Genomic DNA, 121,896 nt, shown 5'->3' with positions numbered 1-121,896 from the left:
CGAAATTTTAACCATGGTCCCTAATACCCTCCGAGTCTTATTGGGTGGGTGTATCCATCCAATTTGCCTTTAAATGACCAATAAACCGATTTACAACTTGCATCGATTTCATTAAATCAAGCCTACCCAGAACATTTATAACAACATATAATGATCATAAATGGTTCTAAACGACATTATATGACCCCGAGATGTATACCCTAAAATTTTAAGACTTTTCGACACCGGGCCTCGAAACCTAAAAAATTTCTAAAAAAGCGTGGATATATTTTGGATTTTTTTGACTTTTTTTCGCCCGGAAATAAAAATTGCCGAAATTTTTACCATAATCTCTAATATCCTCCGAAAGTCCAATTGGCTAGGTGGAACCATCCAATTTTCCTTTAAACGACCAATTTACCGGTTTATAACTTGCACTGATTTCTTTAACTCAAGCCTACCATGAAAATTTATGACAACATATAATGATCATATATGGTTCCAAATAACATTATATGACCCCGAGATGTATTCCCTAAAATCTCAAGGGTATTCGACACCGTACCCTGAAACCTCCAAAATTTCTAAAAAAGCGTGGATATAAGCCTTTAATTTTGGAATTTTTTGACTTTTTTTCGCCCGGAAAAAAATTTGCCAAAATTTTGACCATGGTCCCTAATACCCTTCAGTAGTCTAATTGGGTGGGTGTTTCCATCCAATTTGCCATTAAATGACCAATAATCCGGTTTACAACTTGCACCGATTTTATTAAATCAAGCCTACCAAGAACATTTATAACAACATATAATGATCATAAATGGTTCTAAACGACATTATATGACCCCGAGATGTATACCCTAAAATTTTAAGACTTTTCGACACCGGACCTCGAAACCTCAAAAATTTCTGAAAAAGCGTGGATATTAGCCTTCAATTTTAGAATTTTTTGACTTTTTTTCGCCCGGAAATAAAAATAGTTGAAATGTTAACCATAGTCCCTAATATCCTCCGGAAGTCCAATATGCTGGGTGGAACCATCCAATTTTCCTTTAAACGACCAATTCACCAGTTTATAACTTGCACCGATTTCTTTAACTCAAGTTTACCATAAACATTTATGACAACATATAATGATCATATATGGTTCCAAACGACATTATATGACCCCGAGATTTATTCCCTAAAATCTCAAGGGTATTCGACACCGTACCCCGAAACCTCCAAAATTTCTAAAAAAGCGTGGATATAAGCCTTTAATTTTGGAATTTTTTGACATTTTTTCGCCAAGGAAAAAAAATTGCCGAAATTTTAACCATGGTCCCTAATACCTTCCGGGAGTCTAATTAGGTGGGTGTATCCATCCAATTTTCCTTTAAATGACCAATTTACCGGTTTACAACTTGCACCGAATTTATTAAATCAAGCCTAGCAAGAATATTTATGACAACATATAACGATCATAAATGGTTCTAAACGGCATTATATGACCCCGAGATGTATCCCCTAAAATTTTAAGACTTTTCGACACCGGGCTCCGAAACCTCCAAAATTTTTGAAAAAGCGTGGATATTAGCCTTCAATTTTGGAATTTTTGACTTTTTTTCGCCCGTAAATAAAAAATGCAGAAATGTTTACCATATTCTCTAATATCCTCCGAAATTCCAATTGGCTGGGTGAAACCATCCAATTTTCCTTTAAACGACCAATTCACCAGTTTATAACTTGCTCCGATTTCTTTAACTCAAGCCTACCATGAACATTTATGACAACATATAATGATTATATATGGTTCCAAACGATATTATATGACCCCGAGATGTAATCCCTAAAATCTCAAGGGTATTCGACACCGTACCCTGAAACCTCCAAAATTTCTAAAAAAGCGTGGATAAGCCTTCAATTTTTGAATTTTTTTCGCCCAGAAAAAAAAATTGTCGAAACTTTACCCGTGGTCCCTAATACCCTCCGGGATTCTAATTGGGTGGGTGTATCCATTTAATTTGCCTTTAAATGACCAATAAACCGGTTTACAACTTGCACCGATTTCATTAAATCAAGCCTACCAAGAACATTTATAAAAACATATAATGATCATAAATGGTTCTAAACGACATTATATGACCCCGAGATGTATAACCTAAAATTTTAAGACTTTTCGACACCGGGCCTCGAAACCTCCAAAATTTATGAAAAAGCGTGGATATTAGGCTTCAATTTTGGAATTTTTTGACTTTTTTTCGCCCGAAAATAAAAATTGCCGAAATGTTTACCATAGTCTCTAATATCCTCCGGAAGTCCAATTGGGTGGGTGGAACCATCCAATTTTCCTTTAAACGACCAATTTACCAGTTTATAACTTGCACTGATTTCTTTAACTCAAGCCTACCATGAAAATTTATGACAACATATAATGATCATATATGGTTCCAAACAACATTTTATGACCCCGAGATGTATTCCCTAAAATCTCAAGGGTATTCGACACCGTACCCGGAAACCTCCAAACTTTCTAAAAAACCGTGGATATAAGCATTCAATTTTGGAATTTTTTGACTTTTTTTCGCCTAGGAAAAAAAATTGCCGAAATTTTAACCATGGTCCCTAATACACTCCGGGAGTCTAATTGGGTGGGTGTATCCATCCAATTTGTCATTAAATGACCAATAAACCGGTTTACAACTTGCACCGATTTCATTAAATCATGCCTACCAAGAAAATTTATAACAACATATAATGATCATAATTGGTTCTAAACGAAATTATATGACCCCGAGATGTATACCCTAAAATTTTAAGAGTTTTCGACACCGGGCCTCGAAACCTCAAAATTTTCTGAAAAAGCGTGGATATTAGCCTTCAATTTTGGAATTTTTTGACTTTTTTTCGCCCGAAAATAAAAATTGCTGAAATGTTTACCATAGTCCCTAATATCCTCCGGAAGTCCAATTGGCTGGGTGGAACCATCCAATTTTCCTTTAAACGACCAATTTACCACTTTATAACTTGCATCGATTTCTTTAACTCAAGCCTACCATGAACATTTATGACAACATATAATGATTATATATGGTTGCAAAAGACATTATATGACCCCTAGATGTATTCCCTAAAATCTCAAGGGTATTCGACACCGTACCTTGAAACCTCCAAAATTTCTAAAAAAACCGTGGATATAAGCCTTCAATTTTTGAATTTTTTTCGCCCAGAAAAAAAAATTGCCGAAATTTTAACCATGGTCCGTAATACCCTCCGAGAGTCTAATTGGGTGGGTGTATCCATCCAATTTTCCTTTAAAAGACCAATTTACCGGTTTACGACTTGCACCGATTTTATTAAATCAAGCCTAGCAAGAACATTTATGACAACATATAATGATCATAAATGGTTCTAAACGACATTATATGAACCAGAAATGTATCCCCTAAAATTTCAAGACTTTTCGACACTGGGCCTCGAAACCTCAAAAATTTCTAAAAAAGCGTGGATATTAGCCTTCAATTTTGGAATTTTTTGACTTTTTTTCGCCCGAAAATAAAAATTGCTGAAATGTTTACCATAGTCCCTAATATCCTCCGGAAGTCCAATTGGCTGGGTGGAACCATCCAATTTTCCTTTAAACGACCAATTTACCACTTTATAACTTGCATCGATTTCTTTAACTCAAGCCTACCATGAACATTTATGACAACATATAATGATTATATATGGTTGCAAAAGACATTATATGACCCCTAGATGTATTCCCTAAAATCTCAAGGGTATTCGACACCGTACCTTGAAACCTCCAAAATTTCTAAAAAACCGTGGATATAAGCCTTCAATTTTTGAATTTTTTTCGCCCAGAAAAAAAAATTGCCGAAATTTTAACCATGGTCCGTAATACCCTCCGAGAGTCTAATTGGGTGGGTGTATCCATCCAATTTTCCTTTAAAAGACCAATTTACCGGTTTACGACTTGCACCGATTTTATTAAATCAAGCCTAGCAAGAACATTTATGACAACATATAATGATCATAAATGGTTCTAAACGACATTATATGAACCAGAAATGTATCCCCTAAAATTTCAAGACTTTTCGACACCGGGCCTCGAAACCTCCAAAATTTCTGAAAAAGCGTGGATATTAGCCTTCAATTTTGGAATTTTTTGACTTTTTTTCGCCCAGAAATAAAAATTGCCGAAATGTTTACCATAGTCCCTAATACCCTCCGCGAGTCCAATTGGGTGGGTGTAACCATCCAATTTGTCTTTAAACGTCCAATTTATCGGTTTACAACTTGCACCGATTTACTGGTTTACAACGACCAATTTAATGAACTTGCGCTGAACCCGATTTTAACCGAAATTGATCCAAACCCGTTTTAACCCGTCAAGACACGAATTTTTACTACCTGACCTAGCTGAATTCAACCCGACCCGAATTTAACCTTACCTATTACAAACATGAGTCGAAATTAACCACACTTGTTATTGACCTGACCCAAATTAAGCCCGACTTGTTATTGACCTGTCCCGAATTTTACCAGACCTATTACTTACCCAACCCAAAAATTCAACCCTATCTGTTACTAACTCGACTCGAAATTAACACGACTTGTTATTGACCTGACCTAAATTCAACCCAAATTATTCCTGACCCGATTTCAAATCACCTTATATGCAATTTAGACCACCTTATTATTGTTGATCAAAGCATTTTGTCTAGGGAGACCAAGTCGGTCCAGGCTAGCAAAAGAAAGAAGCATCATCCTCAAATTTAAGAGTTAAATATAGTTTATATTTGTTTTATGGTCAAAGGAGATAATTATCTTCCTAAATTATAGACTATAGTTCCCTAGTATATTGCCATATATATTATAGTCAAAGAAAATAATTAGCTTGATAAAAATGATAATTATCTATTTATAGTTAGTTGAACCCGAATATGACATGACTTGGAAATGACCCGACCTAATTGTAACCTGCAAATTATTGACTTGATCATAACCCGACTTGAATCTGAGAATGACCCGACTTGGAAATGAACCAACCTGATTATAACCCGCAAATTATTGACTTGAACCCGACTTGAACTCGAGAATGACCCGACTTGAAAATGACCCGACCGATTATAATCCACAAATTATTGAATTGAACCGAACCCGACTCAAACCCGAGAATGACCCGACCTGATTCTAACCCGCAAATTATTGACTTGAACCGAACCCGAGAATTACCCTAACCCGTGAAAACTGAATTAAACCCGATATATTGTTCACCCGATCCGAATGTAACCTGACCCAAACCCGATAAGAAGTATCACCCGACTCAAGCATGACCCAACCAAACCCGACCCACAGGTTATGGAATTTATTCGAATTGACCCGACCCAAACCCAACCCGTTTACCCGAATTGACAGCTCTACCTCTTACACATTATTTTAGTCTGATTTAAGGACTAATTAGCTAAATTGGTATAAAATTTAAATTTTTGTGATACTGAACCTTAATTTCTCTAGAACGTAACAAATACTTAGTTAAACATGGTTCATATATCAAATGACCGGTGGGGGATAGTGCAGATGAAGGTCATTGAATTGATCTACGTATCTAGTTGAAACTTAGATATTTCATTATTTTTGTAAGGGACATTCAAGGCTAACAAAAAGAATGACCTAGAATGGTTATGTCTTATGTGGTCACAAATATGCAAAAATAATTGAACTCTTTTAATTTCAAAATATGCAAAAGTAATTGAGCTCATTTAATTTCAAAAGAATGACCTAATTAACCATTTACTTTTAAATTTTGTATGAAATTGTCTATTGAAATGTTATACTTATGTGCATTTAGCAAAACTAATTGAACTCTTTTAATTTCAAAAAAATATGATGAAAAATCCTTTTGAAAGTCGTTAATTAATTATAACTTTATTACCACACAATTCACTTTAAGCTCAAAGTTTTAAGAAAAGAATATGTGCATGTGTACATACTCAGTAGTTACTGGTAAATAAACAACCAAAAATCCAAGTAGTCAATTCAACAAATTAAAGGAAGTATGATCAAGTAATTAATTTATATGAAAGCCCTTGGATGTATGGATCTCTTCCTTAGCTTGTTTAGGGGAGCAGTGTATACTGTATATATATAGTACTCGTACAAATTTAAGCAGCAATGCAAACAACTCTCTCATCATTAAATCTTTTTAATTTTTAAAAGCTCTACTAATTAATTTAATTACATGAAAAAACACATTAATCAATCCATGCTGGTAACCATTGCTTCCCATCAATGAAGTCTATGGTGAGAAGAGGAGCTGCTTCTTCGTCGCTTAGACGTATACTCCACGAAGCTCGATCCCCTGTGCCTGATCCAGGTCCATGGCATGCATACTCCGCATGAAATAAGTTGCTGTTACATGAACAATAATCGATTTTTATCAAGTCTCTTATAGGGTTTTAAACTCGTTTTAACTACTAAATTAAACGTAATGTGATAACTTCCCAATGGATATGCTCTCTTTGCTTGGAATTAATAGTACATGCTATTATATTTTAGAATTTTCAGAAAAAGTTGTCACCTTATTTAATAAGACAGTGACAGAATGACTTACTCGGTGGATCCATCGTAACTCCAATTAGTCCATCCTTCCGATGTAACAGTCCCAGACATGTATGTATTTGCAAAGAGCACCCTAGAATAGGCACCTTTAGCTCTACCCAAATAAACTTGTCCTGTTCCATAAACCTTTGCTTTATTGAACACATATCCACTTGGTTCATCTGCACTCTCCCTATTTTGTGCTGTAATTGAACCATGGATCTTTATCCTCCGGTCAACTAACACGAAGATCTCACACTCCTACAATTGATTAGTAAATGTTTAGATGTATTAGGTTTTCCACTCGTGTAGACAGTACATACACTATTATTAAATGTAACCAACTAACCACGACAAATAAAGTTTAAACTAGAAAACACGTACATGGAAAAGGGATCTGGCACGACCAAAGATAAAGTCGATGGAGCCTTGGATGTAACAACCTTGATAATAGTGCCTACCCTTTTGATCAAAGAGTGTGTTATGTGTGCTAAAAAATCCACAATGATAGAATGCAGCCATGTCTGATGCTACATATGCTGCCACTGATTGATTTTGTGAGGTGTATGCTTCTCCAGTTGGAGCATCATTCTGTATATTATAACAATTCAAGTTATTAAAACTAAATTAATTGAAAATTTAATAAAATATTCTAGTTTAGGAAATTACATTACCTTAAAACTTATTCCAAATGCAACAAAATTTGAGGCTTCAACCTTGAATGTTGCAGACTCAATGTTATCGGTAGAGCTTTGAGACCAGACAATATAGGTCCTACCTTTACCATTTCCTCTCAAGAATATCTTTGGTTTATTGCGGGGTATATGTACTTTCTCCCTATTAATCCAAACATACATTTTAATTAAGCACATAATATAATTATTAAGATTAATTATTCATAAAATAATCACATACATTTTCCTTAGGTAATCATTGTAAATTAATGAATTTTTAGTAACGTATTAAATTATTCAAGGTGAAATCAAGGATACGTACAAGTGTACAAGCCTATGGAGATTTTACAAATTATACTATTTATAGGATTATTGTAAAATTTTCAAAAGATCGAGGTTAAGAATTTATGTTGCAAACTTACGTCCCCTATATATCTAATGGTTATGATGTATACAAAGAAAATGTAAACCTGTAAATTCCTTTTCTAAGATGGATGGTGACCCAATTAGAATTTCCTACAGGAACTGCATCAATTGCTGCTTGAACACTTTTATAATCTCCATTGCCATTAACATCAACCACGATCGTTCGATTACCACCGATTTTCCCAGTTAGGAGAGGCGCGTCTATGACGTTCTTATGGATGGTACCTTGATGTTCATGATGAGAACTATGTCCTTCACCTATGTTTACATTAGAAACAAGAATTATATAGATTATTATTGCCAATGCATTCAAAACTTTGGTATCATGCAAATACATTATTTTTGATGATTTTTTAATTTTTTTTAATTTTTTTTATATTTTTTATTGGGTGTAGGAATGAGAATTTGTTTGACAAAAAGGAAATGGTCTGGTAAAATTATTGTTAGCCAATATTTGAGCTTGGCATTATTAGATTTGGAGCCGTAATACAAGGAATTTAGATTTTCTATATTAGAATTTCACCAGAGATTTTTTAGTGATTGTTTAAATTTATTATCTGTTGGCTCTAATTTTCCTTTGGAATTTTTATGGTGGTTGTTGTGAGTTGAAGTCATTTTGATTTGACTCATTTATTTGAGGCTAAAGGTTGTACATAAACTAATTTGGTGGTAAGAAAAATGACTCCTTTATGGGGAGCTATATCCACCATTGTCTTAGTTGCTCTATTCATTTTTTCACTGTCTTTAAAATGCATATTTAATTGTTTGAATATAATATATTTAATCCTAAAGTTTATATTATGTTGATATAAAAAAAAAAATTACACAAACATTAAAACAAATTTAAAGGTATTGTATATGAAAATATGTAATTTTCCTTTAACTATAAAATATGGTCAAAATTAATAAATATTGTCTTTGAAAAGTCAAATGAAACAACTATAGAATGAACACAAAAAGATCTTTATTGAGACTCATAGAGGTGTGAGTGTGTGACCCCCAATAATTATACTTAGAATTATTAGACGTACTAATGCATATATCGCCTTTAATAATTTTGATATGATATACTACGTAATACGTATAAAACTTTATGTTTCAATAATAGTTAGCTAGATATCTATAATAATCTTACTAGCTAGCTAGAAGTTAAGGTTTAAATCTTGACCTTCCATTCTTTTTGGTCCAAGATCTGCAATATATTAAGAATAAGATTATTATTTTATACATTGATCCGTGAGACGGACCGTTCCTTCTCAATCAAGTTCTCAACAAACCAAGTGAATATATTAGGTTAGTTGGGTGCATTGGTCAACCGGATGTAAATGTAATTAATAAAATTCTCGTATTGATATTATACCTAGAATGTATAGCTCTTTGACAAAAGAAAATTCTAACATGGATGGAATACCATATGCAGATTAGAGTTGTGGTCTACATATGTAAGAATAGTACTACGTATATATATGATGTTTAAATCTACACATAATATCTTGTTAAACTCGTAAATTACATATTTTTCGCGCATCATAGATATGTTTATGTGCTAATTGTTGATTTTCTTGATTTTAATATATCGATATACGGAGTATATATATTGTTATGTAATAGATAGAATTACTCTTAAAGTGTGTAACCCGTAATTACAGATACAAAAAATCGTGAAAGTTGAGGTATGGTCAGAGTCCTACAGTCCTACTCCTTGCCTTTAAAAAATAGATAGAATCGGTAAAAAAAAAATAATAAATAAATAAATTAATTAATTTTTATTTTTTTTAGGTATTTAACTTGATAATCTTATCCTAGTGTCCTATGATGTATAAAATTATATCAAAAATCTATCTTCACGTTGCATGCTTGAGCAAAGGTCAACCACCTAATATTATACTATAAGGGTAAATCTTGATTATCACAATCATTATTACATCAAACTTTTATAATTCATCAACAAAGTAACTTTTTCTCTAAATCTCTAACACTACAGCTTTCCTTCTCTAATCACCAAAATAATATTACAATGGAGAATAAACATGGAGAATTGTTTGACAACCTACCAGGGTACAGATTTGAACCCTATGCTACAAACCCAAGATCAATGGCTTTAATTTGTCCATAAATCCTATACATGAAGTTGATAATATCAATGTCTACGACGGTCACACCACTATGTAATTTTTTCTTAATGCAAGTTGAAAGCGATTATTTCAAATAAAGTCATTAAAGCATGTAATCCAATTTATTTATTCTTTATTTCGTTGTGTGTAATATTTGATTTTCTTGAATCTTAATTACTTTTACTCTTCTAGACATTTGACAAATTAAAATTTTCGGTAGATTACCTACTACTCCGTAGTAAATAAATTCAAGGAAAATTCGTGAGAAGGTTCTTTAAGTAGGTTTTTTTGAAGTCTTTTTATCGCGCTGAAGTGAGTCCTTTAACTAGATTCTGACAATTGACATTTTTTTTTATAGCGAAGCACCATAGGCATATATTTTTATTGACACTTTCATGAACTTATTTAGTTTAATTAATTTTGTTTTAGTGATTTAAACATGCAGCCAAATTCAAACCACAAGGGAATGGAAAAAATAAAAAGTGGTATTTTTTGAGCTCAAGAAACAGAAAATATAAGAATGGGAAGCGTCCCGATCGAAAAGCCGGAGACGGGTATTGGAAGGCTACGGGAGTAGATAAACCAGTCAAGGACGATGATGGTACATTGATCGGACACCAAAGAGCTTTGGTGTATTTTATAATAAACCCTAATAAAAAGAATAAGGGCGATAATAAGGATTATAAGACGCAATGGCATATGCTTGAGTAACGAGTCCGTGATGATCAACCCAAAGTAACACCTAAGAGAAAACGAGAAAATCAAGATTCTAGTATGATGGTACGTATGTTAGAATTTTTTTTTTATTTTTTTTTAAAAATATACTCCTCTCTCTATTCTTGAAGTTCGACTCACTTTATATTTGCACGGTGTTCAATGAACCATTAATAACCTCGGCTATGTATAAGTAAAATATTTAATAGTATATATATTCTAATGAGTTTTTTTTTTGTGTGGATGAGATGCATCTGGATTACGTTATATATAGAATCTACCACAAAGAAGTAGCCAAAAAAGAAAAAAAGGCGGTAGAAGTTGTAGAAAATGAAGAAGCAGAAATATCTAATTCGGAGGAAGCAAACGTTAATAATAATGAACAAACCTTATTAGATGATCCACCTGTTAACAACTATTTGGAGTGCGGATACAACGCCGCCAATAGTAGTTTCAACACGTTCTTTGCCACCAACAATAATTACCAATGTTTAGGTTATACTTATGAGTCGGTTAACCATAACAACCTCATCGATGGCTGGAACCTTCCGTGTAACTTTGATGCCTCAAACCTTCAGGGTGAATTCATTTATGGTGGTTTTCAGGATTTCGCGCCGGCCTCAAACCTTCAGGGTGAATTCATCTATAGTGGTGTTCAGTACCTCGTGCCGGCCTCAAACTTTCTCATCTATGGCAAGGGCGGAGCCATGGCCCAATTGCCGGCCCCTTTATATCCAAATCTGGCATAGGATAAAAATTTAATCTTTGCATAAATATTGCTTTGTTTAGTTATAGCTGAACGGCTGTAGTAGTTTTTGGCAAATATAAACACGCTAGTCCAATTAAGTTAGATTATTAATAAGTGTCAGTTGCATTTACTACGTAAAAGTATTATAAGTTTTATGTACATTTCTTTTAACCATTCAATCTTTATATTTACTGCTCGTAGGTATCATACAACTTACATATATTACATTTTGTTAAAAAACATGGTGCAAATACAATTTGTTTAAACATGGAGAGTCTGATATACCTGGAGACTCGTTCGATAACCTACTACCACCCGGTTAAAGATTTGAGCCTACTATCCGACTACAGATTTGAACCCTATGCTGAAAAACTAATTAAGATCAATGGGTTTGATTTGCCCGTTAATCTCATACATGAAGTTGTGTAACTTTATATATGGTGGCATTCAAGACCGTATGTCGGATTCCAACCTTTAGTGTAACTCCATTGATTGTGGTTCGTGTTCAGGAGTGTACCTAGTGTCGAATTATAATGTTGGTTGTAATACCAATTATTTTAATATTTTATCGGATATATTTTAGTGCTAAATAGGATATTTTTAAATTTTTTATGATTTTTTATTTTTTGTATGTAGTATTCTATTTTTATTTTTTTTTTATCCTTTACAAATTATTTAAAAGGAAGGCTAACATTAATAGTGTTAATTATAGAGTTTAGCATAGAGTTTTTACCATCTAATTGATGTGTGTTTAAACTGTAACTAAGAGGGGAAACAAAATTTAAATTGATCTGTTTTCGGTTTTTGGGGTTGTTAGTCATTATAAAAAATATAATGAGTTACTAGGTTTATAAATCTATTCTAATTACCGAATTGTAGTTTAAGAATATAATTGAACGGTTTTGTTTATGAGAATTTTTTTTATTAGTAAAGTTAATTCATTAATAATTTATTATAAGTCATAAACGCTTTAATGATCCCTTATGATTTTTCCCATTATCTGTATGTGTCTTGAATGAATGCATATCACCAATATTTATAGTTGAAAATAGAGGTTAAAAGAAATTAAAGAATACTTGAGAATTCTTTTATCATTCTTGTAGCTATGATGCTCTATAATTTTCAAGAACTAAATCTTCTAGACTTGTAGTTGGTTCCAGATTTTATAATTCTGTAGAAGTAATAAAACGTCTACATAATATTAGTTGGTAAAAAAATGTAGAGAAATTCGAAATTGTAAGCAAGTCCTACCCTTACTTGATTCGAAATAGTAGTCATGACCATCATATTTTCATTCAGACATATCAACAAACAGCTAGCAGGCACAACCCTGATTACAAATAGAAGAGCTAATGGATGTACAGTGAGTGACTCCCCAATCAGCAATAATATCAGCAAGACTCTTCCTCTTCTGAACATTCTTCTTAGACCTGGGTTTGGTCTTATAAACCGGATTAAACACCACCTTCCTCGGCTTCGGCTTCGGCTTCCTGAGCCTCTTCCTCTTCCTCTTCCCACAAGTAGTGATCTGCAGCTGGGTATGATCATTAGAGAAGGAGAAAGAGCTGACAGATTGAAGTGCAAAGGCAGCATTGTGATGATCATCGCGCCATCGAAGAGAGTCAAGGTCATCGTTGACTTGATCCATGGAAAGAGGAAGATGAGGTGATGAAGAAGTATCGGATAATGAGGAACGAATAGGGTTCATCAACATGGTGTGATCAAATCCATCCAATGCTTCCAGAACCTTCTGACGCTTCTTGTCGACTTTCATGAATCCGTGCATATGGAACACCTTTTTCATAATTCATGTATTAATAAACCATAGAATAAAAATGGAGAAATGAAATGAAATGAAAATGGAGATGGATTGAAATACATTACCTGATTGAGTTGGACGATGGTTAAACGAGTGGCGAGTGGATTTTTGTAATAGCGATGGTAATCCTCGATACACAGATTGCGGCGGGTCTTCATTTTCTCTCCTTCCAAAGCTACTGCCTTTTTCACGCTACGATTGTGGGGTTTTCCTATTTTCATTGGGGTCTCTAGTCTCTACCACTCTAGCTTAATTACTTGTTTCTTAAAGTTGATTAGGAGAGTGTGTGAGGGATAAGTTTATATCAAAATAACATGAATTTTATAGAAGTGGTGTACAATGAAAGAATCGATGTTGAATATAAAAAAAAAAATATACAAGTATAAATAACATATACTTATTTCAAAATAACATATATATAAACTAAAATAATAAAAAGTTAACATTGAAATAACATAAGTTTTATAAACCTGGATTACCAAGTGCATGGTACTCAGGAGTAACATAGAAATTGCATAACAAAGCACAAACAATCAATAAAATAATTAAGGGCCTGTTCTAATTTATTGAACTGAGAACTGAACTGATTAGAACTGAAGTGAGATGAATTGTTTAGGAGAGAATGAAGAAAATTAGGAACTGATTAGAGCTGAAGTCAGATGAATTATTTATGAGAGAAGAAAATTAGAAACTAAACTGAACTAAAATTAAGCTGATAAAGAGAACATACCCTAAATCAACACGAGAATTATACATGTAAAAACCTCCACGTACATTTATGACAACAAATAATCATCATATATGGTTCCAAACGACATTATAAGACCCCGAAATGTATACCCTAAAATTTCAAAACTTTTCGACACCGGGCCCTGAAACCTCCAAAATTTCTCAAAAAACGTGAATATTGGACTTCATTTTTTTTTTTACAACCAGGTGAATATTGGACTTCAATATAGGAATTTTTTTAACTTTTTTTCGCTCGGAAATAAAAATTGCCGAAATGTTTACCATGGTCCCTAGTACCCTCCGGGAGTCCAATTGGATGGGTGGAACCATCCTATTTGCCTTTAAACCACCAATTTACCGGTTTATAACTTACACCGATTTCATTAACTCAAGCGTACCACGTACATTTATGACAACAAATATTGATCATATATGGTTCCAAACGATATTATATGATCCCGAAATGTATTCCCTAAAATTTCAAGACTTTTCGACACCATGGCCCGAAACCTCCAAAATTTCTCAAAAAGCGTGGACATTATTAGACTTCAATTTTGGAATTTTTTAACTTTTTTCGCCCGGAAATAAAAATTGCCGAAATGTTTACCATGGTTCCTAATACGTTCCGGGAGTCCAATTGGGGGGGTGTAACCATCCAATTTGCCTTTAAACGACCAATTTACCGATTTACAACTTGAACAGATTTCATTAACTCAAGCCTATCACGAACATTTATGACAATATATAATGATCATATATGGTTCCAAACGGCATTATATGACCCCGAGATGTATTCCCTAAAATCTCAAGGTTTTTCGACACCGTACTCAACCTCAAAAATTTCTCAAAAAACGTGGATAAGCTTTCAATTTTGGAATTTTTTTGACTCTTTTTTCGCCCAGAAATAAAAATTGCCGATTTTTTTTTCATGGTCCCTAAAAACCTTCGGGAGTCCAATTGGGTGGGTGTATCCATCCAATTTTCCTTTAAACGACCAATTTATCGGTTTACAACTAGCACCGATTTCATTAATTCAAGCCTACCACGAACAATTATGACAACAAATAATGATCATATACGGATCCAAATGGCATTATATGACTCCGAGATGTATCCCATAGAATTTCAAGACTTTTCGACACCGGGCCCCGAAACCTCCAAAATTTCTCAAAAAGCATGGATATTAGCCTTCAATTTTGGAATTTTTGTTTACTTTTATTTGCCCGAAAATAAAAATTGCCAAAATATTTACTATGGTCTCTAATACCCTTTAGGAGTCCGATTGGGTTAGTGGAACCATCCAATTTGCCTTTAAAACGACCAATTTATCGGTTTACAACTTGCACCGATTTCATTAACTCAAGCCTACCACGAACATTTTTTACAACAAATAGTGATCATATATGGTTCCAAAAGACATTATATGACCCCGAGATGTATTCCCTAGAATCTCAAGACTTTTCGATACCGGGCCCCGAAACCTCCAAAATTTCTCAAAACGCGTGGATAATAGCCTTTGATTTTGGAATTTTTAGACTTTTTTTCAATCGGAAATAATAATTGCTGATATGTTTACCATGGTCCCTTATAACCTTCGGGAGTCCTATTAATTGGGTGGGTGGAACCATCCAATTTGCCTTTAAACGACCAATTTACCGGTTTACAACTTTGCACCGATTTCATTAATTCAAGCCTACCACGAACATTTATGACAATAAATAATGATCATATATGGTTCCAAACGGCATTATATGACTACAAGATGTATTCCATAGAATTTCAAAACTTTTCAACACCGGGCTACTAAACCTCCAAAATTTATCAAAAAACGTGGATATTAGCCTTTAATTTTGGAATTTTTGAATATTTTTCGGCCAAAAATAAAAATTGCCGAAATGTTTACCATGGTCCCAAATATCCTACGGGAGTCCAATTGGGTGTGTGGAACCATTCAATTTGCTTTTAAACGGCCAATTTACCGGTTTACAACTTGCATCGATTTACCGATTTACAACGGCCAAATTAATTAACTTGCACCAAACCCGACTTGAACCGAAATTGAACCAAACCCGTTTTAACTTGTCAAAATCCGAATTTAACCCGACTTTTTACTAACCTGACCTGAATTCAACCCGACTTGTTCCTAACCCGACCCGAATTTAACTTAACCTGTTACAAACCGAACCCGAAATCAACTGACTTGTTTTTAACCTGACCTAAATTTAATCTGACTTGTTATTTGCCCGATCCAAATTTTACCATACCCATTACTTACCCAACCCAAAAATTCAACCCAATCTGTTACTTACTCGACTCGAAATTAACACGACTTGTTATTGACCCGACGTAAATTCAACCTAAATTGTTCCCGACCCGATTTCAAATCACCTTAAATGCAATTTAGACCACCTTATTATTGTTGATCAAAGCATTTTGTCTTGGGAGACCAAGTCGGTCCAGGCTAGCAAAAGAAAGAAGCATCATCCTCAAATTTAAGAGTTAAATATAGTATATATATTATTATATTTGTTGTATGGTCAAAGAAGATAATTATCTTCCTAAATTATAGACTTTAGTTCCCTAGTATAATATTTCCATATATATAATAGTCATAGGAAATAATTAGCTTGATAAAAATGATAATTATCTATTTATAGTTAGTTGAACCCGAATATGACCTGTCTTGAAATGACCCGACCTGATTGTAACCTGCAAATTATTGACTTGTAACCTGCAAATTATTTACTTGAACATAACCCGACTTGAATCCGAGAATGACCCAACCTGATTATAACCCGCAAATTATTGACTTGAACCAAACCCGACTTGAACCCGAGAATGACCTGACCTGATTATAATCCGAAAATTATTGACTTGAATCGAACCCGACTCAAACCCGAGAATGACCCGACCTGATTCTAACCCGCAAATTATTGACTTGAACCGAACCTGACTCGAACATGAGAATTACCCTAACCCGTTTTAATCCGTGAAAACCGAATTAAACCCTACCTATTGTTCACCCGACCCGAATGTAACCCGACTTGTTATTAACCCAACCTAAACCCGACCCAAACCCGATAAGAAGTATGACCCCACGTGATCCGCCTCAAGCATGACCCAACCCAAACCCAACCCGCATAGGTATGGAATTAATCTAAATTGACCTGAGTGACCCGACCCACTCTTACCTGACCCGCTTACCCGAATTGACAGCTCTAGATAAAACTAAGGAAAAAAAAATAAATTCTCATTGAATAAGGGACGTGAATATATTGAGAATCTATAAAATAATAAGTGTGCAACTTTAGTTTAATTATAATAAAGTCTAGTGAAACGAACCATGAATGGACTAAATTAAAAAATAAATAAAAAGAAAAGGTACAGTTTCAAATTTTCAATACATTAGGCAAGAAAGTTTAACAGTCTTCAACTGAAGCATTGATGAATGGGTTATTTGGGTATTAATGAGAATCATGATCATCTTGATCATGATGAGCTTACAGCAGAAGAACAAGATCATTCATTGCAGCATATAGTTTTTGATCAAGCTAAAGATGATACAGCAGCGTTTCCTTAAGAACATAATTAATGAGCTGGCAATATTCTGTTATGGTTAGATTCCCACGTATTTGGTGATACATAGAGTTTGTTAGAGATTCTATTTCCTGATGTATGCTATATATATCAGCTAGCTTGTATGAGAAGATTAGATTTTCTCTAATAAAAATTTCTCTCTCTCTTTTTCTCTATTTTCTCTGTATTTTTCCAGAGTTCTGAGTTCAAGAACTCGAATATGGTATCAGAGCAGAAGAATTCCTGCTAATTTTTCCGCATATTTCTCACAAATTCATTCATTTTTTGTTTGATCAACAATTATCAAACATTTTTCCAGCATCAAATTCTATTTTTCAGCCAAAATTCAAGAAGTTTTGTGCTAAATTCTTACTCAGATTTCCATTTTTTATCAAAATTGTTCCTATTTTTCATCTGATCTTCAAATTATGGGAGAATCAGTCAATTCTACTCCAAATGTTACTGCAGATCCAAGCTCAATCTACTACATTCATCCGAGTGAAAATCCAACAGTTTCTCTAGTTTCTGAAAAATTCAATGGTGAAAACTATGCAGATTGGAAGAGAGGCATGGTTTTGGCTCTTTCTATGAAGAACAAGATGGCTTTCATTGACGGTTCCTTGCCTAAACCAGATTCTACAGCTGCAGAATTCAATGCTTGGACCAGATGCAATAACATGATTATTTCCTATCTGCTTAGATCTTTGGACAATACTCTTGCTAAGAGTGTTCTCTATTTTACCACAGCACATGAGATCTGGAAAGATCTGGAAGACAGGTATTCCATTATCTCAGGACCTCAGTTGTATTCTCTTCAGCAATCATTAGGTCAGATTAGTCAAGATAATTCATCAGTTGCAGAATATTTCACTAAAATCAAAGGTGTTTGGGATCAGATTAGTGCAGCAAATCCTATACCTATATGTTCATGTAATGGTTGTTCCTGTAACTTGACTAAAAAGTTTCTGAAGACACAGCAGGATGAAAGATTGATTCAATTTCTTATGAAATTGGATCCTAAGCATGCAAGTGTTAGAACTAACATCTTGATGATGAATCCTCTACCTACTATCTCAGCTGCTTATAATTTGTTGATTCAAGATGAAAGGCAGAAGGAGATCACTGATGTGTATAATAGACACTCAGGCATGGCTTTTGCAACTGGTGATAATCAGAGATTTCATACATCGGTTGGTTCTGATGTGAGACAGACTTATGCTGGAGGATACAGGAAAGGCAATTTGTTTTGTGAACACTGTAAAATGACTAATCACACCATTGACAAGTGTTATAAACTAAAAGGCTATCCTCCTAGGCCAAATCAAGGAAGATTCTCAAAAGGAAAAAGAGTAGCTGCTGTGGTTTATGGTGATGATGGTTCAGATACTGAAGATTCTGATGCAACTCACATCTCTAAGGAACAGTTTAATCAGTTCCTAAGTTTCATCAAGCAAAACAAACATGATGATGCTGGAAATATAACTGGAATGGCCAACATGGCAGGTAATAACACTTGTCTTATTACTTGTCTAAATTCTAAATGGATCATAGATAGTGGAGCTACTGATCATATATGCTCAAGCCTAGATCTCTTTGATTCATATGTTCCTTTTGACAAAATGCCAAATATGATCACAGTAGCAGATGGCAAAAAGGTTGAGGTTCTCAATATTGGAACTGTTAGGTTTGGTAATGGCATAATATTGAAAAATGTTTTGCATGTTCCAAATTTACAGTTCAATTTAATTTCTACACATAAACTGTGTAAAGATATGAGTTGTGAAATTGTTTTTACTCATGACAAATGCATGATCCAGGATTCTCAGAAAAATTCCCTGGTTCTTGGTAACTTGGAATCTGGTCTTTATGCTGTTGATAAGGATAATGTGGAGAGCAGTTTGACTGTGAATTTGGCAGTTGCTGAAGAAGCTAAACTCTTGCATTTAAGGCTAGGACATTTACCATTCAATAAATTGCATTATTTGAATGCTAGTCTTCCCTCCAAGTGCTGTATAGATTCTGTTTGCCAAATTTGTCCAATGGCTAAACAAACCAGAAAATCCTTTCCTATTTCTAGTTCTAAGTGTAGTCAATGCTTTGATTTGTTGCACATAGATGTTTGGGGGCCTTATAAGGCTATGACACATGACAGATGTACTTATTTTCTTACTGTAGTTGATGATATGTCAAGACATACTTGGACATTTTTAATGAAAAATAAAACTGATTCTGTTGACATTTTGGATTATTTGTTTGGGATTGTTCAAAATCAGTTTGAGGTGAAAGTCAAGTCTATAAGAACTGACAATGCCAAAGAATTGTGTGAGGGTAGAATTCTTTCAATTTATCAGAAGTATGGGATATTTCATCAATCAAGTTGTGTAGACACACCACAACAAAATGGTGTTGTGGAAAGGAAACATAGACACCTTTTGGAGACAGCTAGATCTTTGTTTTTCCAGTCCAAATTACCCATAAGATATTGGGGGGAATGCCTTTTGACAGCCACACATTTGATCAATAGAATGCCCTTGAGTAGCATTGGTTTTGTCACACCATATGAGAAGCTGCATTTGTCAAAACCTAGTATTGATCATTTAAGAGTTTTTGGGTGCCTTGCTTATGCTAATACTTTGAAAACACATAGGTCTAAGTTTGATCCAAGGGCTTCACCTTGTGTTTTCATTGGCTACCCAATTGGACAGAAAGGTTACAAGTTACTCAATCTTGAAACAAACAAGATAATTGTTTCTAGAGATGTTACATTTCATGAGAAACATTTTCCCTTCCACTTCACATCTTCTACTCAACAACCTGATCCCATTTTCTTACCTGCTGACACACCCTTCAATTTTGCCACGGATCTTGAAATTCCAGATATTTTTGCCCAAAATACAGACACTAGCCCAGGAACAGGACAACACAATTCTTCTGATCCAGCTGTTCCTATTTCAGAATCTAGCACCCCAACTCCACAAAATGACCAAACACAAACCCAAACACATATCCAAATACCTAAACCCCAAACCAAAACACAAAAAACCCAGCCTGTTATACCAGAAAGACAGTCATCAAGACCCACAAAAAGACCTAGCTGGATGGATAACTTTGTTTGTGTTGTTACTGGTTCTCCACATTGGTGTAACTTGGTTAGTTTTGAGGAACTACCTACACCTTGTAAAGTTTTGATAAGTGGTTTTTGTTCTTACACTGAACCTGCAACATACTTTGAGGCTTCTCAAAATCCAGAATGGGTAGCTGCTATGAACAAAGAACTTGAAGCTTTAGCAGCAACTGGAACTTGGGAAGTGACAGACTTACCTAAGGGTAAAAAGGCAATAGGCTGTAAATGGGTGTTCAAGATCAAGTTAAAAAAGGATGGGACAATTGAAAGATTTAAGGCAAGACTTGTGGCAAAGGGATATACTCAGAAATATGGTTTAGATTATGATGAAACTTTTTCACCTGTGGTTAAAATGGCTACAATCAGGTGTTTGTTAGCTGTTGCAGCAAGCAAAGAATGGCCATTGTTACAACTTGATATTAACAATGCCTTTCTACATGGTACTGTTGGTCAAGGAATTCTATTAGCTTCTTCTCAACAGCTAACTCTACAAGGGTATTCAGATTCTGATTGGGCAGCTTGTCCCAATACAAGAAGATCTGTCACTGGATATCTCATGTTACTTGGCAAAAGTCCTATTTCCTGGAAATCTAAGAAACAGACTACTCTTTCTATGTCTTCTACAGAGGCTGAATATAGGGCTATGGCTGCTGCATCTTATGAGATCACTTGGCTTGTCAGGTTATTGGAAGATTTAGGGGTTACAGACCTCAAACCTATTAAACTAAATGTTGATAATCTTTCTGCTATTCACTTGGGCAAAAATCCTATTCAACATGAACGAACCAAGCATATTGAGCTTGATTGTCACTTTACAAGGGATAAAGTGTTGCAGGGCCTCATTGAGCTTACTTATCTCCCTACTAAAGATCAGATTGCAGATCTTTTCACTAAGTCTTTGCCTTCTCCTCATCTCTATGAGCTTCTGTCCAAGCTAGGGATGACTTTTTCTCAGCCACCTCCTAGCTTGAGGGGGGGTAATGAGAATCATGATCATCTTGATCATGATGAGCTTACAGCAGAAGAACAAGATCATTCATTGCAGCATATAGTTTTTGATCAAGCTAAAGATGATACAGCAGCGTTTCCTTAAGAACATAATTAATGAGCTGGCAATATTCTGTTATGGTTAGATTCCCACGTATTTGGTGATACATAGAGTTTGTTAGAGATTCTATTTCCTGATGTATGCTATATATATCAGCTAGCTTGTATGAGAAGATTAGATTTTCTCTAATAAAAATTTCTCTCTCTCTTTTTCTCTATTTTCTCTGTATTTTTCCAGAGTTCTGAGTTCAAGAACTCGAATAGGTATGCATATTTTGTTGTGATTGTTTATCTGCTGCTTCTCATTTCTCAAGCACAACAATAGTAATAGCAGCAATAAGCAGGTCGCTGCAACAATAACAGGCGGCTGCTTATGACCGATGGCGCGGCAGATACCATCGGTGGAGCACTCTTAAGCGCACAACCTACTTAGCTTGCTCTCTCATTAATCAACTAATATTGGTAAATTTCAGACCCATTACAATTTCAATTACATTAACTTTCTATGACTTTTGATCTGCTATTGAATCGCGCTACTGTAATGCACGCTACCTGTTTGATTAAATGCCTCAATGAAAGTATGAAACTATGCAAACATGCTGGTCCTTTATTTTTCTTAAAAGGGTAATGGGTATGCGTATTTTGTTGTGATTGTTTGTCATGGAGTTGCTTGAATGCTCTAATCTTGTCTCATCTGATTGATTACTAAAAAAATTGTTTAAGAAATTTTGTAGTTGGGTATAGATATATTTGTGTAGTTTCTTAGTTTGATCAGTTTATTCTTGTATAATGGCCCATTGTTAAGTCTATTTATGTCGAAGTTTCCAAATATTCAACAAGTTTAATTGGAAATTTTGAGTTTGCTCGCAAGCGTTTCAGTACAAGCTTAGCTTTGCTTAGCTTCAAATATAAATGTATCTGTAAATATTGGTCAACATTCCATTTAACCAGGCTAAAGAAACTGTCATCAGAGAAGCATTCACTCAGCTGTTGTTTAACAGACTTATCTGCATTTGTTCTGTTACTAATAATGTGAGTATTATTTAAACTTGACACAAATTATTTGTGCATCTTATATTCTTATGTCTTAACCTAAGTTACATTTTATATTCTACTGTTTTAACCATTGTTACATTTTACATTACTTGACAAAATCATTCAACACCGTGCTGCAGTGTACATTACTTAATTGAGCTGGAAATGCCAAGCTTTATTTCTCGAAGATTTAAGTGATTTCAGCTCTCTGCGAGAAAGGGAGCAAAACATGGGACTGGTTTCATTTTCTTAGGGATGAACATCTTGAATATTTCCTGGTGCTATTGGAAGTGTAAAAGGGCATTCTTCAAATCCACAGCATACTTAACAATTTTTCAGACACCTTTTCAATTCAGGAGCTTCAGTATTCACAGACTAAAACAAAGCAGTGATATCAAAAGTCTGAACAAGGCATTGAGAATTATTGATCTTGTGTCTCCAAAACCCACCGATGTTAGTAAAAACCAACATTGCCATCTTCAACTTATTCAGGACTTGCTACAAACGCATTCAAAAAATCTTAGTGAAGTTAAAGCATCCAATGACTTTGCAAATGCATGTTCCGGAAACCAAAATCCACCTGATCAAATGCTTCCATCTTTCTCTTTCAAGGATGATGTGATTTCAGGGGTTTTTAAACTACACAGAGAAGGGTTTAGAATTGATGTCACATTGCTTCCACATGCACTAAGTATTTGTGGCTATAGAGGGAATCTTCATTGTGGAACTCAGCTTCAGTGCTTAGCTATCAGAAATGGGTTGTTTGTAAATGTCTATGTTGGAAGTTCTTTAATTAGCATGTACTCGAAGTGTGGGGATTTATGCTCTGCTTCGATGGTGTTTGAGGATATGCCTGTGAGAAATGTTGTATCATGGACTGCTTTCATTTCTGGATTTGCTCAAAAATACCAAGTTGATGTCTGTTTGGAGCTATATAGCCAAATGAGACATTCATCTCTTGAACCTAATGATTATACACTAACAAGTCTCTTGAGTGCGTGTGTAGGTAACGGCTCTCTTAAACAAGGAAAGAGTGCTCATTGTCTGGCCATTCTTTCGGGTTTTGATTCATATCTTCATGTTGCCAATGCTCTTGTCTCAATGTATTGCAAGTGTGGTGATGTTGAAGATGCATTTTCTGTATTTGAGTCAATGCATGATAAAGATATTGTTTCATGGAATTCCATGATTTCAGGGTATGCGTTGCATGGACTAGCTTGGAAAGCAATTGATCTCTTTGAGGAGATGAAAAGGCAGAAAATGAAGCCTGACTGTATTACATTTCTAGGTGTTCTCTCATCATGTCGTCATGTTGGTCTTGTTAAACAAGGTCATATGTATTTTGATTCAATGGTAGCATATGGTGTGGAGCCTGATTTGGGCCATTACTCATGTATTGTTGATCTTCTTGGTCGAGCTGGCTTGATTGATGAGGGCCGAAATTTAATTTTGGACATGCCAATAAAACCCAATGCCATCATATGGGGCTCGCTTCTTGCTTCGTGTAGGCTTCATGATAATGTTTGGATTGGTATAGAGGCTGCTGAGAACAGGCTTGCACTAGAACCTTCGTGTGCTGCCACCCATGTGCAGCTTGCAAAGTTGTATGCAAGGGTTGGAATGTGGGATCAGGTGGCAAAAGTTTGGAAAATGATGAAGGACACCGATCTCCAATTAAATCCCGGATACAGCTGGATTGAGATAGGGAATGAAGTCGTCAGCTTTAAAGCAGATGACACTACCAACTCCAGAATGAATGAGGTTTTCTGTATGTTGGAGGGTTTGAAATGTCAGCTCAAATCAGATCATGTGCTCGAATCTCACGAAGAGTTTGATATTTATTCTTGCACAAATGTTTCATGATGAATTGGCAGAATAATGCTAATACACAAATTTGTTCAGCTGCTGCATATGTGTCCAGCCATCCACTAATTGATTTTGTGAGGTACATGCATCCTTCTATTGAAGCACAGTTTTCAATGAAATCTTTTTGTATTTTATTCATGACAACAACCAACTTTTCTACCTTTGTTTCTGATTCTTTTGTTTAGCCCACCTACACTTATAGTTTGTCTTGGTGTACCTTTGTGGTCTTGCACATGCTATGTACTTAGGGTGTGTTCTATTTACTTGATTTTCTTATATTTTAATTGAAATTATCTGAATTAACTTGAACTTATCTTTTATAACCTTATTTGAAATAAGTAAAAGTAAGGTGAACAAAATAAGGCCTGAGATCAGTGATAGACCATATACTTATATTTTGTAATCTTAAAAATCAGAACCTTAAAATGATAGGTTATTTGTAATCACAACACCATTAAATTACAAGTCTTAGTTAGCCTTGTATGCCTTTCTTGTTATCAGGCAGGGACCTATACATATCTTAACACATTCAGTCAATTATATTCTTCACTATATTGATTGTGATCTGCTCTCAATTCTTAATTGGCTTTTCCATTGTATTTCTAGATTCAATTGGCTTAAAGAAAATCTATTGTGCGTGTAATTTCTTCAAGAGATCTATTCTTAATTGGCTAAATTTGACTTTAGGCGTTTAATCTAGCATTGAATCTGGCAAAATAGAAGCTTCTCATGCATCCGCCAAAAACCAAGATGAGACATGTTGGGTTTACCAGGTCCTTTGGCATTTGCTGGCTTGTCTCTGCTCTGTACTGCTCTACATCAGCATGTAACCCTTCACAATGACACGGTAGCAGCAAATAGCTTCTTGGAAGAAGTAAGCAAATCATTGTTGATTTTCACAGTTCTGAGTTCATTTCCCATAGTGACAATTAATCCTGGTCTGTCATTACCTATCAAACATCTGCATGCAGACATTTCAGAACTGGGTTGTTTGTCCAGATTTTGGGGATCTTGCTAGGGATATAGGTAGTGGAGTTTTGAAGTATGTGTAGACTTTAATCTTGTATGTGATGTTCATAATATCTGCAAAATTTGGTGATGTTCTGAATGACCACATATGTATTCCCAATAAGCAAAGTTGAATAAAATTGAATTCTTTTCTTGCACAGTATACTTGCTGAACAACTTTGTATCTCGCACACTCTAGTGTTACCTAATTAATTTGATAGTGCATGGCTTGTATAGTTTCAACATCATAACGCGCACATCCATTTATCATAGATTGTTGCTGGATTGATTTAAAATTTTATAATGCATAACTTTTTTTTAGTCTCTGCTGTAGAATGTCAGAGAATTTCTCTGCTGCACTTCATCTTGTTTTTGGCCTTATAAACATTTACTGTCTGAAGAAACAGTTTCACAACATTTTTTCTTTGTAGTATTTGGCTGATGGCAGATTCTTTTTCATTACATAAATCTCCCTGTCCTATTTTAGGAATCAGGAATGGAGGATGCTGCAATTATTGAACCAAAAGTGTATTGTGGTACGAGTAGTTAGAAGTCTTTATCAATTATGACCCCAGTCAGGTAAAAGTGGTAATTTGAAGAATACAGGGGTTTATATTTTTCTTTTGCTGATAAAGCTACTTTGAGTCATGTTTTTACTATCTAAAGAAACTTTGGAAACAGGGGAAAAGTGATAGGGGGGAGGAATTTGAAAACATCCAATATTCATATTTTTATTTCTCTGCTGGTAAAAACTCAAAACAAATTATAAGTTCATAGTCCCTGTTGACCTTTATAGTGAATAAAATTTGCGGTTGAAATCAAGCTTCAAAGGCATTATTGACATAAAATTAGCATTGTAATGGTGACATGTAATTTTTTGACATACAAACTCTTTTTGATGTCAAACTGTTAGTTGAAAAAGGTGATGACTTCTTAGGTTTGGTGTGTGGTAAATGGCTTTATGATGTTCTGGATTCTTTTATAATTTGCAGTGTTCAAATTTAGGGAAACTTGAACTGGCAGCTGGTAAAATAATTCATTCATTTGAGGGTGTGTGTGTGTGTGGGTTGGGGGGGGGGGGGGGGGGTTGCTTGGATTGCAAGCAGTAGTATTATGAAATCATATGGATATTTTCCGGGTTAGTCCACTTCATCCTCTTATAATATGGACCTACAATATTTTGGAAGCTTGTTTTATAAGCATGAGAGATTTGTGGAAAATAAGCAAGGACTGAAATATTGGGATGATTAAGCATGTTGATATACTTATTGAACAAGTCTTTGGTGAGACCATCCCATAAAAAAACACATCTCGGTCAGCACCTGTAGAATTTTTCATTGCAGACTAGAAATTTGAACATTACAGGAAGTCCTTTCAAATGATGTTGCTGGAAAGACTAGAAATTTATTTAGACCAAAGACGGGGAAAAACAGAAGGCAGATAGCTAAAAAAAGCTTGTGTGCGTAGTGCTAGATTACTATACTCTTGAGTCTCTGACATTTGCAACCAATTTGAATGCCACCGATGTTAATAGTAATTTTTACTAAAAAAGATAGTGTGCATTATAAAAGAGAAAGTCTCTGATTCAGTAAAGATGTCAGCTTGCTAAAGATAGTATGCATCATCTACTATTATTTCTGCTTTCAGTTGTCTAAATTATATATTGTGATGTAATTTTTGGTTTGGATGCATCTTGGTAAGAAATTTATACCCGTATTTTTCTGATCATGTGGTAGGTTTAGAAATGTACTGCATGTTCAGGTAATCATTCTTTTATAATGTAATGCATGATTATTGGGTACTCTGCAAATTTATGGAGTTACTTGTTTGGTAAAAGCAGATTACAGCAATTTCTCTCCAAAAGAGGAAAGGTACACTCCGGCAATAGGAAATGACAGCCATGCTGTAAAATAAAAACTATCTTTGGGTTCTCTGCAAATGTATGCATGCTTTGGCTTAAGGGCGTTAAGGCCTACAAAACATTTCAGAATTTAGAGATGGGGTAAATGTTTCTCGTGTGTTTATTAATGTATAATCTTTGGAAGGTATTGTGAAACTCTTGCATTCAAATGTTCATTTAAAATATGCACTAGGAATAACAGAGAAAGAAGGATTTTTCGATGAATTGTGCTGGCATGAACAATAGAGTGTGAGTTACATGATTACTATGGAGCTGAGAATACTAACCTAACAATAAAAAACTTCAACCGAAAATAATATTGAAAGGAGAGTAAACTTTTATTTAGAGATATTTCATAATAGAAACTGGAAAATTTATCTTTGTTATGCTGGATAATAATGACATACTCCATATACAAGGTGAACCTTACTTTCACAGTCTCATAGTCTGCAACTCTGCATTGGTGTTTTAGCAAGATAACTATACACTAGTTTTAACCTAGAACAAGTGCTATAAAGTAATTTACAAATAGAAAAGGTAAATAATGTCATCCCATTTGTTAATAAAAAATTTAACCCCATATTTTTTTTTCCACTTTTCAGGGGTTATAAATACACCCCTTAACCTCATATCTACTTCCCAACTACTAGTCCAACATTCCCTCCTAAAAATTTGGACTATAGGAATAACATGGGTAGAATTACAATTACAAGTACACTTACTTTATCATTTTTTCTCATTATTCTTGTTTATTCAGCTAGTGCTAACAATTCTATTCCTAAAGGTCTTTCCTATAATTTTTATAACAAAACTTGCCCTCAACTTGAGGACATTGTCAGAGCTACGCTTGCTCCTGTATTTACCAATGATCCTACTTCTGCTGCTGCTCTCCTAAGGCTCATGTTCCATGACTGCCAAGTTCAGGTACTCTTTCTCTACGCCTTCCTGGCCTCCCTTGAATTCTGTAACAATATCATACTTAGCTTGTACTCGTCTGTCTTTCGACTTATTGTACATTTGTACTCAATCAACTAGCTGCTAAGTACTATTTTCCTTTGTTCTACTTTTAAGGATATACTTCAGCACAATCTTTCTGCTTGTCGAAGTTATTGGTTCTTACATATGATACCTCCTAAAAGTTTGCCTATTGTGGTTTATAGTTAATATATTTATTAGTGTATCATGGTAATGGTACAATGCAAGGTTGGCAACTTACACTGGCCTGTTAGTACTTAGTACACGTTGTTACTAGCAAGTTTGCATGCATGATGAATCTTATGAGTTTTTCTAACAGAAACCTTTTATTCTTTGTCAGGGCTGTGATGCATCAATTCTGATCGATGTGTCTAACTCGGCGTCCTTAGAGCCACCAGAGCTGGGAGCAAAAAAGAACTTTGGGATTAGAAAGAGGGAATCAATTAACCAAATAAAATCAAGGATTGAAGAAGAATGTCCAGGGCTAGTCTCTTGTGCTGATATTATAGTGTTGGCTGCTAGAGAGGCAGTGGCTATTTCTGGGGGTCCAAGAATAATAGTTCCTTTAGGTAGGAGAGACTCAATCTCAGCTTCAAGCTCTGAAGATGCTGATGCTTCCCTCCCTGCACCTGATTTTGGAGTTGATGACGCTCTCAGCCTTTTCGCCAAGCTAGGGATGACTACTCGGGAAACAGTTGCCATTATGGGTACTTTTCATTTTTTGATCAACTTTTTTCACCATAATATCTGGCTCTCTACTGCTGTATAGATGGCCAGTGGTGGTTTAGCCTAAGGGCTAAGGTTATGTCTCTAGCTCTGCCTAGTTAACCGGGTTGCCTAAGGCTATGTCCCCAGTCCATTCTCTACCGTAATTTGTTCCAAGATATAATCTTGACAGATCAAGCTAACACATTGCATAACAAAACTTGAAAAATACTAGATTACTAGCAATATTTTCCTTGATCATGTTTCATTTTGCATTTCAAGTATATAGAAAAGAATTTAATATTTTGCCATTGAACATTTCATTAATAATAACATAAAGTAAACTACAAATTTATGGTTGCAGGGTCACATACTTTAGGAGTCACACATTGCTTAAACATTATGGATCGTTTGTACAGGCCATCTGACGTGAGAGGGAGCAACATGGATCCTAGATTTGAAGCACTCTTAAAATTCAGCTGTCCTGAAAACATACCCTTTTCTCAAAATATAAGTTTTGTGCTTAATGATCCTTCAACATTTATATTTGACAATTTGTACTACAAGAATTCTCTGCAGCGCCGAGGTGTGCTAAGGATTGATGCAGAGTTGCCCCTAAACACTCGAACAGCAGGGATTGTGGAACAGTTTGCAGCTAATTCTGACGATTTCTTTCAAGAATTTGGTTCTGCTTTTTTAAAGCTCTCATATGCAGGAGTGTTAACTGGTAATCATGGTATAATTAGGAGCATGTGTAACTTTGTAGACAATTAAGGACTAAATTTCGTAGTCATGAGTTGCTACCTAGCAGCCTGCACTACTGTATTTATCACTAATATGTTGTTAATTAAGATCATCTTGTTATGTATGTCTAAAGCTATGTTGTGTACTTAAATTTGATTTTATGAGAACGAAAGAAATTCGTAAATCATTTCTGCTTAAAACAATTTTTTTCCTATACGTATATTAAAATTTTTTATCGTTACGAAGTTCTATTTCTTTATATATGTATTTTTAGGAATCAAACTACCATTGTTTTCCAATTTTCGTAGCTAAGACTGATCAAGCTAGTGTTAGTTTATTGACTAAGATCAACTACATGCAAAAAAACAAAGATACTGCTTCCTCGTTGATATTAATAAATAATTATAGATGAATTTCTACTACTGTAAATAAAATTTATCAATGACAATATTTATCCACTTTGTGATATTTATTACTTTGTATGAAGCAAAAACCAAAATCATACAAACTACAATCAAAATAAAATCTTGAGTAAGAGTGCTAGCTATAGCTTGCAAACTTCTCGAAGGTCCAAAATTTTATGAGAATTAGTAAAACTAACCTCAACTCAAAAAGCTCAAAATATTTTTTTACTATTTTATTTTATATCTAATATCTCACTTAAAATTAGTACAACTAGTAAATATATGCTATAAATATATGTTAATAAACTCAAAAGCAATATTAAAGCGTGGTATTAAATCAAGTGCATAAAGTTTCAAACTCAAGGTAGATGTTACAGTAAGTCGAACTTGAGAATTTAAGCTTGTAAAAGCTCAAGGCTATCAAAGTGCGCGGAGCCGAGTCTAGCAACCGTGAGCCTGGTTTCGGCTTGATTTAGCTTATTAACAACCTTACTTAAAAACTAAAAGCAGAGCTGTATATTGTAAAGTTAATTTATACATCGTTCCTCTATTCCAGGTGGGAAACCGCTGCTAATTCTTCCCGCTCGACTTCTGCTCAAGCAATGTATTTATTTTCAATCTTTTAATTTAGAGAAAATACAAGTCCGAAAAATCTCAAATTCTAGGGTTTTTTCTGCACACTATCATAAATTTCTGGAATTTTTTTAATTGAAGCTTAACAATGGCTGATCGAGATAGGAAGAAGGCTTTGTTTCGTGCTAAGTTAAACGAGAAACAGCAAAAAAATCGCATTGATTCGCCCCTTGTGAGGTATACTTGTCTAATTTCATTCAATTTGATTTCAATTTTCAGTTCGAATTGTTTGTAGAAACCCTAAGTAAGGAGATATATGGTACTAGTAGTTAAGACAGGAAGATTTTGCTGGTTTATTTATTGGATTGTAAGAATTGTAACTCATCATTAAGATTAAAACTTCAATTCCCAATTAATGGAATTGCTAAAGTTTTCTTTTTGGTGTTGTTGCAATCTATGATTGGTAATTTTCATATAGATTTGTTTTTGAGCTTAAGGTGGTGCTGTATCAGATAAACGGATTTCAATTTGTCTGATTACCTTCTCCAATGCAGGTATAATGAAATTGGTAAGCCTGTTTGTCGAGTTTGTGACTGTGTCTTAAAATCTGATTCTGATTGGACTGTACACCAAGCCTCTCGGAAGCATCATGAGGTAATATTACTCAGAGAGTTTCAGTTTTTACCGTGATTATGATTGGATAATTTCTTTTTGGCCTGGAAAATGGAGAACTAGCTAGAGTGTTGATTGTTTTTTTTTCGTTAAATGCTAGCTGTTTCCTTTATTCTCTCTTTCCTCCTCCCTTATTTGGGTCTTTTGGAAGAAGGCGGGATAGGGGGCAATAATCCCACGTGGGAGGTTAAAATACATTCAATCCAAGTTGGAATGTGCTGCTTAGCTAGGTTGACAATTTGTTAAATTGTGCTTCTGATATGGCCATGAACGTGGGATTAAACATTAGACACTGGAAATCTGATTATCTATCGACGAAAGGTAAGCTGTTCGTTTCTTCTTGACCCCTAACTATTCATTCGGTGTCTGTAGAAATTGTTTGAGTATCTTATGTTTCTTGGGATATTTGGACTTGTGAAGAAGAATGGAAGTTTTTCAAGATGGTATATTGTTGTCGATGAGTTGAACTGAAAGTCAAGCAAGAATGAAGGAGGCTACTCCCTGAAAATGTCCACAGTTGGGGATTAATTTACAATGCTAGGCCAGTTCCTTATGTGCCTACAATTCTGAGCCAATGTTTGACTGAATTGTCTTGATAAAGAAGCTCCCTTTCTTCCCTGTAAAATGCCACCCCACCCCCTTTTCTTTTGCCTAACTGAACCACTAAACTGCCAGCTCAGACTTGCATGACTTGTCAAGCCATTCCCTTAGGTTTTACCTGCAACATTAGTGTTTCCAGTTTTCCACAAGCCATTTACCCAGCTCTATAATTCACTTGCAGGCTTAGGATAGTTAAAGGACTGTTAGATCAAGTATCACAATCAGACAGTTTCCCATCATAACAAGTTATTGGGTTTCTGAATAATCCATTGTGCACAGTTGCTACTTGCTTTCTGCAGGATAAATTTTCTTGACATGCTGAAAGAGTTCTGTCTGTAAAAACGAATTGAATATAAAAGCAAACAAAGTAGGTCCATTTCTAGACTTCTTCCCTGTTATTAGTTTCTGTTTATAAACTTAAGACAAGGCTTGAATGAGCTTTTTAAAGCTTAGAAGAACTAGCTGCAGTGACTTTTTTTTTTGGTTGGGGGTGGGGTGGGGTGGTAATGGGTGTGGGTGGGTACGATGTATGTGACCTTACTCTTCAGTCTTCACAATGGCAGTTGCTGAATTATATTCACAGTGCAGGAAGTTGAGGAATGACCTAAATTGAAAGGCATGAGAGACAGTGTTTAAATATGCTAAGCACCAGCGGATGTGTGAAGCCAGGAGCAACTGTAAAAAGTATTAGAAACTAGAAATAGGTGCCCTCTGAGAGAAGTGGGCTGTGAGAACTCTTGAGCATGAAAAAGTCCCTGTAATTGTCATATCTTTGAAGTATATCAGCTAACTCAATATATGTAAGATTGTCGTCTCCAGTTTGTCTTCTCTTCATATCTTGATTGTGATCTTGTAACTTCTTAGTGGCATGTCAAGTTGACTGGATTGCTTCTCAAAATTTGTTTTTAAATGCATCCTATTTACAATGATTTTAGAATATTGGTATGTCGCTAGTCATACAACCACCACCAGACTTGGGGGAATGAGTGGGGAAAACTGCCTGCAGCTTTACCCTGATAAGTTGATCCTTGATTATGTTAACATGTGCCCAGAAATGCCTCATACTATTTGGCCAATTTCTGATACATTATAATACTTCCATCCCATATTCTAATCTCTAATGAATATCGAACCATTTTTGTATATAACGCTATATACCATCTACAGTATTTCCTTATTATCTGACAGTCAGGCCTTTTTTGTGTTCTATATTCTTTTTCTGCTCGTTTTTTTGTTGACATTTATTTCATCACATTTGGTCAACAATTGATATCTTGAATTATTAACAAGTAAAGACTATAAAAAGTTGATGTTATGAAAATATACATTGAAACATTTCTAACAAGATCCCACATGATTATGTTGTATCATAACTATGAATCACAAAAGGTAGTCAAATTGGAGTTTGTGAATAGTGTCAAAGTCAAAAACATGTCGATATAAGATTCAAACTTGCCTATTACGTCCCTTCATTCATGCCATTCTTGGTTTTTCCTAACTATGAGGTATCTTAGCTTGGTAAATACATCTGGAATTGTTTTATTACTTCTTTTTTTTTTCTCTTGCATGGTCACATGCTGATTTTTCTTGTGTTTCCATAGTCATCTAATAAAACAGTAAAGTCTCAATAGATGGACAACTTTAGTGTTCTGACTTTGTAACCTCAGTTCTGTGCTTGTTTATTTATTTTTATTTTATATATATATTATTATATCAGAAGATATAGTGTGTACCTTAAAGATATGTGCATTTTTTTTCAGCAACTTATAATATTAGTGGATACTTTTCAGGCAATTAACAATCTTAAAGCAAGTGCTTCCAAAAAAGGTGCGGTCAACAGTGCAAAATCTGAGACCGTTAAAGAGTCTTTGATGAAACAAGTGGATAATTCTCCAAAGTCCAAGGATGATAAACCAAGAATATCTTCTGATGTACAGAAGTCCCGGTCATCCTCAGCACTTCCTGCTGATTTCTTTGACCATGGGGACAATAAGAGACAGAAAGTTGGTGAGTACCTGTATTTTATGCAGATATTCTCTCCCTCTTGAACTTGCTGTGCCTCCTTCCAAATAATGTACGGAGTATTTGCCTTTCTTCTTACTCTTTTAAAAAAAAAAAGTTCTTGGGAAAGTGGGAAATATGAAAAAATAAATATGCAATTTGAGAGGACTAATAAGTGATAAAGTATTACTCTGAATTCCTCATGCAAACCAAACTACTTTAAATAGTTTTGAATTCGGTTAAAATTTTCATAACTGAGGTACCTAACCCTCACTAGACTGCCAGCGCCCAACGTACGCCTATGCTGAACCGAGGGGGTTTTGAGGATCGTGAAGAGGTTGGGTTTCAAACATGTAGGGATAGGGGTGGGGTAAGGGTCGGGATTCGGCTGCTGGTGGGGTTGGGTTTCGGACTAGTAGGGATAGGGTGGGCTGATCAGAGAAAGGGTTCTAGGTTGGTGCGTTGGGGTGGTCGGTGAAGGGGTTTTAGGCTGGTTGGGTAGCCAGTGATGGCTTGACAGGGTTGGGGCCGTTGGGGGTATTTTGGTTTTTTTTTTTTTTTAATAAATAGATTAAAATCTATTTAACTAATATGAAAATTGTAAAAATAAATAATAACCTACCACTTACAAAGTGACATGTGACACACTTAACTTATTAAACAGGTAATTAACCGATTACGCCCTATTTATAGAAGATGCATGTCAAAGGTCATTTTACTGGGGAATAATCAAAAGGTCGTTTTATTTTGGAAGACCGAGCAAAGGTCGTATTATTCATGACAATTATATCTTTGTTTTAACTATGCAATGTCCATTGGACCTTTCAAGTGAAGAATCATACTTTCTTTAAAGAGGGTCCTCTTTTTGTTTTGTTAATCTTTCTTCTGTTTCTTTTGACATGACACTTTTCTTTAGAGATGTGTGCCAAACTGCCAATGCAAAACTTAAGTTATAATGCCTTTCAATTTCATTAAGTAAAAATTATTAAAAATATATTGAAATTATTTATTGAGATGAATGCATGAATCTAACGAGACCTCACATGATGAATGTGTTTACCCTTACACATAAATCACAAAAGACATAAGTAGAATGTGTGAATAGTGCATAACTCAATTATCAACTAATAAGAAACTGAGGAAGTAACATTTAGGAATTACTACACAGTACCCACCATTTGACCCACATATCTGGAATTTTTTATTTGCAGTACCTGCTCGAGTACAGGAAATTGATACTAGTGTGGGTGCGATCCCATCTAAGCCTGCAAAATCTAGTCAACGTGAAACTCAGCCTGTTAGGGTTGCAGAAAATGTAACGGCTCCTTCTGAAACTAAGCAGATTGGAGAGTTGCCCCAAGGTTTCTTTGATAACAAAGAAGCTGATCTACGTGCACGTGGTATTGAACCTGTGAAGCCAGATGTCAAGTGAGTTTCTCAATTTTCCAATTTGCATTCATCTTGTAGTTCAGGGTCATACATTGCTGTAATCATCCTTATTCTATACCTTTGATTGTGCTGTATAGGCGGTATAGCTTAAAAATTTGATAATTAAGCTTTTGGAAAAATCACATACTGGTGAAGTTGTTTTTTTTTTTTTTTTTTTTTTTTTTTTTTTTTTTTTTTTTTTTTTTTTTTGTTGTTGTTGTTGTTGTTGTTGTTGTTGTTGTCGTCGTCGTCGATTTGCAGAAATACTTCTTAAATTAGTGTTTCAGCACGGCAGTTCCAGTATCTGAGGGTCAAAGAGTCAAAACATGAACAAATTTATGCTCTTGGAGAGCTGTGGATATGCTATCTGACTTCCCTAATCTGCACAGTTCTTGAGTTACCTCTTGCAATCTTGCCTAGGGCATCCAAATGCGTGTATAATCATTAGGGATGGCAATTCAATCCGGATCCGACCCTACTCCGCCCCGATCCGAGGCAAAAAATCCGCTCCGAGTCCGAGAAAAAATTAATCCGAGTTCGACTCCGATAAAATAATCCGAATCTGAATCGGAGGAGGGTCGGAGTCGGATGCTACAAAAAATCCGAGAAAAAAATCCGACTCCGGCGGATGTCCGACTCCGACTCCGACTCCGAGATAATCCGACCCGTAATCCGACTTCGACTCCGACTTATATACAATTTTTTTTGGGATTTGTGTAATTGTGTACTCTAACTTTTATATATATATATATATATATATATATATATATATATATATATATATATATATATATATATATATTTTGAAGGGATATAATTAATTTATTGTAATACCTCTTTATTGTTACGAATCAACAGTATAAACACAATTTAGTTGCGTCACATACTCACATTATATGATTCATCAATCATCAATCGATAGTATACTAAAAGTCTAAAAGACACACCAACAATGACACAATTTAGTTGCGTCAAGCCGTCAAACAGTATAAACACAATTTAGTTGCGTCGCATTATATACTAAAAGACACACCAACAATGACACGTGTCATTTCCCGCCTTCCTGGTGTGTCCCTTATATTTTAATTTTTTTATAAAAAAAATCAATATTTAAAACTTTAAGTTTTTACTAATTCACAAAAACATAAACATAAACATAAACATATATGTGATATATCTTTAAGTTATTAATTCAACTTTATATCTATAAAGTCAATCACTAATTCACAAAAACATAAACATAAACATATATGTGATATATCTTTAAAGTTATTAATTCAGCTTTATATCTATAAAGTCAATCATGTGCTCAATCAACAGAGACCAATCAATACTCAATAGTTAATTCTTGAATATCTTGATCAAAAGTTTTAAACATTTACTAATTCATAGTAACACAAACTATTTATAATTATTAATTGTACTTTATATCTATAAAGTCAATCACTCCATCAATGGAATATAATGTTAATCGATTCATAGTTTAGTCTTGATGTTTAAACTTTTTTTAGTAATTCATAGTAAGTCAATAGCACACTCAATCGGTCTAAATTCTAAACTTTTTACTAATTCACAGTTACACAAACATAGTTAAAGCTATTAATTCACTATTATATTTATAAAGTCAATCACTCAATCAGCGAAGTATAATGTTAATTGATCTTTATTCCAAACAATTAACTACGCAGTATATTACAATAACACAAACATTGTTAATCGGTCAAAATTATAAACTTTTTACTAATTCACGGTTACTAATTCTATTTTATATCTATAAAGTCGATCACTCAATCAACGAAGTATAATGTTGATCGATCAATAGTTGATTAGGATAGTTTTCAACAATGTGGACTACCTTGATTCATGAGATCTATTCTTAAACCTTACCTCTAAATCTCTAATGACTATTACTCCATACTTTATTAGACCAATTTTTTTTTTTTTGAATATTAGACCAATTTGATATATAATGACATAATAATTTAGTTACACAATTTTAAAATTATGTTCTTGTTACACAATTAATATTTGTAATGTGTAAAATATAAGACATTCTTTTTTATGTAAAAGTTAGATTTAAATGAACAAATTATGTATTTTTTTCAAATTAAAATATCTAATTCTAATTTTGTAGTCTAAGTGGTCTTTTGTCTAAAAACCCTAGATCACTCCTCACACTTTCTTTCACAATTTCACGCAGCCACAACCCACTCCATTACTCCACATTCTCAATTTCTCACTCTCACTTCAGTCTTTCACGCAACCAGCCACAGCCCACTCCAATACTCCACATAGCTCTTCACGGCGGCGCGTCTCCACGTCAACCACCTACTCGTCACCGCTCCGGCGCTCCCGCAGACCGATGCAACGCAGCACCGTCAACAAGTCAAGTATATTTTCATTTTTTTTAATTTTTTTTATATTCTGAAACCGAATTATTTGCTCGATTAAATGTGTTGTTTGCTTGATGATTTGCTCGATTATGTGTATTGTTTGCTCGAATATTTAGTTACACCGAATAGTTTGCTTGATTTTTTTTTGATTTTTAATTTATTTTGCTCGATTTTTGGTTGTGTATTATGCTCGAATTTTTTTGAATTCTTTTTTTATTCTGCTCGATTTTTGGTTGTGTATTGTGCTCGATTTTTTTGATTTTTTTTTATTCTGCTTGAATTTTTGGTTGTGTTACTTGTGTATTCTGCTCGAATTTCGGATTGTGTATTCTGCTTGAATTTTGGTTTGTTTTTCTGCTCGAATTTCGAATTTTGGATTCTGTACTAGTATACACTCTTAATTGCTCTGAATGCTATTGCAAATGCTGAGGCCCGAGGGGGATGTATGGGGTATGAGATGGATGGTATCTGAATTGAAGCTGAGCATGGCAAAGGATAAACTTTTGGCTTGTGAACTAGCTGCAAATGGACAAGCTGGGAGAGGTGAACAATTGGGAACCATCTTTAAAAAATGAGAGAAGGCCAATAATTAAATTTCTTAAAAAGGGCATGTTTTGGACGTGCCAGAATGGCGATGAAGAATCTTTTAGACTAGCCTGTTTTGGATTTCATTTTATTTTCCCTATTCTTTCTAATCCTCTTCAGTTTAGTGTTTGTCTCTATGCAATTTTTAAAAAGGATATTTTTTGTTTGTTCTTCTACTTGTGGATTTTCAATTCTTTTGTTTGTTAAATTTTTGGTTGTGTGTTAAATTATTGATTTTTATCCCCAATTTAATTTTGCATTTAGGTATGGAAGAAGTTTCATCTACTCCTACTAATGGATATGATGATGATGAGGGGTTTGTTGATCCATCCTCTTATGTAAAAGAACCTACTAATGTGACTACAAAACAATCAACAAAGGTTAATGATGAAGAAATGACTCAAGAAAGGGTATATGGCGGTGACGGCACATTACATTGATGATGATTGGGTTTTGCGTGAACTTATCATTAGGTAATTTAATAGTTTTATATTTTTGTTTGAACTTACATTTAATTGAATATATAATTAATATGTATGTAACTTGATTGTGTTTGATAGGTTTTTGTATGTGCCATGCCCACACAACAAGGAATCAATTAGCAAGGCATTGGTAGAATGTTTGAAGAGTTTCAATATAGATGAAAAGGTATCCACCATTACACTTGACAATTGTACAACTAATGATGCCGTAGTAGATGTTTTGCGTGAAAAACTTAACTCTAGCAAGCTTATTATGGGTGGTTCGTATTTGCATATGCGTTGTTGTGCACATATATTGAACTTGATTGTGCACATATATTGAACTTGATTGTGGGTGATGGGTTGGAAATGATTAGTGGTGCAATTGAGAAAGTTCGTAGTGTTGTTGCCTTTTGTGTTTCAACACCAAAAAGGTATGAGAAGTTTGAGGATGCTTGTAATTATTGTAGAATTCCTATCACTAAGAAATTGACTTTAGATTGTAAGACAAGATGGAATTCATGTTATGATATGTTGCAAATAGCCCTTTTGTATAAAGATGCATTTACTAGGTTGGATTCAAAGGTGAGCAAAAGTGGAAGGAATAAATTTAAACTACCTAGTAAAGAAGATTGGAAAATGGCTAGTGAGATATGTGAAAGGTTAGCACTATTTAAAAGGGCAACGGAGGCTTTTTCGGGAAGAAAATATCCAACGGCCAATTTGTACTTTGAAAAAGTGTGTGAAATTTTACTTGCTTTGAGAAAATGGGTTTGTTGTGGGAATAAGGTGATTGAATCTATGGCTTCAAAAATGATTGTTAAGTTTGATAAATATTGGAATGTGATTAATGTAATGTTGTCGGTTGCTTCGGTTTTGGATCCTAGAAGAAAATTGGATATTGTGACTTTTTATTATAGACTTGTGTATGGTGATTGTTTTGAGATGGAATGTGATAGGGTGAAAAGATTGTTGGTTGATTTAGTTCATGATTATGAGATGGATGCAAGTTATGATGACACTCCTTTTAGTGTAACTTCCTCCATTGTCAATGTGAATGGTAAGAGGCCCATGGATGAATTTGATGAAGTTGAGGGGTTGTGGGCAAGACATGTTTCGCAACAACCTCCTAAGAGGACTAAAAAATGTGAGGTGGAAACTTACTTGTTAGAGGAGAGGCTTGTAGTTGATGAGAGTAAGTTTAGTCTTTTGGCTTGGTGGAATGCGGAGTCACATAGGTTTCCCACCCTTGCTAAGATTGCTAGAGATATTCTTGCGATACCCATTTTCACCGTTGCTTCCGAAAGTTCATTTAGCACAAGTGGGAGGGTCATTGGACCCCATCGTAGTAGACTTCTACCGGAAACCGTTGAAGCTTTGATGTGTCTTCAAAGTTGGAGGCGTTCACTATTGAAAGGTATTTCATTAATTAAAGTTTTTTTTGGTCAATTTATAATACTAATGTATCTTTTTATATGATTTTTAGATACTACAAAGATTGAGCTAGAATTAGCTTTAATTTATGAAGATGAAGATGTGGAAGTTGATGAGGAATAATGAACAAAGGTGAATTTTATATGTTTTTGATTGGTTAATTAATTAAAAATAATATATTATGTAATTATGTTACTAATTCATTTTTTTTTTATCTTGGTTAGTTTCACAGTGAACTTGATGTTAAAGAATTGAAGTCTTCAAGAGTTGCATGGAGCCATGGAGGAATGAACTTGGTTGTTTTGTATAATTGTATTGCACTTGTAATTTATTATGAATTTTTATGATATTATTGTTCTAATGTAGACAATTTCACAAGTACTGACAATGTACTGTGTAATATTTTCTTTGTTGTACTTTGAATTTTCATTAATACTGTTTTTTAGTGGAATTTGGAAATTGTTGATTTAGTATTTTTTTTTTAAAAAAACCTAAAAATCAAAAAATAAAAGAAACTCGGATTCGGGTCGGATCGGAGTCGGAGTCGGATGTCGAATTTTTAAGTCGGATCGGATTCGGAGTCTCGGAGTCGGATGTCGGAGTCGGAGTCGGATGTCGGATTTAGCCTCCGACTCACTGTCGGATCGGAGTCGGATTTAGCATAATCCGCTCCGAATCCGACCCGTTGCCATCCCTAATAATCATCCTATGAAAGTTATGTGCAGAAAAGATGTGCTATAGTAGTAAGGAATTTTGATGTGCTAATGATTGATTAGTATTTTGTTCTGAGATTCGAATTTATTGGCCTGATTTTAGGAGTCCTGATATGAAAATTAAGCATCAGATAACAATAAACCTGAGGTCAAACATTGCTTTTATTGTCCTTTAGATTTGCCTTTGTTTTGATGCCCGTAGGTGTTAGGAAGAATTATCTAGGGTAAGGAAGGCAATCTTATGGTCGACTTTAACATTGGAACAATGTCTTTTCCTCGTCTGGTTTGTGCTTTTGTCTCATTGGCGAGGAAGCGCAACAACGTCCTTTGTTCTCTCTATTTTTTTTAGTGTTAATCCCTGCCAAATACACAGTGGCATATTCTTGAAGCTGAAACCTTCACTGTTCAGATTTTTTTTGCTTTGCACTTTGCATTCATGCTTTCATCGACTTGGCTCAACTATGTTTTCTTTGTACTAAAATACTAATCTTGCACCATAACTTCTGATGTTACACACTTACACTTGCACTTGCTGCTGGTCCAACTAAAAACCATGGACCTAAGGCTGACCTCTTTTTGCCTAAGCTGCTTTATTGGTACCTTTGGTCTCAAATTACCTTCAGTACATCCATCCTTTTTTTTTGGGGAGGGGAATGTGTTGAGAACTTTTTCTTTTCTAGTGCTATACTTCAAAAGCCTCACTAAGCAGGTTGTCTGCAATAGCATACTGTATATAAAGGTAGGTTCATGTGACCTGACCATTCATGATCTTGTGAAGTTTTCTGTGGGTGATTTTGATTTTATTTACTGGAGTCTGATTATAACTGCTAGGCTTCAAGTATTTTGGGGTTGTGCGGATATGATTGAAGGGTTGTGCGTATATGATTGAATTAAATCTTTATTTCTTTGATACTATTCATTCATAATATATTTCCTTTTCCTATTGCTGTGGGATTTGCGAATCAACTCAATGTGTGTAAAATGAATCTGAGAACCTCTGATGTGCATTAGGAATTTAGGATTTAATCTTATTTGTTCTGTAGGTATTTAGAATGTTGCCACATTTTTCTTATACTAATTATGGCTTTGGATGATGATATATTTGTTGATCTTTGTCAGAGATGAGTACAAGGAATTTGAAAAGTTGATCCAAGAGGATTTGGCAGAGGTGGACAACCGCTTTGAAGAAGAAGAGGTGAGGTCTTGCCTGTTCCCTTGGATAAAGAGACATTAACTCAGTCTTTTAGATACAATGTACCTTTTCTTTCACAGCTTGTTTAGTAAAGGGTAAAGAGTAATAAATGATGGCAATATGAATGACCTTTTTTTTTTTTTTCGTGAGTTCAAGTAAAATCATACGTCGGCGCTCATTAAATACTTAAGGGAGTTGTGTTTCCGACTTTACAGTGACTTTAGCTTGATATTTACCTTGCAGAATTTCATTTCATTTACATATCATGACTGCAATTTAATACAACCTACCAAATTTTTTGGCAGGGTTTAGTTATGATTTTTGAATGAGAATGCATTCTTGTGTTGGTTTGATTGGGTTCTTATAGCTAGTCATGGCTCATGGGACATCAAGGAGAAATAATCCTAAGATAATTTTGATGAAGTCTGGCCTGACACCAATACCTTGTTTGCATTATATTTTTGTTACAGATTGACGCAGCTGAGCAGATAGAGGAGGAAGAAATAGTAGAGCAAAAGTAAGCTGGATTGCTGAACTATTTTACAAAATTACAAGACTTAGGTCCGATTTCAAACAAATGTATAACTGTTTCTCCACCCCTTCCCCTTCTCTCAGGACCTACAGGAACAGAGTGGAGGAGCTAAAGAGAAAGAAAATGGAACTTCTAGCTGCTAGATCTTCCAGAGCTGGTAAGGTGTCTGAAGATCCAGGATCAAAGGCCAAACAAGATAGCTCGTCAAGTGATGATGAAGATGAAGACGAAGATGAAGATGATAAGAGCTTTGCAGTTGATTGGAGAGCACAACATCTGTGAAATGCTGTAGGTGATTCCCCGTGTTTTTTTTCTATCTTTTTACTGCTTTAACCAATCTTCATATATAACTATGATACTGAAAATTCTATCGCTGCTACATTTAATGACTAGGCATTTTTTTTAACTTTTGTCACAGATTGAAGTGCTAGTTGAGTAGTTGGTCACATTTTTCGGGTTCAATGAAGTTAGCCAATCACAGTCAAGGATCCTGGAACTGAGAAGAACAAACAATTTTGTGTATTGCACTAACCTGTACATTCTTTTATGTATGTGAACAAAGCCAATGTTAGTTAACCAAGGAAAATTAAACAATATTCCTCTTAATCGATTGAGTCTAGCACATATATTCCATTGGTTCATTTTTCATGCTGTTGTCACTTTAAAATTACAATTACATCCTGGTTTTGAGGAGTCGGAGATTTTTGGAAGATGAACTGTAATTTAGTGATCGTGTATGAAATGAACTTTTAACAACCTTTCTGTAATTTCACACAAAGTTCCTTCCTTTAGCCTGTTCACGAGAGTATAAATCTCACAACATTTGCATTTGAGGCACCAGGAAATGACTGAGCTAGAGACTGAACAATCCATTGCTTTTGCTGGAGTGTTTCCTGTTTGATATGCCTTTTCTTTTACAGCTGTTTGTTGGTTTTTCTACCAAGTTACTTTCATGGAGGAAGAAACGGATGATTTCCTTGGTGGTTGTATAAGAAACTTAAAGATCACGGTGGACTCTGATTTAGTGGAAGTCCAGAAAGTGGACGTGAGAGATGAAGCAGAAGAAAACATCTATGAAAATAACATGTACTTGTCGACCACTATTGTGCTAGTTTTCTGCAACAAGATCTTAAACTTGATAAATCAACTTGATTGATATTCAACAGGTGCGGTTGCTGAAAATTATGCCCTTGGCTTGAGACCGGATGCAAGATGTATACAATTCAAATGTAAACGTAAATTTGTAAGATTGATATAAATAATTAAAATTAGATTGATTATTAGATCGAATGCAAGATGTATATAATTCAAAATTTATGTAAATTAGATTCAATCTTATGTTTGTTGACATAAATTATGGTGCATGTTATTCATTTGATTTTCACTTTTAGAGTTCATATTAGGTGTAAATTAACGTTCAAGATAGCCTTTATTAACTCTTAAAACTTACAACGAAAAAAACTTCAAATAAGTGAACAAAATTAGCGCTGCCAAATCGGGTATACATGTCGGGTTTGGGTCGGGTAAGAGTGGGTCGGGTCAACTTGGTTGGGTCAATTCAAATTAATTCCATAACCTATGTGATATGTCCATTTTATATAGTGTTTTACCCCCGTCCCTTGGTTGTTATTAGTAGTGTTTTTAGCTTTTTCGGGCCACTTTTATTACTAATTTGTGTGTTCCAGTGTTTTCGTAGTTTTAGTTGTATTTTACAGGAAATTGCACTCTTGGAGCATTTTCCCGGGCTTTATTGGATCGACTACGGAAGCTGGAAAGACACGACCACTTTTGGAGCCCAGGATCGGTGAGAGCCGATGATTAAGGGCTCGGTAATCGGGATACCGAGGTATATGGACCGAGTGATCAAGACCCTAAGTGGATATCCGGATTGGGCCGAAGAAATAAGCCCAACCGAAGCTCCGAGCCTCGAGGTGAAGCAAGGGCCCGATCGGGCAGCTTAGCTCGATCGGGCAAGGCGCGCAAGTGTGCTGGTGCGTGGCCAAAGGCGCGCCCGATCGGGTGAGCTGCTAGCACGATCGGGCGCGGCTGTGAGAAGAGCAGTGCGAGAAAAAGGCGCGCCCGATCGGGCGGCCTCTAGCCCGATCGGGCGCGTGTTTCTGGAGGAGCTCTTTTGTCGAGTAATTAGTTTCTAATTAGGAAGTTGTTTTAGTTTTGTTTAAGTACGTTTTGAGGAGAATTAATTTGACTTACCTTCTTTCTTAGATTTTCTCTCTCTACTTAGTGTCTCTCTCTCTCTCTAAAACTCTCTCTAAAAACCTTTGTTCTTAATTCTTTCATTAATTCCAGATTATTTTGGTAACGATTTCTTTTCCCTTAATCTTAGTTATTTATTTTATTCCTTTCACCATGATTTATTTTATTACCTTGATTAGTTTAGTTTTTAATATGTGTGAGTAGTTTAATTTCTAGGGTTTATGAGGATCTAATAAATAATATGAAGGGGTAAATTATTGTTGTTGATTATCAATGCTAGATTAATTTCCTATTGATTGATTTAATGCTCTGTGACTAGATTAGGCCTATCTTTTATGCATGAGTTTGAAAATATTGATTCAAGAATCGAGAGATGAGAATTAATGTTTAGGTCTAGTTTCAATAGGCAAGTTAATTTATAAATGGTTAAGTCAAGATTCGAGAGATGAGATTTAATACCGATGAATTAATTGTGTGATTGTAATACGTAGCGAGAGCCCTTTACAATCTGGTTAATTGATGCATTGATGATTGACTATTATTGATTATTGGTATTGCATGATAATTTCTTATTGGATTGTTTTAATGTTTTACAATTGCGGCTTGTAAAAGTATAGCAATATTAAATTGATGAATCGAGCAGATGTTAATTTGATATTAAAGGCTATTTTCAATAAGAACTTAGATCTAGTAAATTGCGAGAGTCTGTTAGATCTATGTTGATTAATAAATTGCGAGAGCCTGTTAGATCTATGTTGATTAATAAATTGCGAGAGCCTGTTAATCATGTTATTTATGCAATGTCAATGATTGATTACTATGTTTTACCCTGGAGTGTTATTTATTGGTGAACCTATGCCCTAGATCCTTTCATATATTGTTTTCTTCCTATTCTCAACCTTAGTAGTTTAGTTTCTTGCTTAATTATAAATATTGGTTACTTAAATAATTTAGATTATAATAATTAATTAGGAGTAAAAAGACTTGTTTCCCTGTGGAGATCGACCCTACTTCCCTATCTACCTTAGTTAGTGATTTAGGTAATTATTTTTTATTAGGGGATACGACTTTACCCTGTCACTATGCGGGTCGAGTTTAGGTTGGTTCATGCTTGAGTCGAGTCACGTCGAGTCATACTTCTTATCGGGTTTGGGTCAGGTTTAGGTCAGGTTAATAACAGGTCGGGTTACATTTGGGTCGGGTGAACAATAAGTCGGGTTTAATTCCAGTTTTCACAGGTTAAAACGGGTTAGGGTAATTCTCGGGTTTGGTTCAAGTCAATAATTTGCGGGTTAGAATCAAGTCGGGTCATTCTCGGGTTTGAGTTGGGTTCGGTTCAAGTCAATAATTTGCGAATTATAATCAGGTCAGGTCATTTTCAAGTCGGGTAGGTCATTCTCGGGTTCAAATCGAGTTCGATTCAAGTCAATAATTTACGCGTTATAATCAGGTTGGGTCATTTCCAAGTCGGGTCATTCTCAGATTCAAGTCGAGTTATGTTCAAGTCAATAATTTGCAAGTTACTATCAGGTCGGGTCATTTCCAAGTCAGGTCATATTCAGGTTCAAGTAACTATAAATAGATAATTATCATTTTTATCAAGATAATTATTTCCTTTGACTATAATATCTATGACAATATACTAGGGAACTATAATCTATAATTTAGGAAGATAATTATCTCCTTTGACCATACAACAAATATATACTATATTTAATTCTTAAATTTGAGGATGATGCTTCTTTCTTTTGCTGGCCTGGACCAACTTGGTTTCCCAAGAAAAAATGCTTTGATTAACAATAATAAAGTGGTCTAAATTGCATTTAAGGTGATTTGAAATCGGGTCAGGAACAATTTGGGTTGAATTTAGGTCGGGACAATAACAAGTTATGTTAGTTTCAAGTCGGGTTAGTACAAGATCGGGCCGGGTTGAATTTTTTGGTTGGGTAAGTGGCATGGTAAAATTCGGGTCGGGTCAATAACAAGTCAGGTTGAATTTGGGTCAGGTCAATAACAAGTCGGGTTGATTTCGGGTTGGGTTTGTAACAGGTTGGGTTAAATTCGGGTTAGGTTGAATTCAGGTCAGGTTAGTAACAAGTCGGGTTAAACTCGGGTTTTGACGGGTTAAAACGGTTTGGGTCAATTTCGGTTCAAGTCAGGTTCGGTGCAAGTTAATCAAATAGGCCGGTGCAAGTTGTAAACCGGTAAATTGGCCGTTTAAAAGCAAATTGAATGGTTCCACACACCCAATTGGACTCCCGGAGCGTATTAGGGACCATAGTAAATATTTCGGCAATTTTTATTTTCGGGCGAAAATAAGTAAAAAAAATTCAAAAATTAAAGGCTAATATCCACGCTTTTTGAGAAATTTTAGAGTTTCGAGGCTCGGTGTTGAAAAGTCTTGAAATTCGATGGGATACATCTTGGGGTCATATATTGCCATTTGGAACCATATATGATCATTATTTGTTGTCTTAAATGTTCGTGGTAGACTTGAGTTAATGAAATTGGTGCAAGTTATAAACCGGTAAATAGGTCGATTAAAGGCAAAATGGATGGTTCCACCCATCAAATGGGACTCCCTGGGACTCTCGGATGATTTTAGGGATCATGGTAAAAATTTCGGCAATTTTTATTTTCGAGCGAAAAAAAGTAAAAAAATTCAAAAATTAAAGGCTAATATCCACGCTTTTTGAGAAATTTTAGAGTTTCGGGGCCTAATGTTGAAAAGTCTTGAAATTCTATGGGATATATCTCGGGGTTATATAATGCCATTTGGAACCATATATGATCATTATTTGTTGTCATAAATGATCGTGGTAGGCTCGAATTAATAAAAACGGTACAAGTTGTAAACCGGTTAATTGGTCGTTTAAAGGCAAATTGGATGGTTCCACCAACCCAATTGGACTCCCGGAGGGTATTAGGGATCATGGTAAACATTTCATCAACTTTTATTTCAGGGCGAAAAAAGTCAAAAAATTCCAAAATTAAAGACTAATATCAGCGCTTTTTAAGAAATTTTGGAGGTTTCGAGCCTCAGTGTCGAAAAGTCTTGAAATTTTAAGGAATACATCTCGGAGTCATATAATTCTGTTTGGAACCATATATGATCATTATTTGTTGTCATAAATGTTCGTGGTAGGCTTGAGTTAATGAAATCGGTGCAAGTTATAAACCGGTAAATTGGTCGATTAAAGGCAAAATGGATGGTTCCACCCACCAAATGGGACTCCCTGAGACTCTCGGATGATTTTGGGGATCATGGTAAAAATTTCGGCAATTTTTATTTCAGGACTGAAAAAAGTCAAAATTTTCAAAATTTAAATCTAATATACACGCCTTTTGAGAAATTTTGGAGGATTCGGGGTCCGGTGTCGAAAAGTCTAGAAATCCTAGGGGATATATCTCGGGATAATTTAATTCTGTTTGGAACCATATGTGATCATTATTTGTTGTCCTAAATGTTTGTGGTAGGCTTGAGTTAATGAAATCGGTCCAAGTTATAAACCGGTAAATAGGTCGTTTAAAGGCAAATTGGATAGTTCCACCCACCCAACTGGACCCCCGGAGGGTATTAGGAACCATGGTAAATTTTTCGGCAATTTTTATTTTCGGGCGAAAAAAAGTCAAAAAATCCCAAAATTGAAGGCTAATATCCACGCTTTTTGAGAAATTTCGAATGTTTTGGGGCCCGGTGTTGAAAAGGATTGAGATTTTAGGGGATACATCTCGGGCTCATATATTGCCGTTTGATTCCATATATGATCATTATATTTTGTCATAAATGTTCGTGGTAAGCTTGAGTTAATGAAATCAGTGCAAGTTGTAAACCGGTAAATTGGTGTTTTAAAGGCAAATTTAATGGTTCCACCCAACCAATTGGACTCCTGGAGGGTATTAGAGACCATGGTAAACATTTCGGTAATTTTTTTCCGTGTGAAAAAAGTCAAAAATTTTCAAAATTGAAGGCTAATATCCACGCTTTTTAAGAAATTTTGGAGGTTTCGGGTAGAGTTGTCAATTCTGGTAAACAGGTTGGGTTTGGGTCGATAAGAGTGGGTTGGTTCAACTCGGGTCAATTCCATAACCTATTCGGGTCGGGTTTGGGTTGGGTCATGCTTGAGTCGGGTCACGTCGAGTCATACTTCTTATTGGGTTTGGGTCGGGTTTAGGTCAGGTTAATAACAGGTCGGGTTACATTCGGGTCGGGTGAACAATAGGTCGGGTTTAATTCGGGTTTTCTCGCGTTAAAACGGGTTAGGGTAATTCTCGGGTTCAGTTCAAGTCAATAATTTGCGGGTTATAATCAGCTCGGGTCATTTTCAAGTCGGGTCATTCTCGGGTTCAAGTCGGGTTTGGTTTAAGTCAATAATTTGCGGGTTATAATCAGGTTGGGTCATTTTCAAGTCGGGATTTTCTCGGAGTCAAGTCGGGTTATGTTCAAGTCAATAATTTGCAGGTTACAATCAGGCCGGGTCATTTCCAAGTTAGGTAATATTCGGATTCAACTAACTATAAATAGATAATTATCATTTTTATCGAGCTAATTATTTCCTTTGACTATAATATATATGACAATATACTAGGGAACTATAGTTTATAATTTAGGAAGATAATACAATCCTTTTACCATATAACAAATATAAACTATATTTAACTCTTAAATTTGAGAATGGTGCTCCTTCCTTTTGCTGGCCTGGACCGACTTGGTCTCCCTAGACAAAATGCTTTGATCAACAATAATAAGGTGGTCTAAATTGCATTTAAGGTGATTTTGAAATCGGGTCAGGAACAATTTGGGTTGAATTTAGGTCGGGTTAATAACAAGTCGTGTTGATTTCGAACATGGTTAGTAACATATCGGGTTGAATTTTTGGGTCGGGTTAGTAATAGGTCTGGTAAAATTCGGGTCGGGTCAATAATAATTTGTAACACCCCAATAATTCTCCCTTTTCCAAACCACTTACTTTAAATAAAAATAGAGGAGAATCATTGGCATGTTACCGCCACGTGTTAAAACGTTAAGGCTTTATCAAAGTATTGAGCGGAAATCCAACTTAAATATTAAAATAATATAATTTAGAAAACCAATAAGTCAAAGCTTACAAATTGGAACCATAAAGGCCCTTATTAAAACCAAACCAATATTCCAAAATCCCAAAACATAATTAAAATAGTAAAACATAAATAAGTTCAACACAAAGAACGAATACTCTCAATCACACCAATCCCTTGACAATGCGTATTTCAAATCCCCGAACTTCACATCATCAAGCTAACCTGTGCAATACTGCTCCCCAATAATACAAGTGTAATAATTGGATCATCACAGGGTCATTGAAAGGCGAAGGCCATGACCAAAAGAAAACACACAAAAGCACGCAATCAGCAAAGCTGAGTACATACAAGCTACAACGTACCAAGCCTAGCATGCTCAACTAATTAAAGTAAATAAACATACAACATAAATTCATTAATCAAGACTCCACACTTAAACAATTCAATCGACTCAACGTACTTGCTAATCAATTCCAAACACTTGACTCTTTATATTTAATTTAATAAATTTAGTTGGAGTAAGCAATAGACGAGGTTGTCCAATCCACCAAATCATTTTGGTCCCAAATGACCATTTAAAATAAAAGTTTAGCGCGATGCAAGAATGGGCGCGACTCCATTCTCACAAAGTTAGTCTAGGATCCCATCTAACTTTCATTATAAAATAAAAATGTAAATACCAAAAGAAAAGAGGACATGTTGATCAAACAAGCCTCGAAAAGCCACGGGCTACCACCGTGTACCCCAACCCATAATTGTCAATACTCTAGAAGTGCACGCTTTCCAGAGTTTTATTGCTCATCCATGTTTCACTTTACGTGATTACAATTTTAATTAATAGCCGACTCATTCAAGAAGACCATACATAACAATCATACATCAATTCACTTTTAATCTTATTTAGGACAATGGTGATCACATCACAAGTTGACCTTTAATTCCATTAAACTTTCAAATTATCCAAATTGTTGAACATAGTCAATCCACCTAGCCATTTCGGCTTAATCCACTTTTACTCAACATACTAACAAGTCATGCTTGATTTATAAATAAAATAAATAACAACCTTGTGGAATAATTAATAAATTTATTCCACTTAAACCATTCAATTCCAATCCTTTAATAATCCAAATGTGGTTAACAAACCAATCCAATAAAATTATGTTTGTATCAACATTCCATACAAACAATTAATCCAATATAATTCAACATGTTTGCATCCATAATTCCATACAAACATAATCAATTCACCAAAACATGTCTCATAAACATAAGCACATGAATTAATTAAATGTATAACCAAACAACTTTCATCCAAGTGTTCTCTAATCATGAAACTAAGTTCTTTTCTTTGGTACCTAAACATGATACTACTTACAACGAAGTAGACATGTACGTACCTCGTATAAACAATCCTTTGTGCCACTTTTAATCACTTAAAAGTCTCCTAAGAAATAATCACTTCCTAGAAAACAAGCAACAATAATAAATTAATACTTAACCAAATTTCCAGCAATATAATTTAGATTAAAACTACTTAAAAATTCATTAAAAACATGTTTTTATGGTTAATTATGCATTAGAAATACAATAGGAACAAAAGCCCCAATTTAATTAGTCATAAGAACCCTAAAATCCCAATTTAAATAAATTGAAACCCTAGATTTTTAAAATTATAAAATCTGAAAATTATAACAAAATTATAATCTGAAATTATTAGTTTAAAACATAAAAACATGATTTTGATACTAAAAATATAAACTTTATACTATAAAATCAAAACCCAAAACTAATCATAAACATTAAGCATAAAAAAAACTTCGTTAAAAATAAAAAACTGTCCGAAAATCATATTTAGAGGCTGAATTTGGCCACGAGAGGCTGGTACTCACTACCTTTTGGTAGTGAGTCTTTCTTAAAACATTGTTTCCACATGGAAAACACTACCTTTTTGTCAAAATCGGATGAGTTCAGAACCTGATCGGGATTAAAACGGGATTAATATTAACGAACCAAAATCTAAACATTAAAACACGAATTTACGTGTTCAAAATAATCTGGAATTAAGTTAAACTAATTAGTAGTATAATCACCAAAATTTCAAAACATCATTACTATAAAAGCCCTAAATCGATTGTTCATAAAAACCCTAAAATCATGATTTTCAATGATTAAAAACCCTAGGTTATTAAATTTACAAAATCTGAAAATTATAACATTTATAAAATCTGAAATTATAAAGTTTAATCATCAAAATACAATTTGATACTAATTAAATTAATTTCAAACAATAAAATCAAAACCCATAATCAATAATTATAATTACACAAATTAATAAAACAAAGGAGAAAGAAAATAAGACTAACCTTTGTGTGGGGAAATTTTTGGGGATGTATGGGGTATTTATAGGAGAGAGGGTAGTAGGGTGAGTAGGGATATTGGGCCTCATTAAATTAATGGGTCAATTAAGAAAGTAAACTGGGTTTGGTTTGTTTGTTGGACATAAATTATAGAAGGAAGGTTCATAAAAAGTTCTTTGTAATAAAATCGTTTATCAACCCCAAAAATAATTTGAAACTTTTGAAATTAAATTCCGGAAAAATACAAGTAAATATTATAAATAATATATAATTTCATTTATAATATATTTTAAAATATGGGGGATTACATAATTCGAGTTGAATTTGGGTCAGGTCAATAACAAGTCGGGTTGATTTTGGGTCGGGTTTGTAACAGGTTGGGTTAAATTCAGGTCGGGTTCAATTCAGGTCAGGTTAGTAACAAGTCGGATAATATTCGGGTTTTAACGGGTTAAGACGGGTTTGGGTCAATTTCGGTTCAAGTCGGGTTCGGTTCAGGTTAATAATTTACGGGTTACATTCGAGTCGGGTCATCTTCAGATGAGTTCATGTTCGGGTTCGAGTCTCATATACTCGGGTCAACTCGGTTCTAGGGTTGGGTGATTTGAAATCGGGCCAGGAACAATTTGGGTTGAATTTAGGTCGGGTTAATAACAAGTCGTGTTGATTTCGAACATGGTTAGTAACATATCAGGTTGAATTTTTGGGTCGTGTTAGTAATAGGTCTGGTAAAATTCGGGTCGGTTCAATAATAATTCGAGTTGAATTTGGGTCAGGTCAATAACAAGTCGGGTTGATTTTGGGTCGGGTTTGTAATAGGTTGGGTTAAATTCAGGTCGGGTTCAATTCAGGTCAGGTTAGTAACAAGTCGGATAATATTCGAGTTTTAACGGGTTAAGACGGGTTTGGGTCAATTTCAGTTCAAGTCGGGTTCGGTTCAGGTTAATAATTTACGGGTTACATTCGAGTCGGGTCATCTTCAGACCAGTTCATGTTCGGGTTCGAGTCTCATATACTCGGGTCAACTCGGTTCTAGGGTTGGTTTTAGGTCGGGTTTGGGTCACCATTTTTTCGGGTTCAGATGGATCGGTTAATAATCGGCTTTGAGTCGGTATTTCGGGTCAGGTCAACTTTTGACAACTCTAAACAAAACATAACGCAAGAATCAAATAAGGTAAATTAATAATGTAGGTCCCATGATATACTTAAGTGTTGTTTGTCTAATATGGACTTACGGAGTATTAAAACAATAGAACTCGAAATTCTTGTGGTGTTTGGTTGACCTATTTATAGCGTAAATTCCAAATTCACAAAATGAACTTAACTAAGCGGCCTGAGCCCTTAGGTAAGTGGAACTTTCTTCGGAAATTTTCACTTTTTATAACTATCCAAACAATAATGGAAAAATTAGATATAATAATCCCAACTTTCATCAATTTTGGTATAATAATCCCAACTTTGGCTTATTCTGAAATAATCCGAATTTTGGGGGGTCTTCTTTTTCTTCAGTCCTAATGGCGGTTACCTGTTGAGAAGTTTTTTTTTTTTTTTTTTTTTTTTTTTTTTTTTTTTTTTTTTTAGCCACGTGTCAGCACATGAATAGCCTAAAATTAAAAAAAATTAAAAAAATTTGAAAATTAAAAAAAAAACTAAACTTAAACCTACCCCCTTCCCTCTTAACCACCAGCCCCCCACCCAAACCACCCCCACCCCAGCCCAAAAACCGCCCCCACCCCCCGACAACCACTCCCCACCCGCCGAAACACCTCCCCCTTCCTTCCCCCACCCACGAAACCTCTCCCCACTCGCCGTTTCTCCTTTTCCCCCGATCTCCTTCACTCAAATCGCCTCCCACTCCCGAAAACCCCCTAAAACTCCTCTCCACCGTCGAAAACCCTAGCTTCTTAGGGTTTCGGGGTAGTGGGAGGAACGATTGGGGGTTTTTAGCAGTGGATGGGGTTTCGTTGGTGATTTGGGGCTTCGAAGGTGGTGGATTCGGGTTTTGAGGTGGAGGATTTGAGGAGGGAGGAAGACGGCGACAGTGGAATTGGGAGGGTTTTGTTGGTGGTTGCATGGAGGTTTCAGGGAAGGGGATGGTGGTTTAGATGGTAGTGGCTGGAGCAGCGACTAGGGTACGGTGATGGTTGCGTGAGGGTCCCACGAGGTGGTGGCTGGGCTGGCGGCGACAAGGGCGGTGGTTGCATGGGGTCCGACGAGGCTGGGTGGTTTTTCTAAAAAAAAATTGATTTTTTTATTTTTTATTTTTTGGACCAATTAGAACTCGACACGTGTCAAGTGACCTGATATAATAGGTCATTGACTTTTGTTGACCGGTTTGAGATTGAAGAAAAAGAGGAACCCCAAAGTTCGGATTATTCTAGAATAATCCAAAGTTGGGATTATTGTAGGAAAATTGATGAAAGTTGGGATTATTATTTCTAATTTTTCCAACAATAATTAACATTTTCATAGGAAATGTGTATAAATTTCCAATAAATTTGTATTTTCTACATTCATTTAACCAAATAAACATTTGATACAGAGTATATTTTATGAACTGATTTTAATTTTAAAATGAGTGACCAAATTACACATTAATCGTTATTCAATGAATTTACTCCGTTTTTTTATTTCACATTTTATTTTACCGAGTACTTTTAACTTCTTATAAGACGACTTAAAAACCGTAAATATTCAGCGTTTCCCTATACTTACCTTAACCATTCTGGTTCGAAATTCATAATCCAGTATCCGGTATCCGGTTACCAGAAGTTTCTATTTGGGTCGTGGAGTTTGGGATGTTAAAAGTAAAACCAAATCACCCCAATTTTAAATTTGTTAAAAGTCAAAGATTCATGCTTGCGGTTGAGGGGAAGGGTAAAGGGAAGTGCTTCAACAAAGGAGAATTTGAGTGAAAATTTATCAGCGTACATTTTTAGATTAAGATTAACAGAAACACTTATTAAACTATGTTTCATAAAATATTTTTTTAAATATTGAGGGTTCTAAATTTTAAAAATTTAGAGCTCATTTTCCATTCTTTGTGTCGCAGAATTTGACATGCTTCAGAAAAAAGGAATTAAAATTCAAGGTTGGTAAGGTTCCAACCAAATTTCTACTCATGATTTCAGGTATGCTATTTTTCTGAAGAATTCGTTGATAATAATATTATATTGGTTGGAATTTTGAGCATTAAATTATGTATATGATCTTTCACCATCTTGAAAATGGAGATTATTATGCATTGCACAAAGTATTTCTGATTTGGGTTTTAAGGAAATTGAAGAAAAATCCAGTTTTTATAATCTTGCAAATTTTTAGATTAATTGTTTGGGTTATTAGTTAGATGGGTATACTATCAGTCTTTCTGCTAAATGTTATATTGTGATTTTTAGGGAAGTTAATTGGGTTAATTCTTTTTCAAATCTTTGCCACTGTATGTTCCTTTGAGAATTGGATTACACAATAGGATGCGCATCATGCTCTCGCGTGTAGGATCTAATTTGCGTTTTTACATTATAGCAAGTTATCTGATAGCAGCATATAATGCCTAGAACTGGAAACTAAATTTTGTTTGCCCAAAACAATTTTGTCATTTCCTGAGATATTTGGCTATGATGCATTTAATGGAGGTCAAACTGAATAGATTACTTTGGAGATTTGATTTACTTAGGCTTGTTTATTCATGACGATATTGTTGCATTTGCAGTTCCTTTGTTGTTGGGAATGTTATGCTTGGAGGTGGAGGAAAATTGTGCCTTTTAGAATTAGACTTGTATCCTAAATCTGTTAAATCTAAGCTGAAGATGAAAACGTTGGCGCAAATGCGAAATGGGGTGCTTAAGAAGCTCAATAAGAAAAGAAAATTGGAATTCTCTTCTTTGGTAGTGAGCCCTGGCAAGCAGCTGCTGAAGCAATCAGATCAGAAAAGGAAGGCTGAATCCATCAGAAGGAGATTGATTCATAAACCAGATGTTTCCAAAGGTCATCGAGTTGATTCTTCTAAGAAGAAGAGTTGTGAAGAGAGTCGGGGTGATCGATCTTTATGCTCAAGTTCTAAAGGTAAAAATGACAGTGGGGGCTCACAAAGTGTAAGTTTGAAGAGAATGAGAAAACAGAAGAGAAAGAAAGATAAGGTTGCTGTAGATGAAGCTGCACAACTGCAGAGAAGAGCTAGATACCTTTTGGTTAAAATGAAGCTAGAACAAAGTCTCATTGATGCTTACGTGGGAGAAGGTTGGAAAGGTCAGAGGTACCGGAAGCATCTTACTTTTGAACATTTAGTTCTGTGATTGAAGAAACATATACCATCTTGCAGAAATCAGGATCTATTAATTTCTGTGCATGTATTTTGCTTTATAATCAATTATGGTGAGGCATAAAGCATCATGAATCACCACCCTTGAACCTGCTGTCTGGAGCATGATGAACAATCAATAGCAGCTAAAACAGTTAGTTTCCTGTATGCTGTAGACTTGTAGTGTGTTTAGTGTTCCATGTCATTGCCTGTCAGTTTACATAGTAGTCTATTTGAGTTTAACAAACCAAATTCAACTTCCTGGCTTTTCTTCTTCCTCTTTTTGTAAACACTTAGGATAGGTGTCACAGTAGAGGATCGACACATTAGGTCTTAGCATAGTTACATTCAGGGTTTATTGAAAGTTGGGCTTTTTGCTGTGAGTTTTTTTCTTAGTGGCCAAACAAGAAAGCTCATCTTTGAGTTGGTCCTTTCAGTTATTCTAGGTATACTAGAATTTAAACTTGCTATCTCTTGCTAAGATATAGTCTAGAAGTGTCTTCTCCTATTCAGTTAAATGATGTACTTCTCAAATCTGAGAAGTAATTGGTGGAGCATTCGATGTTTCTGGATGATATTTGATTTTTGTGCCTGTTTGATTGAATCTCCTTTTAAAATTTTCTATTAGGTTCACTGTGTAGCTCTGTTTCTTTCATATATATATATATATATATATATATCACCATATTCTTAAGTTGGAGCTGATACCTTATGGCTTATTGAGTCTTTACATCATAGTTTTCAAATCTGCTAATTGCACTGTTGGATACTCAAATTCTTGTACATAGAAAAGGCAATTTGGAATAGAGAGGCTGGTAAATGTTCCATAGTTTTGTTTAAGAAATAGATGCATATTTGTGTGATAATTTTTATTACTTTTTTTTAGGCCATTTTTTGTTCCTTGTACTTCCACACTCGACACATTTCCTTGTTAGATTTGAGGTATATGGGACCTTTTTTAAGTATTAGTATTGTATTTGGAATGTTATTTTGTCATTACACAATGTTTTTTTGTATTATATATTGTTAGAATAACCTATACTAAAAAAAAAAATTATCACAGTAAGATGGTATGAACTATGAAATAATACAAAGTGAATCCATAAGGGTGTTGTTTGTAATAATGCAAACTTTTAGTTTGCAAATGGGAAAAGATTTAGGATATCATTATGTAGGCAAACATCCATAGTCATATCTTAGAGACCTAATTTTACCTCAGTAACCTTATGGTTGATGCGGACACTGTAATTTAAAGCTCCCCAGATCCCTTTCTTAACTTATAGATGTTGCAGATAATGGGTGACAAGTTGGGTCACTTAGCCTTAATCTTCCTGATTTCTGCCACTTCAGATTGCTCATGATAAATAATGTTTATGTGTCACTGAGGGTGTTGAAGTTTTTTTTTTTTTTTTAAAAAAAAAAAAAAATTTTGGTTCTTCTGGAATTGAAATTATTGCTTATCTAGCTTATGAATTGGAGGTGTCAGTTCCCTCCTATATTTTGAGTGATCTTGAATTATGATGCTTATTTTACCATTTATATTTTTGGACACTGATTTCCGTTTGATAGACGTTGAGTGATCACTAATTCACCATCTTTGGTTCAAGTTGAATAGTACAAAACTGTCCTTCACCCCTACCACTCTGTCCTTTTCCTTTTCATCATATTAATAATGTTAAAAATCTATAGCATAATTAACATATTCTGTTTGTTAACAGTCGAGAAAAGATTAAGCCAGAAAAGGAGTTACAGAGAGCCATGAATCAGATACTGAAATGTAAGCTTGGAATTCGGGATACAATTCACCAGTTGGATTTACTTGCCTCTGTTGGGAAGATTGATGATTCTTTGATTTCCCCAGATGGTTCTGTCCATCATGAACATGTAAGTATGCATGTCTATCTTACTTTGTTGGCAATTACTATGTTTCTAGATGAGTTGACCTATAAACAATTAAAAAACAGAAGCCATCAACTATCATTGAATCAATGTTACAATTCATGAATTTTTTATTTGTCAATGGACATTAGGGTGCTATCTCTGACTCTCTGATCTTCATTGCTAGGATATATATATATATATATATATATATATATATATATATATATATATATATATATATATATATGTTTCCTGATCTTCATTGATGTGGAGAATGAAAGCTTCATGCCATTTATTCTTGGTTTCATGATGATGTGTTTCTATATTCTTCTTCAGCAGGTTATCTCTTGTGACCAAATCTTAGATTAATTTTTTTGGATTATTTCTTGTAGATTTTCTGCAAAAAGTGCAAATCTCAGGATGTTTCAGAGGATAATGATATAATATTATGTGATGGCACGTGCAATTGTGCTTTTCATCAAAAATGCATTGATCCCCCTTTGGCGACAATAGATAGTAAGCTCTTTGTCCATTGCTTGGAATTTGACTAGCTATTTTGTGAACTTATGCCATGGATTTTTTTTATTATTTCACCTGTGAAGTTCCTCCTGAAGACGAAGGCTGGTTTTGTAAATATTGTGATTCTAAGATGGAAATATTAGAAGCAACAAATGCGCATCTCGGAACTCAATTCTCTGCTGATAGCACTTGGCAGGTTGGTAATTGCAGAAGGCTTTGATTTCGTGTTGGTCTTTGGCTCATGTTAGTACATATGAGACATAATTCCTATTGGGGTTTATGTAGGATATTTTTAAAGAAGAAGCAAATTTATCTGGTGTCGGGACCAGAGATTTACACCCTGAAGAAGAGTGGCCTGATGATGAGTCTGATGATAATGATTATGATCCTGACAGGGATGAAAATGATACCAGTAATTGGTGTGGTATGGAGGATAGTGATTCACATGAGAAAAGCAGTACTAGCAGCTCTTGTTGTTCATTAGAGAGTGAAGTTCTCTCAGAATCTGGATTCTCCGGAAGAGATGGAGTATTCAGCGATATTGCTTCGTTGCATCAAAAATGTGCTACAGTATCTAATGAAAATGAATGTACTAGTGGTCCCAGGAAGCGATGTGCTGTGGATTATATAAAGCTCTATGACGTAAGTAGTTCTAAATTCCATTGTTTAAGGTTTAAAATCTAAAAGCACTGTTTGCTAATTGTATGAAGATGAAATAAGAAGTTTGGCTACATCTACCTAGGATATGTTATTTTATCTTGATTTTGAGCTCCCTGCCTTTCTAAAATACAACTCACTCTAGAAGCTAATTGCAAAATTTGGATATGACAATTGTGATGTTTTTACTCTAATTACAACGTCCTCTTATTAATAACTGACAATCTTGGAATTAGAAGAACAAGATATTGGGAGAGGGAGGATAAGTTGCTGTGCAATCTCAAGCATTAATGAGTTTTGAGGGGCCAAGGTAGGCCATGGGACTTTTTAAAACACTTATCACTTGTTTAATAGTTAATGATATTAATATAAATACTATAAAATGGATATAAGTTAGTTAATTAACTTATTACAAAGTAGTTGATTATATTGTCTCAGGCTTGTTTATATTTGAATGTTTCCCAACTAAAATAAATGTGAATTTGCTTCATGATATATGGATATTAATGCTGTCCTTAGCTCCTTATGAAATTAATTTCTGATATTTTTTCTGTTTGCATGTACATAAAGATTCGATTAAAAAAAATAAAATAAAAAAATAAATATGGTTATCATTGACCTTGTCGATCCATATTCTGCCTGATTCTCCCAGCCCTTTTCTATTTATGATTTTGTTCTTCATTGTATAAAGGATTATTATCCTCTGTTTTATATGTTATTGCTCTATTTTTTGTATCAAGGTTAATCCATCACTGTCATGATCCTTTATGTAAGTCATGATGTGTGCAAGATTGCGTCACCATTTTTTAACCCCTTTTGGGGTTAACAAAATGAACAAGTGATTCAGCTATCGACCATAACCTTTCTCCTGCTTGCAGGAAATGTTTGGGAAGGATACTACTACAGGTGATATGGTAAGCGAAGATGAAGATTGGGGCCCTTCTAAAAGAAGGCGGAGGGAAAAGGAGAGTGATGTTGCTAGTACCCTTATGACTTTGTGTGAAAGTGAAGCTAAACATTCAGATCTGCAAAATCTGGAAGTGGGTAACAATCACCTTCCATTTGCAAAAGCTAAAAAGCCTCTCTCAAGGATTCCTAGTGACGCTGTGCAGGTATTGGTTCCTTCATCTTCTCCCTTCCCTCTGGCATTATCCTGGAGACAATATAAATATCATGGAGGCACATACAAGAAACCTGGTGTCCTTGATTTGCGTCAGTGTGCTGATTCTGTTTGATGTTTCAGAAACTTCGTCAGGCATTTTCTGAGAATGAGCTTCCGTCCAGAGATTTTAAGAAAAATTTATCAGAGTTAGTGGGTCTTGAGTATGCAAAGGTAAAAAGAACTATTACCCTCGATGAGGAAAAGAATCGAGTCTTTACTCTTTAAGTTGCATTGTATTTTCAAATGTTAACAATTACTCCATCCACCTAGCTACTTACCTTCTCATTTATCCATCCAATTAAAAGGTAAGATATCATCTCCTAAACACAAGCTACATTCTTTGTGCCAATCTTGTCAATTTTAACCATAAACGTACATTACTATATTTACTGGAATTGTATGAAGCACTGCTCTAAGGATAATATATTTCATGTTAAATTTAGCATCAATGTTCCTATATTATCACGTGTACATCTACTGGATCACTTAGTGTTTAAGGTTGTGGAGTTTCTTAATTTTTTTTTATTTTTTTTGCCCCCAAAGATAAATGTGGTCTATGTAAATGAGGGAGTAACATATATTTAGGCTCAGATTTTCTTTCTCCTTACTCCTTACATCCCTGCTAATTGAAACCATTGGCATTTTTTGGTGAATTTATAATTGCTGATCTGATTGGGCTATGTACAGGTGAACAAGTGGTTCAAAAATGCACGCTACATGGCTCTAAAGAATAAAAAGGTGGTAAATATTCTCTTAAATCTATCTTGTTGTAGGCTTCTGCTCTTGCTCTGTTTCTCTTGGATCATTTAGGTTTAGTCTTTTCTGAGTGTATCTTTTAGTAATGAACTAATGATATTGGCAGCAATACCACCTCAAGATGTTTTTTGGAGGGGAAGGGGAGGGTTCATGATTAAACTTCCTTTCTTATTTTACCGTTACATTATTCATTTTGATGAAGTAGCCTATACCTCTAGTCACTATTATTTGTTTGTATCACATAAACTAATTAACCTAAATTTTGTTTGTTCGGCAGAGAGAAAGAGCTTTGGTCCACTCTCCCAAGAAATCTGATACAGAAATTGGTAAAACAACTGAGGTTGTTTCTAATTGTTCCTCCCCACCCATTTTAATCCATACGAAGAAACGATTGAAGAAAGTCAGCTGGAAAGCTAATCTAACATCTTTGCTTAGCCCTTCAAAGAAGCAGAAATTGATGAAAGCTTCGCTTGGTTGTACCAAGGTAATGTTTTAACCTATTGCATTTTTTCTCTTTGTTTTTTACAAACCAGTAGCATGCTAGAAGTGGCAACCTCGTCTTGCACTTGGGATTTCATGGATTGAAATGCCTTTGCAACTTTTTAAAAACTAGACATCATCGTTCATGTTTTAATTCTGACATACTGGTGTATTCATAGTTTTTTTTTTTTTTTTTTTTTTTTTTTTTTTTTTTTATAATGGACTATATGGTCCTATCAATATTGTGTGCTGTAATGTATAGCCGTATAGGTATTGGAAACAAGCTAGCTAGTTTTGTCGATGCTTGTCTTATACATTGACTTCTACTTCAGTCTATTAGCATCAAGTTTTTCCTATCTTTTTGCTGAACAAGGTCATGAAACTACATACTTGATGATAGACGGCACTACACGTCTACTCATACAGTTGTAGAACTAGAACATTGTGCTGTTTTTCTGAAGAGTCTGTATTGCATTTATAGAACACCAAAATTATCTGAGGAAGACTAGCCTGTTTAAGATCCTGAAATGATTGTTGGGTTTTTCTTGTTTTCGATGTTACCATTGTGCAGTTTCTGGGAAATAGAAGGCTGGGAGTTTTAACTGACAATGTTTTGCTAATAATCATATGATCTTGATATATTTGAGCTGTAGCAGCCAGTATAGTTAGTTGTCAAACTTGTCATTAGATATAAGTTATAGAGCCTTTCGTTTGGTGATGGAACAGGCTAATACGGAGCTAAGTGATGACATGAGCTTGAAGAAGCACCTTTTATACTTGAAGGCTAAAAGTGGTCAGAATAAAAGAGTTAAACGTAAAACCGAGCCACTTCAAAGACAAAGCGCGGAAAAGCTGATGGAGCATGTATGCTGGATTGAAGCAAAGATTCAGAAGTTGAAACAAACTTTATCGACAATTCAGAAGGTCACAAACAATGAACCAGACGACCTAAGCTTGACTAAAGAAAAGGTGGTTTATGTTCCTATTGCAGATCTCAAAGAGAAACCGCAATGCTAATCATTCATCACTTGAAACCCAGATTAACATACTGCCAAATCGAGTTATTAATTTTGTGGAAGGATATAGCATCAATCATTCAACTTCGGGTGATGCTGAATATGTTTATTCTGTTTTGTTTATGTTATTCTGGGGATCATATAGCTTAAGCTCGCTATTGGTAGAGCTTATAAAACTCTGTAATTAGTCTCAAAAGGGTGTTGTAAATACTATGGAAATTTTGCAAGCTTATATATATTGACAGGAAATACCAATCTAACCTTGATGAAGTTGACATTGCCAAGAATCAATAGCAGTTAGCTTAGCCTATAATTTTTGATAAACTTTCTAACTTGATCATTAATGTAGTATCAATGTGCTTAGACGCGCGGTTCTATGAGTGACGGAGTTACACTTAATCAATTCACTTGACAATGTGAATATACGCTACTATATAGCTTAGTTGGTCAAAGTATTAGAGGTGTTAAAAAAAACCCTAAGAGGCTAAGGTTAGATGTCGGCTTGTATTTATTTGTGGCAGTGTACGAATCAATAGTTATTCGCACTTACCAAAGCCGCCATAACAACATATTTACAGATAATTACTCGTACATTTAACCTTTAAACGGTTATAGCATAGAGTAGGGTCATAAACATAATTGTTACATTATTATGAATTTCTTACCAAAGTAATTGTTGTACCAAAGTAGTTGCTGGTTGTTGAGTAAGTACTACTGCTCTACAGTATTTAACCTCCAAAGATAAATAAAATCATAATGCACTTATTTTATCCTGTACTCCACTTTTTAAAATGAATAATCTAAATGATTTTACATGGCAGAAAATGTGTCCAGCATTCTTCTCAATATTGCATTAATTTCTATAGTGTGTTGTTTTGTAAAGAATATTGCAGTACGTAGAGCTGTAAAAATTGACCAATATGATAACCTTAATAATTCTCTCATATAATTTAACTTTATATGTTCTGTCAAAATATAAAAAATATAAAATAAAAAGAAACTTTGCAGCACGATATGCGCTGATCAAATGCCAAATAAATTAATTAGAATGAATAAATGTGATTTTTTTTAATTGTTTTTTTTAAAAAAAAAAAAAGAAAAAAGAGGAAATGTGGCAAATCTCAACCCCCAACAATTTAAATGCATTTGATTCAACAAATAAGATATGTAATGTGTTCCTGCAGGGACTAGCGTTGGGGTATGGAGGATTTGGAAATTGTTGGGTAAAATTTCAAATAATGACTAGAACAGTTTAAAACTGATCTTATTGGATTATTCAATACGCGATTAATTGGACACAAAATTACAAAAATATATGAGCCGATTTTAATTCCAACTAAAAATTGATCTGACATTCAAATGAATTGAACTAGTTTTTCAGCCTATGTGTAAAGACGCACATGCGGTTAATAGAAAAATTGTTAAAAGAAATAACACGCTTTTTTTATCATATGTTTTTTGTTAAGAGAAAAATGAGATAGAGTTTATAGATATGAAGGAATGAATATAAAAATTTACTCATTATATTGCTGATATTGAATTGTAAAAAAAACATGAAATAAACAACATTAGATACCGATATCCTAAGATAAGATTATAAGATTCAAATCAAATCCGATATGCTAAGACTCTTTCACTAAAATAAGAGTATAAGACTCAAATCCAATCCAATCCAATCCAATCCATACTATCGTTTCTTGACGTACATTCGCTTAGCTTGTTTGTCGTATAAAATGGGTTTCTTTACATTATTTACAATATCTATTTCCAATCCAATTATTATGAGACCAAAATCCTTCCTAAAAGATTTGGCTCAACAATAATACTTTTAATCAAGGTAATATGGACTCTATGTGATTTGTGAAGGCAAAGAAGGGAAATCTCATGTGACCAATAACCTAAAATAATAATAATAAAGGCATAATGCATGGGCAAACACAACAGCTAAATTAAAATAGAAATATACATATATAATTGGAAAAGTAAAAAATTGTTTGGTAGGTCCAATTTAAGAAATTTATCTGTCTCTTCACTCCGACTTAAATCCTACAACTGGAGATATTCATGAAATTTATTGTCAATCCAATAATTCTACTAGTATACACTACTGTATATTATACACTATAGACAGTGCAGTAGAAAGTAGTAGTAGTGTAGTATACTCTACAACTATTTAGTTTACTTTTATGAACTTTCAATTCATGCAAAATAAAATAAATTGAGCTGTACATATAATAAATGGATCGTACATGATCACATAAATGAAGTTGTTCATAAGCTCAAAAAAGTTAGAACACCAAGACTTTCAAATTGTGTACTTAAATGGCTACTTAAGCTTTCACCATGCTTGTTCACAAATGTATTGGACCATTTATACCTATAGATGTAAAAATGATTGAAAGTAGGGTAAACTAGGGTAAAAGATGAAGTAAACTCAGTGAACTAGAGAGTATATAGATTAATGGTTGAGGAACTGGTTGGAACAATGCGACAATTGCTAGAAATTGAACTATCGGGATAAATTAAATTATTCAGGTCAAATACGGATCAAGCTATGTCTTTATCTCTTAGACAGTTAGACTGTTACCTATGCTAAGTCTTGACATAAAATCAAAGAAGAAAACCCAATCTCCTGCGCAAGATGAGCGTCAGAATTAGCCAGTTGAGGATCATCAGTAACTATGTTAGTTGGTCGGTACATTAAAAAAATATTTAAACCAAAATCAATTTATTAATATCTTTAGTAAGTTCATGTATATTCTGTTAGCTACTTAGCTAGCAAGTACTCCGTATGTTCTAGTAAATCATACAATATTTATATAAAAATTCATGTATGTATATATTATATGTATGCCAACCTTTTATATTAAATTTTACATCAAATTGTATCTTCTGTTAATGCCCAATTGCATTTGTTGGGATGACTTTCACGGGGTTGGGAGTTAGATTTTGCAGGGTAGCATTCAATGCCTTTATTACTTTCTTTAAAAAAAAATCACTTAACTTTTTTTTTCTCCTATATAAATGTCTTAACATTATTAACTTATCATCATTCAATTGTGAAAAAAATACTCAAAACCAAACTTAGTTTTCCTTCAATCTTGTTGTATAGTAAAAATGGGCATTCATTCAAATAAACAACAAGGCCTTATTTTATTAATGATCGTTTCTTTAAGTATGTTTAGTCGAAATGGAGTAGAGGGAGCAATATCAAGTTTTGTGTTCGGAGATTCACTAGTAGATGCAGGAAATAACAATTACATAATATCGTTATCGAAGGCGAATTACGTGCCTAATGGTATCGATTTCGGAAGGCCGACGGGAAGGTACACCAATGGACGTACCATTGTTGATATCATAGGCAAGTTCTACATACTACAAAATGTAGTTTTTCCTCTGTTTTTCTCTGTTTTTTGAGAGTTGGCTTTTTTTTTCCTAGAGAAGTTATGACCAAAACCACTTGGCTTTCATTTGTCCTAATCTTCACGTGTTTTTAGGAAGATTGTGCAGGAATTTAAGGCCTTCCTACTATAAACGTATACCATATCATTGACTTAAAAGGAAAAAAACATATCATATGCTAAATTTGTATCTTTTAAATATACGTAATAATTCCTCGTATTGTTAACGACGAAATATCATCTGCATATACCATTGTCATGTTCTCTACTTATGTTACTTTATTATTGTCCATAGTATAATATGGGCGCATGTGTGTGAGTAAAAGCGTTACATATTTTCTTGCTTGTTCCCACTAGTTACCTTGTATTTAAAGTGTTATTAAGTTTATAGTTATGAAATTTCTTTCTAGATTATTCACACATAACAATGTGCTTATCTGAGTCGAATCTATTTATTTATTTGTTATTATTATGTGAATTTAGGCCAGCAGCTAGGATTAGCAGGAGGATTTAACCCACCATACTTGGCTCCAAGCACAAAAGGGAGTGTGATTATGCAAGGAGTTAATTATGCTTCTGGTGGTGGTGGCATTCTCAACCATACCGGAGCCATTTTTGTAAGACCTCTTTTTTTTTTTTTTTTTTTTTTTTACTCAATCTCATATGAAATTAACGATCTCATAATCGTTAAAACCATATTATTTTAAAAAATGCGACAACTTTTTAATTCTATTCTACATTGTAATTAATATATATAATGGCTATGTGTATTATTGCTAGATTTTAAATTTGTTTATTAAGATGATAAACTTGTATTTCTCCTAATGTGATATGTTTCAGGTTGGGAGATTGAATTTTGACGCGCAATTAGACAACTTTGCAAACACAAAGCAAGATATTATCTACAGTATAGGAGAAGAAGCAGCAAATGAGCTTATAAATAAAGCCTTGTTTTCAGTAACAATGGGTTCCAATGACTTCATCAACAATTACTTAACTCCACTAGTTTCTAAACTAGAGCAGGAGTTGGTGTCTCCTGATGCTTTTGTTGGTGCTATGATATCAAAATACAGAATACAACTTACGGTAAGATATGTGACTATTATTGACAAAGTTAAACATCCACAAAAATTAAAAATGACTATCTTAAGAAATAATAGGTATTGTCAAAGTTAAACATCAACAAAATGTATGGCATGCTCTTGTTAATCTATATTTTAATTAATGTTTAGTCAACTAATCATATCCCTCTTCAATGATAATACAGTGGTTTGTCGTTAAAAGACATACAATCTTTATTACTAAATCACCACACTCCAAAGTAGGGTAAATGTAATTATGTAAAAATGTTTAATTTACATTATGTTTTATGTGTCTAATAAAACTCTACATTTAATTGTCACGTTACTACTTCACATACGTTATTTAATTTATGGCAGTGAATTCCGAGTGATGGACTAGTACATTGTTCCTAGACAAATAACTTAAATAAATAAGCTGATTTTGGTTCGTGTGGTTTTGAACAGAGACTTTACAATATGGGAGCAAGAAAGATAGTAGTAGTAAATGTTGGACCAATTGGTTGCATACCTTACGAGAGGGATACGAACCCATCAGCTGGAGATGATTGTGTTGCACTCCCTAATCAATTAGCTCAATCATTTAATCTCCAATTGAAGAGCCTAATTACAGAACTAAGCAACAACCTCGAGGGATCCAAGTTCGTTTATGGGGATGCTTACAACATTGTTAGTCATGTCCTCGCTAACTACCAAAGTTATGGTAAGCTTTAATTTCTAAGTTAAATGATATCATAAATTATTGGATTTTTCTACATTATAACCCTTCAACTTTCCGTTTTCTACGATGTGCCCCCTCTTTTTGAGAAATCTACACTGTAACCTTAAAATACATTTAGTATCTATACGGTAACCTTGTCGTTATCTTGCCGTTAACAAATTCCGTTAGTTATATTATTTTTTTATCGATTTGCGTGTTAGAAATGGTTTTGTTAAAGATTTTGGGGGTGTTTTGGTCCTAAAGAGTCCAAATTGAGCTCAGATTTCACACAAAAAATGACACAAATGTCTTGTTTTGCATATTAAATTCGTAAACACGTAAATCGAGACATTTTTTAATATGCAAAATGAGGCATTTGTGTTATTATTTTGCTAAATTTGAGCTCAATTTGGTTCCTTTAGACCCAAAATATCCCCAAGACCTTCAACAGAACCATTTTCAACACGCAAATTGATAAAAAAATATTATAAAATGGTAAGTAGGCCCCACTAACGGAATTTGTTAACGGCAAGGTTACCGTATAGAAACTAAATGTATTTTAAGGTTACAGTGTAGATTTCTCTAAAAGGGAAGGCACATCGTAGAAAACGGAAAATTGGAGGGTTATAATGTAGAAAAATCCTAAATTATTTTAATTTTTGATTATTGTCTCACTTGTTGCGAGTATATATGTATGGTTTTTAAAATGCACTCGGGTATACCTAAAATTTGTGACTTATGTATGGTGGCAGGCTTTGACAATGCGAATTCAGCATGTTGCTATGCGGGTGGGCGTTTTGGAGGTTTAATTCCATGTGGTCCGACATCTAAGTATTGCAGTGATAGGTCAAAGTATGTGTTTTGGGATCCATATCATCCTTCTGATGCTGCTAATGTGCTGTTTGCCAATCGTCTGATTGATGGGGATATTAATGAAGTTTCACCAATTAACATCCGCCAACTAGTCAACTCTTAAAACTCTACATGGAAACTCGAAAGTAGGAAGAATTTCATGAAATGAGTATTAAATAAATAAGATAATACACCAAGCTCACGTAGATTAGTAAATATTTTAAGCATGAAGTAATTAGGGTCCTTAAGGAAGCTAACTAGGGACATTTAAATTCCTTAATTGATTTTTGTATCTTTATGATTTATTTTTTTTGATGATATCGAAATGTATTTGCTATTAGTAATTTTGTATGTTTCCTTGGAAAGAAAATGATACAATTAGAATTTATAAGTTTTTGTATTTTTTTTAATTAGAAATAATTGATTTGAAATAATTGTCAAATCAAAGAAAACAACAAAATATAGGGGATACAGCAATTTAGTTCACTTTTATGAACTTTCATGCAATTTGTTTTGTTTAGGCTGTACATAATAGCTCAACACCTTAAACCTAGCCAATACATACGTCAATGTGATACTTTAAAAATAGAGCTTCACTTGTTTAAATTTGAGCTCAAACTTAGTACTCCCTCCGTCCCCTTTTGATATTCCTTATGGGCATTTTTCACGGGATTAATAAACACAAATAAGAATAGTTAAAATACATTAAAGACGTAAATTGACATTGGATATGCAAAAAAGTAGAGAGAGAAAATAAGGAAAATTTGTCCAGGACAACCTTTTAAAAGACAGTTTTTGTCTAGGGCAACCTTTTAAATTTTTTTTGGCAAAGGCAGACCCTGTTATATTTTTTTTTGTTAACAACAACCAACCCCCACTTTCAGGCGTTGACCCACAGGAATCCGGCGTTGACCCTCACGTGACTTGCACGTGACCCTTATTTCTCCTAATTGCACCCCACCATCGTACCACCATCATCATTAGCCACCACCATCATCACTAAACACCATAAGAACCACCGCACCAGACCACCAACACCATGAACACCTTCAATATCAGACCACCAACACCAAGGCCACCATAAACACCTTCGACATCGCACCATTACAACCACCAATCTTCTTCATCTTCTTTACCGCCGCCACCACCACCATCACCACCAGCCGCATTATTCTTTGTCTCAATTAAGGATCTCTGATTGACACGAAAGAGACAGAATTGGGTGTGCAATCTTAGAAAAAACAACGGATTTCGATCAAATCTAAAGCTAGGGTTGGTATTTTTGTGGTGGATTTCGATTTGATGCGGTCTACGGGGGAGGGTGAGTGAGGCCGGTAGGTTGAATTCCTGCCGTGGGGTGGCTTTTATTTGCTGCGAGGAGGGTGATTGTAGGGTGGGGTTTCGGGATTTGCCGGTGCTTGGTGGTGGGGTTTTGGATCAAAATTAAACTGGTGGTGTGGTTTCGGTGGTGGTGGGGTTGCGGATTTCGCTAATGGTGGGTTCAAGGTGGTGGTGGAGTTTATAGTTGTGGTGGTGGTGGTGGCCTGGTGGGGGTGGTGGTTCGAGTGGAGTACAAACAGTGGTGAAGGGGTGTTAACGCCGGATTCTGGTGGGTCAACGCCTGAAAGTGGAGGTTGGTCGTCGTTAACAAAAAAAATTATAATAGGGTCTGTCTTTGCCAAAAAAAATTTAAAAGGTTGTCCTAGACAAAAACTGTTTTTTAAAAGGTTGTCCTAGACAAATTTTTCAGAAAATAATAAAAGTATATGGGGAAACAAAATTTACATGGGAAAGTTAAATTTGCACAAATATTGTTGCAAATTGGAGGGAATTTTGGTAAAAAATTAATATTAATGGTTGTTGAAAAAAGCAAATGGGGTGATGAGACTAAAATTTGTCCATAACGGGGCGTTTGGCAAGTGAGAATGGGAATTTGGGAAATATAAAGTGGAAGTGGGAATGGGAATTGGTAAGTGGGAGTTTGTCAAATATTCCCAATCTCTTGTTTGGCATATAACTTGGAATAAAATTAGGATTAAAGGACGAAATTACAATTTTATCCTTATTGTCTTAAATCTCAAAAACTCAAATTTGATATGGATTATTAAGTTGAGGGCAATTATGTCTTTTACATAGCTAGAGAACTCCCTCCATTTTATTACCTACCCCCCCTAGGTAATAAAATGGTGGGAATAGAGGGTAAATATTGGGTTTTGTTATTTGTCGCTCCCATTTTACCGGGTAACGCTCCCTTTTTTTCTTGAAATTCCAATCTTACCCTTGATATATAAATACAGTTTTTTCATTCCCGACCCACATTAATACAAAAAAATTACATTAATTATCAAATACTAAATCACAACAATAATCACAAGACATATGTTGATAAACGTACTTAACAATTTAAAAAAAAAAAAAAAAAAAAAAAAAAAAAAAAAAAAAAAATTTGGGACATCCGCCTAAAATTTCCGGATGTCCCTAGGTACATCCGCCTAAAATTTCCGGATGTGCCTAGGTACATCCGCCTAAAATTTCCGGATGTGCCTAGGTACATCCGCCTGAAATTTCCGGATGTACCATGGAACATCCGGATTTTTTAGGCGGATCCCAACTTCCGCTTGAAATTTCCGGATGTTCCATGGTACATCCGGAAATTTTAGGCGGATGTACCTAGGACATCCGGAAATTTTAGGCGGATGTCCTACTTACCGAAAATAAAAAAAAAAAAAATACTTACAGAATGATCCGACGCATTCTCCGGCGTACGTATGTTCCACTCGCCGTCCATGACCCAAGACCCGTCGGAAAATTTAACGATTTTTGAAAATAGAAATTTTAGGTGGTCGTGGGGACCGATTTGGTTGCAAGGTCGTGGGGACCGATTTTGGGAAGCTTGGGACAACAATGTCGTGAAGTAAGGGTACCGTTTCATGTATGGTGTCCAAATGGGGAACAAGTTCATTTTTATAACCCATATTGCATAAAGGGCATAGTGGTAATTTCAAGAAAAAAAGGGAGCGTTACCTGGTAAAATGGGAGCGACAAATAGCAGTTGAGTAAATATTCCCAAGCTTATTCCCACTCCCTAAACTAATTCCCATCAAACAAACATGGGATTATGGAGCTTGGGATTAAATAATTCTATTCCCACCTCATAATCCCACTTTCCAAACACCCCCTAAGGGATTATCAAAAGGGGACGGAGTGAGTATAAGAACGATTCAAGATATAATACACCCAAACGCCAAGAAAGTTTGAAAACCTAGGCGGTGGTTCAAAATTTTAGGCATTTCATCAACCTAGGATTTTTGGAAAAAGGGCATTTCGATCAGCCCGTACCCAAAAATTTTTAAAAACCTTGTCTCCGCGACTCCATCGACGACGGCCTTCCCCTTGCATTGTCCTTCCTTGGCATTTCCGCTCGAAAATTAGGTAGATCTAACTAGTAGTAGTGGTGGTAAAAAGAGGTTGGTGGTGGTGGGTGGTAATTGGTAAAAGGAGGTGATTGTGGTGGTTTAGGGAGAGAAGAGGGTGGATTTAGAAATTATGTTTGTGATGATAAATTTTTATTTATATGTAAGGGTAAATTCGTAAAGTATATTTTATTTTTCGGGTGTTAACTGAAGAATCGATGGAGGTGTTTAACATACAACTCCTATATTTTCTTTTATTTTTATATCCTCCTCATAGCATCAACTTCCAGAATAATTTGTTAATTCCTTTTCGAACGACCCTTTTTGGATGCATGCCTCCTTCGGATAACAAGTCAAGGAATTTTTTTTTCCCTTTTGTTTTTTTGGGTTTTAATGTATTATATTTCACCACAAGGATGTGGGGTTTTACATACTACCTTCGTTTCATATTATTTTCATCGATTGGGCATTTTTTCTCTTTACTTTATGTCAAATCGTTACAATAGACGACACTTGTAAGGGACCATGGTAAACATTTCATCAATTTTTATTTACGGGCGAAAAAAAGTGAAAAAATTCAAAAGTTTAAGGCTAATATCCACGCTTTTTGAGAAATTTTGGAGGATTCGAGGCCCGGTGTCGAAAATCCTTGAGATTTTAGGGGATACATCTCGGGGTCATATAATGCCGTTTGGAACCATATATTATCATTATATGTTGTCATAAATTTTCGTGGTAGGCTTGAGTAAATGAAATCGGTGCAAGTTGTAAACCGGTAAATTGGCTGTTTAAAGGCAAATTGGATGTTTCTACCTATCCAATTGGACTGCCAGAGGGTATTAGGGACCATGGTAAACATTTCGGCAATTTTTATTTCCGTGCAAAAAAAAAGTCAAAAAAATCCAAAATGGAAGGCTAATATCCATGCTTTTTTAAAAAATTTTGAATGTTTCGGGGTCCGATGTCGAAAAGAAATGAGATTTTAGGAGATACATCTCGGAGTCATATAATGCTGTTTGGAATCATAAATGATCATTATATGTTATCATAAATGTTCGTGGTAGGCTTGAGTTAATGAAATCGGTGCAAGTTGTAAACCAGTAAATTGGCCGTTCAAAGACAAATTGGATGCTTCCACCCACCCGATTGGACTCCTAGAGGGTATTAGGGACCATGGTAAATATTTCGGCAATTTTTATTTCCGGGAAAAAAAAAAGTCAAAATATTCCAAAATTGAAGGCTATGTCCACGCGTTAAGAGAATTTTTTTAGATTTCAGGGCCCGGTATCGAAAGATTTTGGGATTTTAGGAGATACATCTCGGGTTCATATAATATTGTTTTAATCCATATATGATCATCATATGTTGTCATAAATGATCATGGTAGGCTTGAGTTAATGAAATTGGTGTAAGTTGTAAACCAGTAAATTGGTCGTTTAAAGGCAAATTGGACGGTTCCACCCAGCCAATTGGACCCCCAAAGGGTATAAGGGACCATGGTAAATATTTTGGCAATTTTTATTTCCGAGTGAAAAAAGTCAAATAATTAAAAAATTGAAGACTAATATTCACGCATTTTGCGAAATTTTGAAGGTTTCGGGACTCGGTGTCAAAAAGGCTTGAAATTCCAGGGAATACATTTTGGTGTCATATAATGCCATTTGGAACCACATATGATTATTATATGTTGTTTAAATGTTCATGGTATGTTTGAGTTAATGAAATCGGTGCAAGTTCTAAATCGGTAAATTTGTCGTTTAAAGGAAAATTGGGTGGTTCCACCCACCCAATTGGACTCTTGGGGGGTATTAGCGACCGTGGTAAACATTTCGGAAATTTTTATTCCCGTGCAAAAAAAAGTCAAAAAGTTCAAAAATTGAAGGCTAATATCCATGCATTTTTAAAAAATTTCAAATGTTTCGGGGCCAGTGTCGAAAAGAAATGAGATTTTAGAAGATACATCCCAGAGTCATATAATGCCGTTGGGAACCATAAATGATCATTATATGTTATCATAAATGTTCATGGTAAGCTTGAGTTAATGAAATCATCGGTGCAAGTTGTAAATTAGTAAATTGGTCGTTTAAAGACAAATTGGATGGTTCCACCCACCCAATTGGACTCCCAGAGGGTATTAGGAACCATGGTAAATATTTCGGCAATTTTTATTTTCGAGCAAAAAAAGTCAAAAAATTTCAAAATTGAAAGCTAATATCCATGCTTTTTGAGCAATCTTGGAGGTTTCGGGGCCCGATGTCGAAAAGGCTTGAGATTTTAGAAGATACATCTTGGAGTCATATAATGCCGTTTGGAACCATATATGATCATTATATGTTGTCATAAATGTTCGTGGTAGGCTTGAATTAATGAAATCGGTGCAAGTTGTAAATCGGTAAATTTGTCGTTTAAAGGCAAATTGGATGGTTCCACCCACCCAATTGGACTCCCAGAGGGTATTAGGGACCATGGTAAATATTTCGGCAATTTTTATTTTCGGGCGAAAAAATCAAAAAATTCCAAAATTGAAGGCTAATATCCACGCTTTTTGAGAAATTTTGGAGGTTTCGGGGCCTGATGTCGAAAAAGCTTAAGATTTTATGGGATATATCTTGGAGTCATATTATGCCGTTTGGAACCATAAATGATCATTATATGTTGTCATAAATGTTCGTGGTAGGCTTAAATTAATGAAATCGGTGAAAGTTGTAAATCGGTAAATTGGTCGTTTAAAGGCAAATTGGATGGTTCCACCCAACCAATTGGACTCCTAGTGGGTATTAGGGACTATGGTAAACATTTTGGCAATTTTTATTTTCGGGCAAAAAAAAGTCAAAAAACTCTAAAGTTGAAGGCTAATATCCACACTTTTTGAGAAATTTGGAGGTTTCGGGGCCCGGTGTCGAAAAGTCTTGAAAATCTAGGGGATATATCTTGGGGTCATATAATGCCGTTTGGAACCATTAATGATCATTATATGTTGTCATAAATGTTCGTGGTAGGCTTGAGTTAATGAAATTAGTGCAAGTTGTAAACCGGTAAATTGGTTGCTTAAAGGAAAATTGGATGGTTCTACCCACTCAATTAGACTCCCGGGTGGTATTATGGACCATGGTAAACAGTTCGGCAATTTGTATTTCCGGGCGAAAAAAAGTCTAAAATTCCAAAATTTAAATCCATGCTTTTTGAGAAATTTGGGATGTTTTGAGGCCCGATGTCGAAAAGTTTTGAATTTAAGGTGATAAATCTTGGGGTCATATAATGTCGTTTAGAACCATATATGATCATTATATGTTGTCCTAAATGTTCGTAGTAGGATTTAGTTAATTTAATCGGTGCAAGTTGTACACCGGTAAATTGGCCGTTTAAAGGCAAATAGGATGGTTCCAACCACCCAATTAGACTCCCGGAGGGTATTAGGGACCATGGTAAACATTTCGGCAATTTTTATTTTCGGACGAAGAAAAGTAAAAAAATTCCAAAATTGAAGGTTAATATCCATGCTTTTTGAGCAATTTCGAATGTTTCGGAACCCGGTTTTGAAAAGCATTGAGATTTTAGGGGATACATTTCAGGGTCATATAATGTCGTTTGGATCCATATATGATCATTATATGTTGTCATAAATGTTCGTGGTAAGCTTGAGTTAATGAAATCGGTGCAAGTTGTAAACCAGTAAATTGGTTGTTTAAAGGCAAATTGGATGGTTCCACCCACCCAATTGGACTCCTGGAGGATATTAGGGACCATGTTAAACATTTCCGCAATTTTTATTTCCGGGTGGAATAAAGTCAAAAAATTCCAAAATTGAAGGCTAATATTCACGCTTTTTGAGAAATTTTTGAGGTTTCGGTCTGACAACACCACTCACTATTTTTGTTGCAAAAGCTACAACTCTTCAAAAAGGCATCCTTCTCGCTCTTCAACACGAAATTCAACATTTAGTCATTGAAGTGGAAAATCTCTTAATAATCCATGCAGTCAAAGGAGTTTGGCCCATTCTATGCCAAATCGATCACATCATCGCCGAAATCCTCAATATAATCTTCTTTAAAAATTTTAACAATGGGATATTAACCATGTTTACAGAGAAGCAAATAGAGCAGCAGACTGGATCGTGAATGTAGGTCATCTTTTTAGTGATAACATGGATAATACTCTTTGTACTTCCTCATCTTTGTACCCTATTATTTCCTCATATGCATTAGGAATTTCCCTCATGAAGAGGGGTTTCTAATATTTTCTTTTTTCTTACCTTGAAAAAATTTTAAAAATAATTTTTTTTTTAAAAAAAAAAAGAGAAAGAAAGAAAGAAATACACTAATATGTCACATGGGCCTGTATGGCCTGTCTTGTGCCTAACTTTTTGAAGTTGTAGTTAGATAATCATTTAAACGTGTGGGTAGATATATGATATATGAGCTCCACAAAATAGACTAATAGAGCATACACACACCAACAATGGTGACTATTAAAGGATGAGAAAAGAAAATGCATTCGCAAGATCAGCTATCAATACACTATGACCTTTAAACTAAGGGGTCAACAAAAAATAGGCTGTGCTCTTAAATAATGGAGTTATGGCTACGAAAGAAAAATGTAGAGTGTGTTTATCTTGGTAGGAAAAACAGCATAATATTTGTGTATATATATGTGATTATTAGATTCTCCTGTACAATGAGATTATATAATATTTGCAGGTTCGAAAAGAATGACAGATGGGCTAATGATTGATGGAGGGTTGATGATTGATGGATTCGAAAAGGTGGAAAAAAAAATGATGGGGACATAAGATTAGAGCATATAAGATTCAAAAAAATGAAGAATTTCCAATTGCAACACTTGTGTTACTGCTGTTACGTACAATTATGGGAGGATATTAGAGATATGATATATCGGAATATATGTGTTATATTTTCCGTTTTGATATAATTAGGAGAATAATATATTTAGAATTATTACTATTTAACAAATAAATATATCTTTAGAATATATGGTTATGATGGTATTTTGCGTAGATTTTGCATGAATAATCTACCAACTCCCTCATGAATGCAACACTTAATAAAACATGCCCGCATTTGATAAGTGACATAAAGAGAGTATTGATCAATAATAATCAAGCCAGACTATTAACTCTTTCCCCAAACGTGTCAGCGTGTCACTCTCACGGGGTTGGGAGTTAGATTTTGTAGGGTAGCATTCAATGCCTTTAATCTTGGGATATAATTCACGCAAACTTTTCTTTTTTTCTCCTATATAAATGTCTTAACATTATGATGAACTCATCATCATTCAGTTGTCAAAAAACACAAAACCAAACTTAGTTTTCCTTAAATCTTGTGATATAATAAAAATGGGTTTTCAGTTGAATAAACAACAAGCACAAGCCCTAATCTTATCGATGATCATGTCTTTAAGTATGCTTAGTCAAAATGGAGTAGAGGGAACAATAGCGAGTTTTGTGTTCGGAGATTCACTAGTAGATGCAGGAAATAACAACTACTTTATATCGTTATCGAAGGCGAATTACGTGCCTAATGGTATCGATTTCGGAAGGCCGACGGGAAGGTACACCAATGGACGTACCATTGTTGATATCATAGGCAAGTTCTACATACTCCACAAATAATGTAGTTTTTAGTACTCTATTTTCTGTTTTTGAGACTTGCCTTTTTTTTTTCCTAAAAGAAGTGATGATAAAAACCACTTTGCTTTCGTTTCTCCTAAGCTTCACGTGTTTTTTTAGGAAGAATGTGCATATCATCGACTTGAAAAGGAAAGGCACATATCATATGCTAAATTTGGTATTTTAAAATGTTCAAGCTAAGTAATAATTCATGTATTGGTGAAATCTCATCTACATCATTACCATTTTAACAATATGGGCTCAGCTCATGTGTGTGAGTAAAAGCGTCGTATATTTTCTAGTTTGTCGACTTCATTTAAGTTTATTCATATATAACAACATGCTAATCCGTGTCGAATCTATTTACTTATTTATTATTGTGTTATTTATTTATTTATTATTGTGTGAATTAAGCCCAGCAGCTGGGATTAGCAGGATTTAGCCCACCATACTTGGCTCCAAGCACAAAAGGGAGTGTGATTATGCAAGGAGTCAATTATGCTTCTGGTGGCGGTGGCATTCTCAACCATACTGGCGCCATTTTTGTAATTAAGTCTTCTTTTTTCTTACTATTATATCTCATAATCGTCACAATCATGAATAAAATAAATCACTCTACATATTTGTATTATTTTAAGAAATGTGACAACTTTTTATTTTTCCTAAATATATGATTGTGTATACTGCATAGTGCTAACGTGATAATGTGATATGTTTCAGGGTGGGAGATTAAATCTTGACGCGCAATTGGATAACTTTGCAAACACAAAGCAAGATATTATCTATAGTATAGGAGAAGAAGCAGCAAATGAGCTTTTAAATAAAGCCTTGTTTACAGTAAATATGGGTGCCAATGACTTCCTTGACAATTACTTAACTCCAATAGTTTCAAATCTAGAGCAGAAGTTGGTGTCTCCTGATGCTTTTATAGGTGCTATGATATCAAAATACAGTTTACAACTTACGGTAAGATAATATGACTATATTAAGGATAATAAGTATTGTCAAAGTAAAATATGACAATAACGAAAAAAAAAAAAAGTTATAGAATCTAAAAATGGAAGAAGTAATAATTTCAAAGTATGTGACATATTCGCTTGTCCATTTGTTTACACTATAAAATGGACGCAATTAGAACTTTAATATAATTTTTGAAAATTTTAATCCAACATAAATTATACAAGTATATTATTCGAGAAACTATAAAATAAGGATAAAAATTACATAAATATAACTTAAATTTTATAAATTAATAAAATGTTGATAATAATTAATTAATTGGAGAAAAATAAGTCAATGATGAACTATATAGTCATTAAAACATTATGGTAGTCCTATTTCAAACGATCATTACAGAATTTATTTTCATGGTCCCGGACAATCACATTAATGTAAATAATAAGTTGTGAGGGTTCATGTGGTTTTGAACAGAGACTTTACAACATGGGAGCAAGGAAGATAGTAGTAGCAAATGTTTCACCAATTGGTTGCATACCTTTCGAGAGGGATGCGAACCCATCAGCGGGAGATGATTGTGTTGAATTCCCTAATCAATTAGCTCGATCATATAATCTCCGATTAAAGAGCCTAATTACAGAACTAAGCAACAACCTCGATGGATCTAAGTTCGTTTATGCAGATGCTTACAACATCGTTAGTGAAGTCCTCGATAATTACCAAAGTTATGGTAAGCTCACTTGTTAATTGCATGAATGTATTATAGTCTTTAATTTAAAAATGCACTTATTTAGGTGTACATTACATAAAATTTATTTGCGAGTTATAATGTATGGTGACAGGTTTTGAGAATGCAAATTCAGCATGTTGCTATGTGGGTGGGCGTTTTGGAGGTTTAATTCCATGTGGTCCGCCATCTAAATATTGCAGTGATAGGTCTAAGTATGTGTTTTGGGATCCATATCATCCATCGGAGGCTGCCAACTTATTGTTTGCCAATCGTCTGCTTGATGGGGATACCAATTACATTTCACCTATTAACATTCGTCAGCTGGTTAACTCTTAAAACTCTAAACGGAAAGTTAAATGAATTTTTTGAAACGGTTGGATCGGAGTTCTAGTAGATCAATGATACATTTTTACGTAGTGTAGTAATTAATTATTAAGGGTCCTCAAGGAAAGCTAGCTATTAATTTTTGTATCTTTATGATCCCATTATTCTTTTGAAGATATGGAAATGTAAGTGCTATTCACTCTTGATGACTTGGTTATTTTGTATGTTTGAAAATTATGGAAGTTTCAGTATAAATTAAGTTTGCTATAAATAGCATTACAAAGTATGTATGGAAGAGGCCTAGTGACATATACACAAAGCTAATGTAATAAAAACCTAATTAAGTATATAAATCTAATTAAAGATAATTACAGAACTAAGAAGATAATTACAATTGTCTAAGAAGAAAAAAAGAATTAAGTCCAAGTCTATCCTATGAGACAAATAACTTAACATTGATATGATTATTATTAGTAATTTTAGGATGTTTAATCTTATCAAAATCATCTGTTTGTGTCCAATTGTAGGGGTGGCATTCATATTAAATATTTAATGTCTTTTTCTTTTTCAAATTCATTTAGTTACAAGCTTTTTTTTTAAATCACTTTCTTTTGTATAAATTTTTTTTATTCATTTCTCAAAAAATTTCTTCTTACCAAAATTTGTTGTTATTCATCACCTACTACATTTGATTTTACCTGATTCTTCTAGGTTAAGAAAATGGGTAATTTTCAAAATAAACAAAGAACACTCATTTTAATGATGATTTTTTGTTTAAGAATGCTTAGCAATTGCAATTGTATAAGTAATGGACAGAATCCTAAAATAGCAACATTTGTGTTTGGAGATTCATTAGTTGACGTGGGAAACAACAACTATCTTGTAAGTCTTAGTAGGGCGGATTATCCTCCTAACGGTATCGATTTCGGTATGCCGACGGGAAGATTTTGTAACGGAAAAACCATGCTTGACTTCCTAGGCAAGATTTAATTTAGTCTGTTATAAGCATTCATCAGTTTTTATTTTCGTAGGCTTCAAAAAAAAAAAAAAAAAAAAAAAAGTTTTTATTTTCGTAAAACTAGGTCTGATCTCTTTCCTAAACCTTTTACAATTTTACACGAGCTTATAAACCAAGTTTGGTTCTAGTAATACCTCGAGTTATTGCATGTAATATGAAATTAAAGTTTTATCTTAGGTCATGTTCACTTCACTAAAAAAAAAATATTTGGTAAAAACAAGTTTAATTTAATAGAAAATAATTTCATTTCAATAAAAATCAATTTCTTTAAATAATTTGAATTCGGTAAATATAATTTAAGCAAATTTAATTTCAGTTGACTTTAATAATATCCGTTTAGTAAAAGTAAGGTGAAATAAACTGGGCCTTATTAAAAAAAACCGGGCCTTATTCTACATTTTAAATAACAATTTTTTTGGTGTTATATTTTGAGTAAACATTTTATTTTTAGGGATATCTAACTATTTATATATATACAGTAGCAAGTTAGCAACTAGCAAATTTTATTTAAGTCATTTTTTTTTTTTTTTTGAGAGGTAAATCAGTTTTAGTTAATTTGTTTGATGTTTGAGTAAATATTATTTGTTATGGTGGATTTAGCCGAAGAATTGGGTACAATAGCCAGCCCACCTTACTTGGCTCCATACGCAAAAGGGCCTTTGATTTTGCAAGGGATCAACTATGCCTCTGCTGGTTCGGGAATTCTCAACGAGACTGGCCAAATATATGTAAAACCCCTTTATTTTTATTTTTTTATTGTTTAGAGTTTTGACATATTCGATAGATAATTAATTAATTACTACTCCCTTCGTTTTTAAATTAAAATATTTTCACCCAAACTCACTTAAGTAGTACCTAGTGTACTAATGTGAGTAATGTTACCCATGTTATTAGATTGGGAGGATAAATTTTGACGCGCAACTCGATAACTTTGCAAACACAAAGAATGATATGATCTCCCTTATAGGAGCAGCTGCAACAGAGGAACTTGTGAATAAAGCTCTTTTTGTAGTTAATTTTGGCTCCAATGATTTCATTGCCAACTACTTTGTTCCAGATTATATTAAAGAATTTTGGCAACCAAAGACACCACCTCCTCAAGATTTCATAGATTCCATGATATCAAAATTAAGACTACAACTTACGGTCAGATTCGTACCAAAATTAATATTTATACGTAGTATCATATATTCTTTTATGGGGGTCCATAAGAATTAGGTCACATGTTGATTTTTGGAACGGATTATGTACGCTAATATGAGTCAATGTGGTTTGGAACAGAGACTCTTCAATATGGGCGCTAGGAAAATAGTAGTTCCAAATGTTGGACCGATTGGGTGCACGCCTGCTGAGAGAGAATTTAACGGAAAATTGAAAAATTCTGATTGTGTTGCATTTCCTAATCAGATAGCTCAATCATATAATGTTCAATTGAAGAACCTTCTTACAGAGTTAAGCAACAATCTTAAGGGATCGATATTCCTTTATGCTTATGCTTATCGTATTTTCAATGACATCGTCACTGATTACAAATCTTATGGTACGTTTTAAATTTACTTTTAATTTATGTTTAACTTTAACTTATATGTTCGAGTGTAGCATAAATTAGAACTCAAAGATAAACTAACAACATTTTCTCTACTATGTTATATATGTACTCGAGTGTACTAGTATACTGTATACTACAATAAGAGGTGTCAATTCGGTACATGTGTCGGGTTTGGTTAAGTTGGGTCGGGATGTATGTCCATCTCTAATTCTCTATTTCTAATGTTAGTTTGGTATGAAATGGAATGGAATGTGGCAGGTTTTGAAGTACCAGATACAGCATGTTGCACTGAGGGTGGACGTTACGGGCAAATAATTGTTTGCAATCCAACATCTACATATTGCAAAGATAGAACAAAGTACGTGTTTTGGGACTTGTTTCATCCAACTGAAGCTACTAATTCGATAATTATTAAACGTCTCCTTGATGGGGATATCAATGACATTTCACCTATGAACCTTCGCCAATTACTCAGCTTATAAAACCTCGATTAATCTACTACAAATATTACTCGTATATATATTGTGTGATACATTATTACATATAAGTGTATTAATGTTATCGATGTATATATTGGAGTGTTAATCATTATCATTCAAAAGACATTTTGAACTGTTAATAAGTAGAGTATCATTTAAAAGACGAGATGCAATTTTTTTTTGCAATTTGGCAATTCTAATTATTTAACTTTTTTATTTTTTATTTTGGTGCATACGAGGGGCAAGGCCCCGGGAAAAAAACACAACTTTATTAATTTACTCCGTATTTAACATTTTTTAAATAAAAATGATGTGAAACAATTCAATGACTAATTATGAACTATGTCTTCTTTGGGCTAATAAGAAGACTGATCTCGACTATATTCACAATTGTTATGCAACTAGAACAATAGAAGTGTCGTGCTAAAAGTATTAATGTTCAAGAACACACGTAGGGAGTGTTTGTTAGGTGCAAAATATTTTTCAGGAAAATAATTTTCTATTTTCTCAAATATTTTTCTTGTTTAATATTTTTCTCATTTGTGAAAATAAATTGTTGAAGATGGAAAACATTTGCCAAAGAAAGTATAATTACTTTTTTTTTTCCCTCCTTATTCTTTCCTCCTATTTATCCTCACACTTCCACTATCAATGTCTTTTCTCTATAGTTCTCTTGCAAAGAAAAAAAAAAAAAAAAAAAAAAAAAAAACTAATTTACAAATCCTTGAAAATATACTTCAAAATCGTTTCATATTCAATAATTTCATGAAAATTAAACCTTTCCTAAATTTCTAAAAAAATTCGTGAATGGCTTTGGACTTTTGGTTGACAACTTGGAAATAATACGACTATAAAATATCATGAGTTTTCACCTGTTGGCTTTCTATTATTCTATCCAAAAAATAGTTTATTAAAAAGTATCTCAAGTGACGGAAGCAGTGACAATATAATTCAAAAGCAACAACGATGAATTTATTACGTGCGAAAAAAAATAATTGATCACTCAAAAACAAACACTTTTTAAAAAAAAAAAAAAAGTAGTACTCCACTTGTTTTCTCTGTTATTCCTTGGAGTCCAAGAAAATAAGACAGAGGATCATATTAGCTTCAATAATAATAAATCTATACTAATCTATTAAAAGGCGTTACTAACAACGATTCTGTGCCACATAAACCACGCCACATCATCTACAAGGGGATTCACAACCAACCTCTTATAAGAAGGATGGTTGTTTAACCATATAAGCTAATTATTACTTATGTTATGAACATAAAAATAAATGTATATAATTGTTAATTATATAAGGTCAATTTTTAAAAAAAAAAAAAAAGATTTAAAAATCAAATACATATAATTACAAGGAAAAATTAAAGTGGCAACCTGGTGCAACGTCCGGGCTACACACTAGCTGTACTTTGATATCTTTGTCACTTCGCCACAATAAGAAATTAAACGATTTCTAACACGCACGACCAAAATGAATGAAATTACTCCGTGGCTTCGTGCTCATTTAAGTTAAAAAGTACTTCATCATTAATTCATTATTGTGCTATGTAAAATTCTTGCAGCTCCTAATTAATTCATTTTTGTATTGTGCTTAATCGGTCCTTGTGAATTTTTATTTTTTATTTTTTTTTGTGCTTAGAGATTAGCCACACGGGTGGGTGATGAGAATCGATCCCAAGATCTCTTGAAATCGGGAGGGGGGCTCTAACCACTTGAACTATCCCTCACTCTCGGGCCTTGTGAATTATGATAGTCTAATTCAGATAAATTGTTACATATATATATATATATATATATATATATACACCCGAGTACACAGTACACCTAAGAATATTGTCCGTTCATTTTGATGATTATTGATCATTTAATCATCAAATGAGCAAAAAAATTACCCGTGAATACACCATGCATGCATTCAAGTGTATATAATTATTTTCAACCTAGGTGTGCTGGCTTTTCAAGTGTTAGGGTAAAAGTGATTGTTTAAAAACTAAACATAGTGGAAAAACCGAAAAAGCAACACTTTATTGTTAGAATAATCACATATGGTCTTCTTCATTTCTTACTGTTTATTGTTAGATATACTCATCCTTGGAGTCCAAGAAAAGAAAATAAACGTAGTGGAAAAACCGAAAAAGCGGCAACACTTTATTTTTGTCACTTAATAGCAACCTTTGCAACCATATACAAGTATATAAATTAGATGTTCCAAGTGTATTAATCCTTAGCCAACCAAACCTTTACATTCTAAGTGTATTACCCTTATTAGCCAACCAATAAAACTAAATAAGATGTTTACTAATATGGGTGACCGAGAAGCACAATTAAGAGCATTTGATGAAACTAAATTAGGAGTTAAAGGAATTGTTGATGCTGGTGTCACTACCATTCCTTCCATCTTCATTCACCCAATTTCTAAACGACTATTACCTCAAAAAACAAGCACTTCTAATGATGCTAGGTTTCAATTTCCAATCATTGATCTTTGCGTGAGCGAAAATGATTTGGATCATAAGAATAAGGTTGTCAATAAGATTAGAGAAGCCTCGGAAACATGGGGATTTTTTCAAGTTATAAATCATGGGATTTCTGATGAAGTTATGGAGGATACATTGAAAGGTGTAAAAGGGTTTTTTGAGCTAGATGATGAGGTTAAGAAGGGTTATTATTCAAGAGATTATGCCAATAACAAGGTTGCTTATCATAGCAATACTGATCTTTACACCGGGCCTGCAACTAATTGGAGAGACACTATTGCTTGTACAATGGTTCCTAATCCTCCTCACCCCGATGAATTCCCTCCCCCTTGCAGGTTTGTCTCTTCTCATATCTCCTTCGCCTTATTGTATTCATAATTAGTTATTACATTGTTTCATCTTTTACGGAAATGGTAAGGTATACAACGTAAAAATATCATTTATTATCGAAATATTGTATTATTATAGTCCTTGAGTTTTTTCATGACTTTTAGAATAAAGGCACAATAAAAAAATTATAATTATAGACATTTTAATTATAACGTCATATATCATCATAAATTAAATGAAAATGCAGGGAGATAGTACCAAAGTATTCAAGTCAAGTGATGAAACTTGGAAAGGTGCTGTTTGGGCTATTATCAGAGTCACTTGGGCTGCAACAAACCAATTTATGTGACATTGGTTGTACCGAAGGCCTAAACGTTGTGGGTCAATATTATCCGGCATGTCCACAACCCGAATTAACAATGGGTACTGCAAAACATGCTGATAGTGTCTTCTTAACTATTTTGTTACAAGATCAAATTGGTGGTCTCCAAGTTCTTCATCATGACCATTGGGTTGATGTTCCTCCTACTCCCGGAGCTTTAGTCATTAATATAGGAGATCACTTACAGGTAAACAAGTTTCAAATAATGCATACTACCTCCGTTACACATTATTTGTAGCAGTTAGACATTTTTCCTCTCTACTTTATGTTAAATCGTTGTAAATAATATGTAACGGAGGTAGTATTTTGAGATAACAATCAATTGAGTTACGAATTTAATGTATAGCTTTTATTTTCAGTTGGTATCAAACGATAAATTCAAAAGTGTGGAACACAGAGTACTTGCTAACTACAAAGGACCAAGAGTATCGGTGGCTTCCTTTTTCACCACATTTTATCAAGAGACTTCTACAAAGTTTGGGCCCATCAAAGAACTATTATCAGAAGAAAATCCTCCAAAGTATCGTGAGATTACGGCGAAAGAGTATAATACCTACTTCTTGGAAAAAGGACTTGATGGCACCTCTCCCCTCTTACATTTCAGACTTTGATCTACATTAATTTAAGTTCGTGCAAGTAGTCCCTCTGTCCTTTAGAGAGGGATTGAGCATAGATTTCACTACATATATTTTAGTGAACCTTTTTTAATTTCAAAGTTCAATTAATTTATTTAACTTGTTGGACGTAGTTATGTTTAGTGGATAGTGTACCAGCTTAGTTAGCTTGGACTCATAGGACACCTAGGAGTTTGGTTGTGCAAACGTATACCTCCATATTAGCTTGTTGTTGGACAAACGTAGACCTATCATAGCCAATAGCATTCACCAAGTGGGTGCCTCCTCGAAACCATGGTGATGATGGCTGATAAATGCCCTAATTAATTGAAATGAAATTATTATTATGTCCTTAATTACACCTAATTAATGATATAAATAAATAAAAAGTAATTAAACATACTCTTTGATAGTTGGTCAACCCTCGATCACATTCTATTGCCGCCATTACAGGTTATTGAGCGATTCCTCGCACGAGGAATTCCTCCCGTAATGGGTAAATTCACAAATACCCTAACAGTGGAGCAAGGTCTCCAAAAGATTCAAATGCATCCTTTTTATCACGAGGTTAGAAGACCCCGTTACGCATGCAATATTGCATTGCGAATGCGGGATCTCCCCATGTATTTCTATGTTACGTGGTAATCACATCCTACCAACTCATCATAGTTTGGCACAAACTCTTTTCCAATCAACTTCCCGTAGGCCCGTATATTGTACAAAAACGAAGCCAACCAGCATTGACCTATAATTAAAAACAAGAATTTATTATGTTTTTAGAGCACTTACTATCAAGGTTTTACAAACAAATTTCTAACCATCCCGTAAAACACTGATGAACCATGAAAAATTACGTAAAACTATATGGTTAATTAACAAATTACGTAAAAATATAATTAATTATATATTTATTTATCGCCAAAAATAATTTTTATATTATCTTTTTTGGGTAATCAATTCAATGTAATGTACAAATTAGAAAATGTTTTTAATGCGAACTTAATATTAACTAAACACTTGTGTGTTTGATGTAGATAATGATGTGAGTGTTATCTTTAATGTGAAGAATTTAATTATAGTTATATAATGTGGGTTTTGCTTTGTATTTGAAATGAATTTAAGAATATCAATTAAGCATTATTCTGATATAGTGTTTTCTTGCATCCCTCCCTTGTTTGTGAGGATGGATAATTATTATGTTTCCATTTTCTCCAATATAATCAACGGAAATTTTATGAAATGTCCTTGAGTAATTTTTTTATTTACCAAATACCCATCAAAACTTTCAAATACACCAAATACTCCCCAAATGCCCTTAATCATTGATGACTAATATGCCACGTGGCAGCCTCTAATTTCTATAATTTGTGTTTGTTTTATCAATACAAGGTAGGAGACACACGCAAAATTGCGTGTGCAAGATAAGAAAGCTATATGACTTGATTTTTATTTTTATTTCCGAAATATTATCTTCCAAATCTAATATATATATTTAAAGGGGAGTTTTTTCCCGAGTTTTTAGAGAGCCATGTAGGATCTAATTTTCTCAGCGCCATGTAGGATTATAAATCTTAATAGTAGCCAATTAAATAAGAAATTATTAATTTATTTTAGAATTAAATAATTCAAATGTCATGTAAGCAAAATTGACGAATGAGATTTTTTAATTTAAATTAATTAAATATTAAATATTATCTTTTAATATTAGAAATTTTATCTAAATATTTAACAAATTTTAGCTCATAAATACAAAAATAAAAAAAAAATTAAAAAAAAAAAACAAACAAACAAACCGTGCATCGCACATTCGCACGGGCTTCATCTAGTTCTAAATATATTAGTGACTTTATAAATTGATGAAATCATGGATATGACTTCCTTTAAAAAAAAGTTAAAAAAATAAAAAAATAGTTAGCTTTTAACTTTTAATAAAGAATGGTAGTTTATTTTTTTTATTTTTCAAAAAAAATGAAGGTAGTTTTTTTTTTTTTTTTTTTTTTTATTTTCAAAAAAAAAATGAAGGTATTTTTTTTTTTTTAAGAAAATAAAAGATGAGAGGGGTATTTTGGGAAAGAAAAATTTATCACCCAAAACCCCCTTTCACTTTATATATTACTATAGATTTGTAATTTGCATTACTCTATTCATATTCAACACCATTGGGTTGATGTTCCTCCTACTCCCGGAGCTTTAGTCATTAATATAGGAGATCACTTACAGGAAAATAAGTTAAATGCATAGTTTACGATAGCAATCAATTGAGTTACGAGCTTAATGCATAGTTTTTAATTTCAGTTGGTATCAAACGACACATTCAAAAGTGTGGAACACAAAGTACTAGCTAACTACAATGTACCAAGAATATTAGTGGCATCCTTTTTCACCACATTATATCAAGAGACTTCTACAAGGTTTGAGCCCATCAAAGAATCTATACTTAGTATTTAAAAACACAAATTACAAATCTATACTAAGCCACATGTCACCTAACTTTATATACTAAGCCACATGTCACCATAATCACTCATATGCGTCACCTAACTTAGGGTCTGTTATCTTACGTTGAAATTCAGTTCAGTTCAATTCAGTTCAGCTCAGTTCAATTCAGTTCAGTTCAGCTCAGCTCAGTTCAGTTCATTTCAGTTCAACTCAGCTCCTAATTTCCTTCTCTTATAAAATATTCATTTCAGTTCAGTTCAGTGTTCTGTTCAGTTCAGCTCAGTTCAGTTCAGCTCAGCTCAATTCAGTTCAGTTCAGTTCAGCTGAGTTCAGTCAATGAGAACATGCCCTTAATCCTTTCTTTTTAAATTTTCATTTTAATATAAAAACAAAATATATAAATAATGTTTGAGTCTTTAATATTTATGAATTCTAAAACTTACAAATTTAAGTAAGAAAATTGAGTGTTTCATGTTCAATATAATAAATTAAAGTTAAACTAATTAGTGTTAATTACATTAACAATAAAATAGTCTTTTCATCTCCTAAACTTAAATATACCTTACCAATGTATCATTTCATGCCCTACGTATACAATATCTATGTATATATACCTAACTAAATTCCACAACACCGACACTTTTCAAGAAAATAACCTTAGTAACAATCAGTGCATCGAACGGGTTAAAAGGCTAGTTATTATCAGAAGAAAATCCTCCAAAGTATCGTGAGATTACGGCGAAAGAGTATGATACCTACTTCTTGGAAAAAGGACTTGATGGCACCTCTCCCCTCTTACATTTTAGGCTTTGATCTACATTTACTTAAGTTCGTGCAAGTAGTCCATCTGTCCTTTAGAGAGGAATCGAGCATATATTTTACTATATACATTTTATGTGAACCTTTTTGAATTTCAAAGTTCAATTGGATTATTTAACTTGTTGGACGTAGTTATGTTTAATGATAGCTAGTAGAAATAAATGTAGGATTACACGTTTTTACCATGGCTTTTTAAGCGTGGATTTTACGTGTAAGTTTATAATATCGAATATTATGGGTGAATAAGAGAGTCATTAGGCTTCCAACTTATTTCATTAAGTTTGTATTTTGATTTTAATAAGTTATTGGTTTGTTGTGGCACAAATTTTAGAAAATTGTTGAGTATGTAGCTCTTTATGCATGATGTTAAACAATGTTATTACGTTTGCCTTTCACTTTATATGGAAAACTAGTTATCGGTATCGGCGATATCTTGAGTTTTTAGTTATGATTTGAAATTAGTAACTTTAATAAATAGATTATATTTCAATTAATCTTTTTTTTTATTTAATATTAAATGATATCACTTGACTTGACATATTTTTTCCTTTAGCAATTTAAGTAGGTATATGAAATAAAGGTGGGCATCGTGCTGTGCAGTGCCATCGGGGGTTGTGCCTGGCCGTTCATAGGCGGGGCTCGTGCCGGGCCGGCTTCGCAACGGGCCGAACAGTGCCGTGCCAAATTTTGGCACACCCCAGCCCACGGCACGGCACGACCCACGTGCAGGTCGTGCCGTGCCAGGCCGGGCCGCAGGCCAACCCGTAAATTTTTAAATATATATATATATTTTATTTTGAACAATTCAGGTTTATGTAAATAATGTTATTAATTTATGTTTTATTGGCCGTGCCGGTGGCCGGGCCTATCGTGTCGGGCCCGTGCCCATCTCTAAATTATGAAACAAGTTGAATCCTTAATTATTAGCACACTTTCCAACATCACCGTCCTAGCTAGAGTCCTCGTCCCTCAATGCTACCGCCTTGATCAACCGATAGTTGATCTCATAGCAAATACAACGAGTAGTATAAAAACAAAGACATTATATACTCCGTACTATTTACCAAAAAAAAAAAAAATTGGTTCCACCTTCATCCAAAACCAGCAACAATGGAGAAATCCACATCAGAAAATCTGATAATGGTAACCCAAGAACCCACAACTGGTATAGCCCAAGTAATAATAAACCGACCCAAATCCCTAAATTCGTTGACCAGATCCATGATGAGATCATTAGCTCAAGCATTCAAATCCCTCGACGCTGATGAATTCGTCAAAGTCATCATCTTGTCGGGTTCGGGTCGGGCCTTCTGTTCTGGGGTTGATCTGACAGCTGCGGAAGACGTATTCAAAGGTGATGTTAAGGATGTCGAGGGTGATCCTGTGGCTCAGATGGAGCGCTGTAAGAAGCCTATAATTGGGGCTATTTCTGGGTTTGCTGTTACTGCTGGTTTTGAGATTGCTCTTGCTTGTGATATCATTGTTGCTGCTAAAAACACCAAGTTTATTGATACTCATGCTAGGTAATAATTTTTATTTTTATTTAATTTTTGGGGTGTTTAATGATTTGGGTTTATGTAATTGTTGAGATTTTATTGAATTTTGGAGCATGATTCTTGTTTATGGGAGTAATTTGATATCGGGTTCTGATTATATTGATAGATAAGTATATTGCTAGGAAATGGGGATTGTTGTTGATCAATTTGTTTATGTCAATGTTTTATTTGCTGATATTTGGACTGTTATAATCTTAAATCTTAATGAATTAATATATCCAGGAATTGTGATTGGGAGCTGTCCGAATGAACGGAGATAGTGTTGGGTGTATGTAACTCTAGGTATAACAAATTGTGTGATGGAACTTGCAGTTGTCCAACAAATGATTTGGGGGCCTTGGGGCTCTCTGAGAGCTAAAAAAAGAGTCTTGGGTGCACGTAAATTTATGTGCTGCTAGGGAATTGCAAATGTCATTGAAGTAGGAAATTAGGAATGATACATATGTAGAAGCAGAGGGGAACTTACAGTGTAAGTTGGGCAAATTAGGAGTTACAGAACTAGATATAAGATTGCTGTAATTTCATCCACTAATCAGGCACGTCAATTTTGCGTGAGTTTCCTAGTGAATTTAATTATTAGGCATGTAATATGGAAAATCTACTTGCTAAGAATTTAATGATGTTTCAATCACGGTTTAGGAGAGTTTATGCAGAAATTGCTTGTCTACATATCTCTTATAGAGTCGATAACAATCGTGTGGCTCAACTTGCTACACGGGATTAACAATCGTGTGGCTCAACTTGCTACACGGGATTAACAATCTTGTAGCTCACTTGTTGCACGGGCTTAGCAATTGCATGACAATATGAACTTTTTTATAAGGAAATGAATGTGGTTAGTTTCGTGAGGCAAATGCTGTCCAAATTGTTACTATTAATGTAGCCAATAAGATTGTAGTGCCTAAGCAAACTGATGGAGCACAGTGTTAGCCTTGTCCTAGAGAGTTTGATCAATACTATATTAAGCATGAATGTTTATTCAAAGGCCACCTTGTCGGAATAATCCCACTCAATATTTAGTGAACACTGAGAAACAGGCAGAAAGCTAGGGAGACCATTGTAAATTTCGGTGCAACTATAAACGATATACTATAGTCAGGCATACCACAGATAGGCATCCAGATTAGTCCAGAATCAACAAAAGAAGGGTAAAATTAAGAGATAGCTGGGGAAACTGGAATGTGACTTATGGATCAGGCCAAGAACAAAACGAGAAAAGTCAACAAGAGGAATTGAAGTGGAATTCATTCTCTAATTTCATTTTGGAAAATAAATGCAGCTAGTCTAGTGATCATAAAGTTAGGGGAGTATGAAAACATGTGGAAAAAATTATGGAAATTAGTTCCAGATTACTTTGAATCTGGCAGATCAAATAATCCCATCATTTCATCAACCAAAATTGCATAGCTCACATGCTTTATGAGTTGTTAAAGTATTCAGATTAGGAATTGGAAGAAAGTGAAACTAAGGGGCCTATTTTCCCTCGTTTGGACGTGGAATGAGAGGAAAGAATTTAATAAACCTCTTCCAAACAATGTTAGAAGGACTTCAAAGTTCAAATAATAATACTGCAAGCCTGTTCTTTTCCTCACCTCCCCTTCCTCTTTGAATGCCTTGCCAAACACATAATTTTATTGTTTTGTTGTTTCTCCCTCTCCTTGGCCATTATAATTAAGTTGAGGCTAAAAGTCAGTATAATAATCTTAGGTCTTGTCGCCTTTTTTTTTTTTTATTATTATTTTTTTTTTGTTGCTTGTGTGTTGCAGAAAACTACTATATGCTCTCAACTGGAAACATGTCCTTTTATTTAGCTTTAGTTACTAGTGCTTATAATTTTTGTTTAATAATTTGTTCATAGTTTATTCACCATCTATTCATGTGTGCTAATACTGCAGATTTGGTATATTTCCTTCATGGGGACTCTCACAGAAGCTTTCTCGCATTATAGGACCGAATAAAGCTCGTGAAGTGTCACTGTCTGCCACTCCTTTGACTGCAGAGCAGGCTGAAAAATTGGGATTTGTTAATTATGTAGTTGAAGTCGGTGAACTGATGAAAAAAGCTCAGGAAATTGCAGCCTCAATTGCAAAGAACAACCAAGACCTAGTGTTGCGGTATAAATCAGTCATTAATGATGGTCTGAAGCTCAGCTTAGGTGATGCACTTGCACTGGAAAAGGTATTTAACTTATTCGAGCTCATGGGCTTTTTTGTTGATTATGTTTTCTGGTGAGTTCTGGGTAATTAGTTTATGAATTTAATGAGAACCTTGCTTATTAATAGTGTAATTGCATGACTTTCACATCCCCAATGAAGCTATATTGTTCTAGGTTGTAATGATAATTAAATTTAGCATGCTTTCTTTCAAAAGGGTATTTCTTGTTAAAGCTTACAATTTTCTTTCCCATTTTAGCTGAAGTTTGAAAAGAGCCAAGTGGTTGTAAGAACTCTACTCTTGTTTTCGGAGTTACTTACCAACTTTTTCCCATATAAATTATAGTGTATGAGATTTTTTTGTTGCTTCTCGTTTTGCATTTGGCTAGTTGTTGGGTAAGTATGCTATCTCCTCAGATCACAGCTAAAGAATCTATTTGATTGTGAGTTGGAGCTCATTGTTTGGATATCATCTGATCAATTGGAGGACTTGAGAATGTGCACATTTTCCCAATTTCGAACTGTGTATTTGTATAGTTTTATATTTGTACCATTTGAACTGTTCATAATTCTAGTAATGAAAGAAGTTGCAGTTACAAACTTACAATGTAGTAATTGTATGTTTGTATCTCATTTTTTTCCAGGAATTTAGATATTTAACTGATGAATCTGTAATGTTTGTCATGTTCATTTCTAACTGATATGTGTCATTTGCTTAAAACTTACCATGTAGATTATGCTTCTATCTTACAGGCAAGGGCTCATAGTTATTATGATGGAATGACAAAAGAGCAGTTTAAGAAAATGCAGGACTTCATAGCTGGGCGAAATGCAGGACGGTCCAAGCTGTAAAAATGGTATCCTTTCACTTTGTTTTATGTGTTCAGTGATCACTGGAGACAGCCTTTCACCATGTTGTAAATACTAAATACTGTTCTGTGATCACTGGAGACTTCCTTTCACCTTGTTGTCGATCTTGTTCAGTGATCACTCGAGACTTCCTTTCACCTTGATGTCGATCTTGTTCAGTGATCACTGGAGACTCTAAAGTTGCTGCGTATGACATTAAAGTTTCAGATCAATAATCTACATATTGTACCATTTTCACATTAATATTGTAATAGTTTAATAATCTTATTACCTCCGTTTCATATTATTTGTAACGATTTGACATAAAGTAGAGAAGAAAACTGTCTAATCGTTGCAAATAATATAAAACGGAGGTAGTATTACAATAAGTTTATGAAGATATCTAAAAAAGCTGTCTTCTTTTATTTTGTTTTAAATTCTACTCCATACAATTTTAGGATGTTCGAAAAGGTTGTCATTTTTACTTAAAACTTACTCCGTACTACGGAGTAGGTAATATCGTAAAAAGTTTGACAACTACTCCGTAATTCTTTACAAATGACAATGTGACTATGGGTTAATATCCATGAATATGATTCTGTGATATTGGAGAAGTATATTGCTTCCTGTAATAGATTTCCTTTTCCTTCAAATTAAAATAGAAAAGTGCAGAGGTGGATCAGCCAAATGTTTTAATTTTGTATACTCATTTTATTCATCTTCATCATAAAATGAATATTAAAATCTAAAATAGGCAACAAATTTACGCAAGCTTCGTGGTCACTACTAACTTTACTAATGTGAGTTAAGAGTTAGGTCAAAAGTTTCTGCATATATCACCTACTCTTTTTGTATAAGTTTTTCCCAAATTAGGCTGTTTTTCAACCTTTTTCTTTAAATAGGGATTCACCACTTTAAAACCGTCTACCAAATCCTACTCAGAAAACATTCCAATCATCGTCCATCAACTTTTCAAATCAATATCAACAATTAATACTCTTTAATTTAGTAGCTAAACTTTCACTACTACGCACTAGTTCTACGCCTATTTTTTTGTTTTATGAGGTAACAAAAATTAATTATGAAAATTCAAGGTTATTGTAAATTTAGTAGCTAAACTTTTACAGCAACGCACTGTATAAACTTATTGTATTTCCTCAAAAAAAAAAAAAAAAAAAAAGTATTGTAAATTGCGTTATGAGTTGTGATACACACGCAACCTAAAATTAACAAAGTTGTTGCTTTTGGGCAATAACTTTGTAAAAAAGAAATGCTCCACTATATATACCTTTTTTGTTTAGGAAAAATACTATATATACCTAGACTCTAAAAGGAACTAGAGATCTAAAATGTAATGAGGTATCTACTTGCTTAAATATTATCTAATATCACTTTATTATATGTAATCCTAGAGTATTTTTGTGCAATGCAACCATAAGTGTATACAGTATACATAATCATTAAATAGACTTACCTAAAATACACCGTAAAAAAAGTTACTAAAATAGTGAGTAAATTTATTTTTTATTTTAATATCGCACTTCTATTCTCGTCTATAACTTTGGCCTTTTAATTTACAAATAAAGTACTCTATAATACGGAGTAGTACTACTAAAACTATAGTAACATACAATATTATTTAAGCTCAATAAATACGAGTATCAAACAATCTTTAAGGTCTGTCCTCTTCGGCTTATTTTTAGTTCAGTTTAGCTCCAATAAACTCAGTTTAGTTCTTAATTTCCTTCTCTCATAAAATATTTAGTTCAGTTCAGTTGATTTCATTCTATTAGAACAGGTCCTTATTAGAGCTGAACTGAACTGAATATTTTATAAGAGAAGGAAATTAGGAGCTGAACTGAAAATAAACGTATGAGAATAGGCCTTAAGTCCAGTTCAGTTCAGTCAGAACATGCCCTAATATTAGTACCTTCTAAACTCTCGATGTTTTACGTGACATGATTATTTCAAATACGGAGTACAATACAGTACTAAACACATTCGTAATTAATGCAGAGTAAAGCACAAATACAGTCCCTAAACTTTTGTATTTGTGCACTTTTAGTCCCTCAACTTTCATTTGAGCACTTTTGGTCCCTCAACCACCACTCTTGGTGTTTCTGACCAAAAAGTTGAGAGACTTATCCTAATCAGCAAAAGTTTAGGGACCATGAGTTATTATTTATTTTTTTTTTTCTTTTTTTTTCAGCTATTGATATTAATATTTATTACTTAGTTGGACTAAAATAAGAAAGAAAACTTTAATTAGTAACCTTTTAAACACCACCAGCACCCTCCTTGTACCACTACTCTCTCACCACCATTTAGATGTGAAACTCCACCACAACCACCAAAAACCCACTCGACCAACTCGCACCACCAGCAACACCCCACCTAGTAACCACCCTCTCACAGTCTAACCACCACCAAGATCTGAAACCCCACATCACTACCCTTAAGATTGAAATCCCACCTCATCACCACCACTTGAAACCCCACGTCACCACCCACCAGGCCACCAACGAACCGAAACCCCCATATCACTAACCACCATTAACAAACCAAAACCCCACATCACTAGTAACCAGCACCACCAGCGTACCAAATCCCAAACTCATCACCACCAATGAATCGAAACCCCACCTTACCATCACTTAGGTCTGAAGCACACCTTACCATCGCAAAGATCATAAACGCACAACCACCAATACCTACCTCACCCATATTGGTAAAAAAAATCATCAAACCCTATCCAAATTACAAATCGAAAACCTTGAAAAGGGAATGAGGCAGCAACTTTAAAAAGAAGAAAAGGAGGCGGCGATGAATTGACAAGGTGGAAGGCGGCAACTATGATGAGAACGGATGTGAATCGATCGAGTAGTGGTGGTGGTGTGGTGATTGTGAGAGAAGAGGGAGCCATTGTCGGAGCTTGGCTAATTTTTTTTTATGGGTGGGAGCCATTGTTGAAGAAGATGAGGGAGTTGTAAGCCATGGAAAAATTATTTAAATCTGACAAAAAAAATATATATATTATCACATTAAGGTTAATTATGAAAGTAGGATTAAGTTTTGGTTATACTGATTCAATTGGGCCACGTGGCTAATTTCAGTCCTAAACTTTTTTTCATCATCACATTAGCCACCTCACTTATAAAGATTCTTATTAAATAAATAAATCTAAAAAAAAATATTATTGCTGACACAAGGTCCCTAAACTTACGCTGATTAGGCAAGGTCCCTCAACTTTTATGTCAGAAACACCAAATATGGTGGTTGAGGGACCAAAAATGCACAATTGAAAGTTGAGGGACTAAAAGTGCACAAATACGAAAGTTTAGGGACCGTATTTATGCTTCACTCAATTAATGCACTCCATATAATTTTATCATCATGGTTAAACATTATCGAATTACATTAATGATTAAAAATACATGTACTACTCCGTATTAAAGATTAAAACCATAACACCAGTAATATCTCCCGCAAATCTCTCAATTTTTGAAGAGATTAAAACCCTTTCGAAAATTCTACAACCCCAATTTAAATTTCTATCTTCTTTTAATTAAATCATCATACTCACTTTTGACTACTTCCTTAAAAACAATTTTCAACTCCAAAAATAACAAACCTAAAAAACACACACTCCCACTCCACTTTCTCTCTCTCTCCAAACCCCCAACCATGACGTCACTTTCCGACGATAGATTCCCTCAATTCGAGGCCGTAACTGATCTTTCCGACCACCATTTCGCCGAAAAACACCCTAAAACACCCTCAATGCCAACAAACGCCCAGAAAAAGATAATGCAAGAATGGAAGCTTTTTAAGAAGGACTTACCCGAAACCATTTTTGTTCGGGCCTATGAAACCCGGATGGACCTTCTTCGGGCCGCAATTGTCGGTGCTCGTGGAACTCCGTATCATGATGGGTTGTTCTTCTTTGATATTGCTTTTCCGGCGGATTATCCGGCGAAACCACCTTTGGTTTATTATCAGTCATTCGGGTTTCGGATCAACCCGAATTTGTATAATAATGGCCGGGTTTGTCTTAGTTTGTTGAATACTTGGTTGGGTAAAAAGTGTGAGAAATGGGATCCTAATAAATCTACTATTCTTCAGGTTTCAATTTTTTCTTCAGAATTATCAGTTTAATACTCTGTTTTTATTTTATCAGTTTAATCAAATGTGTGATATTAGAGTTGTTATGTTATTTCTAATTATAAAGATTGAGAGAAATTATTGGATTTTGATAAAGATTGTCTTTTAAATGTTTCGGTTTGAATTTTGATCATGAGTATAAGAAATAAGCTGTTGTTTGATTAGTATTTTTAAAATTTTAATTTTCGTGATTTTTCTTGACTTGACCCTACTCCAAAATCGACAAGAAATATTGTTTTATTACCGATACAATGTGGAAATCGGCTTGTTTGATTAGTCTATGCGTGAGTTCTCGTGGATGCCCTCGAAATGACGTGAATGTGTGATGGTTGTTTGGTTCCGGTCATGTTATAGTCATGTTTGTTCAATATAGTTTTGGTTCCGGTCATGTTATAGTCATGTTTGTTCAATATAGTTTTGGTTCAGGTCATGTTTTAGAGATGATCGTTCAATTTAGTTTTGGTTCAAGTCATGTTTTAGAGATGATCGTTCAATTTAGTTTTGGTTTGAGTCATGTTTTAGAGATGATCATTCAATTTAGTTTTGGTTCAGGTCATGTTTTAGTGATAGACGTACAATTTGATTTTGGTTCGAGTCATGTTTTAGAGATGATCGTTCAATTTAGTTTTGGTTCGGGTCATGTTTTATTGATAGACGTAGTTGGGTCATGTTTTAGTGATGCTTTGTCAGTTTAACGTTATGTTCTAGTGGTGGTCATGTGGCTTAATTTTGGTTCGAGTGGATCCGTTTTCTGGCCAACTAGTTTAGCATGGGGTCATTATCGATTAATAAGCCAATGTTCATATTTTGTGGTTTTTTTTGTTACTGTTCTACTTATTACACATGCTCATATTGACTTGAAATCAATGGGAAATTCTTGCAGCTACTCTTGTCAATCCAAGCATTAGTCCTGAATGAAAGGCCATACTTCAACGAGCCAGGTAACGCAGGATGGGCAGGGCGAACTTATGGGGAGAAGAAATCCTTGGCATACAGCGAAGAAGTGTTTGTTCTAAGCTGCAAGACAATGCTTTGTGTGCTTCGAAGGCCTCCAAAGAACTTTGAGCAACTGGTTACTCAACACTTCAAGGATAGCGCCGAGTTTATACTGAATGCTTGTGATGCATACAGGAAAGGGTTAGCAGGAGTTGGGTTATTCAATGGGGTTCTGAAGGGAACTAAAGCAGAAGTTTCAGTCAAGTTTAAGGGGGCGGTGAATCAGGTTTATGGGGAGTTGATGGTGGCATTATCAAAAACTGGTGCTTCTGTAGGCCAGTTAGTCCAACAGTTTAAGGAAGAGGAAGAACAGAAGGCGAAAGAGAAAGAACTGAAGGCGAAAGAGAAAGCTGCTGCTGCCAAGAACAAAGTAGGTGGAATGGGGAAAAGTGTTGTTCAGAAGTTGAAGAAGATTATGTCTCTGGGATCAATATTGAAGAAGAAGAGTCAGAAATCAAAGACGATTCCTGTCTAAGCTGTTTTCGGGCTGCTTGAACAGGACCTTTAGCTATGTGCAGATTATAGAGAGAGAAGAAAGTAGTAGAACTTTTCTGAGATGGTACATACATAGTTGTTCAAAGTAGGAATTAAGATTTGATTAGTATATATTACTAGTATGAGTAGTATTGATGGTATTTAAAAGACATTGACTTGGTTAAGTTATGGTGGAATTCCAGAAGATGGTAGACAAAGGAAGAAGCAAGTTTGAAAACTTAGTTTGCGTTCAAGTTTGGAGAAGTGAGCCGTTTATCAAATCATCAGAATTGTTGCATGATTCGAGGGCGATTCATGAATGATATCTCATCACAACAAAGAATCGATTCTTCAGCTTATAGCTATTATGGGTATGTTGCATGTATTGTCTACTAATAAGTGTAATAACACATTGTGATGATTACAATTTTAATTACACGATTTACTCTAGAATGCAATGTGAATTGGTGAAGTGTTGAGGCCAGGGTAGTAGCCAAAAACTTTGTGTGAATTCTTTTGTTTGCTGTGGTTACACAACGATTTGTATGACCAACGCCTCCCTCCCCCCCTACTATCACAAAAACTCACTTAAAAGAGCCTTAAAATTTTGGAAATGTGATAATTGTTCACCACATCAAATAGGTACTAATCAAGTAATCGTATTATTGTTAAAAAAATTGATATGTATGAGCACAATGATTTAGTATAATTTTAATTTAAAGTCATCCAATTTGAATCTACTTGGTATGTATAATTATTATACAAAAATAGTTTAATAAAAATAAATGAGCGTTTAACAAAGTAGTGATTGGGGTAATTTTCATTGAAGGTAATCAAAAGCTAATTATATTAGAGCTTTTGAAAATTAAAAGTAGCGGTTGAAATTTTATTAAATACTTTTTGGTAAAATAAATAAATAAATAATTTTTATATGTTAATAGCTAGTCGACAACAACTTATCGAACACTTATATTTCAATTATCTATTTCACAGCTAACAACTTATCGACATTTAACAACTACTAGCAAGTTAATAACTTATTGACATCTAACAACTACTTGCAAGTTAATAACTTACCGACATCTAACAACTACTTGCACAGCTAAATGCTACTACCACAACTATATTTTGCCTAACACGCCCTAAGTCTCTCACTCCCTTGGTAGAGAATTCTCAGCTAGGGGTGTGATTTGCCCTAAATGACTATAAACCATAAACGCAATAGTGAAATTAGGCTTGCTTCCAAGTTCCAACTTACCAAGGTAATGATAAAATCAAGACCTTGTTCTTAATTTACATTTCAACAACTTTTTGTTCACCATTGAACTATAATCAACTAGTAAAGAAGTTATTGAGATTCTTAAGCGTTGACACCTTTGTTGCTTCATAAAAAATATAAAATCTCTTTATTACATTATATTAATTTCTTATACATTTTTAGTCAATACATAGTATTTATTGTAAAAACTATAGGACATTTTATTTGAAAGAACACCTTTCAAGTTAAGACATTTATAAATGATTTTCTCTTCGAACAAAGGGTTCGTAACCAGATTCAACTTGTGACATACTTCTGATACCGCTTGATTCAACACATCTAATTCGACAATGGCATATAAGGGACCATCGCTACCCGAACAATAATAAGCAAAGGAGCGACCACTCGACCATTGAAATTGGACAATGTATGAAGACACACGCATGACCCGCTCATCAAACGAGAAGAAACAAGAAGAAGAAGAACAACAACAACATAGCGAGCCAGGCAGGCAGCCATGCCCTCCCCACACCCCTTGCCTTTCACATGACCCAAATTCCACATTGAAAACGACCCTTTTACCTTTGGCCCAATCACAATTCTTCCTCAAAAACCTCCCTTTATTCTCTCTCCTCTGCCTCTCCACCACCCAACACAAACCACCCCACAATTAAAACCCAGAAAACCCATCTTCTTCCTCTCTCTTTCTCTCTCTCTCTCTAACTAAATCAAAATCAAAATCCCACCATTATTTCCCTACAAATTTCGAATTCTTGATGTGGGTTTTGATAATCGAATAGTAGTTCTTCGATAATTTCAGGAATTGGGTTTTTCCCCCCGAGAAATGTTTGATGCTCAAAGCTTTGATGAACTTTCTCTCTCTATGTTGGAAGCCTTTCGGCGTTGACATCGTCGGCGGAAGCAGCGGAGGAGACAACGATGGTGGCGGTGGTAGAGACGGCAGAGATGGGTTGCTTTGGTACCGTGATTTGGGAAAGTGTGCTACTGGAGAGTTTTCTATGGCGGTTGTTCAGGCTAATCAGGTGCTTGAAGATCAGAGTCAAATCGAGTGTGGGCCCTTTGGCACCTTTGTCGGTGTTTATGACGGTCATGGTGGGCCCGAGGCCGCTCGGTTTGTCTGCGATCACCTGTTTCGCCACCTTCAAGGTTCGTTCTTACTATATTCATTTGTTTGATTGATTATAATTTGATTGATGTTTGTATGAATGGTTTTGGAAATGTGGGATTAGATGCTGGATTTTAATTGGGTTTTTGTGGTTTTGACTTGAAGTTGTTTGATTAATTTTTAGGGTTGAAATGTGAATAAAATAGCATAGACTTTGTATGATCATATATTCTTGATGAGCTGGGAGTAAAGACTAAATTTGTGTTAATTGGATGAGATCCTGGTTGAGGATATTGATGAGTTGAGAGTTGATATTAAATATTCAATTGTTTTAATTGAAGGAGAAATTGTTTGAGGATACTGATTAGTTGGAGTAAATATAGCATTAGCATGTGTTTATTGGCTGAGAGCGTGATTGGGGATGTTAAAGAGAAGCCATAGGCATGTTTTTACTAATAATGTAGAATGTTGATTTGGGTTGTTTCTTTTTTTGGTTGTTGGACGAAGGCCTATGTTGAAAAGAGTGAAATAGTAATTAGCTCAATGGATAGAATATGCAATCAATATGAAGAGTTTGATGTAGTTTATGTATTGATCTCTACATTAGTGTTATCCAAGACCAATTGCTCCGGAGTTTGTAGAGTATGGTACATAGCAAATGGAATGATGGGAAGGATGGTTTATTAGGGCACACTGATTTGTAGCTAGTGATAGGTTGCATGTGGAGAGATGTTTAACTAAATTGAAGTTTGATGGCAGCATAATGTGTGGTGTACCTTTTGGATTGTAAGCATGTGTAGGGTGCGTATGTAGGGCTCCCACCATACACTGATTCATCATTGTCTATTATTCTTTCATGATGTGGAGCATAGCAGCATACTTGAAGTTTCTATGCGTTGTTCAGGATTTATTTGAATTTTAAGTAGGAGCTTTTGGGCGGAAATTCAAGTATTAATTTTGTTTTTCTTTTCATCCTAGTGACAAAAATGGTCTTGGTGTTTCTGTGACATCACATCAGGGATAACAATGTCTATATCTTATTATATTCCTTCACCCCCTCTATACTTTTTCAACATGTGGATCTTGCAAATGCGTGATTATTTAGTTAAGTTTTTGCTGACTTTAGTCATTGGTATCTGCATTCTGCCGTGTACCACTAAATTGAATGTTTGCTCCTTTGTTTTGTTCTTTTCAATTTCTTTAGCTAAATATGTAGAAGATGCCTACCTTATGTTTGCGTTCTTAGGATTTCTATTGATGCAGCAAAATCAGCTGAGACTGATGGTGTAGTCACAGCAGAGACCATAAAAAGAGCTTTTCGTGCAACAGAGGATGGTTTTCTTGATGTGGTTTCGGAGTTGTGGAGCACAAAACCACAAATAGCCACTGTGGGGTCATGTTGTCTTGTTGGTGTGATATCACAACACACTCTTTTTGTGGCAAATCTTGGAGATTCCCGTGCTGTTCTTGGGAGGAAAAATGCTAGAACTGGAGGTGTTGATGCTGTTCAATTAACAAGTGAGCATAATGCTAATGAAGAGGCAGTAAGAAGAGAGCTAAGAGACTTACATCCAGATGATCCCCAGATTGTCATGTTAAAGCATGGAGTTTGGAGAGTGAAAGGAATTATTCAGGTTAGTTATCGTGCTACCATTTCTTCTCCTGTTGATTCTTTTTAAGCCTGCCATTGATGTTTTTGTGTGGTGTGTAATTTTGGACTTTTTGGGGTATATTGTGGATTTGGAAATAAATGTCGATAATCTTTTATATGTGTAAAATCTGTCAATGATTAGTGTCTATTTTGGGTGGTGGTATTCTTGTTTTCTTAGCTCATTATATGGCATTGTAACCATGAGCTTCATAGAAATATGTACGTTTTTCCCGTATATTTCCTAGAAGCTAACTATGAAAGGTAAAGACAAACCTCTTGAGATGCTGAGACCAGCTTGGCACCTATTGACCATGCGTGACTATATATTTTTATTCATGTTTATCTGCTATGCTATCCAAAATCAGTGATAAGGGTCATCTTTCTGTTTGAAACTTGTTTTTTAGATTTGCCATCTTTTATTTTTTGATGCTAGGTTTTCAGATTTCTAATTTTTTGGTATTGGTAAATATGTTGTAGACTTGTAGTATTGATGGTTTATAGTTAACACCTCTTTATTAATAAGATATACTTTAGGCTTTCCAATTTTGGATGTGTTCATAGTTAACACCTCTTTATTAATAAGATATACTTTATAAGTTTGAGCTACTTTGTATCCTTTAAAACCATATAGGCTCTGAAGAACTTACAGTGTGCCTTCTTTGACCCCTCTTCTTTGATGTTATGTTTGCCTTTGGGGCTTAGATTGGTGGAAAACCCAACATCAAAGGAAAACTATTGATTCAAATCCAACTTTGCCCGAGAATTCTTGTATTTAGTGTAATAGAATGAGATTTTGAGGACTTTTCTGCACAAATATCTCTGATTATAATAATTTTTAGGTTTAACATGGCTTTGATTGGACTTATAAATCATCTATAGTTGGATGTGGTTATAATTTAATATGTTTAACATGATTTGTTATTGGCGCTGTATAGTTCATATTATTATTTTTTTTTTATCAGGATATGGTTATATTTTTGTTTACAAAACAAAATTTTAATGGGCATTAAATGTTTGGTTGACCGGAACCTGAAGATTATGAGTCGTGAATAAGCAAATACCCAAACCTGAAGACTATCGTCGGGGGGGGGGGGGGGGTAATTCAAACCCCAACTTGACTCAACAAGCCTGTTTGACATGTTAATCAAGCTGATGTGTTCAATGCAAAGGAGGGGGGTCGGTGAAGTTGACAGTTTCCGGAGTTAAGAAAGAAATTGGGATGGTGAGTTGAGTTAATGATGGAAGGACCGAAGGAGGGATGGGTGGTTGGGGCTCTTTATTACTCTTGAAACCATATAATTAATAAGGAATTTGTAGGTAACTTGAAATATTGATGATATTCACCTTATTGGCAAGATTGTTTGGACAAAGGCGAATTTGTAGCTATGAGCTAACGTATTGGAGTATTTTTAACTTTTCTTCTTCTTCTATTATTTATACATATATATAATGATTCATTTACTGTCGTTTGTTTATTTTGACTGTTTAATGTTTATTACATCTTGCCGATGTTGGTGTATTATATGTGAAAATAAACTACTTTCAATGTCGTGATCATCTCTTGTGCAGGTTTCTAGATCTATAGGGGATGTTTATATGAAACATGCTCAATATAACAGGGAACCTATTAATGCAAAATTCAGGCTTTCAGAACCAATACACATGCCTATCTTGACTGCAATTCCATCTATTGTTTCACATCATCTACAGCCGAATGATTCTTTCCTTATTTTCGCTTCTGATGGTTTATGGGAACACATGTCTAATGAAACTGCTGTTGATATTGTGCACAGCCATCCCCATGCTGTAAGATTTTACTTGTATTATTTTATTATCTGTTTCTTAGGATTATTTACTTAATAAGGATGTTTTTGTATATGCTTGTGCTTCACAAATTCAAGGATGGGCCTTTGTGGCTGCATGTGTGTTAATGTAGGGAGAATTGACTTTCTATATCCATAAGATTGGGAAACACTTATTGTCAGGTGTCCTTTATGTGTGATTACATCTCAGTCTATGTGTTTTTTATCTGTATCATGTTGGTTGTTTTTGTTTTAGACATCTTTATAGACATCTTTATAGCTGTGTTATGGTTTCAAACCACCTTATATGACCTCGGGAGTCACCCCACGTATTTAGTTCAGTTTTCGAAAAAAAAGTCAAAAAATGACCCGAAATCGTGTATTATAGCCTTCAATTTTGGACAATTTTTCACTTTTTAAGACCCGGAAATAAAAATTGCCGAGATGCTTCCCATGGATCCTAATACACCCCGGGAGTCCATTTGGGTGGGTAAAACCATCCAATATACCTTCAAACTGTCAATTTACCCGTTTATAACTTGTATCGATTTATAAACTCGAGGCTACCACGGACATTTATGGCAATATATAATGATCATATATGGTTCCAAACGACATTATATGACCCTGGGATGTATCCCATAGTATCTCGAGACTTTTCGACACCGGGTCCCGAAACCTCTGAAAGTGGCCAAAAAACGTGTATTATAGCCTTCAATTTTGCCAAATTTTGACTTTTTTTTACTCGCAAACAAAAATTGCCGAGAAGCTATCTATAGACCCTAATATCCTTCGGGAGTCCAATTGGATGGGTGAAACCATCCAATTTGCCTTTAAGCATCCGATTTTAACAGTTTCCGTACACGCCACTTGTATTGGCTATAAGCTTCCACGGGGCCTTTATGTAGCCGACTTATGGTTGTATATGGGTCCAAACAACATCATATGACCTCGGGATGCATCCCGTAAAATTCCGTGCATTTATGTGCTTTACATCATATTGAGTCCCCCCCCCCCCCCCCCCTCCTTTTCTCTTTGTTTTTGGGATAACTAGAAGTATCAATCTAGAGATGGATTGCTGTTGCTGCATTGTTGGTGACTAGGTCTTGTGAATGGCTGGAGTATTTGTACTTGGTGGCTTGGTCAAAAATTTTTCACTGGTTCAGGCTTCCATCACCTTTTTTTGTATGGTAGTGTAATAGACTAGCCTAGTGGGATGGGGCCCTCTTGGTAATGCAAATTAGTCCATTACCTTTAGATTGAAGAGGAAAGTAGATAGTTGATTACAGGCAGGAGAGGCAAGGAATTGTGAGAGGATGTAAAGTGAGCAGATCAGTTAGAGAGGAGATAAGTAATAGTTGTTGAGGATTTATTTTACTTTGATTAGTATGCAAGTGGGAGTGTCCAGCCACTCTGAAACTCGAAAGGCTGGGATTATGAACCCCATTTGTTGTTTTAATAGCATCAAATTACAATCTACAATCTTTATCCTCTAAATTTTGTTCTTCCTAATTCTGACAATTTGGATTTTTCATGCTATTACAGATATACAATGGAATTTACACTTTTAAAATCCTTACACAGATTCTTGATCCTCCCATATTGTTATCAATGTAGTGATGTTTTAGACTTATCTAATTGAATAAGGAAATACTCTGTATTTGTGAATCTCGTAGCATCTGTGGCTTTTGTTTGGTTTTAATTAAGTATATATTATCATATGGGAGCATGGAAATTATTTATATGCATTCTTGTTGCTTTGGTAGCTTACAAGTTTTGGATATTGCAGGGAAGTGCTAAACGGCTTGTCAAAGCCGCACTACATGAAGCTGCTAGAAAAAGAGAAATGCGGTTTTCTGATCTCCAGAAAATCGACAAGAAAGTTAGACGTCATTTCCATGATGACATTTCTGTCATTGTGTTGTTCTTTAACCATGATCTTATCCGCAGAGGTGTGGTACAGGACCCTCCATTTTCTATCCGAAGTGCTTTAGAACACTAGTTGCTTGTGACAATTTACGTGGCTGTTAACCGAAGACAAGTTTCGTGATTTTTGTGCCAAGCATTCAAATGCGAGACACACCATGTCACTGAGGCAGCGCCTTTATTCCAGTTTTTTGCCGGTGGACTTGTATACTGGAACGGTTAGAGGGTTGACACCTTTTCGGGTATCATATGCTTGCAGGAGCAGCTGAGCATCATTCAGTTGGTTACTTTTGGAGATTTACTTACAAAGGAAATCGCACTGCTGTTTACTGCTCACTAATATGGGGCTTCTGGATGAATCATATTTTATCAAACTTCCCTCTCCTGTACTTGTATTTGCTATCAGAAGTCCGTTTACTTGATGTGCAATGGAAGCCTTGCAGTTAACCAGCACAGAACATACCTTTTCTATGACTTCCCCCCACCCCCTTATTGTTTCTGACATTTCACAACACTGATCATTGATGTTTGAAATTTTATAAGACACGGGATGGTATCTCAATCAGCAAACGAAATGAGTTCTTTTGCGGTTACCATCCAGAATTCTAACCCCATACATACTCCTTTGGTTTATCAATTGAACGGTAAGGGTTGCTTACATTGGCAGGTTTGGTTACCAGTTGAGAGCGGTCAATAAGGATTGCTATGATGGGATAATTTCTCCTCGGCTCAACCAATTAACGTTTTTGCTTACTTTGGCAGGTTTGATTGCAAGTCTAAAAAATCATCGTGCCCTTGAATCATGATTATCTGAAAACTAATTGAATCGGTCTTGATAAATATGACTATTTTTGTTGTACATTTTGTAAAGATTAAACAAGTTTCATTAGTAAGCCTACCTTGATGACTATATTGACAGAATTAAGGCAACCTTTGTCATAATTACCCATGAAAACCCTTTATTTGTTTGTAAAAACTTTGGTAATGATTATGAACATATAATCTTGGGTCTATCATTTATTATGTTAGAATTATTTGTTCATATACAAGTAGAATCTAAGTACACGCCTACTACAAAATATTCATAGTTGCCCTCCACCATTCTCATTCTACGACAAGCAAAACCCTGATGTAATATTGTCATTACCTTCTTTTGACAACTCGCATATCCACCATCTCTAATGAAATACGGAGTAGGAGTTTATTTACAATCTTTGAACTTTACCCTCTTCCGTCTCACTCTACCTCTCGCCATGTACGAGTAGCAATTTTTATACTACCTCCGTTAATTTTTATGTGCAATTTTGGAATATTTTATATCCCACAAATAATACCCCTAAGTTGCACATAAAAATCAACCGAGGTAGTGATTAAATTAAGAGTTTTTTTCAACACTTGTATAGTTTCATCTCCATTCTACATTTTATGAATCAAATTAATGATTAGGAAAATAATCTTTTTATGCTTAAACATGTTTAAACATATTTTTGTTTTTTTGGAAGGGAATTAAACAATCTCCCCTTGGAAACCATCGTCCCCCTAATTTAATTCTAATTTATACTCAATAAGAAAAGTTTATTGATTTTAGGTTGATAGGCTTAAAAAGTAGACCAAGGTTAATAAATGTCAGCGTGCCATCCATTGACACTTAACCGGTCCGGCGGTGGGTCTGGTAGTCGATCCGCTGGTGGCTAGGTGACAGTTGGTGACGAAGGTTTCCTTTTTTTTTTTCAATTTTATCCAATAATATGGTGACACGTGTAGTAGGCCTCATTAATGGATTTATGGACGAAATTCGAGGTTATTAGTGATAAAAGTCAATTTTTATTTGTTTATATGATGGCAGTAGATGGTAAAAGAAAATAAGTCGGTTTTTGGAGGCGATAAAAATCAAATTTGCCATAGTAAAATGTACCAGTGATCTTGTTCGTCTACTTTGGTCTACAACCCCACGACCATTAACCACACTAGTTCATTCTCAGCTCTTTGCTAGTTGCTACTTCTCTTCTCTACCCCAAATCGAATCATTACAGCAACAACCTTAAATTGCGAATTAGATTGATGATTCCAATTCAATTTCCATGGAAGATGAAATTATCAAGAAACTGTTTAACAATGGTGATACTATTGATTCTGTTAATGGCGGAGCTTCCATCAATGGAGTCTGCGCACAAAGCCTTCAAAAGAGACCCTGGAAGCCCTCACTGGCACCATGGCGCTTTCCACGATGTCAAAGATACTGTTCGATCTGATGTTCGTCGTATGCTTCACTCCCGCGCTGAGGTCATTTTTCTAGGGTTTATCCTTCTAGTTTATTGATTTATTCTGATTTTGGCTCTAGTTATATTTGATTTGGGTTTGATTGCATTTTGAGTTTTGGATTTAGAGATTTGTTGCTACTTTGATTGAATTAATTTGATGTTGTGGAATGTGAAATTTTTGGTGGATGAAGAATTATTTAGTAATAATTCACAATTAGGTTGTATTTTGGTATGAAAGATTGTTCCTTTTGGTAGTGACCTATTCGATAATTAATTATATTCAGCTCATATTGGTGATCTTTCTGCTTGATTTAAAGGATGGGTATTGTCTTGAATTCTGATAATGAAAAACTGCGCCGGGAAGAATTGTGATTATACTGATCAATTGTTTTTCTGCTGTTTTGGTATAATTAATTATATCATGTCCAAGACTATTAAACTTTTTTGAAGTTTGGCTCATAAATATAGTAGTGTGTGCTCTCTTTAGAAGAAAAGGCAACAAAATTCTAGTCTTTGACATGTTTTGAGGCAACAAACACATTTAGTAGGAACTATGGAAATTGATATAGACCTGAGTAAAATTTGAACGAATTGGTGATTATATTATATGTTCTTTAAACTGATTAGTATTTGCCTTAAGATAGGATGCAATCGATTGGATGGTCTCTTGCAAAGCTTTTTTCTAAGGTGTAAGTTACTTAGGCTCAGTTACTCATGTCTAACACGGGTATGTGTCCAAGCGTCCAACTTGGCTATTTTATGAAAAAAATTCCAAAATTTAAGTGTCCAAGTGTCATACCCATGTCATGGTGTTGAGGGTTCGACATAGGTACTTAGAGTGTTATGAAGAGTCCAAGTAACTTAAGGTGTGGTAATTGTGGGGGTAGCTAGGTAGGGGTCTGCTGTTAGTTTTACCCCAATGAATATCGAGAGACTGTTTTTGCTATAATCCTTGGCCAAAAAAGAGTAATGAATAGCAACACAATGGCTGATACAGTAAGAAATTTGTTTTAATTAGTTACATTTCAATTTTTATGTTTATCCAAATACTGAGATCTTGTCAACTGAAGCAAAACTATATCATTGTATATTTATGCCTTCCTCCAATCTGTAAATGAGGTTCCTGTTCTTGTTTAGTCACAATTTTTACCATATACTTAGATACGCATTGGTTTGTCCTGTCATCACATGTTGAGATGACGCGTTCAAGGCTTTCAGGCTTAGTTTGGTGGCTCCCTTTGTGCTGTCAAGTGGCGCAAACAGTGTGTTTGCTACTCTTTCGTTCCATCTTTTCTGTAGTTTGGCTAAGAAAATTTCCCCTCGACTATGTACTACAATTTGTTTTGCCAAATACCAGTGCCTCTGTCCCCCTTGGTTTAGTTTTCCAGCTTGAGTACAAGCTATGTGTTTTGCTTTTACACAGATAAGGCCATGCTGTGATATGCATGCTTTATGTTGCTAAACTTGCAAATACATATCTTCAGTATTCTTATGTTTTCTTCTTTGATTGTTGCTGATGTCCTTTATTATATACCTGAGGGTAAAGATGGGCATGGGCCGTGCCGGCACGGGCCCGGCACGATTCCGGCACGGCATGGCACGGCGGCCCACCTGTGGGCCGTGGGCCGTGCCGTGAACAAAAATCTGGGAATCGGCACGAGCACGGCACGAGGCACGGTGGCCGGCCCGTGGGTCGGCACGCCGGCACGACACGTGGCACGGTCTGGCACGGCAGTGGTAATTTAATTTTTATTATATGTATTGTTGTTTTTTGCTAAATTAATAAAATTATTTATATAAACTTAAACATAATTAGATAAATAATTTATAAAACCTTAATTAAAATAAAGTTTGTTCAACACAAAATATATTAACATTAACATAAACATAAATTAATAACATTATTTATATAAAATTAAGTTGTACTAAATAATATTTATATATCGTTTTTTTTATTTACGTTCATTAAAAAAAAAAAAAAAAAAAAAGTGGCACGGTTTGGCCCGCGGCCCGGCACGGCACGGCCCGCCAGGCACGTGGGCCGTGCCGTGCCGTGGGCTGGGGTGTGCCAAATTTAGGCACGGCACGGCACGGCACGCCCACCACCGCGGCACGGCACGGCCCGTTGCCCATCTCTACCTGAGGGGATAAGTGCTCATATACTATTATACTTCCAATATAACAAATTTATTTGGTTGTCAAAAGAAATTAATAAAATACTGTGTAAAGAAAGAATTTTTTTTACTACCTCTCTTTCTTTCGTTTCCAAATATAAAATACGATGTAAAGAAAGAAATTATTTTTTACTACATCACAACTATGATAACCTGTACTTTAATTTAGTTGAAACTTATGAAGTTATGAACTGTCTGAAAAAGATTGCTCTCAAGAGTTGTGGGCAAAGCCTTTTATGTGTTCAAGTTTAAATAGGATAAAAAGGGTAATGACTAAGATAAGAAAAAGACCAGTAGACCAGTCTGTCTACAGTGCAATCTCCTTTTCTCTTCTCAAACTCATTTTCTCTCTTTCACTGTTGTCTTACTCTGCTAGCAAAGCTTTGCTGTAAAAACCTCAGCAGCCTTTAAAACCCAAGAGCTGCTGACTTCAAACTGCTTTCTCTCTCATCAGTCAAAGGCTTGTAGGTTCTGTTGAAAGCTTTGCTCGCCACTATAATAGACTTTAACCTTTCTAGCTATGTGATGCATTGCTAATAGATGGAGCCTTAAGTGACGCTTTCATTATGAATGACTTTTCTAAACAATATGACTGACCTTTAAGTGTTATTTACTTTTTTTTTATGTATACTCCTATAAATGTATATTTTGCTTCAAAAATCTGAGAAATGTATACTAGATTACTGGCTAACTGTTTGTTATTTTAATTTTTATGTTTTTGTCACTGTTTCTGTGCTACTTTATACATCTCATTTTTTCCTAGTGCTTTCTGCTGCCCTTACATTGGAAATTTTGCATTTGAAAGTGAACCATTGTTAATTCTTCTGCTCAAATTAAAATTAATCACTTGAAATTGAATGCTATGCAGGTTCCATTCCAAGTCCCACTCGAAGTGAACATAGTTCTTGTTGGGTTCAATAGTGATGGAGGCTATAGGTACTCACTGGACTTGCACAAATTGCAAGAGTTCCTAAAAATAGGCTTTCCAACTCATCGACCCTCCTGCTTGGAGACTGGAGAGCCTCTGGATATTGAACATCATCTTGTCTACAATGTCTTACCTGTAAGGACTGCTGATGTATATGGCTCTTTTGGTGTCATTTATTGCTTTCTGATAAGTCTGAGATTCTAGACTGCTTAACTAGGATCTTCTGTATATGTGTCTATGTGATGTGTCCCTATTTCACGATAAGATAATATTTGCAAAATTAGAATATACTTAATAGAGGTTAGCGTCCAGATTTATACACATGGCTCTTCTTTTATTTCTTTCTTTTTTTTTTGGAAATGTGTGAATTGCTTGCTTCTTACTTAATAGATATCATGTAGCTGAGAACGTGTGTATTTTACTGTGTTGCAGGCTGGAGAAGTAGAACTAGTATCTCTCGAGAAGGTGTTAAAGGAGGCTATGGTTCCTGCTGGAACAGCTAGAGAGGTGATGAGGATGAAATCTCTGTTGCTTCTCACCCTCTCCCTCTCTTTTAAATAAACCTAATATGTCTGGTCCTTTCTGCCTTTTTCGCCTTATTTTACTGGGTAGTAATTTAGTGAGGGACCATAAGAGTGAAAATATGACTTAATGACAAGCTGATTAAATATTTATTAAGTATATCAAACGTATCACTTCTTCCGTATTTTGAGTGTAATCCATGGTTTTAGTCATGAAAAATGTGAAATATCTAGTTTATGTTTAATGGATTGCTTTCTAATGTTAAAATCATTGTTGTGGATTATGGCAGCAAAAATAAACAAGAAGAGTATTTTTCAAAAGGAGATCAATTTGGGAATTTATTTTATGTCAATTTTACATGAATGTCTGTAGATCTGCATAAAAGACCATTATTTCATTGAAAGTAATCTAGGAGAAGGAACTTGACACATTGCGATAAAACTTTCTTCTACTTCATTGAATACCTTTAGAGATTTTATAAAACCATTGGGGCACTCAATGGCTCAGCATAATGAAATTGAACCTTATTATACCTTGTTGAAAAAAAAAACAATTTTTATTATGTAAATTTAAAGTGTTGCTTTTATGTTTTATGAAGTTTATTGGTTTGACATGTCTTTTGGTGATTTATCAATCATAGACTGAATTTGGGAAAGAAGTGCCGGCATATGATGTGGAAGCAACAGCTGTGGAGCCTATTTTTGAGCAGCTGTATTCCTACATATTTGGTGTTGAGAGTGCGGGATATACTGCACCAGAGATTGACCGACCAGTGCCAACTGCAATATTTGTTCTGAATTTTGACAAGGTATCGTAATATCTAGTAATTTGCATAGTAATACATGGCATTGTTGAACATTTTTAGAAAATATTAGTTCTGAAATTGATTATTATGTAACCTGTAATTATGAGTTCTTTTGGTAATTTGACTGGAGAGATTCTCTATCTATAATAATTTGAGTCATGAATGACTCTAATAACATGCGTTGGTATTAAATTTTACTTTAGATGGTATTATCATGATGTAATACCACGAATGCTAAAATGTTTTGTCGGTATCGTTATAAATCTTATAACTCCTTGTTGGTATTTATATGATACCATCTAAGTATAATTTAATACCAACACCGTATTATTAGAGTCATTCATGACTCAAGTTATTAGAGGTAGAGAGATGAGAATGGTTTTTACCTCACCTCCTGACCACTAGTATATTATTCATGAACAGTTACAATATGTAGGTGTATCGTTACACATTCCCTTTCCTGACTAATACATACGACTATGCTAGTGCACTGTTTTACTCCAAGCCTCCTTTTCATCACTGATATATTATATTGACAGTTTCTAGTGAATATATTGTATTTATTCTCTCATCTGACAAATGGTTTTAGTAATTTAAACAGGTCAGAATGGATCCTAGGAATCAGGATATTAATCTTGATGATTTAGTGTATAGTAGAATTACACAACTTTCAGAAGATGATATGAAGAAGCAAGAAGGGGATTACATATATCGATATCGTTATAATGGAGGAGGAGCATCTCAAGTTTGGCTGAGCTCAAGCAGGTATTTCCTATGCTGGGACAAAGGAAATAATTTTCACTCCCTTATTGTGTGTAGGGCACTAGGCAGTCTCATAAGACCTCAAGTCTAACTTGTTAGCTGGAGATTTATGCTCTACATATTTTTGCAGATTCGCTGTCATTGACTTGTCAGCAGGTCCTTGCACATATGGCAAGATTGAAACTGAGGAAGGAAGCATCAGTTCAAGAACACTCCCACGCATACGTAACATGTTTTCGAAGGAGTTAAGTGCTGCTGCTGTTCATTTAAGCCATGATGTATTTGTTGGTCAACTTGGAGCACTAATTACAACCACAGTTGAGCATGTTCTAGCTCCAGATGTTAGGTATGTTTTGGATATTAGTCTGGTATTATCATTTACTACGTATAAGAATTTCCTATTGGTCTTAATAAACAGATCAGCGACAGAATCCATGGCAGATTGTTGTTCTATGTAGTTTATGACAAAAATATTGCATAGTTTGTGTGACCACAATATTCCTTCTGTTTAGCAGCCTTTTTAATTTTTTGCTATAAGCTCCAATTTGGGGTACTTGGTGGTAGTAAGTGTAATAAATTTTTTGTGGCATTTGCTTTGTTTGACACTTTGACCTCTACTCTGACTTGTTTTTAATTCTTATTAGGTAGCTTTTTTTTTTTTATTTTATTTTTTTTTTTTTTATTTTTTAATGCGTGTATATTGTTGGTTTTTCTCCAAATCGTTTTGGGACTTAGGCTTTGTTGTTTTTTGTTGTTGATGTATATTGTTGGTTTTTTCTTCCGTTCATGTAGGTTTGAATCTGTTGATATGACGAGAAGGTTGCTGATACCTATCATTGTCCTACAGAATCATAATCGTTACAACATCATGACTAAAGGCCATAACTACAGTATTGATGTTGAAGCAATTAAAGAAGAGGTAAGTTTTCTACTTGCTGTTTAGGCAGGAGTTTGATCAGTAGTGTTTTGTTTTTGGGTCCATTGTTGTAAATGATGCCTTCTGTTTCTCTCTGTGTTATATCTGATGAGCTTTATGAGAAACTATAAATGCTTCCTTTCGTTTGAACTTCTGAATGTGTGATATCTAAATAAGTTTTATGAGAAATTATAAAAAGCTTGCTTCTTTGAACCTCTCTCTCTCTCTCTTTTTTTTTTTTTTTTTTTTGTGTGTGTGTGTGTGTGTGTGTGTGTGTGTGTGTGTGTGTGTGTGTGTTAGCAGCTAGATTTTTAAGGTCGCTTTTTTGAGTCAAGTATTATTGACTAAAACAAAATAAGGTTCATTGAACAAAAATGCAGAGCTTGAGCTGTTGTTCATCACTTCTGTTGATGTTGGGCAAATTCCAATATTATTGCAGAGGATTTTTTTTACCCTATCAGTCTAAAGAAAAGAGATATTGGACTGTACAAACCAAGCAGCAAATCGAGAGTGTTTGTAGTTGCTCATAGGCTCTACATAATTGACTAGTAAATTCATTCAGGAAAATGTTAAATCTCAGTGCTCTAAATTGTATTTTTTCAGGTCAAGAAAATGGTCCATCAAGATCAAGAAGTGGTGATTGTTGGGGGTACATATCCATTACATCAGCATGAGAAGTTGGCCGTTGCTGTCTCCAAAGCAATGCGGGGACATTCAGTCCATGAAACAAAAACTGATGGACGTTTTCATGTCCAAACAAAAACATATGTTGATGGTGCTATTCTTAAAGAGGTCTGCTTTTCTATCTTCAATTCTCTATATTTTTAGAAGAAACATCATGAAGCCCCGAAGGGTTGCTCTGTGCAGATGTTTTGTTACAACTTACAACCACTACTTCTATTTGTTGTTCTCAATCTTCTCATTGGAGCTCCTGTGCTAGTTTCATGCATCTTGCTCAGTGGTATCATCACATATGTGGTTTTATAACATTAAATTATCATCTGCAGGAAATGGAAAGGTCAGCTGATGTCCTTGCTGGCGGTATATTAGACGTGGCTGATCCATCTCTTTCAAACAAATTTTTCCTTCGCCAGGTTTGCCCAATCCTATAATTCTATTGTGTTACCTATGAGAATTCTATTCTTTTTTCTTGTAGCCTTGGCCCTGCATAATTCAATTTTGGCTGTGATATCTTTTTTTGTGGTATGCATACCATTTTGTTATTCTATTTTGCAAATATTTGAGGTAACTTTTTTCCCCCTAACTATTTCGGCAACTAATAGGGGGAAAATGTCCTTACTCAACCCTTAATGAGCACTATTACAGAGTAACTAAACATGAGCAAGTTTTATCAAATTAGGGCACTATGAATAGTTTGCTTCATTTAGTTGCCTCTTAGGCAATAAGCCTAACTCGTTATTTTGACAAACCTATACAGACTTTCATGTCTTGAGAATAGGATCTCTAATGTCAATTATCTGCTCATTTTGAAACTTCCTTTTCTTGTGGGACGTTAGCGCTTATAGGTGCTAGTATCTGTACTGCATGATATATGGTATTTCCTGAAAGGACTTGTGATCTTTGAATATATTCATTTGCCATTTAGCTTCTTGATTCTCATAACTGCAGTGCAACATTTTCAGAGTTTCATGGATGAATCAGCTGATTCAAGTGATTCCATTTTGAAGCACAAACCTCTTTGGGCTACTTACAGCAGCAAGTTCAGTGCCCAAAAGAGAAAGAAGACTATAAAGAAAGAGGGGAATTTATACAGGACCTATGGGACCAGAGTCATACCAATGTAAGTACAAAACATGGTATCGATGACCGTGTGTAAATAGTTCTGATTACTATAAGTTTAGACTATAGATGTAAAAATGTTGATCTTTTCATGCTAATTAATTTCCCTCTGATCTGTTCATTTGGGACAAGAAAATAATGTTCAGCAGTATCCCATGAAAAAAAAGGCAGAATGGTTCTCTATGTAAACATATCTGTCAAATCTTAAGCTAGATCCCTGATTTTTAGTTGGTATTTGTGTGAAAACTGTTGGCAATCATTTCAGATATTAAGTCTACTAACCTCCTTTGCCAGTTTTGTGCTCTCATTAGCTGATGTCGATCCTCACCTTATGATGGAAGATGAAAGCTTGGTTTGGACAAGCAAGGATGTTGTCATTGTACTTGAGCATCAAAGTGCAAATATACCTCTAAGGCGAGTCAACTAAATTATTGAGGAACTTGCTTTGCTTTTTAATTAGTTTGGACTCTGTTATACTTCGTACATTGTTAAAAATGCTTAATGTGATTGATTCAATATCAATGAATCTAGAAAAGTGGATTGATGGTTGGAACAAACGTATAAATAATTAATGGTGTAAAACCTTCACAAATTTCATTTCAGTCAGTGGTGTTGGAGTGAGATTTGTGATGGCTGATGGGTATGCCACGAAATTTTCAATTCTAGCTATTTAATTGCTCAATTTTTATTTTTTTTAATCTCTGATTAGTATACTACTCTATTCTTTTACTTGAGTTCTACAACACCTTTTGCCACTCAATACAGTCAATACCATGCCCCAAAATTTGATATAATTATTTAAAAAGCCAGTAGTCAAGTTCTTCAGTTTCTGAACAAGTAATTGTCCTTAACGTTGGGATGGTGAAAGCTTATAAAAAATTTCAGTAGAATATTGATTGGTGCAAAAAATGATGGTCTTAACTCTGTACGTTGAAAATATGCGACAGATCAACAGCATTGTTGTTGCTGCATCACCAATGAGAGGGATAAGACAGAAAATAATTACCCTCGTGATGTAAAAATCACTATTTATATATGCTGTATCTCACATTCTCACTCCCTTCTTGTGTAGAGATGGAGAATAACCTTGTAATGCTACATTCTAATTTTGTTGCATCATCTCTCTAAACTCTGTGGATGGCATCTGATCTTGTCAAATTTTTATTTTGTTTCCCTCCCTCTTCATCTTGCTGTTATTCACACTTGCATGCATTTTTTGGGGTTGAGTTTTCACTTTTCAGTTTGGAAATTTGACTTTCCATGTAGCTCTCCCCTGATGTTGTTACCATTCTTAACCTTGCTTATTTGATTTGCTTCTTCCAACAGCTATGTTTCTGAAACGGAAAGGAGGCATGCTCTTCCATCACAAGCACAGCGTCATATATTGGCAGGCCTTGCTTCAGCTGTTGGTGGGCTAAGTGCACCTTTTGAAAGGGCTTCTCATGTACATGAAAGGCCAGTGTTAAATTGGCTTTGGGCAGTTGGTTGTCATCCTTTTGGACCATTTTCCAATACTTCGAGAATCAGTCAAATGCTTCATGATGTTGCACAAGTAATGACGAAGTATTAACATAACAGAAAAATTGATTATAGAAAATTACAGTAGTAATGTTTGATTATCGTGGTAGTGTTTACTGATGTCTAAGTTTAGTAGTATTCTGGATAAGTAACTTATATGAGCTCATTTTTACTCGCGATTTGCAGAGGAACACAATATATGCTCATGTTGATTCTGCACTCCGGAGGATCAGGGATACATCACAGGTGATTTAATCTGCATTTTGGTGATTTGATCTTCCATACGGATGAGTAATAATCTATTACTTTCCAATGTGGATGGAACTCGTTACATCCTTACTTTTCCTGCAGGCTGTTCAAGCTTTTGCTGGGGATTACCTGAAGACTCCTCTTGGAGAACCAGTAAAGGGAAAAAAGAACAAGTCAACTACTGAACTTTGGGTGGAGAAATTCTACAAAAAGACCACCCATCTTCCAGAACCATTTCCACATGAATTAGTTGAAAGACTGGAGAAATATTTGGACGTAAGTCCTCAAGCTCTATAAATAGCTAGTTTTATGATTATGGTTATGTATGTTAAAGTAGTAATCTCAGATGATAACTTGATGACAGGTCCTCGAGGAACAGCTTGTCGATTTGTCGTCCCTACTGTATGACCATCGGTTACAAGAAGCACATTTCAATAGTACAGAAATTCTGCAATCATCAATGTTCACGCAGCAGTGAGTTATCCTTCCAAATATTCTAAAATGATGTTTCGCATGAATACTTTTGTGATGTATCATGGTCCAGCCCTTCTATCCACCGTTTTTCCTTACATCTCTGAGACCAATCTGATGCAGGTATGTTGATAGTATCCTGGCCAGCGAGCGCGAGAAGATGAAATGCTGCAATATTGAATACAAAGCCCCTATCCAGACATCTCAAACATTTATATATGGGGGAATTCTTATTGCTGGGTTTCTTGTATATTTTCTTGTCATTTTTTTCTCGAATCCAGTTCGCTAATCATAGTTTAAGTTAGCTGAGATTACTTGTTTACCCATCTCACCACCTGAATACAGTTTTGATGAGGCTTCTTCTCAAGTTTAGCGCAAATTTACACTGTCCTAGGTATTGTGGGCTCATTATTTCTTAAAAAAAAAAGGTCATTATTATTATAGCAATACATAGTGTTTGATTTTTCTTTGCCAACTTATGTGCAGAATTTCCTACATCACAAAAGTTTAAAACAATTACTGTAATTCTTCTTTTTTTCTTCACTTTTGACTTTTGCCATTATATGTGTAATACACTAATTCGGAGTAATATATACTTCGTACATATTACAAACGAAGTATAATAAATGTAGAAATTCGTGCTAAAATTCAACAAAATGCATAGATTTGTCAATTTAGTGTTTTTTCTAATCGTAATATTTTCTAAGAGTACTTTACGATTAATTAGCTTTAAACACTTATAAAAGAGTTGTCAATTTGGGTAAAAGGGTCGGATTTGGGTCGGGTAAGAGCGGGTTGGGTCAACTTGGGTCAGGTAAATTCGGATTAATTCCATAATCTATGGGGGTCGGGTTTGGGATGGGTCATGCTTGAGTCGGGTCACGTTGGGTCATATTTCTTATCGGGTTTGGGTCAGGTTTAAATCGGGTTAACAACAGGTCGGGTTTTATTCGGGTTTTCACGGGTTAAAACGGGTTAAGGTAATTCTCGGGTTCAAGTTGGGTTCGGTTCAAGTCAATAACTTGCGGGTTAGAATCAGGTCGGGTCACTCTCGGGTTTGAGTCGGGTTCGATTCAAGTCAATAATTTGTGGATTATAATCAGGTCGGGTCATTTTCAATTCGGGTCATTCTCGGGTTAAATTCGGGTTCGGTTCAAGTCAACAATTTGCGGATTATAATCAGGTT

The 121,896-nt window shown here is 34.7% G+C and overlaps 14 protein-coding genes and 1 long non-coding RNA gene across 19 annotated transcripts; 13 read left to right on the top strand and 2 right to left on the bottom strand.

Annotated features, from left to right (window-relative positions):
- Positions 1-6,215: 6,215 nt before the first annotated feature.
- On the bottom strand, positions 6,216-8,156 carry LOC145629942 (putative pectinesterase 67). Its single transcript, XM_081682181.1, has 5 exons — positions 7,706-8,156; positions 7,236-7,398; positions 6,946-7,152; positions 6,575-6,822; positions 6,216-6,372 (listed from the first exon to the last, which is right to left on the bottom strand). Exons 1-5 carry the CDS (start codon positions 7,996-7,998, stop codon positions 6,216-6,218), a joined length of 1,068 nt encoding a protein of 355 aa, XP_081538307.1. The 5' UTR covers positions 7,999-8,156.
- A 4,343-nt stretch (positions 8,157-12,499) lies between these two features.
- LOC145629941 (uncharacterized) lies at positions 12,500-13,272 on the bottom strand. The gene is made up of 2 exons (XM_081682180.1): positions 13,122-13,272; positions 12,500-13,032 (listed from the first exon to the last, which is right to left on the bottom strand). The coding sequence occupies exons 1-2, from the start codon at positions 13,212-13,214 to the stop codon at positions 12,553-12,555; spliced, it is 573 nt and encodes a 190-aa protein (XP_081538306.1). The 5' UTR covers positions 13,215-13,272; the 3' UTR covers positions 12,500-12,552.
- Positions 13,273-21,876: 8,604 nt separating this feature from the next.
- LOC145629940 (pentatricopeptide repeat-containing protein At2g37320-like) lies at positions 21,877-26,360 on the top strand. Of its 2 annotated transcripts, XM_081682179.1 has the most exons (4): positions 21,877-21,994; positions 22,708-24,512; positions 25,121-25,307; positions 25,929-26,360. In XM_081682179.1, the coding sequence occupies exon 2, from the start codon at positions 22,823-22,825 to the stop codon at positions 24,428-24,430; it is 1,608 nt and encodes a 535-aa protein (XP_081538305.1). In that variant the 5' UTR covers positions 21,877-21,994; positions 22,708-22,822; the 3' UTR covers positions 24,431-24,512; positions 25,121-25,307; positions 25,929-26,360. The 2 variants fall into 2 exon arrangements, with proteins under 2 accessions (XP_081538305.1, XP_081538304.1); XM_081682178.1 differs by lacking the exon at positions 25,929-26,360 and having other exon boundaries at positions 25,121-25,595.
- A 1,095-nt stretch (positions 26,361-27,455) lies between these two features.
- LOC145629939 (peroxidase 29-like) lies at positions 27,456-29,867 on the top strand. The gene is made up of 3 exons (XM_081682177.1): positions 27,456-28,265; positions 28,657-29,023; positions 29,386-29,867. The coding sequence occupies exons 1-3, from the start codon at positions 28,032-28,034 to the stop codon at positions 29,793-29,795; spliced, it is 1,011 nt and encodes a 336-aa protein (XP_081538303.1). The 5' UTR covers positions 27,456-28,031; the 3' UTR covers positions 29,796-29,867.
- Positions 29,868-30,684: 817 nt separating this feature from the next.
- On the top strand, positions 30,685-43,361 carry LOC145629938 (protein ABA AND ROS SENSITIVE 1-like). Of its 2 annotated transcripts, none has more exons than XM_081682176.1 (8): positions 30,685-30,979; positions 31,297-31,396; positions 33,805-34,021; positions 35,227-35,443; positions 42,149-42,224; positions 42,692-42,738; positions 42,837-43,041; positions 43,172-43,361. In XM_081682176.1, exons 1-7 carry the CDS (start codon positions 30,891-30,893, stop codon positions 43,033-43,035), a joined length of 945 nt encoding a protein of 314 aa, XP_081538302.1. In that variant the 5' UTR covers positions 30,685-30,890; the 3' UTR covers positions 43,036-43,041; positions 43,172-43,361. The 2 variants fall into 2 exon arrangements, with proteins under 2 accessions (XP_081538302.1, XP_081538301.1); XM_081682175.1 differs by having other exon boundaries at positions 42,837-43,045.
- Positions 38,826-40,788, top strand: LOC145629937 (uncharacterized). 2 transcript variants are annotated; one of them, XR_014111990.1, is made up of 4 exons: positions 38,826-38,894; positions 38,982-39,069; positions 40,369-40,448; positions 40,541-40,788. It is a non-coding gene; the product is annotated as an uncharacterized LOC145629937 (long non-coding RNA). The 2 variants fall into 2 exon arrangements; XR_014111989.1 differs by lacking the exons at positions 38,826-38,894; positions 38,982-39,069 and adding an exon at positions 40,172-40,299.
- Positions 43,362-55,125: 11,764 nt separating the features above from the next.
- On the top strand, positions 55,126-63,420 carry LOC145629935 (pathogenesis-related homeodomain protein-like). 2 transcript variants are annotated; one of them, XM_081682173.1, is made up of 11 exons: positions 55,126-55,519; positions 56,098-56,640; positions 58,404-58,569; positions 58,959-59,082; positions 59,169-59,281; positions 59,371-59,727; positions 60,621-60,854; positions 60,986-61,075; positions 61,592-61,642; positions 61,938-62,144; positions 62,867-63,420. In XM_081682173.1, exons 2-11 carry the CDS (start codon positions 56,120-56,122, stop codon positions 63,155-63,157), a joined length of 2,154 nt encoding a protein of 717 aa, XP_081538299.1. In that variant the 5' UTR covers positions 55,126-55,519; positions 56,098-56,119; the 3' UTR covers positions 63,158-63,420. The 2 variants fall into 2 exon arrangements, with proteins under 2 accessions (XP_081538299.1, XP_081538300.1); XM_081682174.1 differs by lacking the exon at positions 55,126-55,519 and having other exon boundaries at positions 56,514-56,633; positions 62,867-63,418.
- A 3,601-nt stretch (positions 63,421-67,021) lies between these two features.
- On the top strand, positions 67,022-69,582 carry LOC145629934 (GDSL esterase/lipase At4g16230-like). The gene is made up of 4 exons (XM_081682172.1): positions 67,022-67,174; positions 67,398-67,643; positions 68,084-68,339; positions 69,089-69,582. Exons 1-4 carry the CDS (start codon positions 67,112-67,114, stop codon positions 69,310-69,312), a joined length of 789 nt encoding a protein of 262 aa, XP_081538298.1. The 5' UTR covers positions 67,022-67,111; the 3' UTR covers positions 69,313-69,582.
- An 8,327-nt stretch (positions 69,583-77,909) lies between these two features.
- LOC145629933 (GDSL esterase/lipase At4g16230-like) lies at positions 77,910-80,445 on the top strand. Its single transcript, XM_081682171.1, has 5 exons — positions 77,910-78,204; positions 78,642-78,772; positions 78,948-79,193; positions 79,659-79,914; positions 80,027-80,445. The coding sequence occupies exons 1-5, from the start codon at positions 77,955-77,957 to the stop codon at positions 80,248-80,250; spliced, it is 1,107 nt and encodes a 368-aa protein (XP_081538297.1). The 5' UTR covers positions 77,910-77,954; the 3' UTR covers positions 80,251-80,445.
- A 513-nt stretch (positions 80,446-80,958) lies between these two features.
- LOC145629932 (GDSL esterase/lipase At4g16230-like) lies at positions 80,959-83,619 on the top strand. Its single transcript, XM_081682170.1, has 5 exons — positions 80,959-81,217; positions 81,857-81,984; positions 82,151-82,402; positions 82,538-82,796; positions 83,064-83,619. The coding sequence occupies exons 1-5, from the start codon at positions 80,959-80,961 to the stop codon at positions 83,285-83,287; spliced, it is 1,122 nt and encodes a 373-aa protein (XP_081538296.1). The 3' UTR covers positions 83,288-83,619.
- A 1,875-nt stretch (positions 83,620-85,494) lies between these two features.
- LOC145629931 (1-aminocyclopropane-1-carboxylate oxidase homolog 1-like) lies at positions 85,495-87,223 on the top strand. Its single transcript, XM_081682169.1, has 3 exons — positions 85,495-86,103; positions 86,346-86,667; positions 86,840-87,223. Exons 1-3 carry the CDS (start codon positions 85,583-85,585, stop codon positions 87,089-87,091), a joined length of 1,095 nt encoding a protein of 364 aa, XP_081538295.1. The 5' UTR covers positions 85,495-85,582; the 3' UTR covers positions 87,092-87,223.
- Positions 87,224-91,403: 4,180 nt separating this feature from the next.
- Positions 91,404-95,347, top strand: LOC145631389 (putative enoyl-CoA hydratase 1, peroxisomal). Its single transcript, XM_081683462.1, has 3 exons — positions 91,404-91,875; positions 93,804-94,086; positions 94,815-95,347. The coding sequence occupies exons 1-3, from the start codon at positions 91,463-91,465 to the stop codon at positions 94,911-94,913; spliced, it is 795 nt and encodes a 264-aa protein (XP_081539588.1). The 5' UTR covers positions 91,404-91,462; the 3' UTR covers positions 94,914-95,347.
- Positions 95,348-98,519: 3,172 nt separating this feature from the next.
- Positions 98,520-101,034, top strand: LOC145629930 (putative ubiquitin-conjugating enzyme E2 38). Its single transcript, XM_081682168.1, has 2 exons — positions 98,520-99,032; positions 99,955-101,034. The coding sequence occupies exons 1-2, from the start codon at positions 98,595-98,597 to the stop codon at positions 100,540-100,542; spliced, it is 1,026 nt and encodes a 341-aa protein (XP_081538294.1). The 5' UTR covers positions 98,520-98,594; the 3' UTR covers positions 100,543-101,034.
- Positions 101,035-102,354: 1,320 nt separating this feature from the next.
- LOC145631386 (putative protein phosphatase 2C 42) lies at positions 102,355-109,320 on the top strand. The gene is made up of 4 exons (XM_081683460.1): positions 102,355-102,966; positions 104,189-104,559; positions 106,146-106,382; positions 108,168-109,320. The coding sequence occupies exons 1-4, from the start codon at positions 102,651-102,653 to the stop codon at positions 108,378-108,380; spliced, it is 1,137 nt and encodes a 378-aa protein (XP_081539586.1). The 5' UTR covers positions 102,355-102,650; the 3' UTR covers positions 108,381-109,320.
- A 644-nt stretch (positions 109,321-109,964) lies between these two features.
- On the top strand, positions 109,965-121,185 carry LOC145631387 (uncharacterized). Its single transcript, XM_081683461.1, has 16 exons — positions 109,965-110,587; positions 113,608-113,802; positions 114,100-114,174; positions 114,830-114,997; positions 115,596-115,759; positions 115,887-116,102; positions 116,549-116,675; positions 117,276-117,464; positions 117,680-117,766; positions 118,316-118,473; positions 118,767-118,886; positions 119,799-120,024; positions 120,177-120,236; positions 120,342-120,515; positions 120,604-120,713; positions 120,834-121,185. Exons 1-16 carry the CDS (start codon positions 110,366-110,368, stop codon positions 120,997-120,999), a joined length of 2,457 nt encoding a protein of 818 aa, XP_081539587.1. The 5' UTR covers positions 109,965-110,365; the 3' UTR covers positions 121,000-121,185.
- Positions 121,186-121,896: the final 711 nt, after the last annotated feature.

The sequence above is a fragment of the Chenopodium album genome, chromosome 5 (assembly GCF_948465745.1).
Source record: "Chenopodium album chromosome 5, dcCheAlbu1.1, whole genome shotgun sequence".
Classification (NCBI taxonomy): domain Eukaryota; kingdom Viridiplantae; phylum Streptophyta; class Magnoliopsida; order Caryophyllales; family Amaranthaceae; genus Chenopodium; species Chenopodium album.
Note: the sequence above shows the minus strand (reverse complement) of the source record. Positions and strands in the feature narration are given on the sequence as shown.

Excerpts from the sequence above, each read along its gene's own strand:
- LOC145629942 (XM_081682181.1), bottom strand. The coding sequence starts at position 7,998 with ATGTATTTGCATGATACCAAAGTTTTGAATGCATTGGCAATAATAATC. Across the intron at positions 7,399-7,705 it reads CTTAGAAAAGGAATTTACAG|GGAGAAAGTACATATACCCC; the intron begins GTTTACATTTTC and ends TTGGATTAATAG. Across the intron at positions 7,153-7,235 it reads CATTTGGAATAAGTTTTAAG|AATGATGCTCCAACTGGAGA; the intron begins GTAATGTAATTT and ends TATAATATACAG.
- LOC145629941 (XM_081682180.1), bottom strand. The coding sequence starts at position 13,214 with ATGAAGACCCGCCGCAATCTGTGTATCGAGGATTACCATCGCTATTAC. Across the intron at positions 13,033-13,121 it reads CCATCGTCCAACTCAATCAG|GTGTTCCATATGCACGGATT; the intron begins GTAATGTATTTC and ends ATTATGAAAAAG.
- LOC145629940 (XM_081682179.1), top strand. The coding sequence starts at position 22,823 with ATGAACATCTTGAATATTTCCTGGTGCTATTGGAAGTGTAAAAGGGCA.
- LOC145629939 (XM_081682177.1), top strand. The coding sequence starts at position 28,032 with ATGGGTAGAATTACAATTACAAGTACACTTACTTTATCATTTTTTCTC. Across the intron at positions 28,266-28,656 it reads TCCATGACTGCCAAGTTCAG|GGCTGTGATGCATCAATTCT; the intron begins GTACTCTTTCTC and ends ATTCTTTGTCAG. Across the intron at positions 29,024-29,385 it reads GGAAACAGTTGCCATTATGG|GGTCACATACTTTAGGAGTC; the intron begins GTACTTTTCATT and ends TTATGGTTGCAG.
- LOC145629938 (XM_081682176.1), top strand. The coding sequence starts at position 30,891 with ATGGCTGATCGAGATAGGAAGAAGGCTTTGTTTCGTGCTAAGTTAAAC. Across the intron at positions 35,444-42,148 it reads CCTGTGAAGCCAGATGTCAA|AGATGAGTACAAGGAATTTG; the intron begins GTGAGTTTCTCA and ends GATCTTTGTCAG. Across the intron at positions 42,739-42,836 it reads GAAGAAATAGTAGAGCAAAA|GACCTACAGGAACAGAGTGG; the intron begins GTAAGCTGGATT and ends CCCTTCTCTCAG.
- LOC145629935 (XM_081682173.1), top strand. The coding sequence starts at position 56,120 with ATGCTTGGAGGTGGAGGAAAATTGTGCCTTTTAGAATTAGACTTGTAT. Across the intron at positions 60,855-60,985 it reads TTCCTAGTGACGCTGTGCAG|AAACTTCGTCAGGCATTTTC; the intron begins GTATTGGTTCCT and ends TTGATGTTTCAG. Across the intron at positions 62,145-62,866 it reads CTTCGCTTGGTTGTACCAAG|GCTAATACGGAGCTAAGTGA; the intron begins GTAATGTTTTAA and ends GTGATGGAACAG.
- LOC145629934 (XM_081682172.1), top strand. The coding sequence starts at position 67,112 with ATGCAAGGAGTTAATTATGCTTCTGGTGGTGGTGGCATTCTCAACCAT. Across the intron at positions 67,175-67,397 it reads ACCATACCGGAGCCATTTTT|GTTGGGAGATTGAATTTTGA; the intron begins GTAAGACCTCTT and ends GATATGTTTCAG. Across the intron at positions 67,644-68,083 it reads AATACAGAATACAACTTACG|AGACTTTACAATATGGGAGC; the intron begins GTAAGATATGTG and ends GGTTTTGAACAG.
- LOC145629933 (XM_081682171.1), top strand. The coding sequence starts at position 77,955 with ATGGGTTTTCAGTTGAATAAACAACAAGCACAAGCCCTAATCTTATCG. Across the intron at positions 78,205-78,641 it reads TACCATTGTTGATATCATAG|CCCAGCAGCTGGGATTAGCA; the intron begins GCAAGTTCTACA and ends GTGTGAATTAAG. Across the intron at positions 79,194-79,658 it reads AATACAGTTTACAACTTACG|AGACTTTACAACATGGGAGC; the intron begins GTAAGATAATAT and ends GGTTTTGAACAG.
- LOC145629932 (XM_081682170.1), top strand. The coding sequence starts at position 80,959 with ATGGGTAATTTTCAAAATAAACAAAGAACACTCATTTTAATGATGATT. Across the intron at positions 81,218-81,856 it reads AACCATGCTTGACTTCCTAG|CCGAAGAATTGGGTACAATA; the intron begins GCAAGATTTAAT and ends TGGTGGATTTAG. Across the intron at positions 82,403-82,537 it reads AATTAAGACTACAACTTACG|AGACTCTTCAATATGGGCGC; the intron begins GTCAGATTCGTA and ends GGTTTGGAACAG.
- LOC145629931 (XM_081682169.1), top strand. The coding sequence starts at position 85,583 with ATGTTTACTAATATGGGTGACCGAGAAGCACAATTAAGAGCATTTGAT. Across the intron at positions 86,104-86,345 it reads GAATTCCCTCCCCCTTGCAG|GGAGATAGTACCAAAGTATT; the intron begins GTTTGTCTCTTC and ends ATGAAAATGCAG. Across the intron at positions 86,668-86,839 it reads ATATAGGAGATCACTTACAG|TTGGTATCAAACGATAAATT; the intron begins GTAAACAAGTTT and ends TTTTATTTTCAG.
- LOC145631389 (XM_081683462.1), top strand. The coding sequence starts at position 91,463 with ATGGAGAAATCCACATCAGAAAATCTGATAATGGTAACCCAAGAACCC. Across the intron at positions 91,876-93,803 it reads TTTATTGATACTCATGCTAG|ATTTGGTATATTTCCTTCAT; the intron begins GTAATAATTTTT and ends CTAATACTGCAG. Across the intron at positions 94,087-94,814 it reads ATGCACTTGCACTGGAAAAG|GCAAGGGCTCATAGTTATTA; the intron begins GTATTTAACTTA and ends TCTATCTTACAG.
- LOC145629930 (XM_081682168.1), top strand. The coding sequence starts at position 98,595 with ATGACGTCACTTTCCGACGATAGATTCCCTCAATTCGAGGCCGTAACT. Across the intron at positions 99,033-99,954 it reads ATAAATCTACTATTCTTCAG|CTACTCTTGTCAATCCAAGC; the intron begins GTTTCAATTTTT and ends AAATTCTTGCAG.
- LOC145631386 (XM_081683460.1), top strand. The coding sequence starts at position 102,651 with ATGCTCAAAGCTTTGATGAACTTTCTCTCTCTATGTTGGAAGCCTTTC. Across the intron at positions 102,967-104,188 it reads CCTGTTTCGCCACCTTCAAG|CAAAATCAGCTGAGACTGAT; the intron begins GTTCGTTCTTAC and ends CTATTGATGCAG. Across the intron at positions 106,383-108,167 it reads TGCACAGCCATCCCCATGCT|GGAAGTGCTAAACGGCTTGT; the intron begins GTAAGATTTTAC and ends TGGATATTGCAG.
- LOC145631387 (XM_081683461.1), top strand. The coding sequence starts at position 110,366 with ATGATTCCAATTCAATTTCCATGGAAGATGAAATTATCAAGAAACTGT. Across the intron at positions 116,103-116,548 it reads GTTCTAGCTCCAGATGTTAG|GTTTGAATCTGTTGATATGA; the intron begins GTATGTTTTGGA and ends CCGTTCATGTAG. Across the intron at positions 120,237-120,341 it reads GGATCAGGGATACATCACAG|GCTGTTCAAGCTTTTGCTGG; the intron begins GTGATTTAATCT and ends CTTTTCCTGCAG.